This window comes from Ipomoea nil, unplaced genomic scaffold (genome assembly GCF_001879475.1).
Source record: "Ipomoea nil cultivar Tokyo-kokei standard unplaced genomic scaffold, Asagao_1.1 scaffold0256, whole genome shotgun sequence".
In the NCBI taxonomy this organism is placed as follows: domain Eukaryota; kingdom Viridiplantae; phylum Streptophyta; class Magnoliopsida; order Solanales; family Convolvulaceae; genus Ipomoea; species Ipomoea nil.
Window position 1 is genome coordinate 30,866 of NW_017616684.1, and position 135,189 is coordinate 166,054.

The following is a 135,189-nucleotide window of genomic DNA, read 5'->3' on the forward strand; positions in this document are numbered from 1 at the left end:
AAGGAAAATCATGTGTGCACCCCGTCTGTCCGGTTTGGTTCGCACATGTGTAAAGCACTAAAGTGTGACAACATTTTGGTTGTCACTTTATTTTTCAGTCCTATTTTTTTTTATAATCGCTCAAACTTCCTTGTTCGTAACATGTTTTAAAGCCATGGTTATATTACTTATGTTTTAAAGTCATGGTTATAACGTTCTTTTATCTTATGTTTTAGAGTCATGGTTAGAATGTTCTTTTATCTTACTTATTATTATCTATGTAAAGGAAACTATGTGCGCACCCGTCTGTCGCTCAAACTTCCTTGTCGTAATATGTATTTTCTGATCCACGATCATATCATTTTATTTCGCTTTTTCTGTGGTGAGGAGAGACGTTGGCTTTGTACGGCATTCTGTCTAAATGCGCTACACACAAGCTCTCCATTCTGTTTTCTTCGTTTGAGCTTTATTCGCAGGTTCAATTTGCGTAATAGGACACAAATATTGCATTCTCCTTCTGATCTTTTTCGACATCATTCCTACATATCCCAACAAGAAGAACAAGAACAACAAGAAAAACAAGAAAAAGCACCTGCGTTTGTCGGGATTCGAACCCGGGTCTATTGCTTGGAAGGCAATTATCCTGACCGTTGGACTACAAACACTTGCATACATTAGGGTAGAAACATAAAATATATAAACCAGCTATATTCTCAATCCACAGCTCCATGAGAATATGATTTATATAATGGATTAATATTTGATGCACCGCCGATGTATAGATGCTATACAATGGCGGTGAAAGAGAAGATGTCATATCATTAAAAAAACAAAGTCAATATTAACTACGTTCTTTTTTACAAAATATTTAAAACTTGTATTTTATTAGTAAACTCTTTTATTTCTAATTAACAAAATATATCTACTTTCATAAACATATTTATTAGGAAACTCTTTTATTTCTAATTATTATGAAACTCTTTTATTTCTAATTAATAAAATATATTTAGAAAAGTAGATATATTTTGTTAATTAGAAATAAAAGACTTTCCTAATAAAATACAAGTTTTAAATATTTTGCAAAAAATGACATGGTTAATATTGACTTTATTTTTTAATGATGTGGCATCTTCTCCTTCACCGCCCATGTATAGCATCTATACATTGGCGGTACATCAAATATTAATCCTTTAGAAAAAGTAACTGACGTAATATATGGTAAAATAAAATAATAATAATAATAATAATAAATACTAAAATCAAAAAAATATGAACTATTCATTTCAACCAACAATTACACCAACATTTTTTTAGTTATCATTAGAGGGCCTAACTTTATTGGCTCTTATTAGATTTTTATTTAGATTAGATTAGATTGTAGATTATTTGCTTTGTTTGGACTATTCTTTCCCACCACTAAGATATGATTTTTTTGTTAGCCCATTATCAGTTTTTCTTTACCCATTTTCAGGCTAGGGTAATTTTTGTTAACATATTTTTAGCAATTTCCACTTTGTTTTTTGCTATTATATTACTCGCATTTTCTTGCCCAAATACAATTTCGTCTTCATTTTTCATCTCGTTCTCAAGTTTCTTCTTTACAATTGTACATTTTATTCACCATATCATGCTTCAACTCGTTTCTCTCTATTTTCACCGCTTTTACCGTGTATTTCTTTATCATCGATCATTGTTAATAGGGGATTTGGAAGTTGAATTTGCATGATTGATCTTCAAAGCGAAACATTATATTGTGATTAAACAGCTAATAATAATAATAATAATTATTATTATTATTATTATATGTATACCCTTAGGTTATTTTAAATGTTAATTTAAACAGCTAATTTTTTCAAATATCTTTTTGTCAACCGTTGATATAATTCGCTGGTCAAATCCGCTAATATAATCCGCTAACGCTAACCACTAACTGCTGATTGTCAAACAAAGACATTGCGAGGTAGTTTCTCACTTCAATTTGTTGTGTGATTTGAATACTTTCTTTGTCAAGAAATCCCTCAAGTAGTTAATATAATTGGCTTTATTATTTTAAATTTTTTAAAATTTTTCATGGTATTAATAAAATACTTGGTAAAAAAATATATAACATTATTTTGTATTATAACTTTGATATTTAATTAAAAAACAGTGCACAAAAAAAGATAATAGACAATGTAGTGAATATAATCAATTGATGAATTTGAATGTAAAGAATTTCTACATTGGAGAAAATTAAAGATAATATAACTAATGAAATTATTTATCTTAATTAATTTATTGATAATGAATAATTTGTTTAATAAAGACATTGTAGGGACAATGTAGCGAATATAATCAATTGATGAATTTGAATTTTGAATGTAAAGAATTTTTATATTGGATAAAAATAAAAACAATATAACTAATGAAATTATTTCTCTTATTTAATTTATTGATAATGACTAATTTTTTTAATAAAGGCATTGTAGACACATAATTTTAAATTAAAAAAATACATATGTTTTATTTTTTGTTGTAGCTACTAAATTATTATTTAATTTAATGAGAGTAAAATATAGTACTAATTATGCCAACTTTGATTGGGATGTGGTTCGAACCTAAGACCTTTCTTATCGAAATCAATGAGTAAGTTAACTGTGATCTAACAAAAATTAACCGAAAAGTTAACGGATAATCATATTCATTAAGGATAAATTAGGAAATCTCAATAAAAAAATTAAAATCTAATCAATCTGAGCCATTTATTTGAGTAAAAAATTTGACCGTCATTTTTTCTATTCATTATAGTCCTTAACTCTTTTGGCCTCTTATTAGTATAGTAGATATAGATTGTAGCTTATTTGCTTTGTTTGGACTATTCTTTCCCAACACTTACAGGGCGTTTGGTTGGAGGGAATTTAAATTCCCTTCCCACTTAATTCCAAATGCCACAAAATTTCCTTGTTTGGTTGAAAGATATTGCAATTCCATGAAATTGTAATTCCTCCATTTTCATGGAATTAAAATCCCATATCCCCTGGAATTTTAATTCCTGAAATTTTAGGAAGAGAAAAAGATAGTGATGAGTCAAAATTACCCCTCCATTTTTTAACTTAAAATTAATGTCTAACAACAACAATAGACATTTTTGACTTTATACTACTTATTCCCTTTCAATTATCATGTATACCAAACATTGGAATTGAAATTCCCAATAATTCTATTCCGGAAAATCAAACACTTGAATTTAAATTTCCACTTTATTCCCAGTAATTCATCTCCCATGGAATTGCAATTCCTTTCCCACGTAATTCCCCCTCTCCAACCAAACGCCCTGTTAGATATGGTTTTTTTGTTAGCCCATTATCAGTTTTTCTTTACCCATTTTCAGGCTAGGGTAATGTTTGTTAACATATTTTTATCAATTTTCACTTTGTTTTTCACTGTTACTCGCATTTTCTTGTCCAAATACAATTTTGTCTTCATTTTTCATCTCGCTTCCAAGTTTCTTCTTCACAATCGTACATGTTATTCACAATATCATGCATCAACTCGTTTCTCTCTATTTTCACCGCTTTTACTGTGTATTTCTTTATCATCACTATTTCTTCAACATTGATCATTATTAACAGGGGATTTGGAAGTTGAATTTGCATGATTGATTTTCAAAGCGAAACATTATATTGTGATTAAATGACGCTACGAAACTTCTAGAATCCTTGAGACATGAGGTAGCTAATTGATTTTAAAGAAAGTGTGGTTAATGCAAAGAACATCATATGCACAATTGTGTACCCAAAAGTAACCATATTGATGACAATGAAAATTGAAAAATGCACACTAAACATATATAGTGATGTGCATTTTTAATCAAGAGCTTGCATCATGATATCATAATATAATATTTTATCTCACTGCTCCTCTAAACTCATTGTTTGTAATCAAAATATTTCAAAACTACATTATCTTGTATGTTTTCATCAATAATGAAAGTGACCAATATTCGAATAATATTCAAATCGAATCGAATATACTCTAATCAAAATTCGAATTCGAATTGAAATAGAATCACAAATCGAATTTGTAGTTTAAATAGGCCTAAACTTGTGGGGCTTGTAACGAATTTTCAAAACCAAGAGGGAAGGTTTATAATTTATAGAACCTGGTTCTATAGGGTTTTCTACTTTTCTTCTCCTATTCTTCATCAATCAAAATATATATAGATCCAGAGGCAGATCACAATCACCCCGCAGATTTCCTGACTACGCAAAAGAAAGAATCAGACGAGACGGTAAGAATGTCTTCCAAGATTATGTTAAAGCCGAAGGGGAAGGTCACCAAGAAGGTGGCGGCGGCCGCTGAAGATGACGACGGAGGAGCGGTGGTGGCGGTGTCCAAGTTCGTGAAGGAGTGGGGGACGTGGACGGCGAAGAAGGCCAAAGTAATAACTCACTACGGTTTCATCCCCTTGATCATCGTCATTGGCATGAACTCCGAGCCCAAGCCCTCTCTCTCTCAGCTCCTCTCTCCAGTCTGAGGAAGCGAAATTCCAAATTCAATCGGTTTTGCTCAGCACCCACCCAGATCGTATAAATCTTGGTTTATCAGTCGATTTCACAGTTATCATTAGCTAATTTGAGTACTGATAGGTTTGATCTTTTGTCTATTTTTCATTGTGATTCTCACATAGACTATGATATTTTGTCAACCTGTTAACGGCATCTCTATATTGGGTATCGTTGAAAACATGATTTCTAATAATTAGGGATGTTTTTTATGTGTATTATTTCTATACATTCTTGCTTCCACGTTGTTTCACAATTGCTTACTAGTAGAGATCCTAATGTGCTGGTATTTTTGAGGATATCTTTGATGTTTTAGAAATTACTCTGCAGTTGTTTATATTATAAAACATCTACTTTCTGGGCTTCTGGCTTCCAAGACAACAACCGGAAGAATGGGATGCATGTCTCATCATGTTTAAAACATTGTGTTTTTAGGCTTTCTTGTTTGTGTTTAAAATTGGGTTTTTGATTTATGTGTCTGTTTTGAGGCTTTGCTCTTTTTTTGGTTGTTTCTTGAGGGATTAGGTGCTATGAATTGACACTTGTTGTTAGAAATATAGCTTCTTTGGCTATAATGGTGATGAAAATTCTTAGTCTGACTGAAGGGTGTTTATCTTCTTATGCATTGTCTCCAACTGAGTGCAGAGACATATTTTCGATGAAAATATTTTCTTGGACAATCTGCATTTTTGGTTAGACTAAAATTATATACTTTTGAAACCAGCTATGGAGTATAATATATGAGAGCTTGTTTATGCTACCATCTTTGTTATTATTACCTTGTTTTCACTACACGTGCACGGGGTAAACACCGCCTTGTGACCCTAGCTAAAAGAGGATTATAAGGAGTTAAACCAGCCTAGGTTGCGCGTAGCTGACTAGCTCAATCAAAGAAGGCTGGGATTCGAACTCGTGATGGTTACAAGTTTGTATCCTTAGCTATCTTTAGTTTTTTTTTTTTTTTTTTTTTTTTTTTTTTTTTTTTTTTTTTATAATTTTAATTCTATTAATGTTTAGGATTATGCCACACCATGGAGTGTTGGTTTGTGAGTGGTAAAATTAGCATAATCCTTATTACCTTGTTCTTTGACTAGGGTCTTGAAGTGTAGCCTTAATCTCTATTTGAATGATTACATTATGCATATGCCTATGACATCAATATACTCTGTATACTAGCTCCATTGTTTTACTATAGAAAAAGAAAAATTGTGTACAGCATAGTGTGTTGGTTTTACTGCTTTCTTTGACAGACAGTGAAAGGTGATTTGGCTTGAATTGGATCTTTTATAGGGGTTCTGGTCGATTTCTTCTATCTTCTTGATATAATTATGGCTTCACATTAAGATCATGTCTATATGTGTCTTCAGTCTTCACAATATTCCCTTCTCTGATCTCTGAGTTAAGATGTGAATGAGAAGGAATGTTTATTTAGGGTGTGTTTGGTTCATGGTTTACACACTAGGAATGAGAATCAAAATCATAGTTAGTGTATCCCCTAATTAAAATGTGTATCATTTTATCCAATTTGGTAATCTAATTTTAAAGTTTAAATTAGTACTTTTAGATTTTTGTTTTGATTTTTGTGTTCATATTAGTGCTTTGGATGTTATTATATTATATTATGATCAATTGTCTTAGTTTTTTGGTTTTGTATTTTTAAAACATTTATTTCCATTATAAAATCATACATAACTAAGTATCAATATTGATAATCATTCTAATTTCACCATATTACCAAACATAAAAAAATACTTTTACTGTAGCCCATTATAATTAGCTAGCCCATTAATTAGCAAGTATTCAGGCTTTGCTTTAAAGCGAAAGTGTGTGCAAACCTTTTAAAGTCAAAAGACAGCTTTGCTTTAAAGCAAAAGTGCAAAATAAATCGTTGTTTTTTTACATAAATAAATCTCTAAGTTTGAGGGATATAAAATGTTTACAAAAGCGAGTCTATAAAAATCTATAAATGAAGAATGGGTAGAGATAAATGCAACTGCGATGGTTGTTGCCGACTACCTTCAATTTAATATTTTATTTTTTATATATTTAAGATTTATCCTCTTAGATCAAAGATGAAACATGTTTTATTTCATATCTTGAATTTATATTTTTTGAAGTTGAAGATGAAACAATTTTAGATATTGAAGAAGGAAATGCATGTGGGGAGTAGAATAGCTTTATTCAATTTATTACAAATAAAAAGAAAAAATATAATTTTTAATGATTTCAGTTAGCATGTCAACAAGTTATTGTTGAGTTGATAAATACGTGTATTTTTTTTACGCTTATGTAGAATTTAAGTGTATAATTAATTTTTTTTTTTAAATTAAACTAAATAGTCATTTCTTTTTGTCTTTTTTGAAAATGTTTAAAAATTATCGGCTATCTTTAAAGACATCTAGTGGCCGTCACTTTAAATTAAAGAGACAACCATGTTTGCTAATCAAACATTCGTGGTTGTCTAGAACAACCACATTTCGTTTTTTAAATACAATGAATTTGAACCTATGACCATCCATGTAGTTGGTAAAAACAAATGCTTAATTAAAAAGAAAATAAAAAATAAAAAAGAAATTATATATTCGGATACATGTTTTGAACAAATTTAAAAAATTATATACTTGGATTTTATATAAGTGTACAAATGCCATATGTTCTCCAAATTAACAATTATTCACTGAATAGGTAACAATATGATTTAATTGTACTTTTTTTAAATATTAATTTAAGAAAGGTTTTATGATTTTTTTCTTCAATAAAAGGATTAAATTGCCTGTTTATTCATCGAGCGTGGGGGTGGGGAGGGAGATAATAAAGCAACAAATAAAATGAAATGGGAAAATGGAGAATATAATATCTCTAAAAGAGTTAATTACAATCATTGACTTTTTAATTTGATTATAATTGGTTTCTTAACAATTGATTTTGTTACAGATTTGATCATCCGGTTATATATTCGTTTAATCGGCTTTAGATTTAAGGATAAAAATTAACTAGCAAATCAACTCTCCAAATCTACAAATTTAAGAATGTTGAAACAAAAGATATAAGTCTTGTTTGGTAACATATTTAGCTTATCAGTCAATTTTGGCTTATTTGATAACTATTAACTGTTTGACTTGATTAAACAATCAATATGATTATTTGATTAATTAGTTTTTTTTTTTGTAACAACTTATTGTTTCGAAATGTTAATCGGTTTTAGATTTAAGGATAAGAACGTAAAAATTAGCTAGCAAAATCGTCTCTCCAAATTTACATATTTAAGAATGTTGAAACAAAAGATATATGGCCTTGTTTGCTAACATATTTAGCTTATCAGTCATTTTGGCTTATTTGACCAATATTAACTGTTTGACTTGATTAAACAATTAATATGAGTATTGATTAATTAACTTTTCGTAACAATTTATTGTTTCGAAATGTTTAAAATCAAAAAGCTGCTCAAAATAACTTTTTTCGATCAACTTTTTGAAAAAGTCATTTTACATTTAGTACAACTAATTTACCAAACACTTTCCTACAATCAGTTAATGTTATCAATTAATCAAACTCACTAACCCAATTAACTAACAGTTATTTACCAAACACCCCCATAATTGCCTCAAATTTGAGACAATGACTTATCAGTTATCAATAGTTTAGTCCAAATTGACTTATGCATCAACATATTCTTCACATTTGCACTAATAATGAATCCAGTGTATGAAGTTTATAAACTCAATTTGTCATTTTAATAACAAATCAATTTTTACCTCGATTAAATCAATAACTAATAGATTATTTATGGTCAAATTAGAAAAAATACTACATCTGTCTTATTTTACTGTCCTACTTATTATTCATATGGTTAAACTAATTCTTTTTTCTTTAGTATTTTTTATTTATTTTTAATTTTTTTTTGTGTTTAATAGTACTTTTAGTGTAGTTTTTAAATATATACATTTTGTATACTAATACTAAATTTAATATTATAAAAAATTAAATTAAAAATAACTTCAATAAAGTCTCATTAATCAAACCAAAACACATGAAATAGGACAGAGGTAGTATAAATATCAATAGTAAAGCACCATTCTTGGAATTAATTCTATCTCTAATCTCTAATATCCTTCCACCAAACGCAAAGCAAACGTTACAGAACTGCGAACGTAGCACACTGCTAATACATAATTTTCTTAATCGGTATATACGTGCCTACGAGGTATTGCTTCAGAACTCCTGAAATGCTGTTTTCCATCCTTTGCTTGGATTTTGTTCTTCTCTTATGTAATCACTCTCGCTTTATCTGAATTCCAATTTCTGTATACTCATGTATTCATCGATTCCTTAATTATTGAAGTATTGATTTGGGTAGCTGTTTCTTGATAATTCCGATCGCTTGAATTGTGTGTGATAGCGTTATGTGTTTGCATAGATAGAACACACATTTGTATGTAGGATGAAGATCTGTTGATTTGAGGGTTTGCTATTTTCCAAGTTTTCCATTTTTTTTTTTTCTTTTGCAATTATATAATTGTGTATAGAATATAGGAAAGTTTAAGTTATATTTTCTGTTTTCTTGTATTTTTTTAGTTCTAATTACCTGTTTTTGTTTGTTCTTGGAGTAATAATTCTTCTGGTATGGCTTTCCATTTTCTTTCAGCGTCTTCAGATATCCATTTGTGTATCTTTCTGTGGTGAATGCAAAGCTTTATTGTTATCGGTTCTTGCACTTTGCTTTATTTATTTTCTTTATTCTTCTTGCTGGTTGTTTGATGTGGTGAAATTCTCATGTTTGCAGGATGCTTTTGTGATTCACTTATAAGGGATTGTAAGTGTTGCGTGTCTGATGAAGCCTGTTGGATACGCAGCTAGGTTTGTTTTTCCATTACGAATTTATTTATGTATACCGTTAGGTCGTTGACCACTTGTTGCTGAGGGTGGGAGAGGGGGAGTTCTATTGCATGCTGTAGTTGCATTTATTGGTATTTAGTCTTTATTTTATGTTTTTCTTTTTATGGTGATATGTTCTGGCTACATTTGATGTTTTGAGTCTCAATGTATATCATGATTCATGAGCAATTCTTCATAAATATTGTGAGGAAAAGAAACCTTCATATTTTATCTAGAGAAAGTGGCATCATTATTTATTTTTTAAAGAAATTAATGAAATGATCATGATAGTGGTCCAAAGGCCAAATTGTATGTGAGCCACTGTTGCAAAAATCGGCCTAGGCTCTAGGCGCGCCTAGGCCGAGGAAAATTACTCCCGAGGCAGCCGTCTAGGCGGCCTACGGCCTAGGCTCCCAACTCGGCCAAGTTAACTCGTCCAATTCGGCCGAGTTTGCCGAATTTACTCGGCCAAGTCGGCCTTGCTATTTTTTAAAATTATATATATATATATATATATATATATATATATATATATATATATATATATATATATATATATATATATATATATATATATATATATATATTTGACATACACCCACACACGTGCACTATTATTATTATTATTTTTATAGTTAGCCGCCTAGGCGTTAGGCACTACTCTACCGCCCGACTAGCACCTAGCGCCTACTGCAACCATGATGTGAGCACATGTTGGAGATAGGGTAGAAGAGGGAAGATTAGCAAAAAATCTAGATGGATGATATGGGTAATATTTGAAACCTAGAAAATGGACTACCACTTTAGTGGAGGATATAACTAGCTCACATTTATGAAGTTTGTGGTGAAATTCAGACTTTAAGTACCACTAGAAATCCCTCAAGGGTACCTAAAATGAAATAGTTTTCCAAAACAAAGATTGGATGCTGTTGTGCGATGTTTTTGATTAGTTTTTGATTTGCTGTTGTGCGATGTTTGCCCAACCAATTTTAAACATGGCCGAGTAGACAAATTGGCCGACTAGTTGGCCCACCGATTAAAATGGCAACTAGTGCTTGCTTTGCCTTGGCGGCCGCCTAGGCCGAGTTTTACAACGTTGGTTGTCATTCACTCATTCCTAGGTTGCCAGTCTAGTAGCTAGTCTTACTATAGGTAATACTTGTCCTTGAAAATTCCTAAGCGTAGGAAAATCTCTGAACAAATATTTTCAGTAATGTCAATTTTTCTGATGCCACTAGATCTTTGTAACTTCGAGGGAAGTTTACTCTAAGCGTGGTCTAGATGTGAGATCATTTCCTCTTTCCTTATTAATCTTTTGACTGTAATTTTGTAATGGACTTAGATATGCCAGGTGTATCTGCCTACATTTTCATACATAATGCTATCGTAGTATAGTACCTTGAACTTTATGATGGTCATAGATGGAGGCATGGAGCCTGGACTTCTAGGGAATCTGGTAGATGTTCCTTCAATTGTGAACACGAATGGTTGCATGCTCAAGTCATCTTCTTATTTATTTATTTATCACAGATTGATGTAAACATATTTGGATTTTTTTTGATATTGTTCATGTAAAATTTCCATTATGCTTATATTGTTGTTTAGATACCAATTCTTGAGCAGATGTATCTTCATGATATGCATGCACCTTTAAGCCTTACTGTTAAGATGTTTAGTGCCTGATATTAGTAACTATAAGTTCCCACTTGCATGGACTAGAGGGAAGTGAATGTGTCTTTGCAAGGCCTAGAAACCTGTCTCAAGTCACATTTTATGATTAATAGTCTACTATATCCAAAAAATTATCGGTAAATACTGTAGTCCAATTTATGTATGAGTAATGCTATTTACCCCTAAAAAAATTTCCCCTCATAATTTCCCTCCTGACATGGCATTGTTTGATTGGGTACTTTATTTTTGTCATTAAAAGTTGGTGGGGTCAGCCAATTCATGGCACCCAATGATTATAAGACATGTCATGAAGGGAATTTAGGAGGGGAAGAATTATGAGGGGTAAGAAGCATTTTCCTTTATGTATTTTTGGTCCCTTTTTTTTTTTTTTTTCTTTGTTTTGCAAATTCCAATTTAAGGTTTTAAGTTATTTGACTATTTGAGAAAAGGAAATGAAGAACTTTCCTACTGTTGCCATCAGTTCTAATGATATTCATATTCTGTATGTATTTTGAAAAATTCACTCATCATTTTAAGAAACTCATCTCGAGTAAACTTTTAGATTTTAGTTTGTTCCACCGTCAGCACTGTTTGTCCTTTTAAGTCTGGTTGAACCAGAACTTTTTATTTTATTTTATTTTTCTTCCAAACAAAGACTAATCCATAAAATGATTTGTGAAATTCTAGTTTTGGTGTGGCAACCAAGCTTATCACGGCGGCCTGTTAAGTCGCGGGCCCCCCCCCCCCCCCCCCCCCCCGACCGCCTTGTCGCCTAGGCGAGTAGGCGATGAGTAATATATATATATATATATATATATATATATATATATATATATATATATATATATAAAATAGAAGTTTAACTAGTAGAAGCCAAAAGAAGGGCAGAACAGAGCAAAAGGCCACTCAGCCTAGAAGAAAGAAGAAGGAAAAAGAAGAAAAAAATAAAGAATGGCAGTTGGCTACTTGAGACATCTGAGAGTGCGTCGGCGGGAGTCTGAGACGGCAGGGGTGCGACGGCGGTGGTCGGCGGAGCTGCAAGAAGTCGACGACGGCTGTGGGCTGCAATGAAAAGGAAATGAAGGCTGCGACTGCGATGCGATTTGCGAAGAGAAGACGTGCTGGAAGGGTTTTAATATGCTAAAACGGGTCGATCCGGTTCAACACCGGGTCGAGACTAGGTTAGGTGTTCCAGGCATCGCCTGATCTCGCCTCGCCCATTTTAGGCGAGGCGAGCTCATTAGGCGTCCGGTCAGTGGAGACCGGACGCCTAGTCGTCGCCTTGATAAATGATAACCATGGTGGCAACTGGCAAGTTCTTAGTCCATTAAATGATAGAAACAGGTGTTGATTGACTTATCCATAAAAGAAAAAGTAGGCTGGTTTTAACTTTTAATTGACTTTAGAAATTCCATTAGTGTACACTGGAAGTATGCTACATTTAATACATTACTAGGACATTTTATTTTATTCCAATTGAGGTGCTCAATCAGTTTTTTCCTTCATCATTCGAGTTGCACGTATTACACTGAATTTTTTGCAGCCGATTTTTGGGGTTTCAATATCCTGAAAGGGTCTGGTTAATCAAACTTTGTCTAGTGTGTCGGCATTATTATCTTCTCACCACTTGTCTACTTGGCTCTTTTAAGCTAAAATAGTTGATAGTTAATTGGGAAACATCACTTGGATAGACATGGTAGTGTAACATCGTGGGAGATGCCAACACCTTATATTCCTAGAATCTAGGTCAAGACCAGAGGGAGTGCACAAACAAAGAAATGCAACTTTACCTATTTACATGCATGCATGCCTACCCTTTTAACATGATGTCAACTATGACATCTCTTAAAAGGTATTGCCTTTCAGTTCAATGCGAGAAATAACTTCTTAAACATTGGTGCTATGTTGAGTTTTCATTTTCTATTGTCTCATACCCCATAAGTGTTCTGCACAGGTTTAAACTGTCATTTTCTACTTTTCTTTTAATTTTTTTTAAAATTTTTTTATATGAGTTTAGGAAATGTCTTTTACTCTCAATTTTTGCAGCTAACCAATTTGTCACATGCCATTAGATAGTTAAAATGGAACCTTCCAGAAATATTTTCATGATTGTAACAGAGCATGAAGGCTACTTCAACAAGTAGATATATCTTAACATTTGGAATTTATTGCTTGTATAAAAATGTTGGTTTTTCTTTTGATTCTTGATTTACATGTTTGCTTTGCATTAATGTTATTTGTGATAAACTTCCTTGAGTTCTTTCTTGCCTAATTGTGCAGCTATTCAATGTCTTATAGAGAAATGTTTTATTTATTTCTTTATATCCCCTTAATTCGCATTCATAGGATCATACAGAAGTTTTGAGGTACTGTGTTAATATAAGATTGTAACAACTTTCTTTTTCTGTTAATTTGTGTTGACAGTTCTTGAAGATCCCAAATGAGATAAATAGGGTGCACTTAGCTCATTTTTGTTGGCTTGAGTTATTAATAACTACTTATATGCAGGGGCACGCGTTGAGCCCTTCCATTAATAAAGAAATGGATACCAAAAGCTCTTCTATTGACAATCCCCTGGATAAGATGAAGAGAGGACAAAATAGTTTTGGAGTTATTAGATCCCATGATTTCGTTGAGATCTCTTCTCAAGATCCCATATGCAATACATCTCAAGGGGAACGAGATGATAGCACAGAGGACGAGCAGAATGAAATTATGGAAAATGTTAACAATGAATTGGTAGTATATGATCCATCAATCAATGATGCTGGTGAAATTGGACAAGTTCCTGATCCTGCTCAATCTCCACCTCCATCTTCTGGTAGGTCCAAAGTTTATCGATCTATTGGAGCTTTTGCTGTTCAGTGTGCCAATTGTTTTAAATGGAGGCTCATCCCCGAGAAGCAAAAATATGAGGAAATAAGGGAACACATATTAGAAGTTCCATTCTTTTGTGATCTTGCTCGTGAATGGAGGCCTGAGATATCATGTGATGACCCACCAGATATTACTCAAGATGGCAGTAGACTTTGGGCAATTGATAAACCTAATATTGCTATTCCCCCTCATGGCTGGCAGCGGCTGTTGAGGATAAGAGGTGAAGGAGGCACCAGATTTGCTGATGTGTATGCTCCATTTTCCCTTTGTTTTACTGCTATTTATGTTTTATTGCTTTAAGCTGTTGTATTAATGTATAATTTGAACCCTGATACCTTGCACCATCCAAACCAACTATAATTGTGTCTTGATTGACTTTTTGTAATTATTTGCAGGTATTATGTTGCTCCATCAGGCAAGAGATTCCGCTCCATGGTTGAAATTGAGAAGTACTCAAAAGCTAACTGAGCTTTCTATTCATTTTTCCCTTATTCGTTGTGCCTAGATACATGTTAATGTCTACAACTGAATTATTCAAAATATTTTTTTAATGTTGTTTTGTGGTCCCCCCACTACTCTTTTTGCAGGTACTTGGAGGAACACCCTGAGTGTGTACGAGATGGTATGAGCATATCCCAGTTCTCATTCCAGACCCCAAAGCCTTTGCAGAAGAACTATGTGGTGAAAAGACGTCCCTCTCAGTCTACTATGCCTTCACATGATGACACTGCTCCTGTATTTCCTGGATCTCTTGAGCCCATTGAAGGTATGAGAAGTACATATCATGATACTAGTTACTTTCCGGAGAATTTGTTAATATTGTCTGGATATATTAGGTAAGATGTAAGGATTTGCATGGCTTTTACAGTATAAGTGTGTGTTTGGTTCGCACATGGAATGGGAATCAAATACTTGGAAATGATAATGGTTTTGGTGAAAATATTTTGCATGTTTGGTAGTAGGCTGGAAATTGGAATGATTACCAATATTGATGTTTGGTTATGTATGACCCTATAATGATAATAAAAATTTTAAAAATACAAACACAAAAAATCCAGGCAATTGATCCTAATATAATCACATCCAAAGCACTATATGAACAAAAAATCAAAATAAAAATTTAAAAGTATTAATCCAAACTTAAAGATCAAATTACCAATATAAGATGAAATGATACCCTTTTTAATTAGGGGGTGAGGTTCTTAATAGAAGGGATAATCAAATTCCATGGTTGTGTCTTAAAAAGTTGAACCAAACAATAACTATGATTTTGATTCCCACTCGTACAGTGTAAACCAATGACTTAAATATAGAATATGTGCAACTTGACATGCCTAGTTTGTTTGTTTGTTTGTTTGTTTGTTTTTTTTTTTTTTTTTGTTTTTTTTTTTTAATTATAATTTTGATTTTATTAAATAGTGTTGGATATTTGAAATTCAAATGCCTAACAAGTGCTTTTTTTTATATGCACAGCTAATCCCATATCATGGGTTGGTCCAAGCAGGGATTCAGACTTGAATGACGCCCCCAATAAAAGGAAGAAACTATCCAAAGGCTTGTTCCTGGGTGGTAGTTAGAAAACTTAGAATGGCTTTAGTTTTTTTCTTTTTGGGTGGATAGTACTTGGAGTCTCTATTTAGATTTTTTTTTTTTCCCAATATACCAATTGGCTAATCTTCAATTTGGGTGTGTTGAATTTGTTGTGACTGTGGAAAAAATCTTGTGGATTTTATAGGTTGGTTTAAGGTTCATTATTCAATGAAGTTAGGTTTAGCAAGTATATATGGAAGCAAAATTTTATTGTATAAACGATTCATTGTGTATACTTGTTGGTATAATTCATGTTTATGATGCCTATGTAAAAGCTTAGGTACTAAGTACTTGCATACAATAGGTGAGATGAACATCGTTGTTTAGTAATATGGACAATCTTTCAAAAAAAAAAAGTAATATGGACAATAGTATTCAAGCTACTGAAGCTAGTATTGAATTTTTATTTTTATTTTTCTGATAATGTTTGTTAACGAATGTGAATATTGACCCATCTAAGGTATATAACTTTATTAACATAAAGACTTGTTATTAAAAAACAAAGGATGGTATTTCAACAATGTGGCTTCAAATAATAAATCATAGGGTTAATTGTAATTTTAGACTGTCACATGTGGGTGACCACATGAAGCTGAATAATGTTACATCTTGTATCCTAATTATGGATCAAGGTTTACTTTACATTGTGAACCCTAATAAAAAAAATTATATGCAGTTAATATATTATGTACATATAAATAAATTGAAAACAGATAATATGTTAATTACAAATACATAATATATTAACGACATATTATGTACTTGCAGTTAATATATTATTATGTGCATGTAATTAACATATTATGTATTTTCATTTTATTTAAAATCACATAATTTGTTAACTATATTATGTGTCTATGTTAACTGTAGATACATAAAATATTAAACAAAAATACATGATTTGAATATCATTTTAAAGGTAATCTTGGTCCATTGTATAATTTTTCCGGTATATGGTATAACAATCCATGTTTCGGAAAATTATATAAAACAGATTTTCATCAATGGGGCTGTGGAGATAACATGATATTGAGAATTAGCAGGTTTAGTTATATATTTTATGTTTCTACCATGACTTTCGTAAGCGTTTGTAGTCCAACGGTTAGGATAATTGCCTTCCAAGCAATAGACCCGGGTTCGACTCCCGGCAAACGCATTGTGTTTGATTTTGTTGTTCTGGTAATTCAACTTTTGAGAAGGTGGAGTAGAAGAAAACCTCCCGTAAACACCACACGATTTATTGATGAATCTTCATATTCATTAACGGGAACAAATTATTCATAGTTATTAACTAAACTTTTCTTCTTTAACAATTTGTAATTCAAATATATATATATATATATATATATATATATATATATATATATATATATACCACACGATTGGAGTCTGCTCAATGAGAATGCAAATGCTGGAAAATATTCGAACTCGGGCATCGGATCACTCGATCCTATTCCTCAGTATTAATGCGATTTGCATGCCAAGGAGAAGGGGACCGCGGAAGTTCAGATTTGAAATGGCTTGGCTATTAGATGAGGGGTGCAAAGGAGTAATAGAAACGGCCTGGCAAGAGGGGAGAACGGAGGGATTGCTGCACTGCTAGCAGTTGTGTGGAGAAAAGTTGATGCGGTGGGGTGGAGATCAGTTTCATAAATTTGGAAAGCGAATTAACTACCTGCAGCGGAGGCAAGATGCCATACGGAATAGACGAGATTTGGTAGCTCTCGCTGAGTACCAACAGATTGAGAATACTATGAAACGAGTAGAGGCCCAGGAGGATGTGTTTTGGAGGCAGCGGGCCAAGCAACACTGGCTACGCGGGGCTGATGCGAATACAAAATTTTATCACAGGTATGCTTCTGCACGCCGGAAAAAGAATTTTATTTCTACTATTAAATGTGATGCTGGTAACTGGGTGGAGTGGGATGATATGCATGCTGTTATACAGAATTACTTTGAAAATATTTTTGCCTCAAATGGACTGAGTTGTGATGATCCACTTTTTGGAGTCCTAACCCCACGAGTAACGTTGGAGCAGAATATAATGCTAGACCGCCCTTTTGAAACTAATGAGGTTAAAGAGGCTCTTTTTTCAATGTATCCGGATAAGGCACCGGGGCCGGATGGGTTGAACCCGGGTTTCTACCAGCAGTTTTGGGGGATAGTGGGAGGAGATGTATCTGGTTTTATAGTTAATGCTTTGAATTCCTGTGTATTCCCTGAAGGATTGAATGATACTAACATTGTCTTGATACCGAAGAAGGAGATGCCTGAGACAGTAGCAGATTTAAGGCCGATAGCATTGAGTAATGTCATTTACAGAATTATGGCCAAAATGATAGCAAATAGGATGAAAATATTAATGGGAGGATTGATCTCAGAATCCCAGAGTGCTTTTATCCCGGGAAGGCTAATCACAGACAACATCCTGGTGGCAGCAGAGGTGGGGCATTATCTGAATAGAAAGCAATGTGGTATAGTGGGATGGAGTGCATTAAAGCTAGATATGTCAAAGGCCTATGATAGAATGGAGTGGAACTTTCTAGAAAGGATGCTGACTGTTATGGGTTTTAGTGAGAAGTGGGTAAAACTCATTATGGTGTGTGTAACTACTGTTAATTATACTGTAATGGTTAATGGTATAGAAGGGGGCAAGTGAAACCAACCCGGGGACTCAGGCAGGGAGACCCGCTCTCTCCGTATTTATTTATTATTTGTGCAGAGGCTCTCTCGATGATATTACAGTAGGAACAGTTGGCAAGTTCAATACATGGGTGCAGAGTAGCAAGGGGGCACCGCCTGTATCACACCTATTTTTTGCAGATGATAGTCTCCTATTTTTTAAAGCAAATATCCAGGAGGCAGGAGTTATAAGGCAGTGCTTTGCAAGGTATGAGAAATTGTCAGGTAGTGAATTATAATAAATCAAATATATGTTTTAGCAGAAATACCCAGGAGGCTGACAGGGCACATGTGGCGAATTGTCTGGGGGTGGTGCAAGCACCCAATTTTGGGAAATATCTGGGCCTACCATCTTTTGTAGGGAGAAACAAGAGAGCTGTTTTTTCGTATGTGGAGGAAAAAATTAGGCAATGAATTGGTTCGTGGAGTAAAAAGCTACTCTCTCAGGCTGGTAAGAAAGTATTATTGAAAAGTGTAGCACAATCTATGCCTACCTTTTCGATGAGTGTTTTTTTGTTACCTGAGACAGTTTGTCAGTCCATTGAGCGAACTATGAATAAATATTGGTGGGGCAGTGGAAGAGAAAGGGGAATACATTGGAAGGCATGGGACAGGTTGTGCATACCAAAAAAGTATGGCGGTATGGATTTTAAAGAGCTAAGGGTTTTTAATATAGCAATGCTAGGTAAACAGGCATGGCGATTTTTAATAGACCCAGAAACACTCGTAGCCAAAATCTATAAGGCAAGGTATTATCCCACAACCAGTTTTACAGATGCAACTATTGGTAATTGCCCGAGTTATTCTTGGAGAAGTATAATGGCGGCCCATGCAATGGTAGTCTCAGGGGTGCGAAGGAGGATTGGGAATGGACAGACAACTCTAATATGGGGACACCCGTGGTTACGAGATAATCCTAGCCCATTGATTCAAACAGAAATGCCACAACAATTGAGAGAGGCACGAGTTGCAGGACTAATTGATTTACAGACTCATACCTGGGATCCGCAACTCATACCTGGGATCCGCATATTTTGTCTGATTTATTTATTCCTGAAGATGTGGAGCGAATAAATATGATCCCTGTTAGTCCTGAGTATGAGGACTCATGGTACTGGATGAGTGACCCAAAGGGGACATATACAGTAAAGAATGCCTATAGGCATATTGTGGGAGATTATGAGAATAATCCAGCGAATTTTGATAAGTGGATCGCAATGTGGAAAATAGAAGTCCCCCCGAAATGGAAAACTTTTTTGTGGAGAGCCATATGTGATATTTTGCCAACAACCGTTAACTTGATATTTAAAAGGGTGGAGGTGGACCCAACTTGCCCTATGTGTGGTTTAGATCATGAAGATGTGTTGCATGCTTTAGTGCTCTGTGAATATTCTAGACTTGTTTGGAATATAACACAATTGCCTATTATTAATATTGTTGCAGACTCGTTTACAACATGGCTAAAAGGGGTTATGGCAGTCTTGACGGAGGAGCAGATCCGGTTAATGGTAGCAATATTATATTATATTTGGAGAACCCGGAATTCAGCTGTCTGGAAGGGATCAATGATGCGGGCTACCCAGTTGGTCAGAGCAGCCACCGTAGCACTGCAGGCGTACGGCACTGCTCATGTTGGCCGAACCAACCCGGCACCGGCGGCGGACCACGTGAATGGCCCAGGAGGGGGTGGTCTACGATGTTATGTAGACGCGGGTTTCCGGCACGACACGGGCGAGGCTACTTACGGCATGGTAATTATAGCGCCAGATGGCTCGTTTGTGGCAGCAAGGAATGGCAAGTTACCAATTTGTTTTTCACCACTTATGGCGGAGGCTCAGGCATACAAGGAGGCTTTGTCCTGGCTACTTGAACGGGACACCACATCAGTAAGTTTACTCACGGATTGCATGGAATTGGCAGCGATGTTCAGGCACCATCATACGCCGATCCATTCGTACGTTGGGGTCACAGTTGACCAGTGCAGGATGTTTATGTCGTTGTTTAATCGTATTACTTTGGATTATATTTCTAGGCAGGTTAATTTACATGCGCATACTTTAGCTACATTAACATTTACTCAGGATCAAGCTATGTACTAGGATGCTATCCCACCTGACGCTATTTCGGCTTTGATTCATTAATACAATCGCAAGATTGACCTTCAAAATATATATATATATATATATATATATATATATATATATATATATATATATATATATATATAATGCCCTTCACAGAGGTTTAATTGTGAAAAAATAATGTGAAAAGTATAATAATAATTTGAGGAATAATTAATCAATGATATGTAGTACACTGTACATATCATTCTTTCTTCAAATAAGATTTACGTCTTTTGAATACATTAGTAATTCACCCGCGCGATGCACGGAAACAAATTATGTTATTATAAATATAAATAAAAAATAGAAAAATTAAAATATTTTAAATTATTTAATATAATAATATTTTTGAGCTTCCATTGGTCAAGTATTTATTATTTTTATAGAATACAAAATTACAATTAAAATTAAAATTATAATTTTGTATGGTTAATATAATCTCTAATTATGTGCATATTCAAATAAACTTATAGAGAGAATTTACATAATTACATTGATTTATTCTTAATTGTATATCATCTATATTATAATTTTCACAATACGAATAATAACTAAGATAATCACATTTGGAAAGCAAATTTTAAATTTTGTATGTGTAAATTTAAACTCTAATTGAACACATTTTCTATATGATTATATAATATATAGCTATTTTATTTTTCAAAAGTATATTTTTTATATGATTATATAATATATAGCTATTTTATTTTTTAAATGTTGTGTTTTTTTTTTTTTTAATAATAAAGGATGTTGTGGCATTAATTGTAACATTAATTATTTTCCAAACCATATAGCTTTATTATATAAAGGATTTATGCATATGATTAAATATAAAAATAAAAACTAATATAAAGTAAAAAGATTAAGTTCATCAATCATACATTTTAGTAGCAATTTGTAGAAGTTGGAGTGAAGAAATTTAGTCTGCAAATGAAAGTGTATGAACTAAAGAGTTTTCATTAGGATGCACTTTAATATTTACATGGATGAAGGCAAGGAGAAATCTTATCTCATCAACTTTTTATACATCTGTCACTTATTTACCGGATGTCTTAAAGGGATGAAGATGAGAAAGAATATATATATGGGGGAGATGATGCATCCGCAGAAGTTTAATTGTGGAAAAATAATGTGAAAAGTAGAGTAGTAGTTTGAGGAATGATTAATCAATGACATATAGTACATATCATTAATAAATTGTGAAATAGTTAAAGAATAGCAAAAAGTATAGTAGTAATTTGAGGAATGATTAATCAATGACATGTGACATTATTTTATCTAATTATATTTTCATGTGTATAATTCAATGACTAATTTGACTCGTACTCATAATTTTTTTTTTTGAATACCTTTCTCCTTGTAAAAAAATTTTTCAAGCCTTCAAATAATTTTTGTTTTTAAAGCCAAATTCCACAGTTGCAATAAAACAATGATTTGACTCTTACCGATCCCATCGATCCAGCACATAAAGTCAATCTTTATCCACTGATTTGGATATTGATTCAAACATGGTAATTGGTAACTGATTCAGATACGAAATTTTACTATAAGTAGCCATATGCACACGACAGGATCTCCTAAGCTCTACCGGTCGTTTAAATCCCCTTTCTGATTTGTTTTCCGAAACGCATTGTGCATTTGTTAGGGTTCTGAGAATGGGTTCACCGAAGAAGCCATTGGTTTTTGCGTACTATGTGACAGGACATGGATTTGGGCATGCTACTCGCGTTGTTGAGGTGAATTACAAACTCATTTTAGAACCTTTTAAAATCCATGAAATGCATGTTTTGATGTTCACTAGATACTTGCAGACAAATGCATGTTGAGATAGCTGAAAATGAGGTACAAAAACCATATGAGATTATGAACATCCCTCATTTTGATCTGCCACAATGAGTGTGAAATGGGATTGTTCATTGTTTTGATAGTTGTGGTTGATTCTTGTGGATAGGATCTTGGATGGTAAAGAGTAGAAATTCTAGGACTAGAATCATAGGCGCATAGTTTAAGTTGCTTTTGTTGATGCCAGAGGGAAATCATTTGCTCCGTTGGGATTTTTTTTTGTCTTGTCTGCATTATCACCTTTAAGCCTTTTTTTTTTTCATCATATGTTTTGGAAATAATTTTTTTTTTTTTAAATTCTAAATGAATAATCCTGGCTGCTTTTTGCAATGTCAAGAATGAAATAAAGGTTTATTTTTTCTCTAGCTGCATTGGTGCCTGGCCAGTCTCCATTTTCTGGTTTCTGAAAATAATAGTTTCATGTTACTATGTGGTTCTTTTGCCTGTTTTAAATCGGATCATTCTTGCCAGTTAACATGCCTAGGCCTTGTGATATTTTTTCCCATATATTGGGGGAACAACATTTATTCTGGCTTCAGTAATGGAATTATTCTGATGTGATTTGCATTATTTCTTACTCATTGGTACCCTGCAAATTGGACCTCCAACCCTGAAATAACAATTGAGACTTGCAGCATGCTCTTGGAGAATCATTATTGTGCCATTTCCTGTTTTTCTCTGAGTTGTTTGGTTGGATGAAACAAATTGACCTACACATGTATGTTATCTCAAATTGACATGACATGGTGGCCCAACTTCCATCTGCCATAATATATGGACAGTTGGAGTTTTGTTAGAAATAGTACATAGGCTGTGTTTGTGAGAGCTTTTAGCTTTTTGAAGAGCTTTTAGGGGTGTTATCAGGTTAAAAGGCACTTTTTTTGTGTTTGGTAAACAAGTTTTTAAATTAGCTTTTAGGATTTGCCCCTTTGGTAAAGAGCTTTTTAGATTAGCTTTTGATCCCAACAAGGTGGGAATAGCTCTTTGAGAATAGCTTTTTAGGGTGTAAGTTCAAATGATGACTGACTCCTGTCTAACCCTATTCCATCGTAATATATTATATTTGTTATACTTCAAAATATCCATATTTCATCCTAATATATATTTTTTATTAACTTCCCAATGTTGTGTTTATATTTAACTAAAAGCATTTCTTGCAATTGACTTAATTAGTTAATTAGATAGGTGATTTAAAAAAAAAAAAAAAAATTCACTCATCTAGATTAGTATCCTAAAAAAATATTTGGAAAAAATGCTACTAAAAATTATGTCATTTTACATATTCCAACAACTGACTGCTAGTAACTGACTAACAACTAATACAAACAATTAACACCTAAAAGCTATTAGCCAATATTTGTTCCCATCTTTTTAGTACACTGAGAGAGCTAATTTCCTTTTACCTTGGTACTAAAAAAGAAAGAAAGACAAAAAAAAGAAAAAAGAAAAAAAGAAGCTAAAAGCTAATCTAACAACTAATCCCCAAACAGGCACATAATGATCCATTCTTTTGATGTACTTGTAAGTAATCTTTTGATTTTCTTTGCTAGCTTGCTTTGTATATTCTGATGTATAGACATGCCAAGTTTTCTATTTGTACATTATCTCAAATTTATTAGTATAATGTAATATAATCTTTGACAGATGTCCAGCTCCAACCTGAATTTGCTTGTTCAATTAATTTATTTATCTATTATCTAATTTGATTTGAATTGATTTGTGTCCTTTATATTTGATCTAACCTATGAATATCTAATTATCTATGACATAACTTGTCAGTATCTTTGGTACATTGTCAGGACATCCCATTTACTATGATGGTCTTAAACTTTGCTATCATTGCTCACTAATAGATCACTTATTCTAAGGAACTTTACCCATTGTTGAGATTGTTTGAATATACAGATTGTTCGTAACCTCATTCTAGCTGGGCATGAAGTTCATGTGGTCACTGGCGCTCCCAACTATGTTTACACTTCTGAGATACAGTCACCGCAACTATTTATTCGAAAGGTAAATATAGTTACTTTATAAGGAAAGTATATATTGTTGTCAGTCAGATCCTCTTTCTCCTTGTATAGTATTTCATTAATTAGTGTTCTTAGTTATAGTGGTGAAGATGAAGTGTGTGTAACATGTCCTCTTCTTTACTCTCATAAGCAAATAGATAAATTACTGCTTACTCCACGTTGTGTTAGCTGAACGTATTGATGAATATTACGAAAGTTGGATGCATGGGAGCCCTATCTTTATATGAAAATGTCTAACTTATGGTTGTGTTGTTGTCTTGTTGAATAGATTTTCATTCAAATTTTATAGAAGATAAAAAAGGCGAATGTTTTTCTTTGTGCTAGAAAAATGTTGAAGAATGGATTGAACCTTTTAATGATGCATACTTGAATCACATGAAATGAAACCTATGCAAGTTTTGTTCATCACTCATTTTCTATGGAGTCCAGAAACAATATTACAGTACCAGTTGCATATATTCTCAGTTCAGTTTTCATATTTAGTAGATAAATTCAGAAATATTTGGTTTGCATTTCCACTGGATAAAAGCCACAGGTTATCCATTTTAATGATACATACATATTTAGTGGCTTTTACATGCATATTATAACACATGTGCATGTGCAGGTGCTGCTGGACTGTGGAGCTGTTCAAGCAGATGCTTTGACAGTTGACCGTCTTGCTTCACTTGAAAAGGTTTGATCATATCTGCTGAAAATCAACTGAAAAACAATAGTAGCTAAATACTGCCCCTGCTTTCATTTTTGCAATAAGGATTATCATTGAATCTAGGTTATTTCCTGATTTTTTGCCAGTACATTGAAACAGCTGTAGTCCCTCGGGAAGAAATATTGGCCACAGAAGTTGATTGGTTGAAATCTATCAAGGCTGACTTTGTGGTAAAGTTGTAGAGCAATACCTTGTTTTTTATTTTATCCTGATTGTGTCTCGTCATTTGACTGGCAGGGAGAATGAATAAGCATCACTTTAGAAATAATTAGTATGCAGTATTTATTTGTACAATTCATGTATTTATTTTAATTTGTTAAGTGTTTGAGGTAGCATATTTTCTCTTTATTTATTTGTCTTTGATTCATCAGTTTGTTATAACTCCATGCACAAGGTGAAAAATTTTCAAAATTGTTGCACAAAGATTATGCATTTCTTTTAGACCATGAGAAGCCAACAACTCCCTTCCTGGTGGTTGTGCCTCAATGAATGGGCACTAGCCTTTGGCACCTGAAAATATACAGTTTCAAATACATCAACCACTCTGAGTGGTGTCTATTTAGTTAAAGCCTGACATGGTTTTAGGTTTTTCTGGGTATCATTCTTGAACGATCCATATAAGTACTCACTTGAATTCAGGTAAATCAGGTTTTTGGTACAGCAGTCCAAGCTTCACTGTATTCAATAACAATACATTTTCCAAGTACTTGTCCTCATTTTTTTATGTGAGCACTTTTCAAACCGGTTATCTCTTTGTCACATAGGTTTCAGATGTTGTTCCTGTTGCTTGCCGAGCAGCGGCAAATGCTGGAATACCTGCGGTTTGTTGCACCAATTTCAGGTAGATTGGTAGAAGTGTTGTAATGACTTGTCCATTTCCACTTCAAATGGTCTACAGAATATCATGGTTGCATATATATATATATATATATATATATATATATATATATATATATATATATATATATATATATATATATATATATATATATATATATATATATATATATATATATATATATCAAATCAGTTGTCTGCTTTTAAACCTAATTTGTATTCTGTATGAAAAAAATATATGAATTCTATTTTTTCTTCATTGCTTAGAGAACCCATAGTTACCATTTCTCAAACAGAAATTAGTTACAAAATTTTGTCTTAAATATATATCAGATAACTGAGTTAGCAAAGGCTGTTTCAGGAGTTTGGGATTCTTTTCTTTGAAAACCATTTTCTTTTTTCTTTTGTCTAAGGGTAAGGGCTAGGTATCCCTCCAACCAGTTCTAATTATGGAGGGGTGGACCTACCTTTACACTGGTGGAGAGGAGGGGGGAGGGGGGGGGGGGGGGGGAGGGGGGATTTAAAGTGTACTGTTCGGACTGTTGATCATTAAGTATGCCTTTAAGAAGTTTAATAGTTGGTTCATGTTATATAGGATATTAATCTTTTTTGTAGGTCTAATGGCACTACTTATCCTTTTAGTTTTCTTTAATTAAAGGAACAATCCCTACTAATCAGACATCCTTGCTACCCAACAATTATGCTGCTACTGTAGTTTTTTATTTATTTATTTTTTTTTTATAACTTTTATATGTGGAGGAGTTCTCTTCCCTCATCCACAATAAAGGATACTGAAAGTGTTCTTTTTTGTAGTTTAGCAGCTCTAATTACCCTTCTAGTTTTCTTTAATCAATGGAACAATCCTCACTAATCAGACATCCTTGTTAGTGACACTGCTGCTACTGTAGAAGTTTTCATTTTGTATGTGAAGTACATTTCTTTCCACACCCATTATAAAGGTCTCAATGAATAAAAGAAAATAATAAATGGAAGATGAGTTGTCGTCTGTGTAAAATGAAACTAAAGGAAAATCTGTTTGCTGCTCATCATCACTGACTAACTGTAAAGGCGGTTTCTTCATTGAAACATTTACTAGGACTGAGGTCTGATATATTTCAGTAAACATGGGTTCCACTCAAATTACAACAATGCTCACTACAATTACATCCCCCTTTTAAGACTATTCTTTTAATTATCCTCGATACATTCTAATTATGTCATATTCTGTCTATGATGTCTTTTCTTAGTGGCTAGAAATGAATCTTATATTTCTTCTCCCCCCATACTCTTTTTAATACCTTGGCAGTTGGGATTTCATCTATGCTGAATATGTAATGGCAGCAGGAATACAAAACCGCTCAATAATCTGGCAGGTGATTCCCATTTTTACCTGAGTTCTGCATCCAGAATATGATGTTTAGTTTTCTTTCATTTGCCCATCTTCCCTTTAATCAGTGAAGATAAAAGAGAGATTTTACATATGTGTATATTTGTGTTTTTCTCTTGATAACTTTATCATTTAGTGCTAATTTCAATGTGACAATTGGTCAATTGGGACAGAGGCTAGGAGACTACATAGCACAACTTATATTGACTTAATATTATGCTAAAACCAATTAATTTCTATTGCATATGATGACTTCTAAAATGATTATTTATATTTTGACAACTAAGATATTTGGCATTGATGATGATACGTGCAGATAGCAGAGGATTACTCTCATTGTGAGTTTCTAATTCGTCTGCCAGGGTACTGCCCAAGTATGTTAATTCCATTTGTCTACAGCTATTTTGAGAAGTGTTGATTTGCTTCTTTACTTTCCTTTACTGGTTCATTGTCTCAACTTCATTTCTTCTTGTCTTATACATTCAATTTTAAGATGAGTTCATGCATTATGTGTTTATAGATCTTCCTTCTGTAGTTTATGTTCAATCCTCTGCATGTTGGTGTTAACACAAAATAAAAATTCACTTTGCAGTGCCTGCTTTTAGAGATGTCATTGATGTACCTCTTGTTGTAAGAAGGTTGCACAAATCTCGTGCAGAGGTACACATTGTAGTATTATCATCCTTTAAGCAAGCAAGCAAATACTTCTAGTTATACATTTTCTTTACTTTTATTTTTTATTTCTTCATTTAGGTTAGGAAAGAGCTTGGAATTGGGGATGATGTCAAACTTCTTGTTTATAATTTTGGCGGGCAGGTAATAGTTTCTTAGACTCCATTCCTTTTCTTTTAATAAATCCTCACGTATATTTTCACTGACGATACTTTTTAAATTTGCTGCCTTACTTCAGAGTTTTTTGATTGAGTTTCTTGAAAATGTGGCTTCTTCCTCTTATCTAGCCTTAAAAGCCTTCTAATTTTTAGTGTTTGGCCTGACTTCTATTTTGGAGTAGATGAGTAGTAACCCCATAATAAATTGGGCCAAACAACCACCAACTTATAGTGTCAATGAGGTCTATACCTTTTTGTATTATAATGCTTTAGCATTTAAAATCTTTAGAGCTATAGGGTTATTGTTAATTTGTTATGGGTGTATTTTTATATGTTTTAGATGACCAAATCTGGAAAAAAAAAAAAAAAAACCCATAGCGTAGCATGACATGCCATCCTTTTTGCAGCTAGCTGGATGGCAGCTAAAAAAGGAGTATCTACCTGATGGATGGATATGTTTGGTCAGTTTTCCTGATTCTCTGTGTCTTGTGTTTTTTTCCTTGTTTCATTTGAAATGCATTTTGGTTTTGGTAACAAAAGTTTATGGTCATTGTTCTGGTTAAAGGTTTGTGGTGCTTCTGAAGGGCAAGAGCTGCCTCCTAATTTTGTAAAACTCCCTAAAGATTTTTATACACCTGATGCTATTGCTGCTTCAGACGTCATGCTTGGTAAATTTTGCTTCCCTTAAGGAGTTCAAATATTGTGTTGCACATGACAAAACTGTAGTTAAATTTCAAATTCTCTTTGTTCAGGTAAAATTGGATATGGCACATCTAGTGAAGCTTTGGCATACAAAGTGCCATTTGTATTTGTGCGTAGAGATTATTTTAACGAAGAACCATTTTTGAGGAATCTAGTTGAGGTAAAATAGTTGCTGACAGGCTGGTATTTTCTCTTTGCTGGCTTAAGATTTCGATTTCATGTTATTATTATGTATTCTATACAGCACTACCAAGGGGGTGTAGAGATGATACGTAGGGATTTGCTCGCTGGAAACTGGGCTCCCTACCTTCAACGGGCTATAACTTTGAAACCGTGTTATGAAGGAGGCATTAATGGTGGTGAGGTATCTGATTTCATCTGAATCTTTATACTGTGGTTTCTTTATTTTAAAATGATAGTAGCAAGCTTGAGTGCAAACCTCTAGAAGAACAGATAAGGAATAAGGCCTAAACATATGAGCTTATACATTGGATTTTTGTTAATTCCTAAGGTGAAGATTCCTATCCTCAAGATTAGCCTTATGCAAACTGAATTTTGAAGTTTGATTTGGTTGGTCTAATAAATCTCATTTTGAAGTTGGAAGTGGCAAGTTTCTTCATTTTTAAAGCTTTTTATCTTTTTCTTTTAATTTATCTGCTATTTCTATTTTCCTTTCAAATTATAATATGAACTTTAGTAGTTTAGTTTCGTTTCTCTCAGTTTAATCTATCTGCTATGATTTTGTTTTTGATGTTCGTTTAGGTGGCTGCTCGCATACTTCAGGATACAGCCTATGGAAATAATCGAGCTTCAGATAAAGTAATGATCACTGGAACTTCATATTAAACTTTCATCTGTCTTCTCCCCTTGTCTCTTTTTACTTGCACTATGTTTGGATGGATGGAAAATTGGGAGTATGAACATGGGGTAAAAGATTTGATTTCCTCTTATTTTTGTGAGATAAAAAAGGGATGGGAAGTTCATAAGGAGAAAATTAACCTATCCTATCATATATTTCCTGTTCAAAAGCTTAGAAAAATACCTTGTGTTCAGGCAGCTCTCTGTCTCACACATCTAGAGAGAATACTCCACCCTTTAAATACAAGCTAGAGGACATATGATATGGAAACAAGTTTCCATATAACTCCTCACTCAAAACCCTAATCTCTAAGCTTCCTAATATGTAAGAATTCCATATTTGAATATTCCATAACATTTCCTTTCCAAAATGGGAAGAAATTGAGGAGGAAATTTGACCCTCATTTCCTCAGCATGCACTATACATTCAAGTGATTCAACCTGTCTCCTCTTGCAATCTCAATAGGTGCACCACCTTCCTTTCTCACTCCTCTCTTTCTTCTCATCCAAACACAAATTTCTCCTTCATTTTACTTTCCCTTCTTTGTTCTTTGGTTTTCTTTCACTCTTTCTACATTTTAGTATGAAAGTAACTAAGGATCCAGTTCAAACATACATTCATATGAAGTGTTGACAACTGAATAGTTAGGTTTATCTATAGGGTTGTGTCTGTTTATGAATAGGTAGGTACAGTTACGTATTTGTGTGTGTGTATGTATATATATATATATGTACCGTGTTTCTATATTAGAAACAGAAAATATAGAATTAATTGTAACCTTTCAATTTCATATACATTCTCATTCCTGATTCTTCATTATTGTTTCTGCCTAACTTGCGGGTGGTGTTATTCTCCACCCGCCCGACCATTTCGTCTTCCAAATTCAACATGGTATCAGAGCCTACTTTTCTAGGGTATTTCAAACATCAAAATTGTATTTTTCAGTTGCATGAACAATGATGAACAGTAAAGTTACTATTCACGCAAACCCTAAATGTTCAAATTACTTGCTTTTGGTGAGTTCTTTTGTCAAATTGGTGTTATCCATCCCTTCTACCGTCTCCGGCGAGCCTGACCCAGCAAGCGGCATCGCCATCTCTTCCGCCACGCGCCGCCGCCATTGTCGGACCTCCGATCGCATGCGCCGGCGCGTGAGGCAGTCTCCAGCGGATTTTTCCGGCAAGACTCTCCAGTTCTGCTCGTTGGCTCTCCTCCATTCCTTCTGTGCCTGTGATGTATTTTTCCGGTGAAGATTTTCCAGATTGTTGTTTTGCCCTTTGGACTTTTTGGTGAAGTTTTGAGGCTTTTTTGGGTTTGTTGCCAACTTCTTTCCGGGGTGCTTCTGGTATAACCATATTTGTTTCTTTGTTTTTGGTATACCATATTTATTCCCTAGGGTTTTCAAGTGTGGTACCTTTTGTTTATTTCCGGAAGCCTCTTTTGTTATTCACTTATCCTATAAAGGGTATAAACAACAATCATGTGGTGTTCTCGGTATTCATACTTCATTCTTTGGGTGTATCTGTCATTACTTTGGGCTCTACTACATCCCCTTTGCTGCTCATGATTTGTTTGCTCTGCCGTCCTTGATGAAGATTGTTGATTGGCAAATCCTAGAGTGCTTATGTTGCTGTGAGGGTGTTCGTGTTAATCTTCACCATTGGGGCCTTCATTCCCAAGGGTTGTGTATAGCATTGTCCCTCTGAAGCCATCCAACACTGTTATTCTCTAACTGCTTTTAATCTTCATTTGTAATTTAAAGTAAGGTTAGTGTATGTTTTAATTCAAGCTTGGAACTTCTAGATGTTCCAGCTTGAGGGGGAGTGTTGAAAACTAAATAGTTAGGTTTATCTATAGGGTTGTGTCTGTTTATGACTAGGTGTTAGTTTATGGATAGGTATTTACAGTTATGTATTTGTATATATATATATATATATATATATATATATATATATATATATATATATATATGTACTGTGTTTCTGTATTAGAAACAGAAAATATAGAATTAATTGTAACCTTTCAATTTCATATACATTCTCTCATTCCTGATTCTTCATTATTGCTTCCGAGTTCCGCCTAACTGGCGGGTGGTGTTATTCTCCATCCGCCAGGCCATTCCATCTTCCAAATTCAACATGAAGAATATAGAATAAATGTAAGAGAAAAATGAACAAAATGTCATAAGGATTTTAACATAGAAACCACAGAGGTAAAAATCATCAAAGTTAAGCTAAATTTCACTAGATGGTACATTGTACATGTACAAAATGTGGATGACCTTGGTGGTCTCTGTTTAAAATATTTGCAATAGAGTGTTTTCTGTCTAAATTAAACTTAGGGAAAATTGCATTTTTGGTCCTCTAGTTATACCCGTGGTACAAACTTAGTCCCTAAGTTATATGTGTGACCATCTTTAACCCCTAAGTTATGTACAAAGTGGCGATTTTAGTCTCTCGGGGACTATTCCTACCACCAATTTGTCACTATTAAGTGACTGATTTGGTCTTTCAAGGACTGAAATCGTCACTCCATGCGTAACTTAGGGGTTAAAATGGTCACGCATATAACTCAGGTTTTAAGTCTGTACTACGGGTATAACTAGAGGACCAAAAATGCAATTTTTCCTTAAACTTATTTATATAACGATACTTTCCCTCACACTTGTTATAATTACCCCTACTTTGTTGCAACTTTCCTCCCTAATTATGTGCCTTTTGATTAATCCTCTTTGAACTCCTCTTCCTAGACTGTGTTTTCATTTGGAATAGTGGATATCATCCCAACACCAACCTTTCACTTACTTGGACTGTGGGTGCTAACACGTTAGATTGTAGCTTGGTGCAGAGCACAAAGAGAGTATCTGCAAAGCATTGAGGATACAGTTCATATTGGTTTCCTTTCATTGGGCATTAGTCCCTTCAAGTTCTATTCTGTACTCATTATTCATAATGTGGCTTGAAACTGGCTTTATTCTTGCTTCCAGAAACTAGTGAATGAAATCATCTTACTATTATTTTTGTGCTTTGATTTTCAGTTTAGTGGAGCCAGGAGGTTGAGAGATGCTATTGTACTTGGATATCAGCTCCAAAGAATTCCTGGGACAGATATTGCTGTTCCAGATTGGTATTCACTTGCCCAAACTGAACTTAGTTCTCGTTCACAATCAGCAAATCATAATGCTGTTGACTCCAACATTAAATCAATAGAGTAATTTATCAATCCATCTTTATCTGCACAAGTGCAGTTGTTTTGTTTTCCCTTGATTTTATGGCTCATTCTTGATTCTTCGGTAAAACACATTTTGCAAATCTGCAGAACTGAAGACTTTGTGATTCTTCATGGGCATCATCGTGGCCTTCCAGACACAATAGGTTTCTTAAAGACCTTGGCAGAACTACAATCAATGAATCCTGTGAGTAGTAAAAGTCCACAAACACGTGAGCATCTAGCTGCTGTTGCAATGCTGAACTGGGAGGTATATTTAGTTTACTTTAGTTTTGTTTTAAGTATAAATTTTACTCATTGCATCTTATGGACTGAAAACTCATCATTGTGTATGCATCACATTCTCTCCTCTTCCTATCCTTTATTAACTTTATTGCACAGCAACAAAAACTCCAAAAGCTTTGCAACACAGAAATTCCACTACTGTCTCTCTCCTTATCTCATCTTCTGATTCTTTTACTTTATTTGCAATTTGATTTTTTTTTTTAATTTGCTCATCAGATTTCTGGAATTTCATAAGTTTGTTGGAGGTAACTAGTTCTATTCCAAAATTAGTACAGGGTAATATTTCTATAACCTGCAAATTAAAAGATCACAATTAGGGAAGAGAAAACATTTGCAACAAATTTTACAAGTAAAAAGCACGAACATTTCATAAGTCTGAAATTTCACTACTATGCAAAGAAGATGAACACTAGTGGTGTTTTGAAGATTGCTTGAGGTTAGTGTTGATGAATGTCTTGGCTTTTTGTTCTCCAATCTGTTTGTGTAGACCTCTCAGAAGTCTAAGGAATTAATTTCACTTTTCTTATTTAAAAGTGACAGCCAGTCAATTAGGAGAACTACAGGACAGGATGTAGTATTGCTGACAAACAATAATACTCCCAGCAATGAGATAAATGATTAGACATGTTTGTTTTTGTACGAAATCCGAGTCTCAATTAACCATTGGAATTGAAGAAAATAACGAAACCTCACGAAACAAACTCTAAACTAAACATAGCATAAAAGCAATTGTTTTCCCACTACTAACTTTTCCGCATCAGTTATGGCATGTTTCTATTTTTTTTTATATATTTTTTTTTACCATTTTATCTGTCAATACTTTTTTCAGGAAGACATAATTGTTTCCAGAGCTCCAGGGAGGTTGGATGTGATGGGAGGGATTGCAGACTATTCAGGAAGCCTGGTTCTGCAGGTTCTATACATTTTCCCTTTATTGTCCAAGTGCTGTTGAGCTGAAAACCATAAACTGCTTTTGCTTTGATGATTGTGCTTTTGTGTCTTCAAAGTGACTTAATACCATATTGCTCTTAGTAAAATTAGCTACTATAATGCTCTATTGATTGTTCAATACCATGCTTCTTATAATTTAAAATATTTAATTGAGGGATTGGTTTATGCCTTCTATTAAGAGTCCCACATTGATAAAATAGGAGATAATATATGGGTTTATAAGGCCATGGTTAGACTAGTTAATTGGTTGGTTTCAATCTTTTAGTGTGGTTTGACCCCCATGTGCATTATAGCCCAGTTGAGTGACCTTGGCCCAATCTTAGTTTATAACACCTTCCATGTCCTTTCTTCTGACTACATCATGTACTGTGGTAGTGCTTAACATTTATGGTATTGCTTCCATCATTCTCTTGTGTTTCCTTTTTCCCTACAGATGCCCACTAGAGAAGCATGTCATGTTGCCATCCAGAGAAATCATCCAACCAAGCACAAGTTGTGGAAGCATGCTCAGGCTAGGCAGCCAACAGAAGGGCCCATCCCTGTTCTTCAAATTGTATGTATTACTAGGCTTTCTCCTATATCATCGAGTTAAGTATGAGATGCAACTTGATGAATCTGGATGCTACAATTTAACTTCTAAATTGTAATTCATTTTAAAACATTTTAATTTAAATTAGTGCATTAATGCTTATATCGATTATCTTCCTTCATAATGCTACAGTAATTTTTTTCTTTACTCAATGAGGCTTTCTTTAAATTTTCATTTCTTCTATAACCTCAGGGAAACAGTTGATTTTGTAAAATTGCTCACTGATCTCTGGATTTACACTTCCTTCTTGATACAAGGATTTGGGACTTAACTGTTTTTTTTTTTTTTTTTTTTTTTTTTTTTTTTCATTTTATCTTAAATGTATTTCGTTAGCTTTACTGTCCGTTCATGAAGTGTTATTGATTCTTGCTTCATTTTGTAAGCAAATATCCCTTTTAAATATTAGAGCTTTTACATATACTTGCCTTTAAAGACATGAAGTATTCTATTATCCCAACATAGGCATGGTGAGAATCATGAAGACTTCTCTTTGAATAACTATTTTTTAACTTGTTATGATGATGATTGTTTGGAGTCATAGTAGAAGCTTTTGTTTAATTGATGTTTCAGATAAAATTTTGGGATTCTGGAAGCCCAAGTAACTTAAAAGTTTTTGGAAAGCTGCTATTTTATGTAAGGTTGAAAAGGTTTTCAGATAGTTAAAAACAGAATAAGCTCCACCACAATGTGGCAGAAGGAGCATTAGAGTTTCCATCAGGATGAAAACCCCTTTTTTGTTTGAATGAAATGTAGAAGTCTTGAAAGAATTGGGATTCTCCATAGAGTTGTTGAAAATGAGTGCAGAAAGGCTTTTCAGTCAACATTTATTTTGTGTCTGGAATGGATTGCTCCTTTCTTCTTATCTCTTCTGGCAGTGTGATAAGCTATAAGTCTAGTTGGCTTCTGTATTGTTGGAAGAAATTAATGTAATAAGATTTTGGTTTGAATTAATCATGTTCTCCTCATTACCATTTGTTATCAGGTTTCATTCGGTTCGGAGCTAGGGATCCGTGCACCAACTTTTGACATGGACCTTTCCGACTTCATGGATGGTGACCAGCCTATGTCATATGAGAAAGCATACAAATATTTTTCCCGTGATCCATCTCAAAGGTAATTGATTGTTTTTTTGTATTTCAGCTTTGGCTTTTACAATTTGATGATGCAGACTTCAACTCAATAATGGCTTCCATTCTAGGTGGGCTGCATATGTTGCTGGAACAATACTGGTCTTAATGACTGAGTTGGGTGTTCGTTTTTCAGACAGTATTAGCATGCTGGTTTGGTTCTTTTTTTTTTTTCCTTTTTTTTTTTTGTGTTCATTATTGATCTGGTAGTTTTTCTGTGTTCTTCATTATTAAGGAGTCTTTCAACTTTTTATCACCTCCAGAATTTAATAAATAGCACAAGGATGACTATTGACACGAGCATAGAGTCCGGCGCAGCGCACAACGCCCGTGCAGCATCCCGGGGCCCCTCATGCCCCGCGGATCAGCCTTTACCCACATACGAGCCAATCTGGTTTCGCCCTGCAATAAGCTCATCAGGGAAGCGGCAACAGCTCCCAACCAGCTGTGCCCTTCGATCGCATTCGTCCCCTTCATAGTCAAGTCCAAGACTAGCGACAGGCTCCCCAAACTTAATCGGGTCGGCGTGCCTAACTCGGCCAGACCTTAGCTTCTAAGGTAGAACAACCCTTAATGCTATTGGTGCGCCCCCTTCACCCGCATAGCATTGTTAACCAGTTGGCCGTTTCCACATTCTTTGGGTCTTTACACGGTCACGGAAAAACAGTTCGTGACACTCTCCCCCACCTAACATCTAGCACGCCCTCGTGCTAGGGGAGATGGCCTCTACCCAAGGATCGCCGTACTTAATATTGCATACGCGCCGCAAACGCCTGGACATCTCATGAAGAGTAGTTCGACTAAGCTGGTGGCCACTCGAGTCCCCTTTCCTCGCGAGACCCATCCGCCCCATGCGGACCAACGGAGTGGAGCCGTCATCAGCACGTGCGCATGCCTCATGCCACATGCCACCGTGCTCGCATAATCTTCACCGTTGAGGATCCCACCATAACGCGCAGCAATATAAGTACATCCCGCTCTGATACCACTTTGACGCGGGCATAGAGTCCGGCGCAGCGCAAGCGCTCGTGCGGCATCCCGGGGCCCCTCATAATTTCGTGACCGAGGATGAGGCTAGAAGACTCGGTCTTAGTTGGACGAAGGGGGAAGGTTGGCTCAAGACCGTGAATGCAAGAGCTCAACCACTTAATGGCGTAGCCCGTGGCGTCGAGTTACGTTTAGGCACTTGGAGAGGCCAAGTGAATTTCTCGGTGGCACCAATGGACGACTTCAAGGTCGTACTTGGGATGGATTTCTTTCGGCAAGTCACAGCAATTCCTATGCCATCGTTTAGCACGATGTACATTTTGGAGAAGGGGTCTCCATGCATGATCCCCACCATAGAGGGGCCGGAGAAGAAGGCGAACGAGGCACGTCAATTGTCGGCAATGCAAGTTACGAAAGGGATCAAGAAGGGCGAGCCGACATTTGTAGCCGTACTTGACATGGACGACGAAAGTAAGGAGACTTCGGTCGTTCCCCCATTGATTCAAGTTGTCCTTGAGGAAAATAAGGACGTGATGCCCGAGAAGCTGCCCAAGGAGCTTCCACCAAGGAGGGAGGTGGATCATGCAATCGAGTTAGAGCCGGGTGCCAAGCCACCCGCTATGGCACCCTATCGCATGTCACCCAGTGAGCTTGAGGAATTAAGGCGACAACTCAATGAGTTATTGGACAGGGGCATGTTACGACTGTCGAAAGCACCCTTCGGCGCACCAGTCCTATTTCAAAAGAAGCATGATGGGTTGTTGAGGATGTGCGTTGATTACCGAGCACTTAACAAGGTAACAATTAAAAATCGCTATCCCATTCCATTGATTGCCGATCTCTTTGATCGACTTGGAGGAACCAAGATCTATACGAAGATGGACTTGCAAAAAGGCTACTACCAGGTCCGAATCGCCGAAGGAGATGAGCCCAAGACGGCATGCGTCACTCGCTATGGTTCGTTCAAATGGATGGTCATGCCATTCAGATTAACCAATGCGCTAGCGACGTTTTGCACGCTGATGAACAAGATCTTTCAGCCGTACTTGGATCAATTTGTGCTGGTGTACCTGGACGACATCGTTGTCTATAGCAACTCGATCGAAGAACATGCCGAGCATCTACGGACCGTCTTCAAAGTAATTCGAGAAAATAAACTATACGTGAAGCGGGAAAAGTGCACCTTTGCCACAAAGGAGGTACATTTCTTGGGGCATATCATTGGATATGGAAGGCTAAATATGGATCAAGCCAAGGTCCAAGCGATCGTTGAATGGGAAGCACCAACTAAGGTAACGGAACTTCGATCGTTCCTTGGCTTAGTAAATTATTATCGATGGTTCATTGAGGGCTACTCAAAGAGGACAGCATTGCTTACGGACCTTCTCAAGAAAGGGAAAACGTGGGATTGGTCCGACGCTTGCAAAAGGGCATTCGAGGACTTAAAAGTCGCGGTAAGCCAAGAACCCGTCCTTGCCTTACCCGGCTTTAGCAAACCCTTTGAGGTCCACACCGATGCGTCTGATTTCGCTATTGGAGGAGTTTTAATGCAAGACATGCTCCCCATAGCATTTGAAAGCCGCAAATTGAACGATGCCAAACGACGCTATACGGTGCAAGAAAATGAGATGACAGCCGTAGTGCATTGCTTAAGAGTATGGTGTCATTACTTACTTGGAGCCCACTTCACCATCAAAACGGACAATGTGGCTACAAGTTACTTCCAAACGCAAAAGAAGTTGTCCCCAAAACATGCACGTTGGCAAGATTTTCTTGCGGAGTTTGATTACTCTTTAGAGTACAAGCCCGGCAAGGCCAACGTCGTGGCCGATGCATTGAGTAGAAAGGCGGAGCTTGCAGCCATAAGTCGAGCCAAGGGGGACATGATTGAACGAATCAAGGAGGGACTTCAACATGACCCCATAGCGAAAGAATTGGTGAAGTTACAATGCGGCAAGACACAACGGTTTTAGGTAGAGGACTGTTGAAAACTAAAGGGTTAGGTTTATCTATAGGGTTGTGTCTGTTTATGAATAGGTGTCGGTTATGGGTAGTTACTTACAGTTATGTATTTGTGTATATATATGTACTGTGTTTCTGTATTAGAAACAGAGAGAATCTACTAATATAATTTCAGTTTTATATTCATTTCCTAGTCTTGATTCTTTATATTGCTTCCGCCTAACTGGCGGGTGGTATTATTCTCCACCCGCCAGGCCATTCCATCTTCCAAATTCAACATGGTATCAGAGCCTACTTTCCTAGGGTATTTCAAACATCAAAGTTGTATTTTTCCTTATGATGTATTCTCCGTTGAAAATTCCAGATTGTTGTTTTGCCCTTGGACCTTTTGGTGAAGTTTGAAGGCTTTTTGGGTTGGTTGGCAAACCTCTTTCCGGGGTGTTTTTGGTATAACCGTATTTGTTTCTTTATATTCGGTATACCATACTTAGTCCCTAGGGTTTTCATGTTTGGCACCTTGTTTATTTCCGGAAGCTTCTTTTGTTATTCACTTATCCTATAAGAGGTATAAACAACAATCATGTGGTTTTCTCGGTATTCATACAACAATCTATGGGCTCTACTACATCCCCTTTGCTGCTCATGATTTGGTTGCTCTGCTGTTCTTGATGGAGATTGTTGATTGGCAAATCCTAGAATGCTTATGTTGCTGTGAGGGTGTTCGTGTTAATCTTCGCCCTTGGTGACTTCATTCCCAAGGTTGTTTGTGACAAGCTTCGCCCTGGTGCCTTCATTCCCAAGGGTTGTTTATAGCATTGTTCCTCCGAAGCCATCCAACACTATTATTCTCTAGCTGCTTTTAATCTTCATTTGTAATGTAGAGTGCATGTTTTAATCCAAGCTTGGAACTTCTAGATGTTCCAGCTTGAGGGGGAGTGTTGAAAACTAAAGGGTTAGGTTTATCTATAGGGTTGTGTCTGTTTATGAATAGGTGTCAGTTATGGGTAGTTACTTACAGTTATGTATTTGTGTATATATATGTACTGTGTTTCTGTATTAGAAACAGAGAGAATCTACCAATATAATTTCAGTTTTATATTCATTTCCTAGTCTTGATTCTTTATATTGCTTCCGCCTAACTGGCGGGTGGTATTATTCTCCACCCGCCAGGCCATTCCATCTTCCAAATTCAACATGGTATCAGAGCCTACTTTCCTAGGGTATTTCAAACATCAAAGTTGTATTTTTCCTTATGATGTATTCTCCGTTGAAAATTCCAGATTGTTGTTTTGCCCTTGGACCTTTTGGTGAAGTTTGAAGGCTTTTTGGGTTGGTTGGCAAACCTCTTTCCGGGGTGTTTTTGGTATAACCGTATTTGTTTCTTTATATTCGGTATACCATACTTAGTCCCTAGGGTTTTCATGTTTGGCACCTTGTTTATTTCCGGAAGCTTCTTTTGTTATTCACTTATCCTATAAGAGGTATAAACAACAATCATGTGGTTTTCTCGGTATTCATACAACAATCTATGGGCTCTACTACATCCCCTTTGCTGCTCATGATTTGGTTGCTCTGCCGTTCTTGATGGAGATTGTTGATTGGCAAATCCTAGAATGCTTATGTTGCTGTGAGGGTGTTCGTGTTAATCTTCGCCCTTGGTGACTTCATTCCCAAGGTTGTTTGTGACAAGCTTCGCCCTGGTGCCTTCATTCCCAAGGGTTGTTTATAGCATTGTTCCTCCGAAGCCATCCAACACTGTTATTCTCTAGCTGCTTTTAATCTTCATTTGTAATGTAGAGTGTATGTTTTAATCCAAGCTTGGAACTTCTAGATGTTCCAGCTTGAGGGGGAGTGTTGAAAACTAAAGGGTTAGGTTTATCTATAGGGTTGTGTCTGTTTATGAATAGGTGTCAGTTATGGGTAGTTACTTACAGTTATGTATTTGTGTATATATATGTACTGTGTTTCTGTATTAGAAACAGAGAGAATCTACCAATATAATTTCAGTTTTATATTCATTTCCTAGTCTTGATTCTTTATATTGCTTCCGCCTAACTGGCGGGTGGTATTATTCTCCACCCGCCAGGCCATTCCATCTTCCAAATTCAACAAGGACGACCTACTTTACACTGAGGGACGAAGAATTTTCGTCCCAAAGTGGGGAAACTTGCGACGGGACATCATTCACGAATGCCACAATACTAAATGGGCGGGGCATCCCGGTCAAAAGCGTACGATGGCACTAGTAGAAGCAACTTACTTTTTGCCGAGGATGCGCGACACTGTGGAGCTTTACGTGAAGACTTGTCTTGTGTGCGAACAAGACAAGATAGAGAACAAGCGATCCGCCGGCCTATTAGAGCCTTTACCCATCCCCGAGAGGCCATGGGACTCTATATCCATGGACTTCATCACAGCTTTACCAAAATCCGAAGGGTATGAGTCCATTATGGTGATCATCGATCGTTTCTCCAAATATGGGACATTCGTTCCATGCACCAAGGAATGCACAACGGAGGAGGCGGCACGGCCATTCTTCAAGAATGTGGTGAAATATTGGGGCTTGCCGAGGAATATAATAAGTGATAGGGACCCCCGTTTCACCGGCAAGTTGTGGCGCGGACGTTATTCAAAATTTTAGGTACAGCGCTCAACTTCTCTACCAGCTTTCACCCCCAAACTGAAAGGGTGAATGGTCTACTAGAGTGCTATTTGCGGCACTTCGTGGGCGCTAACCAACGAGATTGGGCCAAGTTGCTTGATATTGCCCAATTCTCTTACAACTTGCAGCGGAGTGAGGCAATGGGGAGGAGTCTGTTCGAGATTGTCATGGGACAACAACCATTGACTACACACACTTTGATCACCTCACTCCAAGATACGCAAAGCCCGGGAGCGGTTAGGATGGCCAAAGTGTGGGAGGAACAAGCCGATCTAGCCCGCTTGTGCTTGGAAAAGGCTCGCAAACGCATGAAGAAATGGGCGGACGAGAAGAGAATGCGGCAAGAGTACACCGTTGGAGATCTAGCCCTCGTCATATTCTTGCCACAACAGTTTAAGGCATTTCGAGGCTTACACAAAGGGCTAGTTCGAAGATACGAAGGGCCGTTCCCGATTGTCGCTAAGGTAGGTAAGGTTTCTTATCGCCTTGACCTACCAAGTTCCCTTAAAATTCATCCAGTCTTCCATGTGAGCATGCTAAAGCCGTATCACAAAGACATGGAAGACCCAAGTCGAGGGATATCTCATAGAGCACCACTCATTGTAACGAAGTCATTTGATCAAGACATAGACGAGGTGCTTGCATCAAAGGTAGTTCGAAAAAGGGGAGTTCCACCTCAATCGTACTACCTCATTAAATGGAAGGGATTGCCTGAGTCCGAAGCATCATGGGAACCGGAGGAAGACTTGTGGCAATTTCGAGACAGTTTGGAAGCATACAAGGCGACGAGGACGCCGCCAAATTAGGTGGGGGAGGATGTAGCGCTCGGACAGTGTTCGTACGAGATTCAGAGGTTTGCCACGCCACTCTAGAATTTTCTAGAGCTTGTACATATCATCCCTTAGCTTGTAGAATAGTTTGGAAGCATGTACATAACACTAGAAGATGTAGGGAGCTTTAGAATATTCTAGAACATTGTGAAATCCTCTTGGTTGTATAGAAAAGTATGGAGGATTCTAGAGAATGAATCTTAGCCGTACGATCAAATCGATCTCCACCGTCCATTGAGGAGTGGAATGGGTATAAATACCCCTTAAGGGGGCCTCATTTGTAACCATCCAAGCAAAGTTCGAGTGCTCAAGTAATCTAAGTTCCCTTTGAAGCTTTCAAGTACTTTTGCGATATTCTTGCCTTACTTGTTTTCCTAGCCATCCCACCGATTACTTAGCATACTTTCGACGGTCGAACGAGAGGCTCACTTCGCTATTTGAGAGGGGATAAATAGTTTTAGTTATCCTACAATGTTACACAATCTTCCGTTCTCAATGTCACTTATGATATTTGGTTCCAAATTTCACATTTATAAGTTAATTTATGGATTTATTAATAGATACTTATGTTAAACTGTCTAGCAGCATGACTGATTCAATTATTAACTTTATGTTTTATTTGTTTGAAAACCTTTCCCATGTGGCATTTGAAGAATATATCTGCTATCTGTTGTCTTCTTTGTCATGCATTCTTTGGTTTGTCCAATGTGGTTTGAGTTTTGTTTCCTTTAGTTTAGTCACCTTGATGATAAGATAAGGGATATTTTAATAAGGACCCCTGAGCCTAGGCACTAGCACTTGACCCTCCATTGTTTCATATATTACAGCAAAGCCTTTCATTTTGCTTTACAGTATTGTAAATAGTTCAAAAAATTTGATTCCGATTCTCTCTTTGAATGCCATTCTTCCTTGTTATGTTGGCATTAAAAATGAATAAGTTTCTAGTAAGGTAAGTGTTTAATCATAATAATATCAAGATATATTTATTATATTTAACAATAACTTATTACAACACGCCTAAATAAAGGGGATTAGGGGAACTAAACAGAGATTAGCACATCCCACCTGGGATTGATCACAGTGGTGATCAACCCATTTGACAGCAAGTCCTCAGGCCTTAGCAACTCAGTTATTATCATGTGGTCCAAGTGAAACTATCTCCATTGACTATTACCCCAGATAAGTGACAGGAATTAATAAAATGATTACAGATATCTTCTGGGGTACCTGAAGGTAAAGGTGTATCATCTTCTGCGTCTATTGAAGTTGCCAGCATGTCTGCTGTCGCTGCTGCCCATGGTACTATTTTCTTCTGCTTCTCCTCCCCCCCGGCTCCTCTTCTCTTCCTGTCTTTGGTATTAGCGTAGTCAAATTTCATCACAAACAATTGTTTTTTCATTGGTTTGATGGATATGGTTTTCATGACTTTCAATTCTGGGAATAAGCTTTCTTTCTTCTTTCTTGTTTTTTTTTTTTCCATATTTTACAAAATTACAAGAGTGGGGCACAACCCTGGGAAGATCATGAGTTTTCCTAGCTAGGCTCTAAATTGATTGTCACAATCATGAACTTGCATGTCATATTATTTGAAGTGTACTGATTTTTCTTGTGCTTGCAGGATTGGAAATTTCTCCAAGGGATCTTGCTTTGCTCTGCCAAAAGGCATGTCTCTCTTAAACCTTGTCCATTTTGCATTCAGTCTAAGATCAGAACTCCTCATTATCACATTGTTGTCAAGAGTTATCCAATTTTTAAAATTCATTAGGTAGAAAACTATGTTGTTGGAGCTCCATGCGGAGTTATGGATCAGATGGCTTCTGCATGTGGTGAAGAAAACAAACTTCTTGCGATGGTGTGTCAGGTAAGCTTCATGTTTTATGCTAAACTTTCAATGTAACATGCAACATCAAATCCAAAATTCAATGTGATTCTGTCTTTCATTTAGCCTGCTGAGGTACTTGGACTTGTGGAAATTCCACTCTATATCCGATTCTGGGGAATTGATTCTGGAATACGACATAGGTATGCCTTCTTTATACTATTGTTAATTTTTTTTTCTAGCAACTCTTTAAGATTGGGACAACCTTGCACCTTTAATTTCACAACATTCAGTGATAGAGAATTTGACCTCAGTTAATTAAGCAACATTTTATAAAATATTTACAACACCTTACCTATGAAAATAGAAGAAATGAAGATTTTACCTATCGGAAGTCCCGAACTCAGGTGAACCAATTCTAAACAGTGTCATATTTTAAGAATCTTTGCCATTTTGTATGCTTATTGATAGCAAAGCTTTAACTGATTGAAAATTCTCTTTCTTGTGTATGCAAATTTCATCTTAATGCCTTTACTTTCCCTTCCTTTTATCAACCACTGAATTGGGAGAAGCTCAACTCATTTCCTGTAGTTAATTGTTACAGCTATTTTTTAGTCATCCATTGGTTCTGTTCCCACAGTCTTTTCACACTGAAATGAGCACTGTACCAAGTATTTCATCTATATTCTTTATAATAATATATTATAGTACGTTGCAGTGTTGGTGGTGGAGATTACAAATCAGTCAGAATAGGGACATACATGGGTAGGAAGATGATTAAGTCCATGGCGTCTGAATGGTTGCATTCCTCAATGTCAAACAACTTTGCTGAGCAGGGTGACGATATTAACTCTGATGAATTAGATGACGGAAGCAGGAAACTATTTGAAACCGAGGCTTCTCTTGGTTACCTATGCAATCTCTCACCTCATAGGTTTGTTGTGTGCGTTTCTTTTTACTATTCTGTTTTGCTTTTACACTCCTCACAAAATTCACATTATCAATCCTAGATATGAAGTTGCTTATGCAAGCAGACTACCAGAATCTGTGTCTGGGAAGGAGTTTGTTCAGAAGTATGCTGATCATGATGACTCTGTCACAAAAATTGACGAAAACCTCGGTTATGCAGTACAAGCCCCCACCAGGCATCCAGTTTATGAGAATTTTAGAGTAAAGGTATACACGTAAAGGCATCCAGTTTATGATTCTCATCCATTCCATTTTAGATAGATTAAACTACACTCACATTGTAACCCTACTAGAATGCTAACCTAGACGTAAATGCAATTTTAACTGCTGTCCAGGCTTTTAAAGCATTATTGTCTGCTGCACATTCTGATCATCAACTCTACTCTCTTGGGCAGCTAATGTATCAGGTATATTTATTTATAAATCTCAAACGTTCGTTTTCTGTGCTTGTTTAGTCGAGGTTCTCCAGAATGCATGAGCGCCTAGACCATAGACTAGCAATTCTTGCTTCACACCTCATGTCCCTCGCTTTTTACTACGTATTTATACTCATTTGCTCAAAAAGTGTATGTGTGTACCACATTATCGTATCTCTGACTTATCGCATGCATGTACAGTGCCATTACAGCTACAGCGCTTGTGGACTAGGGTCAGACGGGACAGATAGGTTGGTTGGATTGGTCCAAGAAATGCAGCACCTTAAATCACCAAAATCTGGTGATGCAAGTTTGTTTGGAGCAAAGATTACTGGTGGTGGTTCTGGGGGGACTGTATGTATCATCGGGAGAAACTGCACGAGAAGTAGTGAACAACTGTTTGAGGTAGATTTTCTATCATCCTTTCTTTGAATCATAATCATCACAAATGCAAAGAATTTTAGTTTAAAATTAGGATATTTCAGCAATGCAGTGTTTGTTTATTATATATTATTGTAGTGATATAAGGGGTATTGTTAAGAAGGTTTTATGATTTTTGTAGATTCAAAGGAGATACAAAGCTGCGACAGGGTATTTGCCATATGTTTTCGAAGGTTCTTCGCCAGGTGCTGGGAAGTTCGGTTACATGAGAATAAGACTCCGTTCTTCTTTGTCCAAATGATGCTAAAAATGTAAAATTCTCCAAAATTTGGAATTGTTATAATATTATTGTTGTTGTTTAGTACTTTTGTAGCATTTATTTTCCAAAATTTATAAATTATAATACATTTTCCAAAATGATTGGTATCCGTTATGAATAAATTTTGATTTTTAGTTTTTTCTTTTCTTTTCCATGAATAAGTTATTATGTTCACATTTACTTTAAGAAGTTTGTATTGCAAATAATAATACATTTAACTATAGTGTATACTCAATGTGATATCTTAGATATTTTTAAAATTGTTAATAACACAATTTTATAATAAATATTTAAAAAAAAATGCTTGAAACATATTATATTTGTTTATGTTGACTTTTGAAAACAAATTTTTACGATTTATAATTAAATTTTTTATTAAATACTTGTAAATACATACTCCGTATAAGTAATGCCCTAATGATTTTCTAGTTGAATTATTCGTATATTTAGTCAAAATATAATTGAAAATACTAATTCCTAATTTGTTAACAGCTATATATTTTAATCACAAACTATTTATAAATAAAATCAATTCAAACATATTAAAATACTAGTTTTAAAAAACTAAATCTCATGAAGTTCCCGGAAGAAACTCTAGAATACCTTATGCATATAACTCAAGATTTGCAGCCCTCGGCCAGGTAGAAAATCAGAATAACCAGTATGGTGAATCAGCTCAACAGACAGGGTTTACCAGCCCACCGCGACTATTTGCGGACAAAGGCAAGACTACTATCAACCCACAGACAGAAGAGACGTATAATGGAGAGAACAAAGGCACAGGATCGGAATAACCCACCAGACATCAGGACTAATTACCAAGTGGAACTGGAGCTGTCTGGAGCTATATCTTGGCGTCCCTTGGCCTGCAGTCACGGCACCGGAGTCTTAGGACGTTGGTCGCTGGCTAGGGCCGTGGAGGGACGTGTAATCCTTTATTTTCTTTTGCTGTTAACAGGTTGCCTTATTTGGTGATGTGGGAGCTGTGGAAACACCGTAATGGGTGTATGCATGGGCGGGGTGTCCCGAGTGTTGCGCGAGTGATATTCGGGGTGGCTAAAGGGTCGTAGAATGCTTGTTTAGGCATTGGCATTGGCCTATGCAGCATATCCTGCCCTCAAACTGGAGGACGATCGTTGCATATCTGGAGGCACATGTGCCGAGGCAGGTAGTCAAAACGGTCAGGTGGACCCCTCCTACGGCTGGGGCGCTTAAGATTAATCTATCTCTTTCGGCAACTGTAGGGGGGCCGCAGCCTTGGTGCATAACCCAGGGGGTGGACTCTGCTACGGGGTGGCGTGGTCTGGGCAAGGGGAACATATCCGAGGATTGTTTCGGGTATTGTTCTCGTGTCTAGAGTTGTGCCTGGCTGGAGGTTTTAGGGAGATTCGGCTGGAGTCCACGGTGGCGGAGTTGGGGAGTTATCTTGATGTTTCCACCCGGCCGCCGTGGGCTATTGATGATTTGGTGTCCAGGTTCCGTTTTCTGTGTTCATGTGGGTCTGTCTCTGCCAGTTTATGCCCTTCTAGGGCTAACTTACCTGCGCAGGCCTTAGCTGACTGGGTAGTTGACAGGCCGGGGGAGGCTCTTTTTTCATGTTTTGCTGATCTGCCTTCTAGGGTGCGCGTCCTACTTGCACATGATGATGTGCCCTATGTTTTCTTTGACGTGGAGGATCCCCCGTGATTTTAGTTTTCTTTCTTGGCTTTGCTTGCAGCTATTTGTTTTTGTTTCTGTATTTTGCTTTAGCTTGAAAAAGAAAAAACAAAAAACAAAAAAAGAAAAGAAAAACGAAAAAGAAGAAAGAAAAACCGGAAAAAGGAAATGAAAAAAAAAAAAGAAGAAAGAGAAAAAATAATAATAGAAAAAAGGAAAAGAGGAAAAAGAGAGAAAAACGAGAGAAGGGAAAGTGACAAAGAAGAGTGAGGCAAAAGATCTAAGAGTGTAAGGAGGACTGGGAGACGAAGAGGTCCTGGTTTGTTGGGGTTGAGTCTCAACGCAGGTGCCAGCGGTACAAGAGGCGCCCTGGCTCGGGTTGAACGGTGGTCGGGCAGGACTAGTCAAATCCGTTGACCTGGTCAGGCTTGCTACTAGCCAATAGTAGTTGAGGCCCTTCTGGGCTCCAGGAGGGCGGGTTTGTTTGTTGGGGATTGCTCTTTTGTTCGTGTCTGCCTGATGTTCCCTTATACACTGCCTAAATACTTGTTGTTTATGGAATTGAGCTATTATGAAAATGGGATGTGGCGTTTGTTCTTCTGCCATGTCTCGTTCTTGCAGGTTTTCTTTGGCCTCGGAGGCGCTGTTGGTCTATAGGCTTTTTTGGTTTCGCCCTTGTGGGTTTTTTTGAAAATAGACCAGGCCTCAACGTTGGTGCAAGCGGTAAGAAATTGCATCCTGGCCCGGGCTGAACGGTGCCCGGGTAGAGGTTTATCAAATCCGTTGGCGGTAGTCCAGGCTTGCTGCTGACCCATAGTAGCTAATCCCGTTAGGGTTCTGGTTTCTTGTTGGTTGCTGGTGCCGTGGTGGGTGTTACGTGCTATTGGCTGGCCTGTGTTTACTGGTTGGCCTGCGAACCGCTTTTTCTTTGTTGAGAACTTTTATTAAGCCTGTTGGCATTGCTTTATTTAGTTATCTCTTAACTTTGTGATGTTTAGACCTAGCTATCCGCTTACCTCGTGGGTCTTTGGCGTAGTGTTGGCCTGTGTGCCTCTTTTATTGAATTTGCAGGTCAGCCAATAGCACGGAAGCGTTGTGAGGTGTTACGGCTACGCTAGCGTCTCTACTAGGTTGCATTGTGGTGCAGAGTCGCGGCATTGCAACGTTGTAAGGGGTGGTACGGTGGCGTGCCAAGATGGTGGCGAAATTGCTGCCTTTGCTACTTGCAGGACGTGTTGGGCTATAGCTTTGCTTATGTTATCGTCACTAGGCCATGTATTGCCTGTGCTAGTCAGTTTGTATACTAGTATAAGTCGACCCTGTTAGATTATAACCTTTGGCCTTTATTTGTTACTTTTTTACTTGTTTAGTTTTAGTGGGTTTTGGCCGTGTGGGGCCTTAACCTTCCCCTTGGAACCTGTATGAGCATTTTGCCTTGTCCTTGGATTAATAAAGTTCTATTTAAAAAAAAAAAAAAAAAGAATAAGGGTCAAATAGGCCACTGAACTGCACACGAGAATGCAATTAGGCCACTGAACTTAAAAAACCTACAATTGGGTCACTAAACTAACTAATTTCATTCAATTTGTCCATTTTTCAAGTTTCTCAAGTTGCTAACAAGTTACCCCTCCACCTAGGATGCATATGTGGCATTTTTTTAAAAATAATTTATTTTTAAGTTAGTTTTTTTTAATATTTAATAAATAAAAACTAAAATAATTTTTTTTTTGAAAATAAAATAATTTGTTAAGACTCATACATGGCTTGGATTTTATTTTTTTTAAAAAATAAATTATTTAAGTTTTTATTTATTAAACATTAAAAAAATGTAATTTAAAAATAAATTATTTAAGTTTTTATTTATTAAGCATTAAAAAAAAAACTAATTTTAAATTTTTTTTTTTAAATGCCACATATGCATCATAGGTGGAGGGGTAACCTGTTAGCAACTTGAGAAACCTGAAAAATGGACAAATTGAATGAAATTGGTTAGTTTAGGGACTCAATTGTAGGTTTTTTAGGTTCAGTGGCCCAATTACATTCTTGTGTGTTGTTCAGTGGCCTATTTGACCCTTATTCCAAAAAAAAATTTAAAAAAATGATGCAATGGAAGTGGATGGTCGTCGGGCGTTTATAAAGACTTGAAGGCAGATTGTTGTTCGCTCTACGGAGCGCCCCCGTCAATGTGCATGACTTAAGAGGTAAAAGGGTGGGTAGCACGTTAGACAACATATTAGCGGCATGCAAAAATGATCTTGGCAGATTTAGCGAATGGCAAGTAAATCATATCACCCGAGAACAAAACTCGATTGCAGACATTCTCGCAAGGTTGGCCATTACTAAACCTAGAGGTACTCAATTGCTTAATCAACCGTCGGATGTGGCTTTAGAAGCAGTAGATAATGACGCTATTAGCGTCCCAGTTTGGCACTAACAGATGTATTAAACTGTATATTTGGGTATCCCCTTCCTTCAAATCTTAAAAAAAAAAATTAAAAAAAAAATATAGTTTTATACGCGCATTGCACGAATGAGTTAATGCACAATGTTTATATTTAAATAAATATTTGAAAGTATATTAATGCAATATTATATAAGAGAAGTTAATACATAAGTAATTGAATGTCGAATTTGTTTATTTAAATATGTAACTCAAAGTATATGAATGCAATATAATATAGAAAATTCATTATAATTGTCATTAAAATAAATGTTTGCAACTTTATAAAATCGATAGTCTAAATACTTTGTCAAAACGATAGTTTAAATAAATACTACTTTTGATTTGAATTTTTCTAAGTATACTTAATTCTTTGTTCCCTAACATTGACATTGTCTTAATCTTCACTATTTGTCCTCTTCTTTTTTTGTTGGTAGTGTGTTATTTTCAATTGGGTTACTGTTGGTAGCAATGTAGCATAGATGACAACGTCATACAATGAGATTATGATGTAGGAACTAGGAATATGTGAATTTTCCTTGTTGTGTATATGACTAGAATCTTAGTTGTACAATGAACTCTTGATATTGTAAGCGTATGTTGATATTTTGCAGTGATCATTCGTTCCCTACATGTTTCATGTGAAAGTATTGAATAAAATATTAATATTTATTATATTTGTATAAGGTAATGAGTAGTACCTCTTATCCTATTTTAATAACTTGTTTATTTGATAGTAAGAATTATAACTATGTAGGTAGTATGAGTATTGATGCTGTAACATGTATAATTTCATCAATAATGTCCACATCCATTTTGCAGATGTTCATTTTCAAGTTCTTATATTTTTAGAATTATTGAATTAGTAGGAATGAGTATAATACTTGATTTTGTGCTTGTTTTTATTTAATTGATATTAACATTTGAGTTAAATTATTTTTCACTCTGTGCATAAATTATTATTATTTTTTTAAAATAGTGACTACATCCTACATACCAAGTATTTTTGTTGTGAAGGTTGATGTTGATTTTCCTGTAATATAAGCAGCTTGGGTTTAGAAGATGAAATGAATTGTAAATTTATATTAGTTCTAATATATTTAATGAATGCACAATAAGTATTTTACATATATGATAATTGAATGAATCAACGGTGGCAAATTTGACATTTCTCCATTTTCTAGGTTTACCAAATTGATTACAGCATTGTTGTAGTCTCGACATTTTTTCAATGCATCAAGTGTGTTACGATGTTTTATTGCCCTACATTGGCAGTTTTAATAATGAGTTTTATATGTAGCTACGTAAGATAATGATATAATTAACATTTACATATTATTATCAACAAAAAAGCATATTAGTCATTTAGGTGTTTTGCTCGGGGTTCATTTGGTTCAACTATTATTGTGGACAAAGAAACCCATAGTGTAAGGAATAAGATTAGATATAGTAAAAATTTGAACATTTTAAATATGATGTAGTCCAAAGATATTACGATGTAATTTCCCGCTTTAATTTGTTAGGTTATTTGAATATTCTCTCTGTCAACAAATCCCCAAGTAGTTAATATGATTGGTTTCAAACTATTTTTAATTTTTTTTTCATGGTATTAATAAAATAATTGGTAAATAAATATATAACATTCTATTTTGTATTATATATTTGATATTTAATTACAGGATAGTGTAAAAAGAAAATAACAGATAATATAATGAATATCCAATCGTTATATCGTGCACCAGGGCGCACACAGCACTGTGCGCCCCGCGCCTCCCAAAACGACGTCATTTTGTTAAGTTGTTAAAAAAAAAAATCTATGTTTCGAATGCACATAAACTCATAACAGAATACACATAATCTAACATAATACACATAAACTTTTAACTGAATACACATAATGTGGTTTGGTTAACATAATACACATAAACTCTTAATTCAATACACATAAACTCAGAACACAATACACATAAACTTTTAACTGAATACACATAATGAGATTTGGTCTGTTCGGACGAACCGAGTGATGTCAGCAAGAAACACGCGCGTTTTGTGTCTGGACGCACATTGCTATGTATGTCCTGGTGCACGGTATAATTTGCCATGAATATCAATTGATGAATTTAAATGTAAAGGATCTTTGCATTGGAGAAAATAAAGACAATATAACTAATGTGATTATTTCTCTTATTTAATTTATTGATAATAAATATTTTTTTTAAAAAATAAATATATTATATACGCATAATTTTAAATTAAAGAAATACATATGTATCATTTGTTGTTGTAACTACTAATTTTTACGTATAGGCGTGATGTACATAATACATGAAATGCGTCTATGGTCAACATTTTTTGAAAAATTGACAAATACATTTGGAACATACGTTTCTACCTTAAACGCATGTCCCAAATAATCCTTTCCCATTTCAGTCCAACTTTCAAAATCATCATATTTTTGTCAACTTTTAGTCTTTTCCCTAACAAAATGGGGGTGGAGGCGGGGAAAAACGAAAAAGAAAAAAAAAAAAGAAATAAAATAGGGCGGAGGCCAGGAGCCTGGAGGGAGTATTATTACTGTAATAGCAAAATGAACGACGACGTTTCTGGGTTACTATAAAATGGCCATCCCGCCCACCTTCTGTATTCCCTTTTTTCGGACGTTGCAAATCCCTATTTCTCCCCCTCCCCCTTCACTTCCTGCCGTTTTCCTCCTTTCTATTATACGCAAACCCTAAAGAAGAGATAAGCTTGGTGGAGGCAGTAGTAGTTGATTGGCATTGGCTTTGTTTCCCTTTCACGGTGAGTTTGTTAACGCTCTTTCGTTTTTTAGCTATGATGTTTGCATTCAAATTATACTACTTGGCTCTCTGAGGAATACAAACATTTCGATTCTTCGTGAATGCAAGGATAACGCTTAAAGAAACAAAGTATTATATTTGAGTAAACTTTTGAGTTAGGCGTGGCTGAATCACATAGCTCTTGCTTTTAAACTGCAATCACTCTGCTGCTTCGAGTTTAATTGAATAGAATCTACTGTTATTGTCTTTGTTTACATATAATTTATCATTTTGTTGAGAAGGAAAAAGGCCAATCCTGTCTCCGTTTGTATGACAGGAGACTACATAAGTTTTCATTAATTTTTGTTTCCGGTTGATTTATTTATTTTTTATTGAATGGAAATGGCTGATTACCTAAATTTGTATTCTATAGTTGTGCATAATATCTTCTGTCCTTCTGAGGCTCTGAGCAGGAGTTGCATATTTGAAAATTCGAAGTGATTTTAGATTTTTTTTTTCATTGTTGCTAGCTGAAGCGGTTTTCTAAACTGGCTTCTATTTGACTATTCATGCTCCTACCTCACCTGTTTACAATTGTTGTTAGTAATGAAGATGGTATTTACAGCATCTTTCAACCAGTTTAATGCTTTTACTTTGGCTTTGGCTTTTTTTGGGGGGGTCTAAGTGAAAGGGGGATATTGTTGACTGTGATGGGAGAAAGGAGGGAAAATAGAAGGGGATGAGAGAAATGACCAAAATAGCCTCAACCATAAGTGTGTGGAGTCGTCACAAGCTCCACATTTGTTAATAGCTACTGTTTGGTCTGTTAGTGGAAGGAGCAATTTAGTGATGAGAGAAGTATAAGTGGTGGATGATATTTGCAAAAATTAAACAGAGGTCCTACATTGATGGATGTTTAGTAATTGAGGGATCAAAAGTGGAAATTTCCCTACTATTAATTATGTTAGGGATTGATAGTGTAGAGCTAATTTGTGTGTGATTGGCTTACAATAGAAAATTGAATACCATTTTATGCTACTTTGCAAATGATATAGAGCATCACTTTTCGCTAGAAACTTTTGTTTTGATAGGGTTTTACAATTAAGATGTATTCATATGTGAAATTGAAAACAGAAAATTCTGAACTTGAGGGTTTAAGCAAAACACATGGAGGTGAAAGCAGAAGAATTGTCATCAACAGTGGTTAAAAGGAAATCTGCAGAGGAAAGTTCAACTGGTGCAGAAGTTCCAAAGGAAGAATCAGCCCCGAAAAGGCGCAATTTGACTCGAACATGTGTGCATGAGGTGGCAGTTCCAAGTGGGTATTCCTCATGTAAGGATGAATCTGTTCATGGGACTCTTGGGAATCCTGTTTATAATGGAGAGATGGCAAAAAACTACCCATTTAAGCTTGATCCATTTCAAGAAGTTTCTGTCGCATGCTTGGAACGGAATGAGTCAGTTTTGGTCTCAGCACATACATCTGCTGGAAAGACAGCAGTTGCAGAGTATGCTATTGCAATGGCATTTAGGGACAAACAAAGGGTTATATATACTTCACCATTGAAAGCATTGAGCAATCAAAAATATAGAGAGTTGAGTCAAGAGTTTTCTGATGTTGGTTTAATGACAGGTGATGTTACACTTTCACCAAATGCAAGCTGTTTGGTGATGACCACAGAGATCCTAAGAGGGATGCTCTATAGGGGTTCTGAGGTGTTGAAGGAGGTTGCTTGGGTTATATTTGATGAAATTCACTACATGAAAGATCGTGAGAGAGGCGTTGTTTGGGAAGAGAGTATAATCTTCTTGCCGCCAGCTATTAAGATGGTTTTTCTTTCTGCTACGATGTCAAATGCCACTGAGTTTGCTGAATGGATATGTAATTTGCATAAGCAGCCATGCCATGTGGTTTACACCGATTTCCGCCCTACCCCATTACAGCATTATGTGTTTCCGGTGGGCGGTTCTGGATTGTATCTTGTAGTTGATGAGACTGAGAAGTTTAGGGAGGACAATTTTGTGAAAGTACAGGATACTTTCGTCAAGCAGCATCCAGCAAATGGAAGCAAGAGTATGAATGCCAAGTCAAGTGGCAGAATTGCAAGAGGTGGGAATGCTTCTGGTGTCTCTGACATATACAAAATTGTCAAGGTGCATAACTTTATCTAAGATTGTCTTATATTCATTGCTTTATTTAGTCTATTATCTCATTCTCATTAAGATTGAATATGCCAGTATGTTTATCATTTCATATCATTGAACTTGAAAGCTTCCTTAACTTGCAGATGATTATGGAACGGAAATTTCAACCAGTCATAATTTTCAGTTTTAGTAGAAGAGAATGTGAACAGCATGCAATGTCTATGTCCAAACTTGATTTCAATACACAAGAGGAGAAGGCTGATGTTGAAAATGTATTCCGGAGTGCAGTGCTCTGCTTGAGTGAGGAAGATAGAAACCTACCTGCCATTGAACTTATGCTGCCCCTGCTTCAACGTGGGATTGCTGTGCACCATTCTGGCCTGCTTCCTATTATCAAGGAACTTGTAGAACTTCTGTTCCAAGAAGGACTTGTTAAGGCTCTATTTGCCACTGAGACGGTAGTGATAAATACATAAAACAACGAGATTTAGAATTTTTTGTGTACTTACACTTACACTTAACAGAAACCATTTTACTTTGGTCTTCTATATTATAGTTTGCAATGGGATTGAATATGCCTGCAAAAACTGTAGTTTTTACTAGTGTCAAAAAATGGGATGGTGATAGTCATCGATACGTTGGATCTGGTGAGTATATCCAGGTAAGTCTGTTTGTCTTACAATTCTAGCAGAGAGCTTGCAGTTGGTTGGCTTTTATTTTATAGAAAAATTGTTTTTTTTTTGGTAGATGAGTGGAAGAGCTGGACGCCGTGGCAAAGATGAGCGTGGTATTTGTATCATAATGATTGATGAGCAGGTATTCTATAACTTTGTTTAGAAACTGTTGCTGTGATAATTAAATCCACTTTTACTCCATAGTTTTTAGTTCTACACTAAACTAAGCCATCTTATGTCTTAAGTTTACTAACCAATATACTCTTGCATGCTGTTACATTTTTGGCCCTTGGCATCTGCATTCTGCACTTGTAAACTAGCCCAAGTTTATGTTTTATACACTAAATTTCCCTGTCATATTTATCATAAGTTGGACACCATTAATGGTTTTAAATTCTGAACAGAAGTCAGTCACCAATATGGGGATAAACATAGTAATCTAATGGCCTCATCTAGTGACTCTAGGTAAGAGGTCACAAGTTCAATTCTCATTCCTCCTTAGATGCATGCTCTATTGTTTTAAATATGGGGATAACCATAGAAATAAGTAGAAGTGCCAAATTTGTCCCCTTAGTCAAGTGAATAGTGCAATTTGGGTCCCCTAACTAAAAAAAGCTCTAATGAGGTACCCTAAACCATCAAAGTAGTGCAATTGGGTCCTAATGTTTCCTATTCAGCTGGCGCTAACAAAGCGTCCAAGCATTTTAAAAAATTTTTGTTTAAGGTTATCCAATTCATCTTCTCTAACAAGGTATCCTAAACTGGCAAAATAGTGCAATTGGTTCTTAATGTTGCCTATTCAGCTAGCGCTAACTAAGCGTCCACATGAACTATTTTTCAAATGTGGCGATGATTTGAAGAAAGATGAATTGGATAACCTTAAATAAAATTTTAAAAAAAATGCTTGACAGAGACAGCCAATATGAGGACAGCTCTTCCCCAGTTTTTATAAAGGACAACCATGTTTGTCAAAAAAAGTTCAAAAACATATGAAAATTGGACAGCCATGGCTGTTTCAAGTTCATAGGGAGATGCTGTCCAAAAGAGTCACCGGACTCTTTGTCCGACTATTTTAGTGCTGGATGAAGATGGTCCAGTAACTGTCTTCATTGATTTTGTCCCAGATCAGGGGTGATGGCTGTTTCCGTCACCAGGTTGTCTTTATTATTATTTTAATTTTTTAAAAAGTTACCCAATTCATCACCACATCACCACATTTTAAAAATAGTACATGTGGACACATGGACGCTTACTCTGTGGAGTCGGTGCCAAATCAAAAGTAACCTGCTCAATAGGTAACATTAGGACTTGGACCCAATTGTACTATTGTCTCGACATAGGGGATTAGGGAGTGGGTTTGTTTGTTTTTTTTTTTTGGGGGGGGGGGGGGGGGGGGGGGTCAGGGATAAAGTAAGAACCTAAGAAGGAAAAATGTTGCTGGGTAAACAAGACCTCCCTTCTTCTCTTTTCTTCATTGGCTACAGTTCCTCCTTCTTTGTAGTAGCAGCAGAAGTCACTGCTACCACCAACTCTGTCTTCCAAGTGCACTACATTCTGCTGAGAAAGTGAATTCAGGCTTCTCTTTTCTCTGCTCTAGGCCAATTCTTGAATTCTGAGGTGGTGTAAAATCCAAAGATGGTTAGTGACTCATTGAAATTGCCTGAGCTGTTGATGACTTTTTCTCTGCTGGCGTTTAGGTTTTGGGGGTGGAGACGTTAGGGTTAATTTTACTAAATCCACCTACGATTGGGGTTTAGTGTCACTTCTCCCTCCTGTAATTGCTTTTTAGTATAATATGGGCTACACTGATCAGTAGTCAAAGTTAAGGTTAGTTATAATTGAATGAATGTTTTACCCTTTTAATGACCTAAAGTAATGGGTAATTAGGGGAGATGTAATTTTTCACTTGCTGCGAAAACTGGAAATCCCAACACACTTGCCATTTCTTCTGCTGACTGTTTTTTGTCCTTGGTTGGTTTAACTCTTAATAAATATTGCTAATTCAAAAGAAAAGCTTGTTGGTGACATATTAGCAATGGAACAGATGCAAAGTATTTAGAAAAAGTATATTACAGTACTTGCATTATGGATCTGTAGCAAATTGTTGGTCATGTTTTTCAATTTCAAAGTGCCCTTAGTTATAATCTCCAAACTATAGGGGAAATGAGAGAATAACAAAAGCATCAGTCTGAATTTGGGAAGATACATCTGGACACATACCAATTACAGGGTTCCAGAATTAATTTTTTGAAAAGATTATCTGTGGCAGATAAATCGAGCTTCAGGTTGTAGCATAATATCCAATACAAAAGGAAAGGAATTCTCTTAACCACCTCTTCACATCAACTGTCAGAACAGCCACTTGATTTTGTCCACAGGAAAATAGTCATTTAATGCAGTGACTATAAATTTGGCTTAGTGTCATGTCTATATAATAAACACAGGTAAGTGAAACTAAATGCTAATTACATGTTGATTTAGTGAAATTAATCCTTATTAATTTAAAGAGTATATAATGTATACTGTTGAATTTGGAAGATGGAATGGTCTGGCGGGTGGAGAATAACACCACCCGCCATTGGTGTGAATCAGAAAATTGGTGTGAACTTGATTTATATGGGCTCTTATTTGGATCATTTGACCCCCAAGTGCACTGAAGTTTAACCACGATAAGCCTAGGTTTAAGTACACAGCTTATAAGTCTAAACTGGTATAAAACATGCACAAAACTCAAAAGCTAGCAAGTAGTGTTTAAATCATAAAAATCTTATTGTATATGTACTTTAAGAAAACTAATTCAGGTATGAATAATTCTCTCCAACAAGTTTGATGGATTATTGTTTTAAAATATTTTGATTTCAGATGGAGATGAATACTCTCAAGGATATGGTTTTGGGGAAACCAGCACCACTGCTCAGCACATTTAGGCTTAGTTACTACACAATTTTGAATTTAATGAGTCGTGCTGAAGGCCAATTTACTGCCGAGCATGTTATCAAGAACTCTTTTCACCAGTTCCAGTATGAGAAGGTAATTCCTTGAGGAACAATTTTCTGTATCTATGCTATGGTTTGTACTGATGTGGTTTCTTGCTTCTTTAGGCCTTACCTGATATAGGGAAAAAGGTTTCCAAGCTAGAACAAGAAGCTGCTATGCTTGATGCCTCAGGGGAGGTAATTCTTGTTCTATTTGAAAACATCTTTTAAATATTTTGGTCCTGAAATTTGCTTTTTACCATTTGCAGGCTGAAGTAGCTGAATATCATAAGCTAAAGCTTGAGATATCACAACTTGAAAAGAAAATGATGGCTGAAATAACACGACCTGAAAGGGTTCTCTATTTCCTACTGCCTGGTAGACTGGTGAGTGGAAGGGCCATGTATACTCAATAGTTCTGCATTTTACTGACTCGATTCTGCTTAGATTTAATCACTTAGTGTCTGCTTATTGTTTGTAAAATTTCCTTTTCTGTGACTCAAATGGTATATTAATTTTCTCCATTACTAAGTGATGCCATTTATGAATTATTTGTTAACTAGATATTTTTATCATTATCATAGCAATACCAGTGAAACAATGCATAGATGGAGTCATTGAAAGGAAGTTCTCATAGTTGTTGATCAAACTCAACATCTAGTCATCTATATATGTTTTTCATTGCTGCACAATGTATCCCAGTTTCTCTCTTGTTTTTTGCACATTGCATTTTACATGTGCCATTGTTACATCTTTCTTTAGCTCTTCTGGTACTGCAATGTATTTTCCTCAGTTTTTGGTGCTTGTTTCTATTCATATGACAAAATTCCAGTGGAAAATGTGGGGTTGGGGAGTTAGTATAATCTAAGCATATATATGTGATTAAGGAGACAATTCTTTCTCAATTCTGTTGTCTTCTAGAATAGAGCTTTGGGTAGGACCGTTGGGCGGGGGGGGGGGGGGGGGGGGGGGAGGCCACACATGTCCTTCACTGGATATTTTGATAGAACAGATTTGGATTTCAACACCTCTAGAAGATTTGATGTACGAGTTGAAGAAAAAATCCATGTGTATATATATGTGTGTATTGGCTCAGTCTTTTCCTGAACTGTTGTGGCCTGCTTTGTTTGAGAATTTGTTTTCTATTTTGCAATTCCTTGTCCATGTCCAAGTAAGGCAGAATGGACTTGTCTGCTTTTACTCTTCTCTAAAGCTAAAACAAGCTGGCCGTGTTAGGTTAGTTTTTAACTTGCTAACTTACAAGTTGTTTTAAGGTCCTTAAGGTTCATGGTTATCACTTTGATTGCAGGTTAAGGTTCGGGAGGGCGGAAAGGATTGGGGTTGGGGGGTGGTTGTCAATGTGGTTAAAAAGCCCCCAACAGCATCAGGTTCTTTGCCTGCTGCACTTTCTGCTTCGCGTGGTAGTACCTATATCGTGGATACATTACTCCACTGTTCCCTTGGCTCCAGTGAAAATGGTTCTCGACCCAAACCATGTCTTCCCATTCCTGGAGAAAAGGGTGAAATGCATGTGGTACGTAAGTACGTTAGATAGTACAGGAAAGAAAAAAGTTGTACAGTACTGCAGTTGCAGAATTCATTGAATACATGTAGCATTTCTTGTATTTTTGAGCCAATGTGCTGGGTAAACAAACTATTTCAATTGTCAGGTTCCTGTTCAACTGCCTCTGATATCTGCACTCAGCAAACTGAGAATATCTGTTCCTCCTGATCTCCGGCCGCTTGAAGCAAGGCAAAGCATCCTGCTTGCTGTACAGGAGCTTGAAAAACGTTTTCCTCAAGGCCTCCCTAAGCTTAATCCTGTGAAGGTAGGTTTTGTTATTCATTATATTAATATAAGTTGATGAATTTGTTTTAAAGCATTTACGGAGTATAATTTATGTGATGTTGAAAGTTTTTTGCTTTACTCTGTTGTAGGATATTCTTAATGCTTTACACTATTCTTGAACCCTAGAGACTTAAATAGTTGGTCTATGGAATATCAGTGTCTGTGCATCTGAGGAAAGTGGAAGAGCTATCCTTATGTTTGGTTTCGCTTTTCAGGACATGGGCATAGAAGATCCTGAATTTGTTGATATGATGAGCCAAATAGAGGAACTGGAGAAAAAGTTGTTTGCTCACCCTTTGCACAAGGTTCTACAAAATACAAATGATAATCCATTTTTCTTTCCAAGTTAGGCAGTAAAGAAACATTTTTTTTTAGCACTTGTCCAACCGCTCCTAAAACTGTTCAACTTACTGCCCCTTTTGTTTGGTGTTCACTGATGGATAAATGCTTTGCAGTCACAAGATGAGCATCAGCTTAAGTCTTTCCAGAGGAAGGCTGAGGTTAACCATGAAATTCAACAGCTCAAGTCAAAAATGCGTGATTCACAGGTAGATATCTCATGTGGGAAGTTCTTTACTCTATTTATTGTGCTTTATTAGTAAATCTGCACATACACCATCCTAATGCTGTTTCCTTTTATACCTTTTGCTTGTATGGTGACACTCTTTGCTTCTGTTTCAATATTCACCCTTGTTAATGTAAGGGTATATGTATCTTATTCTTGTTACATGCACAGACATGACATGTATGTTGCTAGGGGTTAAACCCATTTTATCCTTTGTACCGTTTCCTTCCAAAAGCAGGGGCCAACATACGGGGTGTAGTTCACACACAAGCTAATTTAATATTAAGATATTCAAAATCAAATCATTAGTCCAAAAGTTTAAACTAAGTATACAGACAATTTAAATTATATACTAATATAGGTTTGGTCTAAAATTATATACACACACACACACACATATAGGGCCTGGTTTTGTGCGGACAGATCTGGACCATTGGATAAGCTTAGATTAACGGTTGGAAACAATAAATAGGGGAAAAAACGCGGTCGCATTTTGGCAATTTCAATGATATGTTGGTGCATTTAGATATGCTTGGTGGTGCATTTAGATATTCTTGATGGTGCTTTGAGCCCAATGCACCGTCAAGCATTCTTGTGTGCACCACATACCAACACTTAAGTGCACCACAGACTAGCATTTGGTGGTGCACAACAGACTGGCACATAGTGCACCACAGACCAGCACTTAAGTGAACCACGGAGCAGCACTTAGTACACCACAAAAATATACTTGGTGAAAAAAATTACAAAAGTGCCACCGCGTTTTTCTCATTTTTATTGATTTTCATCTGTTGATCTGAGCTCATCCAATGATCCAGATCCTTCCACACGTCCGCACGGGGGAGGCTGCCTCATCTGATCCAATTCTGTTGTATAATAAGTTATCTACTAAACCTTATATAGGTTATTGTTTTTGCGTCCCCTTAAAGAATAATTTTGGTGAAGGTTTTCTAATCTCTTCATTAGCTCTATTTATTTCCTAGCAGGCTGTCTTCTCTAATGTTTAGTTTCTGCCCAACAACTCTATCCAGTAGATAAAATGGGATAAAAACTGAAATAAGCTTTTCCATGGAAGAGTTTATCACTGGGTTAAAAAGTTCCTGAAGGCAACTCTTTGCCTCAGTGCTCAATGAAGCATTATCATATGAATATTTTAATATTCCATTAGTTTTTTCAGTTGATAATCAAGGAAGTAATTTCCCTTATGCACATCTAGAGTGATGGTATTTTGAATGGCTTTGTGCCTAGCTATTGATGAATAGTCATATTAAGTGTGTTTTCAATCTCATTATTCCCACGTTCCTACTGATCTCCATCTGCTTGAGTTTTCAGCAATATTATGAGTTTTGAATACTCCATTTTACTTGCAAATTTATTTATTTTTTTCAAAATTTCAGCTTCAAAAATTTAGGGATGAACTTAAAAATCGCTCCCGGGTACTGAAAAAACTGGGTCATATTGATGCTGATGGTGTTGTCCAATTGAAAGGAAGAGCAGCATGCTTGATAGACACAGGAGATGAACTCCTTGTTACTGAACTAATGTTTAATGGTAATATACTTTTTCTCTCTCTAGCTGAAGCCTGGTGACTGCAATATACTTCTATATATTCTAGGTGCATGTGAAAGGGAGGTGATCTCTTTAGTGCCTGCAATTTTTTAAGCTGGGGCATTGGAAGTTTTTTTTTTTTTTTTTGGATGTATTATTTGCACCCGTGATTCCTGGGATCTATTTTTTTTGTGCACGCTTAACATTTGTATTTATGAGTTTATGACCATATGTTATATGGAGTATGTGTTTTGACTAGATAACATATCTATTATAGGCTTGATGCCCTGGTTTTGTCTTGTAAACTTGATGAACCATGTACAGGTTGCATGATTATATGAGCTTTTCATACTTTTTATGCTATATCTGTACACTGGATTGTTAGGCCCATCATAATAAAATGTTTGCCAGTATTACTGTATTCTCTAGCAAACTTTTACCATGTATTTGAGGGAAACTGAAAATGGTTGATCAACAACTGGTACTACAGTTCTGAATAATTTCTCTGATCAGGTACTTTCAATGATCTTGACGACCATCAAATTGCGGCTCTGGCAAGTTGCTTCATCCCAGGGGACAGGTCAAATGAACAGATTCAGTTAAGAGCTGAACTTGCTAAACCATTACAACAGCTACAAGAGAGTGCAAGAAGAATAGCAGAGGTCTGTTGGATTAGGGACAAAATACTCCATTTCTTGATTACCACAGTGTGAACATTAATAAGAGGCTTCTTTGTGATTGCAGATCCAACATGAATGCAAGTTGGAAGTAAACGTGGATGAATATGTGGAGGCTTCTGTTCGACCATATTTGATGGATGTTATTTATTGTTGGTCAAAGGTGAGTTAATAATCCTTCATGCCAAGTGTGGTTTGTGATTGTGCATTACTTGTGATGCCATTAGTTGGGATACACATCTCAAACACACTGAATGATGCATTGCAGTTTACTGTCGGCTAATCAAATTCTTTAGGCTGTTTATGGATGCTGTTGGATTAAATTCTCTTTTATCCCCATTCTAAACAAATAAAATGATCATGAAAAATAATCATCTTTATCATGTCTACCTTGAAAAAGAGAAAGTGAAACCAAGCTGATATGTTGTAAAGTCAAACCAGCCATATGCCAAAATATCAAGTTTTAGGTTGTACATAGTTATTTTATATACATTTAGAAAAAAAGTAAAACATACGGGTTCTCGAATTGCACGGGTCTGAGCGCATATCATGTAGAACCAATCTGAAATATTGCAAAGTAGAATCAAACATGTATTGCTTCATGCATCACAAGGGTATTACTCTAGTTACATGTCTTGTGATTGTATCTCAGGGAGCATCGTTTGCAGAGGTTATACAAATGACTGATGTCTTTGAAGGCAGCATAATACGGCTAGTTAGAAGGCTTGATGAATTTCTGAACCAGGTAACCTCAAAGTATTGTTAAATTGTGTTGAATTTCCTTCAAATACAACTACATGAGTTTGGTGACCTGCCTGAGACCAACTTGTTTAACGATATGAATATCTGAAAACATCTTCCTGGGTTGTGCAGTTGAAGGCTGCTGCCCACGCAGTAGGAGAAGTTGGTTTGGAGAACAAGTTCACCGCAGCCAGTGAAAGCCTAAGACGAGGAATTATGTTTGCAAATTCTTTGTACCTCTGAAGTAGCAAATGTGGAAGCTGATTTTTCCTGTCTGCTGGGAGAGTGACATTACCTTACCTAGGAAATGAGGTTTGTGTATTCAGATAGCATGTTAGCATGTGGTTTTTCATTGGTTGATATGTAAGATGCATGCTTCTACTGATTTCTCTTTCTTCTCCTCTCTCTAGTCTAACCTCATTTTTGTATACATGCTGACATGCAAGTATGTTGTAGGAACAACCAAAGAGAATATTTGTTGCTATAGTGTTACGATATACGGACTCCATAGTTTTCTCTTTGCTCAAGGAATTCAATGATTTTTAATTAATTGTAAAATTTTTGGCTGAAAGATTTTTTTTTTTTATTTAAACATTTTTTTCTTTCAATTCAATGGTGTGGTTGTGTTTTTCGGATAGAGTTAATTACCGTTATGGTCCATTGACTATAACGAAATTATCAATTTGGTCATTGACTGTTTTTTTGACCGATTAAGTCCCTCAATTTTAAAAATCTTAAACAATTTGATGACATCTGTTAACTCGGGATTAAATTGGTAATTTTGCTATAATAAGGGATCATTTTAGTAATTAACTTTTTGGAGAAAATGGTGCATGTTATGATTGAAATGGTTCCTTGACTATAGGTAAAATTATCAATTTGGTACTGAGTTAACGAATGTCTAACGGCAAAATAAATGGAGGACCAAATTGGTTAAGATTTTTAAAGTACGGCAAAATAAACGGAGGACTAAATTGGTTAAGATTTTTAAAGTTGAGGATTTAATTGGTAAAAAAAATAGTCAAGGATTGAATCAGTAATTTTGTTATAATCAAGGGACTATTTTGGTAATTAACTGTTTTGAATAAGTTTGAGAGTTTGTTTAACCCTTTATTCTTTTTAAAAATAGTTAATCAGAAAATCTGTTTGGCAATAGTGAGTTTTTGATTTTGTAGAGAAGATAACAAATGGCATGGTATGCCTCATGCAGTTAGGAAATCAGAATGGGTAATAATTTCTTGCAAAAACAGTGGAATTTTATTGATGGATTGTATGGTGCTATCGTACATAAAATGAACAATCAAAAGGTGTAGTAGTTGAAATGCAGCAGGACCATCATGAATCAGATTTTGCAATAGGTTTAAAGACAACAGTGGAATGTTTTGCAATGTGCAGACTGAACTGTCCTCCTTTCTCACTTGTGTCAATCTTTTCATCTCCACAAGGAGGCTTCATCTCGAAATTGGTGACGAGCTTGGCAATGAGGAGCCCGAGAATCGGCATGGCGAGGATGATCCCGGGGCAGCTCCGCCTCCCCATGCCAAACGGCAAGTACCGGAAATCAACTTTGCCGCCGGCAACTGCAGCCTCAATGCCACCTTCTTCCTCCATAAACCGCTCTGGCCGAAACTCGGTTGGATTGTTCCACCATGCAGGGTTGTTAGCCAGCCACCATGCATTCACAACCACTTTTGTCTCCTTAGGAATGGTGAAACCACCCAGCTTAGCCTCCTCAAGGTTCATATGAGGTACTAGCAAAGGTATTGGTGTGTGTAACCTTAAGGTTTCATTGATTGTGGCTTGTAGGTATGGCAACTCATGCAGGTTAGACTCTGTGACTGCTCCCCCTTTAAGGACGGCTGAGATTTCATCTCTGATCTTTTGTTGGACGGTGGGATGGTTGACCAACTCAGCTATGGCCCACTCCATGGACCATAGAGTTGTCTCTATTGCTGCAACATTGATGTTCTCCACAATGTACAACACATTTTGTTCACTGATTTCTCCCTTCATTTCTGCATCTATTATGTGGTCTATTGCACAGCATATCTTGTGGTTTTCCCCATTTGCACCCATTATTTTCCTATATAAATCATTTTGAATTAGCATCCTAGCTAGCTAGCTAAGTCAGATTCACATATAATAATACTAAAAAAAATTAGAAATAAGGGTCAAATAGGCCACTGAACTGCACACCAAATTACAATTAGGCCATCGAACTCAAATAAAATGCAATTGGGTCCCTGAACTATACAAATTCATTCAATTAAGTCTAAAATGGTCTGTTTACGTAACATGTAGGTTGCGGATTTTTTAAAAATAATTTTAAATAAAATAATTAATTAAAATTAAAATTAATTTTTTTTTTTTAAAAAAGAACAACCGGAGACAAATTGTCTCTGGCCGTCCTTCGTCTCCATGGCAGGAGACGAAGGTCTCTTCAGGTCAACAAAGTATCAGGTAAACAGATCATTTTGGATCTAATTGCATGAATTTGTGTAGTTTAATTAAGACGTAATTGTATTTTTTTTGAGTTTGATAACTTAATTGCAGTTTGGTGTTAAGTTCAGTGGCATATTTAACCCTTATTCCAAAAAATTATAATTACGTACCTTCTCCGTTCAACAAAGTAATTGTTGAAAAATGCCAATCTCCTTTTCTGCAAGTCTCTACACTTGTTAAGATAACCTCTTAGAAATGGCCTAAGCAGAGGGATGAAATCGCCATAGTTGTACTCAAAGCTCTGAGCCAATCTGCTTCTCTCGGAGTTGAACCTAGTTGCCTGAATGAACAAGGGATCATCTTGGGACTCAAATTTGGCGTCGAACATCATGCGGTACATGATGTTGTACAGCATCAACTGCAGCCGTTTTCTGATCACCAACCCTTCATCTCTCACTCTCTCATCCTTTCTCAAATCATGGACCACCAACTCCATCTCATTCTCCCACATCCCACTGTGCTGGTGAACAACTTTGTTGGTGAAGAATGGGAGCGTCATGATCCGCCGCATTCTTCTCCAGTGCTCCCCGTAGACGGTGAACACCATGTCCTGACCGTTCCCGGTGAAGATGTCGAACACCACGTTGCGTGGCCGTGACCCGAACTCCACCCCCTGCGCGTGCAACACTTGGGTTGCTAGCTCAGGGTTCGACACTACGACTAGGTTTTTCGAGCCGAGTTTGAGAAAAAAGAGTGGGCCATAAGTGCGTGACATGTCTGCCAGCATCCTATGGTTCAAGTCATTGCCCACTTGGAGCCAGTTGCCGAACACGGGGACCGTGCGTGGGCCCGGTGGTAGATTGGACAGGGGCTTGGAGGACCGAAAGAGGTGGACAATTAGGAGAAGCAAAGGGAGAAGTAATGATAGTAAGGTGTTGCATGAAAGGAGTGCAATTGCAATTGCAAGAATGGTACCAAAAATGGACTTGCTAAGAAGTGTAGCCATGTTAATGAGATGAAAATCAAAGCTTGCTAGCTTTATGAGGACTTATGATGGAGAATGGAGGGAGGCTTATATATATATATATAGGATGGAGGTTGAAGAGTAGGCGCCCAATGGTTTTTGGTATAATCCATGGGCTCATTTGAAATCTAGGTAGGAAATTCAAGTTTCTACCCAAGTCAAAATTGGGGGTTGGTATAGGAGATGGTGGATGAATGATGATGATGAACTAATTTTAACAAGCCTTCTTGCATTAATAAAGTTATTAATAACATGCGAGATAAGAGTTTATTGATTTTGTCTTTTGAGCTATTTTTATATTTTATCCTCAATTTATGCAATTATATATATGGCTATTGAGTCACATTCTCATCCCGTAAGTTAGTGTAAAAAAATGTCATGCATGTGCCAATACTAGGCAGGTCATATAGGGGCTTGTTCTGGTGTGAAGGATATCTCAAGTGAGAGATGGGGTGAGATCTGAGCTGTTGATCAAATTTAGATTAACAGTTCAAATCAATGAATTTTTTTTTTTAAAGCCGTATCCTCAGTTAAGCTATGAAAAGACGCACCTAAAGTTTTAGACTGACGCACCTTAAGTACAGAAATCACGCACCTTAAGCACAGAAACCACGCACCTTAAGTCCTTAACTTTGCAATTTTGACATGATTTGGTCCTCCATCTATTTGACCGTTTGTTGACCGTGATCGACGATCTCCAGAAGAACCTTCAGCTCTCGTCGGAGCACGTGGAGGCCTCCAGGATGATGTTGCACTGGTTCGGAAACACGCCGTCTTCTTCGCTTTGGTACGAACTCAACTACATTGAATCCAAAGGAAGGATGAAGAAAGACGACCGAATTTGGTAGATTGCTTTCGACAGTGGATTCAAATGTAACAGTGCGGTCTGGAAATGCAACCGGAACCTTAAAAAACCGACGATGGACCATGAAATTACATATATATGCTCAAAAATCACAGCCAACAAATGGTCAAATAGATGAAGGACCAAATCGTGTCAAAATTACAAAGTTAAGGACTTAATTGGTTGAAATTGAAAGTCGAGGACCAATTTGTGAATTTAGCTATAGTCGAGGGACCATTTTGAGTATTTACTTTTTATTATTATTATTATTATTATTATTATTATTATTATTATTATTATTATTATTATTATTATTATGTATACCCTTAGGTCGTTTTACATGTTAATCTAAACAATTGATTTTTTCAAATATCTTTTTTACCAACTCTTGATATAATTTGCTGGTCAAATTCGTTAATATAATCCGCTAACGCTAACCGCTAACTGCGGATTGTCAAACAAAGACATTGCGAGGTAGTTATCACTTCAATTTGTTGTGTAATTTGAATACTCTCTTTGTCAACAAATCCCTCAAGTAGTTAATATGATTGGCTTTATTAATTATATTTTTTAATTTTTTCATGGTATTAATAAAATACTTGGTAAATAAATATATAGTATTGTTTTGTATTATAACTTCGATATTTAATTAAAAAATAGTGCACAAAAAAAGACAATAAACAATGTAATGAATATAATCAATTGATGAATTTGAATGTAAACAATTTTTACATTGGAGAAATATAAAGACAATATAACTAATAAAATTATTTCTGTTAATTAATTTATTGATAATGAATAATTTTTTTTTTAATAAAAACATTGTAGGGGCAATGTAGCAAATATAATAAATTGATGAATTTGAATGTAAAGAATTTTTATATTGGAGAAAAATAAATACAATATAACTAATGAAATTATTTCTCTTATTTAATTTATTGATAATGAATTTTTTTTTTTTTTTGAATAAAGACATTGTAGACACATAATTCTAAATTAAAGAAATGCACATGTATTATTTTTTGTTTAAGCTACTAAATTATTATTTAGGGTCCGTTTGGAAAGTAGGAAAATGTTTTCTGGAAAATGAGTCATTTTCCAGAAAACATTTTCCTTTCTGGTGTTTGGCTCCACAATGGAAAATTGTCTTTTGGTGTTTGGTTCATTTTCCAGAAAATGAACATGAAAATGAACAACATAAAACTTACCAATAAAATTCTGTCCACAATACTCCAATTCACCGCATTAATAACAATAAAATTTACACAACAAGCATAAAATTTACACTGGTTTCTGCGGAAACCGGTGAACTGGTGCGAGCAGAAACCAGTGAACTTGGTTTCTGCGGAAACCAGTCCAGTGTACTGGTTTCCGATGGAAAACCAGACAACTGGTTTCCGATTGGAAACCAGTACTTGGTTTCCGATCGGAAACCAAGTAACCTACTTGGTTTCCCGTACTGGTTTCCGATCGGAAACCAGTACTTGGTTTCCCGTACTGGTTTCTGATCGGAAACCAGTACTTGGTTTCCGATGGCGAAACCAATTCACTGGTGGCATTGGAAATTAAACCGTGAAGATGGAATATGAAGGAGCGTGAAGTCTGGGCCATTTTCCGTTGGAATAGCGTGAAGATGGAAAATGACTTCCCCCCAAAAAAGGGGAAGTCATTTTCTGGAATTTTTCCCTCATTTTCCTTTGACTCAACTTCATTTTCCTTTGACCACTCTATTTTCAGTCTTCCCAAACACCAAAAACCCAGAAAATAATTTTCAGAAATCATTTTCCGGGTTTCTTAATTTAATAAGAGTAAAATAGAGTACTAATTATGCCAATTTTGATTGGGGTGAGGTTCGAACCTAAGACCTTTCTTATTGAAATCAATGAGTAAGTTAACAGTGAACTAACAAAAATTAACGGAAAATATAACATTTAACGGAAAAGTTAGCAGATAATCATATTCATTAGGGATAAATTATGAAATCTTAAGGAAAAATTTAAATATGATGAATTTGAGCCATTCATTTGATTAAAAAAACTTGACCGTCATTTTTTCTACCCATTATAGGTCTAACTCTCTTGGGCTCTTATTAGTGTGTGTGTGTGTGTGTGTGTATATATATATATATATAGGGTTAGAATCAGGTGCACATGCCACTTCCCGTGCGAAAATGCGGTTTGTGCACTTGAAGGCTTAAAACCATGCATTTGAAGGTAAAATATGTGCACTTAAAGGCAAAAAAGTTGCATTTGAAAACAAATAGACGTGCAATTGATGCAATTGATGGGGCCAAAAAGGGAGGTTATTCAACTTAAGTGTTATTAGATCAATTACTCATACAAATCGTTTGTAAATCTCACAAATTTCATTAGAAATTTAGTTATATGTTATTGAAAAGAATGCACAAGATATAACAAATACTGTCCAGAAATTGTGCAGTTGAAGGCAAAGAAATATGCACTTGGAGGCAAAAAGGTTCACTTGAATGCTAAGTTTTTTATTTTTTATTTTTTATTTTTATTTTTATTTTTTTTAACACAATAGTAAGACACACATACACTGTTAGGCATTAAATTGAGGACTTGAAAGCATAAAGAGAATCATTAGAAGGCAAGGGAGGAAAAAAAAAAAGACACTAAAAGGAAAATTTGAATGAAATTAATTATGCACTCTTAGAAAGGAAAGCATGCATTTGAAGGCTACAAAACGTGCACTTCAAGGTCAAAAGGTTTGCAGTCAAAGGCACAAAGATGTGCACTCAAAATAGAAACTATGTACTGAAATAAAGTGATGCACTCGAAGAAGAAAAAGTATGCACTCAAAGAAGGAAAAAACGCACACTCGTAGAAGGACAAATGTGCACTCGGAAACAAAACACAAGCTAACTTATTTACTCAAAATTACAAATATGCCACCGCGCGTTTTTTAATTAAAATTCAATTTGGACTGTTGATTTAGATTGCATCTATGGTTGTAAACTGTCCGCATTTTACCTAATGAGGCTTTTTTTATTTGATCCTTATTTTATATATATATATATATATATATATATATATATATATATATATATATATATATATATATATATATATATATATATATATATGCCTACGTTCAGGTGACAACGATGCGCCCAGGAGAGAACTTAGAACGCATGACAATCGGTCACGTGTCCAAATCTAACGGATGAGAAACACTGTTTTTTTTTTTTTTAAACGCGGTGACATTTTTGTAAATAATTGAACATCAGAGTGCAAGTAAAATGTATTACAAGTGCAAGTAACAACTTCATATAGTGCACCCAAGTGCAAGTAAAATGTATTACAAGTGCAAGTAAAATGTATTACAGGTGCAAGTAAAATTTACACTGGGCATCAATACTAAGTACATTTAACGTTATAACTAGTTGCACCTAACGTTATAATCAGTTGCACCGAGGTGCCGAATGTTAACAAGGTAAATTACTTGCACTTGTAAGTGATTTTACTTGCAAAGATGCACCAGCTACTTGCACTTATAACACATTTACTTGCACCAAAGTTCGAGTTACCACCGTGTCGAATTTTTAAATTACATCTAATTCGTTGATCTGGACAGGTGGACAGTTATAAATAGTTCTTATTTCTCTCCTGGCCAGTCGTTCGAATGAGAGCAATATATATATATATATATATATATATATATATATATATATATATATATATATATATATATATATATATATATATATATATATAAAGAAAGTAGCATTTAGTTTTTAATTCTAAAAATCTCCCCCAGGATTGAAAATTTGCAACGCAAGTATAATATACACGCAACACACGAGCTGAGGTATACCTCAAAGGCTCAAACCACCAAGGCACCAATTCCAATTGGCCTTTTTGTTATTGTGGTATCCCAGCCTCTCTACGCCCCCTGCTTTTTCATTTATATATCTATCGTACCCTATTAATAAAATCAACTCAAATTTCTAATTTTATTTTCTTAATCTCCATGAAACATTGAATTAAAGAAATCAAGCTCATTTGAGAAATGACTCGTTTCTATTCCTTAATTTTCATTTTTTTGCATGAACATATATATAGGGGATGGGATTTCATACTTTTTAGTTTTTACCATTAAATTAGGAATAGAAAATTTAACTTATTCAATTGTGCTTTTCCTTAGAAGTGGGACAAGAGAGTGATAATTTTAGTCTCATTATTGATTCTAAATAGGGATGACAATGGGTCGGGTGTAGATCGGGGAGGGCTACATCCATCACCCGACCTACTTTATATTTTCTCCACCTACCCCCACCCCCAACCCGCATCGGGTTGACTTTTTCAAAACCCACCCCGACCCCCATCGGGTGCGGGTGCCCACTACGGGTACCTGCCACTTATAATCTTGTTATTTTTTTTCAAAAAATAATATTTAAATTACCTACACATAATAAAATAATAAAATTCATCAGTTATATAAAACATAAAATAATAGAAATATTTCAATATAATAATTAAATTGTTACTTTTTAAAAATAAACTTAGTAGTTTAGATATAAAAATAGTAAAAATTTACATGAAATTATAAAAACTTTTATAAATAACTACATGGTGGGTCGGGTGGGGTTTTAAGCGGGTTATGTACATAGAACCCGAATTCAACCTGACCCACCGTGGGTTTATTTTTTTAAGACCCACCCCCGATCCATCATCCACTATCACCCCAAAAAATCCGATCCATGCGGGGTGGATATCCGCGGGGCGGATTGAAATTGCCATCCCTAATTCTAAATGAGTAAATCTTGTGTGACATTCTCTCACGTGAGATATGTAATATTTTTTTAATTAAAATATACTACTTTTTTTATAAACTAATAAAACAATTACATTTTAAATAAAAAAAATACTAAATGTCTTACGGTTGACCGACACAAAAAACCTATTCTTCTAAAATGGTAAGGCATTAGGGTATGAGTTCTACTACATGTACTCTTTAATTTTACTTCCTAAATTTTTCTACTACATGTCTACATGTATTCCCTAATCTTACTTCTTAAATTTTATTCCCTGACCTCACTTGTTCTGATAAACTATTTTTGTTATGTGGGTCCCAATACAAGTGTCTACATCAAGGTTTTATGTGTGAGAGTACAAGTTGAGAGTAGAAAATGGGAATACATATAGCATTTTCCTCAGAGTATAAACACTATGCTCATTAGACAAAAAAAGGAAAATATTGTGTATTCTCATTTTTTATTCTCAACTTTTACTCTCACACACAGAATCTTGATGTAAATATTTATATTGGGACCCATATGAATCTTGATGTAAACATTTGTATTGTGACCCACATGAAAAAAGTAACTTATTAGTGTCCACCACAATCCATATTAGGGAGTAAAAATTAAAAAAGTAAGATTTGAGAGTTAATATAATAAACTCGACATAAAATGAAAAATTAATTAATTATATATATATATATATATATATATATATATATATATATATATATATATATATATATATATATATTTGATATTTTATCCATCGACATTGATGGAATGGTTGACTAGAAATAATCAAATAATCAAATATTTTATATAGACATTTTTTCCAAGTAAATAATAAATAATAAATAATAACAATATTTAAATAATCATATCTGACTTAAATTCGAATCTCAAAAAATTAACTTTTATATTGAAGTAACCAATTTATGTGATCAAAGATTTCATCGACATTAACCTCTGACTTCTAATAAAATTATTTAATACTTTCGGAATATTTTTATAATTGATCATAATAACTATTGGAACAAATAAAAAAATGATATAAGTGGAAATTTAATGGTGTTATATTAATGATGATATATGATTATAGAGTTGAATATAATATATAGACTCAAAAGTTTCTTCCCCTCTGAATACAGGCGAGCTTGCTTCCTCTCTACACAACTCACAACATCACATGTCCTATGCAGAGATTCATCTCTTCAACTTGCCCGAAAACTCGCCGGCGCTACCAAATCTTTTATTCCGTCTCTCCGGCTGGCCGACCAGCCACCTTTCGCTTCGCAACCTCGTAACCTATTTAATATACCACTACTTTGTTTATTTATGTATGTATGTAATTCCGGGAGCCCGTGAGACTGCTTATGCCACTGCAACACCCGCCAGAAACTTCATCGGGGAGGCCGAGTACTCGTGCTCGTGCGTTTTCATCGCCCCGGGACGACCACAGCTTTCTTTGTGTTCATCCATGGAGATCTGCTTGCACCGGCACTCTGCGCTGCAAAACGCCGTTTCTCCTCTGAAACAATATAGTCGTATCAGCAAAATCTTCCATGCATGTATGTATAATCAATGGAAGGGAAGGGAAGAAATGAAATTTTCTTTTACAGTCATAGAATATCCAAGTTGGAAAAGTAATATTCCCTAAAAGAATCCACATGAACTGACAACCACATACAGATATATATATATTATATAAAAGACAAATGAAATCCCTGTCATGAGTTAGCTGAAAGAATTGCCTAAGTTTTGTGAATGTATGAGAACTGTGGGGCGCTTTCTTGACTTGAAAAGTTTCTTGTATCATAAATGGGAAAAATAAGTAGAAAAAGAAAGCTAACTAAAATCTCAGAGAAAGCCAAACTTCATTAATGATACAAGAAACTTTTCAAGTCACTAGGCGCGAGGTGCTAATCGGGCGGCCAGGTAAAATAATAATAATGTGTAGCCGCCCTAATCTCTTAAAAAAACACTCGGCCGATTTAGGTGCCAACTCGGCCAAGTTGGGCACCGATTCGGCTCAAGTTGGGCGCTAACTCGGCTGGGTTAGGTGGTCGACCGGCTGACGAAAAGGCGCCTAGGGGTAAAATTCCCTCTGCCTAAGGGCGCCTAGCAACTAGGCCAATTTTTACAACACTGATGAGTACATTACAAAATAGAAAGAGAGACAAATGGTTTGGATATAAATGCAGAAAGCAACAAGGAACAAAGTAGAGTAGAGCAGAGCAGCTCCACTAAAGAAAGTGATTGCGATAATTAAAGATTTTTCTACACAAAGCACCATATTGCCACTCGGTTCATCCCACTAGAAAAGCATGTACTTTGGAAATTAGTGTGGCTTATGTCGACATGAAAATTACCCCCAACCAAAAGCTGCAGAGCAAAGCACAATGAACAAATTTAAAATTCCCTTCCAAATGAATAATGCTTAATTTGGACACCAAGTTGGCTTCCAGCAAGGCATGGTATTAAAAAAAAACGGGTAATCATAGAAGCAATGGCATAACCAATGGGGTCGAGCGACTTCTTTAGCAATCGGCAACAAGAGAGTCACATAACATAAACTTTTGTGTTAATGAAGCCAAAGCCTGCAACTAATATTAGGTAAAGGTGTTGAGCTCAACCAAATAACCAATTCGGTGTTGTGTGTGTATGTCGACAAGTTTTCGGGGAAAAAGACGACAGATCAAAGACCTCAAACAGTGGCTCCAATAATGCAGCAATAACAAATAAAAACAGTGGGTGTGCATATTCATATCGCAAAGTCACTCCAAATTTCAATCACTACTACACAGTTCTTAAGTCAAATAATTTAACCATGGTAAGTGTTTGTCTCAAAGACGGAACAATGGATCTTCCATTGATTATCATCTCTGTAATGAAGAAGAAGACTGCCTAACCATCTCGGTTACCCTAATAAGCTATTTATGCCCGCCTGCCCATTTACGAATCGAAATTTAGTCGACTAAAACACCCCAAAAGCTTTGCCAAACAAGAGACAATAACAAATCCAATACGCTTTGTAGTAGGAGTATCAGAGAAGCTGGACAAAAAGTTTTTTCACGACTTTAATCCAAAATTGAAGTCGAGTCTCCATGGCTAGAGATACTAGAAGCTGCACTCAAAGGAAAGGAGCAACACTCATAAATTCCAACTCGGCCCCATGAACGGGGCTGCTAGCTGGGTCAACAATCATTCTTGAATACTGGCAAGTGGCAAGCCAATAATCAAAAGGACTAAACACCTCAAAGAACTGTAATTGCAGTCAACAAAAAGGTTCCATTCTTAATGAACCTCAATCAAAGCTCATAAAAAAAGCTGACATATATTCTTAAAAACAAATTAATAGTAGTATATACCTTCTTAATCTGGTCCATTCACCATCCAATTTAAAGATGCCCATAGTCAATGTTCTCAACAGTAACCCAAGTCCACTTGTAGGAATTTATGATAAATATATACAGTACATGAAAGAGGAAGAAAAAACACTTTTTTTTTCTTCAAATATATAAACTCAGATCCACAAAACTATCAAAGAACTGCACAACCCCATAAGTAAAAATCCAAGAAATTCACAGACGATGGAAGATTAACAAAAGAGAATATGAACCCAAACATTATTTTAAAAAAGGAAAAAGAAAAAAAGAGAGATTGTTATTGGAATTTTTACCTGTACATGAAAATGTCCAATCCATGAAGCTGCTTCTTGCAAAGAAAGCAAGAGCTAAGAAAATCAGCAGCCTTAAACGCCGCCGTTTCCGTTTCACCCATCCCTGAAGCGGTATTAGCACCAGTGGTACTAGTACAGGTATTACCCAAGAATTCGCCATTAAAGTACTCAATTTTCTTGATTTGGTTGCTACCCATATGAGAAATCACACAAGTGTACTCCTCACACATTTCCATTCCCTCCAGACTGGGCGTTCTGGTATTATTTTCCTTCTTCTTATTCATATCATTATTCTTGAAAATATTAACGGGTATTGAGTGTGGGGTTGATGATCTGGGCGAGATAGAAAGAATCACGGCTCTGCTTGTGCCGGAGCTCTTAAGGAGGGGAACGATACCAAGCCCAACGACGCCGTTTGGCTCCTCGAAGTGCTTGGGAGATCTAAAAGTGGCAGATTTTTGTGAATTATTCTGGTCAGTGAGGGCAAAAATGGAAAGGTTTATAGAAAGCCTCCTGTTCTTCTTGTTGTTTCCCTTGATTATTTGAGCCATTTTTTGAGAGAGAAAGAGAGAGTATTAGTGGGATTTTATCCCCTTGAAGGAGATCTCTGTATCTCTCCTCCTCTCTCCCTTCTTCTCTACCACCCAGAATTGCGGTTCTCCTCGATGATCTTTAATTGGGGTTTTAATGTTAAAACCACAACAAAAGAGGAGACCTTTCTGAGTATATGAAGAAGGGATGGAAGATTGGAGGGGGGTGGATTGGAAGAAGAAAAGCAGCTTTTGCTAATCTTCTTCAGTTTCTTCTCTGTGGGAGAGTGGAGGGAGAATATAAAAAGACAAAGGTAGTGGATTTTTCATTTCAGTGCTCGCCCTATTTGCATTTTTGCCCCTTTATTTTTGTATTATTATTTGGATCTATCATTTTGCTAAGGAAAACCACATTTATAACTCCTCAATTATTTATTTTAAAAAATTTAGTCTATGTACATTAATTTAAACAATTTTAATATTTTAATTGTTTATAATGTTGCATTTTTAATTCTTATCTTATAATGTTATATAAGTGTCATATAATTGTCAAATTCCATTAACATATGAAGTTACTTTTATAATTTAGAATCAATATTTACTGTTAAAAATAATGTTCACATGGATAAAGTAAAACTTTAGTAATAGATACTGATTATAAATGACAACAATAACCTCATAAAGAGAATTTGCTAATAAAATTTGATAAGTATATAATACCAGAAACTGAAAGTGTAACACAATAGACAATAAAGGTGTTAAGTCTATTAAAATCAATTAACAGTGACCAAAATTTCAAAAGTAAAAAAATTCAGAGATAAAAAAATGTTGTTATTGCTAATATCAATCAATCAATAATCAACAACAACAATAATAATAAGGGAAAATGCAATATTAGTCCATCAATTGTTCCTTACTGGCGGTTTTAGTCATTAACTTTTTACCGTTGTAATATAAATCCCTAACTCTTCAAAATATTAATTATAGTTATTATTTGTGTGTGTGTGTGTGTGTTTATAAATATTAATTAATATTTACATTTTAATTTTTAATATAATTATATTTGATTTAATTTATATTTTCACTATAATATAATTTATCTTTAATATTTATATTTTTAAATCATAATATTATTAATTTAAATCTATATAAATTTATAAAATATATAGTGTATACCTTTATATTATAACTTTATATAATTTAATATGTATTTAATAGAATTTATATATAATAATAATAATTTATATTGATTATATTAATTTATTTACTAATAAAGTAGAATCACTCATATGCCATTGGTTCTTTTTTGTCAATTAAATTTCTATGAAATTAATTTCAAGAAATGTATTTGATGGGAATAACTTTGTAGAGAAAAATTGATTAACATGTTTGATATTATTCTGAAAGCAAAACAATTAAATTATCTAAAAAAATTAATCAACATGTTTGGTTAGATTAAACTTTCCTAAAAAAATTAAAGTCTCTAATATATCCTTATTGTTATATACAAACATTTAAAAAGACATAACAAATAATTTAGAGTTTATTGAAATATCTGTAACTTAATAATCATATTCTAAAAAATTCCAATTTACAACAAGAATATTAAAAATACAAAACAATACATATGTAAACAAGATCACTGAATCAACAAATTAATTAGAAACCCAAAAATTAAATAAATTTTTTAAAAATATCATCTTAGATCGATCACGAATAATTTTCTTGACATAAAAGAAAGTTTCTCGTGAGAAGTGTTAGACTAATATAGGTCCATTTAGGATTATCAATGTCTAGAAAATAAGGGAAAAATAATGAGGTCAATTTCATAAATATACAAACTTTAAAAGTTTTTATATTTATGAATTGATCAACACAGATACTTGGAAAACTGTCGAAAGTAAATTTTTCTATTGGCAAGCATAAAACTGAAGTGATTCTAGATGATGTGCATTCTGATGTTTGGGAACACACCAAGGAACCTCCGATGGGTGGCTCTTGGTATTATTTTACGTTTATTAATGATTTTTCTAGGAAAGTTTGGATGTTTTTCTTGAAATAGAAATCTAAAGTGTTTGAAAATTTCAAGTTGTAGAAAGGCTGAGGTTGAAAACCAGATTGGCAGAAAAATTAAGTACTTGGGTCTGACAATGAGACAAAATATACTAAGAAATAATTCTAGAAATTATTTGCAAGTATGGAATTCAGAGGCACTATATTGCGTTATTTTTTGTAAATAAAAAAAAAATCCCTCTTTAAACTACATTCTCATCACATGTTTATGTTGTGTTAGAGGAAAAATAAATAAATAAGAGAAATAAAAATAATGTGCATTAGTTTAAAAAAATGAAGTGTAATATAACTAATATTAGTAAGGGTGTGCTTAATTCAAGTCATATAACATTACTTGGGTAATATTATATAATCTTGTTTGGTTCAAGTTATATAATTATTTGGATAATCTTATGTTGCGGCCACCACTTAAAATTTTGAGATAATGTTAAATGTAATGCAATTACATATGTCTTCTTATGTATTATTACATTACTTTTTAATATTCAAAATTTACCTTTATCAACTAACCTTTGCATATTAATAAAAACCATAATATATATATATATATATATATATATATATATATATATATATATATATATATATATATATATATGTGTGTGTGTGTGTGTGTGTGTGTGTGTGTGTGTGTGTGTGTGTGTGTGTGTGTGTGTGTGTTTATTTATTTGTATTAATAATTTTTTTGAGAAGAACTTATTTGTATTAATAATATTTAAGTAAATTATGTAATATAATCTAAAATATAACTCACATTAGACATGTTAATGTTATGTTACCACAATCTCAACTGCTATACAAGTATTGTTGCATGTTTGATGACTTTGTAAAATTTTGAAAAAAAAAAAAAAAAGAAAAAAGAAAAACAATACAAAACTTAAATAAAATGAAGAGAGAAAAATAAAAGGAAAAGACAAACTGCAAAAAAAAAAAAAAAAAAAAAAAAGAAAAAAAAAAGAATATAGAAAGGGTCATGTGTCAATGACCTTGTGGTCTAGTAGTACGAAATGACTCTTCTGAATGGAAGGTCATGGTTTTGAGACAGTATTGATTTTTTGTTTTAATAGATTGAGAAAGTATATATGAACAAATACTAAATTGTAACATAGTCATTAGTATTTAAAAAATAGAATAAGAGTCAAATAGGTCACTCAACTGCACACCAAATTGCAATTAAGTCATCGAATTAAAATTAAAAAAAAAAAAAAAAAAAAAAAAAAAGAAGAAGAAGCAATTGGGTTCCTGAACAACATCAATTCATACAATTAGACCCAAAATGACATGTTTACCTGAAATTATACTTACGTGGAGATTACCAATTCTAAAAATAATTTTAACTAAAATAACTAATTAAAATTAAAAAAAAAAAAAACAAAACTAGAACTATCAGAGACGAATCGTCTCCAGCAGGCTTCGTCTCCATGGCAGGCGAAGGGATGGTCTCCGGCCATGGAGACGATTCGTCTCCGATAGTTCTAGTTTTTATTTTTATTTTTTTAATTTTAATTAATTATTTTATTTAAAATTATTTTTAAAAAATCTATACTATATATAAAAACAAAATCCTGAAATTTTAACTTCCCGCCCAATTCCTAAAAAATCTCTCCTCCTAATAAAATATATTGATTTCTACTTTCCAATTTGTACAATAATTCTGCGTTAAAATTCTATTCACATATTATTATAAAATACTGTAATACAATCTATATCTATACTATATATAAAAACAAAATCCTGAAATTTTAACTTCTCACCCAATTCCTAAAAAATCTCTCCTCCTAATAAAATATATTGATTTCTACTTTCCCATTCGTACAATAATTCTGCGTTAAAATTCTATTCTCATATTATTATAAAATACTGTAATACAATCTATACTATATATAAAAACAAAATCCTGAAATTTTAACTTCCCGCCCAATTCCTAAAAAATCTCTCCTCCTAATAAAATATATTGATTTCTACTTTCCCATTCGTACAATAATTATGCGTTAAAATTCTATTCTCATATTATTATAAAATACTGTAATACAATCTATACTTCTATACTATATATAAAAACAAAATCCTGAAATTTTAACTTCCCGCCCAATTCCTAAAAAAATCTCTCCTCCTAATAAAATATATTGATTTCTACTTTCCCATTTGTACAATAATTCTGCGTTAAAATTCTATTCTCATATTATTATAAAATACTGTAATACAATCTATACTATATATAAAAACAAAATCCTGAAATTTTAACTTCCCGCCCAATTCCTAAAAAATCTCTCCTTCTAATAAAATATATTGATTTCTACTTTCCCATTCGTACAATAATTCTGCGTTAAAATTCTATTCTCATATTATTATAAAATACTGTAATACAATCTATACTATATATAAAAACAAAATCCTGAAATTTTAACTTCCCGCCCAATTCATAAAAAATCTCTCCTCCTAATAAAATATATTGATTTCTACTTTCCCATTCGTACAATAATTCTGCGTTAAAATTCTATTCTCATATTATTATAAAATACTATAATACAATCTATACTATATATAAAAACAAAATCCTGAAATTTTAACTTCCCGCCCAATTCCTAAAAAATCTCTCCTCCTAATAAAATATATTGATTTCTACTTTCCCATTCGTACAATAATTCTGCATTAAAGTTCTATTCTCATATTATTATAAAATACTGTAATACAATCTATACTATATATAAAAACAAAATCCTGAAATTTTAACTTCCCGCCCAATTCCTAAAATATCTCTCCTCCTAATAAAATATAATGATTTCTACTTTCCCAATTCGTACAATAATTCTGCGTTAAAATTCTATTCTCATATTATTATAAAATACTGTAATACAATCTATACTATCTATACTATATATAAAAACAAAATACTGAAATTTTAACTTCCCGCCCAATTCCTAAAAAATATTTCCTCCTAATAAAATATATTGATTTCTACTTTCCCATTCGTACAATAATTCTGCGTTAAAATTCTATTCTCATATTATTATAAAATACTGTAATACAATTTATACTATATATAAAAACAAAATCCTGAAATTTTAACTTCCCGCCCAATTGATTTCTACTTTCCCATTCGTACAATAATTCTGGGTTAAAATTCTATTCTCATATTATTATAAAATACTGTAATACAATCTATACTATATATAAAAACAAAATCCTGAAATTTTAACTTCCCGCCCAATTCCTAAAAAATCTCTCCTCCTAATAAAATATATTGATTTCTACTTTCCCATTCGTACAATAATTCTGCGTTAAAATTCTATTCTCATATTATTATAAAATACTGTAATACAATCTATACTATATATAAAAATAAAATCCTGAAATTTTAACTTCTCGACCAATTCCTAAAAAATCTCTCCTCCTAATAAAATATATTGATTTCTACTTTCCCATTCGTACAATAATTCTGCGTTAAAATTCTATTCTTATATTATTATAAAATACTGTAATACAATCTATACTATCTATACTATATATAAAAACAAAATCATGAAATTTTAACTTCCCGCCCAATTCCTAAAAAATCTCTCCTCCTAATAAAATATATTGATTTCTACTTTCCCATTCGTACAATAATTCCGCGTTAAAATTCTATTCTCATATTATTATAAAATACTGTAATACAATCTATACTATATATAAAAACAAAATCCTGAAATTTTAACTTCCCGCCCAATTCCTAAAAAATCTCTCTTCCTAATAAAATATATTGATTTCTACTTTCCCATTCGTACAATTATTTTGCGTTAAAATTCTATTCTAATATTTTAAAATAGTGTAATAAAATCTATACTATCTATCTATCCTATATATAAAAACAAAATCCTGAAATTTTAACTTCCCGCCCAATTCCTAAAAAATCTCTCTTCCTAATAAAATATATTGATTTCTACAATAATTCTGGGTTAAAATTTTACTGTAATATTATAAAATTGTTTAATATTATTCCTATTCTAATCTATCTCTATTTTATATATCAGTGTTGCAAAAAACGTGTCGCTGGCCGCGGCGAGGAAGGCCGGAATCGGCCTCCTCAGCGGCCGCCTCGCCGGCTGAACCGGCCTTTAATTTTTTTTATTTTTTTTATTTAAGTTGTATAGTGTCAAAAGTTCGGCAAGGCATAACTTTTGACTCCATTGTCCGTTTTGGACAAATGTTTTTTTGAAATCGCATATTTTTTCGAGATCTATCCACCGCAAACAGCCGTAGGCGGTTTGGCCCACCAATTTCTAAAAAAAATACTTTATTAAAGAGTTTCTAAGAAAAAACTATGAGAACCTTATGTTTTATTAATGAATTTTTAAAATTTTTAATTAAACAATTGTCCCGTGCATTATTTAATAATCTTTCTTTATAATTGGTCAAATTATTTAATTATGGTAAATTTGGTATTAATTAATGATGGTAATAGAAATCCTAGAAGAATATAGAATTGAACAATATTTAATTATTGTGACTCACGGAATACATGAGTTAATGCCATTTTTGGTCCTAGACTTATTGGGGCATTGACACTTTTCATCCTCCATAATAAAAATTGCCACTTAGTAGCCACTGCTATTGATCGTTGGACAGTTTTGATCCTCCGTCAATGACGCCGTTTGTTGACCGTGAATTATAAGGGTTTTTCTGTCTTTTTATGTTCTAATCCTTGTATTTCTCCATCCATTGGTCACTGCTACATCCATTTCTTCAAACTGAGGTTATCCGCTTCAGTCCTTTCTAACATTAAGAAACCATCTTCACCCAACTAACAATCACGAATTTTACATTTGACATCAATCTCAAGATAATGGAAACAAGTGCAGTTGGAATAGAAAGGGCGTTAGTCCATGCCTGTGGAAATTTTGTCGAGCATACAACATAACTAGCAAAGTCAGGAATATCACCCAACCCCTCCCTTAACCTTTCTGCATCAACTATAATAGGTATGCCCCTACTGTTTGCCTCCTGCACTACAATCAAAGCAGTCTCATGCAGCCTTCCATCTAAGTAGACAATATTTACTCCAAGCGCTGAAGACAATTTTGATTTGGGTATGTAGACCCTCAGATATCATGGGTGGATATCCTGGAGTGAAAATGCACGTGCGAGTTTTTTTTTTTTGGTTGTCAACAATGACATATGTGAATGGTGAGTTTCCTCCTTTGGACACCACCATAAAAGATGCATCAACACCATCCCTTTCAAGCTCATCAAGTATTCTTTCGTTATGCGAGTCATCAGCAACCTTAGATATGATCCTTGGATTAAGACCAAGACGAATTTTATCATCCGGGATTTATCAAAGCATTGCCAGTGTTACCACCTCCTTGAACCTCAAAGCTGGTGCTCCGAATTTTATCATCCGGGTTGGGGAATGAAGCTACAGCAGCCAGGAAGTCAACACCGGTCATTCCAACACCTCAGACAATGCGATTTTTGGGGAGCGGCGGATTCCACATTTTCAGCTTGAAACTTCAATGAATTTCAGGTAGAATAACAGAGTTTTTGAGGTTGTGCACCAAGTAGTTGTGGTCAGAGAGAGAGAGAGAGAGATGGGAAGGATATTTGGGGTCAATATGGAAGGGAGGACTTACAGGTGCAAATTCTACATCACGCCATCTACAACTACAACTGCTATTTACCATAGGAGGGTTCGCCGACCTGCTGCCCTCTCTGCTTCGCCGGAACCAAAAACCACCGGTGAAGGCCCCAACCTCGCCGAATCTGTTGCTGCACCACCAGATCTGCCTTACTGGTCCGTCGCCGAAAGGAGTTACTGCCTCGTATGCTCGCCGCCGTACCCACAACTCGCCGGAGAAGAACCTCGCTACTACTCACTACCGACGGTTACTACTTAGCCGCCAAGTCTCGCCATCTCGCCTCACAGGAGTCACAGCAGCGCTGGTCTAAACAAGATTAGAAGAATAAGACATAAAAAGACAGAAAAGCCCATCTAATTCACGGTCAACAAACGGCTTCATTGACGGAGGATCAAAACTGTCCAACGACCAATAACAGTGTCTACTAAGTGGCAATTTTTATTATGGAGGATGAAAAGTGTCAATGCTTCAATAAGTCTAGGACCAAAATGGTATTAACTCCGGAATACAATACAAGAATATTTAATTATGATTATATTATTATTGTGCCTCACGACCATTATATACTAACAGTACTTGAAAAGAAACTAATAATAATAATAATAATAATAATAATAATAATAATAATAATAATAATAATATAAATGGTAATAATAATATCTAAAAGTAATTAAGTGTTAATAATAATAGTAAGAATATTAACGTAAGAGTTGTAACATAGAATAAATTGTAATAATTAATAACTATAGTCTATGATTAAATTTGAAATTGTCAGGAAAGATAAACGACCTCTGATGAAATTAACTCTTAAATAATTATATATCGATTTAAATATTCTTAATATATTACAACAATTCCATTCCGTGCATTTCACGGGTGAAAATACTAGTTATTGTTAAAATCGGTAATCGCCACGTCAGCATAATTTTAAATAATCAGGTCATTTTACATCTAATTGTGTGAATTTGTATTGTTAAGGGACTCAATTATATACTCCGTATATTTTTTTTTAGTTCGATGATTTAATTGCAAAAAAGAATAAAAAAAAATTAAAAGAGTCACGTGATGGTTCACCAAAATCATGTGCTTTATTTAACAGATAACAGTGTTTCACCTCTGCGGCTCAGGTGAAAGGTAGCAGCAAAAAATCAGGGACAGGTGGCGGATGGATTTCTAAGGACACGTGTACAGTTCGATTTCCTCAAAAAATCATGTCATGATTGTGCGTTGAGAAGCAGACAGCTTTTTTGGAGGAGCTTTGGCAGTCTATGATTGTCCCTGCGCTGGTCCCATAAAATGCTAACCCTGTGGGCTCCATCACTTTATTCATTGTTATTCCTTTATTATCCCACCTTTTTTTTTTCAATTATAATTTTTCTTTTTGGAATACTTTGTATAAATCTAATTAAGTTGGTCATGTTATTAATCTTGTAATAATTAATAAAGTTACAACTTTGATATTTAATGGGAGAAAAAAAATTCTCTCTTTATTTTGGAGTTTGTCTATAAAATTTATATATATTTAAAAATTACGTGAAATATATTATTATTTACAAAAATTAAATTTAAAAATTGTTAAAGAAAATGAATAAACAAAGACAAATTGGTGTCATTAATAAATACTAAACAAGATAGATAAAATAAAATAAATGGAGTATTTGTATTCTCAGAATTATATACCGAGTATTTGATAAGATGAGATAACAAGTCAATAATCTCGTAAATGTATGGGTTGTGGATGAGATAATGTGAGTCTTTTAACTTTTTTTTTTTTTTTTTGAAAATGAGTTTTTTAACTTAAACTATGTGCTTTTTTCACTTTTGCTGTCCTTGAGATTTCATCAAACATGAATGTATCAAAGAATAAAAAGTAAAATATAGCCTGCAAGGGCAGCTCAGTTGGTTACATGAGTGAAGTTTGGAAAAAATGATTAGGGATCGAGTCTCACTAGCAGAAGTGTGGGAGCAACCTCTCAAATTGAGGGGGGCTCATTGTGCGCAGTAAGCAAAGGTCTAGCCACTGTGTTCAGCTGAGTTACCATAATTTACATCACATCCCAAATGCTTTGTCGGGCCATTGAAGTTCGAAATTCAACCTTTTGAGAAGAATAAAAAGCAAAATATAATTAATGTGCACCTATTTCTCACTTATAAATACAAATTGAGTTATACGTAAAGAAATAATTGAGTTATACGTAAATAAATCTATTCAACTCATTTTTCATACAATATATAATATCTTTATCACTATAAGATTAATTTAGATTATACTTTTATTATTACTGTTTTATTAGTAGTTACTTACCAATTATCTTAGAACAACTTCAATAGTTATAGAATTTTCTGAGTTTTTTGCAGGCAATGTAGGAGAGAGAAGCAAGTGAGAAGAGGGAAAAGAGAAACAATAAATTCTTACAGAAAAAAAAAAAACTAAAGGCATTACGCGTGCATTGCATGCGCCTTCTCGGCGTGCAGATTGCTTCACAGGCGCAACAATCTGGGCAAGTTTTTCCCTTTCCCTCCAAAAGTGGACTGCACCCAAAAATCATATTTGTAGGAGAAAAATCTAGCAAAAAAAAAAAAAAAACCCTTTACCCATTAGATAAAAACTAATTCTTAATTTTTTATTCCTTAAAAACTGAGCAAAAACTATTATTATGTTTGCTCTTAAGTTATTGGGTTAAAAATTATTGTTGACACAAAAGTACAAATTAATAGTCACATAATTCACTAAAAAGGAGAGTTAGAGAGAAGAATTGTAGGGGGCAACTCTTAAATAAGTTTGTCGAATAGTCAACTTGATAACAATAAAGTTTTAAGTTTGATTTCTCATTAAATTTGTTTGTTGACATCATTAGTTTGAAGAGATCTGCAGCTATGAACAACTTAAACTACCCGACTAGAATTATAAAGTTTTTCACCTATAATGTGCTTTCGAGTAGCAGCAAAACAAGTTTGGGATGTATGTTAAGCAAAAGATGATATGAGAAGATTAGTGCGCCTCTAAAGTCTAAGCACATTGGTGAGCTAAAAGGTTGAGGAGATCCGAGCTGAGCTTCAATCTTTCCCCACTTTATTTCAAATCCCAACTAAAATTTTGAGGCACTTTTTGTGACAAAAGTGAAGAGAATGACAAAGTGAAGTGGAATAAAATATAGGTGTTCCATAAAATGTATACCTTAGCTTCTTTTTATGCTCTCCAAATTTCTATCATATGCACAAACTCTCAAGTACCACCTCCTTTCAATGTCTCTCTTTCTCTCTTCCTCCCTTGATGGACTTAATTGTAACTTCACCCTCTCAATTATTGTTGTTGTTGTTGTTTTTTTTTTTTAAATAGCTTTTCAATTTAAAATTTACTAGATTTGATTCCCGAATGTTTAAATATCTATTACTTTTAATTATTTTATTTAAATATTAAAAAAATCATTTTTAATAGTTTGAAACCAGATTTAATCAATTTTTAACTTAAGTGCTTGAAATTAAAAAAAAAAAAAAACAAGATATCATTATATGCTCAAAATTGTGAGAATCACCTCCTTTTCCAAAGCTTCTTCCTTCCTCCCATCTCAATGATGGAGTAGTTAATTGTAATTTTATTAGTTTCACCACTACATTTTCTTGCTTTTAGTTTATTAATTTAAAATCGAGTAAATTTGATTCTTAACTATTAAAAAACATGTCAGTTTTAGTTATTAGAAATATTAAAATTGATACATTTCAATAATTTGAAATTAAATTTGATCGATTATTGATCTTATTCAATACACGGACTAAGAAATTAATTTCATCGTCACATACTCAAAATTTCAAGGACCACAACCTTTTACAATAACTCTCCCTCCCCCACTTCTCATTGATGGAGCTAATTATAAATGTATCATCTTGATTAATGCATTTTCTCACTTTTTCATTTATAAGTTTAAAATTGACTAGATTTGATTATCAATTATTGAAAATATGTTACTTTTGTTATTCTTCTCCCAAAAAGGTTGAATCGCCAATCCCAAGGGCTCCCCACACCCTAGTCTGACAGAGTATTTGAGATTATGTAAATCACGGTGACTCAATGACATAACAGACATGACCAAATGCCGATGCGACAAGGAAGGTGACTCAATGGTTCAGCAAACATAGCTAAATGTCGGTGCACACAAGGAATCAGCCTACTTTGAGCATCCGAGATTTGAAGATTGGTCTCTTCTCCCAAATACTGCCTACTGAACCATTGGACATAAATGTGTTACTTTTAGCCATCTGAAAGATTACAAATAATAAATTTTCAATAATTTTAGATAGAAAAAAAATCTATTTTGAGCTTGAATACTAATAATTAAAAAAAAAAACACAATATCAAAACTTGAATTAACCCTTCTAATGGAGCCATGCATGGGGGTGAAGTTATAAAGGAAACATGTTTTGAAGTGTAAAATATAGTGTAAAAATGGTGGTCCAAAAAAATAAATATTATAATGTGTTAGAAGCATTCATGCACCATTCACTTCAATAGGGGAGACAAGTCACTAGGAAGTTGCTTTCTAATGATGTTTTCTCACTTTATGATAGCAAATGCCCAAGGACCACATTTATCTTTAATTAATTTTTCACATTAAAATAAAAATTAAAGAACAAAAAAAAAATACCACCTAATAATAAGTCAAAACTCTCCCCTCTTTTATTGCTTTTTTTTTTTCTTTTTTTTTTTTCCTTTTCCTTTTACTACTCTGAGTACTCTCTAATGTAATTCACATATATATATATATATATATATATATATATATATATATATATATATATATATATATATTTAATTTGCTAACTTTTAAAAAAGAATAATGGATTTGTACTTCCTATTTGCTTTCCTCCTCCTCCACTTCCTCCTTAAAAAAAATGAAATTATTCTATTCTTCTCAATCAAGTTGGCTTTATTTATTTATTTATTGTCAAGTTTATTTTGTTTACCATATTTAAAAAAAAAAAACAATCTTATTATTCGACAAAAGTGTTAACAGCAATGCATCTAAATGAGAAATGTGATTTTTGCCCGCACGACTTAGCTCAATAAGAGACCAATGTTTGAACTTCGACAGTAGCAGTGTGGGGATTATGCTCAAAGTAGGCAGATCCCTTGTGCGCACCGACGCTGTTGAGAATGTTAGCAACATTTTAATTTATGATGTTGGCAAAGTATATAAACTGTACTTGTTATAGTTTTTATATATGATGAAATGATGAATGTTACTACATTAGTGCACTAGGAAGACTCTGAATAACATGCTCGATTGAGAAAATTTTGACAAAAATTGAACTCGTGATCTTTTGGTTTAAGAATCATGGTCCACTGAATCGACCACCCATTTTGATCGGGACAAGTCATACTATATTTCTTTTTTAAAAAATTATGAAATATTTATTAATTTTTGTATTTAATATTTTGTGTATACATCTCATTATTTGATTACATTGTTATGGATTTAGTCAACAAATACATATAAAAAGTTTTTTTTTTTTTTCTTAAATCCTTATAAACAATACTGCATCAAGAGTGAATGTGACCGCAATTCGGTTTTAATTTCGAATCAATAGTTCACGGTTGAGAAATACGGAGCATTTAGAATTAGAATAAGAACCTTATGGAGAAGGTTTAGTTTTGGTTCCACAAACTAGTAGTTCAAGTTCAAACTGTTGATTGGAACCTTTTTTTTTTTTTTTTTTTTTTTTTTTTTTTTTTTTTTTTTTTTTTTTGTTTTAAATCAAATATTGAAATTGTAAATTTAAAGTTTCAAATTCTGTACATGTGAGTTATGTGTGTGTACTAAAACAAATCCTGGTTCTAGTTAAGATTTGAATTGTATAGTACTCAGTTTTGTCCGAACTGAATGAGGTCATGCTGATGAGAACATTAATTAATGAGAGAAAATAGTACAGAGTATATATACAAGTACATGATTAGAATAAAAAAAGTTAATTTCTAAAATGGTAATCCGATTATAATATTTTCTTAAATTGGTCTCTTGATTTTTAATTTTTCAAAATGATCCACCGATTTTTGAATTTTAAGCCAAAATAGTTATCTATTAGATTTGGCGTTAAGCTGGTGTTAAAATGAAGAGTAAAACTGTAAATTTAGGTTTTACACTCCAATTTAAAGCAATTTGTGATTCCTTTCAGCAGTTTGCGTACATATTTCTTCAAATTAGATTTTTGCTCTCTTTAATTTGCAATCAAAATGTGGGATAATAAACTAGAAGGTAAAAAAAGTTCATCTTCAACTTCATCCACAAATTTTCCAAGCAAAGATTTCTGGCCTTCATTAAAAAATATGGCAAATTATGCCCTGGACCCGTCACGGGCCCAAAACGACGTCTTTTTTTAAAAAAACGCGTCATTTAGTTAAAAAAAAATTCGCGCGTGTTTTGCCATTAACGGCGTTATTTTTTTTTTGGATTATGAATGTACAGTTATGCCGTTATGAATGTACAGTTATGTAATTATGAAATTATGAACACAGAGCTCTAACATTATGAACTTACAATTATGAACATATAGTGATAAAATTTATGACCATGGAGCTTTAAAATTGTGAATATAGAGCTTCGAAGATTATGAATGTACAGTTATGGAGTTATGAATGTACAGTTATAGAGTTATGAATCTACAGTTATGGAGTTATGAATCTACAGTTATGAGATTATGAATCTACAGTTATGGAATTATGAATGTACAGTTATTGATCGAATTATGAACAAAGAGCTCTGACATTATGAACTTACAATTATGAACATATAGTGATAAAATTATGAACATAGAACTCTAAAATTGTGAACATAGAGTTTCGAAAATTATGAATGTACAATTATGGAGTTATGAATGTACAATTATGGAGTTATGAATGTACAGTTATAGAGTTATGAACGTACAGTTATGGAGTTATGAATGTACAGTTATTAATATATAGTAATAAAATTATGAACATATACTCCTATAACGAAGCGGTCTGAAATTAAAAAAAAAGAAAAGAAGGAGATAACAGTGCCTAACAGCACTGTTATCCGTGTCCAGCATGCATGCTGGACACGGTCCAACGCATAACGATTACAAAAATATTATCTAAAAAATGCCCAGAAAATGTGATCATATTTTATTTTTGTCAAAATTCAGTTTGAGTTTGGGGTCACTCGTTAAAATATTATCCAAAAGGCCACGGCCCAATTGCCAAAATTTCGGGTCAATCATGGTTATTGGATTAGATACCACTTGAAACTTTATTTGATTGTTATACATGACTATTGTTGACATTGCAAGAACTAAATTATTATTATTTTTATTTTACTTTTTATACAAATAAAATTAATATAAAAAAAATATATCATTAGAAATTTATAATTAATATCTTTTAAATGACATTCGCCAAGCACCTTGTGCTCAGATGACATGTAGTGACCTCTCTCTTGTGGGAGGTGGCGTTGTGCTCAGATGACATGTAGTGACCTCTCTCTTGTGGGAGGTGGCGTTGTTGACTCTTTGTGCTTCATTAGGTTGAGAAAATATGTTTGAACAGATACTACAATGTAATAGAGTCAATAGCATTAAAAAAAAATGACATTCATACTAATACTCCTAAGTAGTTAAGTGTTCAAATTAAAAAGTGGACACTAATTATTTTGAGAATGTGGTCTACTGTTAGGGTGTCATCAAGTTGAAATAATTTATGTGCATATCCATGAATCTGAATGCATATATTATTCATACTTGAGGGCTCGTTTCAATTCAAAGAAATAGAAGTAAAATACAATGAAAGCAATAAGGATTTTGTGTAGGTGTTGAGACTTGTTGGAAACATTATGGGATTCTGCTAAGTTACTTAACACAATTATCTTGCTGGCCTCTGCTTCTCTCATGGCAGTGATGTTCCTTTCTACATCTTTCCTCTTCTTCGTCTCTCTCTCCGCCGCCTTTTTCGCCGCTTTCATCTCCTCCGTTGCCGCCATTCTCATCGCTTTCTCTTTCGCTGCCATTGCCACCGCCTCCTCCCTCTCCCTTTCTGCTTCTTTCATCTTCTTCTCCATTTCTTGGTTTACATTCAAAACCTCTTTTGTCTGCATTACCATCAATAACATATCAGTGAAACCGTGGAATGAGTCGGGCCAATATAAAAACATAATACTAATTAGAAGTAATGCCAAATGGGGTCCTCAGAGTATAATAGTTTTGAAAAGTTGAATCACTAATGGTCCTTCACCTTTCAAATTGTTACCATCTGGGTCTAAGTTAACTACTCATGGTTTTTCAATTTTTAAAATTTAACCATCCGTGATCCTCAGGTGATTAAAATTTGATAGTTGAAGGACAATTGATGGTTAACTTGGACCACATATGGTAACAATTTGAAAGTCGAATGACCACGTGGAATCTTTGAAAGTTTAAGACTAAACGTGAAAAAACCACTATACTAAAGTGTTTGTTACTTATAAGAAAAAAAAATGTCATGTAATACTTTGAGGAAAAACGTAATACTTTTAAATCAAAATGTAAAAGTATTACATTTTTTTCTTCAAAAAGTATTTGCCCTTTCCGAAGTAAAGAACGTTGTATTTCTGATTAGTATTACAATTTTTAGTATATGTATTACGTTTTCATATTGATCCAACCCGTTTCGCAGATTGCGCAAATTTTTGCCATAACATATACGTTGTACCTCTTTAAAAAATCTCATCATTTTCATTGGATTTTGACATCAAAATTTTAATGTGATTCATATTGAAGTACTTATAATCAGTGACTCAAGATATAATATGACATTCTGTTTGAGAAAATTTGAAATAATTACCTTCTCAAACATTGCCAATGCCTCCATCTTCTCCAATTCAACTTCTCTTAGCTTCTTCTCCATTTCCTTGCATAGATTTTCAAGTTCTTTCGTCTAAAATAAAAACAATATATATATGTTGCATTATGCATTAATTATTTAATACCTTTAACAGATAATATTTATTCATAGCACGATATGTAACTAATATTTTGAACTTTTTATTTTGGTTTAAAAAGGGCAATAGTTATATGTTGAGTTTATTTCTTGATTATACTGATTTTTTTGATTTAGTCCCTAAACATGCTTAATTAATTGGGTCTTAAACTTAGATGAGTTTACGTAATTGAGTCATCGACAATTAGAATTAAGGACTAAATCAAGAAAAATCATTATAGTAGTTGAAGACTAAATTCGGTAAAATCATAATAGTCGAGGATTAAATTAAAATGAGTATTAATAAATGTGAAATTACCAAATTATCATAACAGTGAACTCAATTAAGTAAAACCGTCCTGATCCCAATTGAGCCCAAAAAAGATGTTTAGGATTAAATCGAGAAAAATCGTTATAATTGGACTAATTTAGATATTAACAAAGTAAAACCCACAACTTAAAAAAAAAAAAAACAGAAGAGAAAAAAAATCATAATATATAGTTCATATTTGAGAAAATAAAATATAGGAAAAAGTAGAGTAATTACCTTTTGTTTTTGTTGGACAGCTTGTTTACAGGCTTCATGGTACATTTCCATGGTCTGATTGGTTTCAAGCTCTATTCTTCTCATCATTTCTCCCGCCACATCGTCCTAATACATTCACACAAACAAATATACATTTACATTTGGAAGTTCACAATCCTTAAATTATATATTTTAGGATATTGCTTAGAAAATACTAATATATCATTACAAAGTCAAGTATGAATTAAAACGTCTAATATTATTTTGCAGGTCAAGTAACATTAAGAAGATATCAACTATAGCTGGAGATTAATATTTAAGTTTATTCAGTTAATAGTTAGACTACGAGTATAATACATTTACCGTTGTCGGCGAAGATGGGAGCGAGTTTGGCCGGCTGCATTCATCATCGTCGTCCACCGCCGACGACTTCTGCTCACCGGAATAAACCAATCCCCCCCTTGTGAAATTGTTCCCATTATTCTTCCTCCTCGCATACGAACTAAAACTAGCCGATTCCGATGATGATGCGGCGTTATTCCGTTGATCGGATGGCAGGTTTTGGTACAAAGCCAAAAGCGAACTGTCGGCGGACAAGGAGATGTCGGTGTATAATCTGGCCTGGAAAACCACCTCGTCCGACGGCGTTCGGGAGCGGCACATACTGGCGCTGGTGTTGAGCTTCCGCTCTGGAACATTCTGGAATATTCTCTCCAACGAGGATTTCAATGGATGGGTGGCTTCTCTCGCGGAAGCCACCTTGTTCCCCTTGGCAATGGTGTAAACGCTGCAATACCCTGGTGCCCCTTTCATCACTGTGCTTGCAACCTCACTCCTATTGTTCAACAATCTGCATGCCAATATAATATGAAATAGCAACAAAAGTTTTTTCGGATACCAAAAGTGGTCAGAAATCACTTTCAGGTGGTCGGAAATTCAGTAGTGAGAGAGGTTCTCATTTCAACATCACTCAGTTAATACAAACCAAATTAAATCAAGTCTAATAAACATGAAATGAAAATTTTAAGGAAATGAAGGGCGGTTGGTTAGTATATATACATACATTCGAGGAATGCCAAGATGTTTGGCTTTGGATTGGGTACCGAGTACCAGAATTTGGATTCTGTATAACGACACATAATCAATTAGGGCCTTGCCTATGTCTTGATCTTCAAGCATTACAGTATCACAAAAAACCTGAGGATATATATACATAATTAAGCCATCCAAATTACACTGAAGGAATTGAAGAATTGATGAAATGATATGATGGAGCTTAATTACCTGTCTAGAAGAACAAAACAAGCGATATGGAAGAAATACATCCGTGGAGGAATCATCTGGGTCTTGTGCTCCGTTTGAGAAATCACCGTTTCCAGCTGCATCAGTAACAAATTAAACAACACAATAATATATATATTAAAAAAAATTAAGAATGTGTTATAATTATATTAAAAGTTAAATAAATATATGGAGAGAGAGAGAGAGAAAGAGGTGCATACTAGGTATGGGTTTAGGTAAGGATGATTGATGAACATGGATTAATATTAGAGTTTGGCCTTTAGAGAGAAGAACATCGGTCGTCCATTGGAGAGCATAGAAGCTGTGTTTGTCATTTCTGTCGATGGCCACCGCCACCGATCTCTCTTCCTCCAACCCAATTGGACCCAACATCCTCGTAATGTATTTAAGGAATTAAACAACAAAATGATCGAGGAAATTGTGACAACAAGTAGGAACAAACTAAATGAAAAAGGGACAACGTTGAGAAGATGAAGGATGCATACAGATTGAATTAAAGAGGCCTAAATTTGGGTCAAACCCTAATGAAGGATATCGATATATAGATTGAATTGAAGAACCCTAAATTAGGGTCAAACCCTAATGAAGGATATCTATATATAATATATATAGATTGGATTGAACAACCCTAAATTTGGGTTAAAACCTAATGAAGGTATATATATAGATTGAATTGAAGAACCCTAAATTTGGGTCGAAACCCAAACACCTCCTCAAAACCTACAAGGAATTGATTCGTGGTGATTGAGTTTGAAATCCATTTCTTTGAAAAATATATCTAAATGCTAAAAAGTTCTTTAAAAAGAAAAAAAACAACTTAATTTGCTTGAATGGTGAGGGTGGTGATGCATATATCATAGATTTTAATTATGATTTTTAATAATCTATTATTATTATTATTATTATTATTATTATTATTATTATTATTATTATTATTATTATTATTATTATTATTATTATTATTATTATTATTATTATTATTATTATTATTATTATTATTATTATTATTATTTTGAAAGGTATATTTAGTATTCTTAATTCTTTCTAATATTATACAAATAAATACATCATATCTCTGTATGTTTCCAAATAAAAAAAAAACCATCATTTCTTGAATATAGATATATTGACCGAACTATCGTGGCTTGTTCTTACTATAGGATTATGTAGAAAGAGCTTTAATTTTCTATATATTATATTATGCAATGATATGTACATGCATGTACAAATCCTAATACAAACCTAGTAGGAATAATATAATTAAGTAAATACAATCAAATTTAATCACTTTATCTATGCATATATGGTACATTCCTAATACAAAGAGTATTTTTTTTTTTTTTTTGGGTATACCCAGGGTTTCCAGAATTGTAAGCACATCTTTTGGGTGGGACAACTCGAACCCTTGACTTTTGGCTAAGGATGAATGAGTCTCTTTCACTCAACCACACCCTCCAGGTTAAAAAGTATTAATTTCTAATCCTCTCCCTCAACATAAAAAGAGGGTGAAAAGCAATACAAAACTTGTCACACAGCACACATAAATATGAAGGAGGGTGAGAATCAATACAAAACTTGTCACACAACGCACATAAATATGAATGAGGGTGGGAAGCAATACAAAACTTGTCACGTAGCATACACACAAATGTGAGAAGTCCAAAGCTTTAGTGAAAATATTAGCTATTTGGTCCTTCGTGGAGATGAAGTTAACTTGTAATTACATGGAGGTAGAGCTATCAAAACTGGCTAGCCCAACCCATGTGGGCTAGTCCGTCTCGGTTCATCTAGAAACGAGTCGACCCATTTTTTTTTTTTTTTACATAGGTTGGAAAAATCCCAGCCCAACCTGTGTTAGCACGGACTGATGGACTAAATGGCCTGTCAACCCTTTTATTTATTTATTTATTTATTTTTATATCAGAAGGAAGGGGGTCACCCGAAAGGAAAACTAGTTTATACGAAGGCGCGAAATGGGAATTCCACCACAATCATTCTCAAGAATATGGTACAGCTCGTCAGGTGGTTCGTTGATGACTCCAGGGCCTGTGTAGATAGATGCGTTCCTTGCCAAGAAGTTAGCAGCTTGGTTTTGTTCCCTAGCGATATGAAGCAACTGCCATTCACCAATGTCTTTTGCTCTCTGACACATGGATGAAGGATGTTATCTACAGTGTTCCTGACTTTCAGGTTATGTTTGATAGCATCAACGATTAAGTTAGAGTCACATTCAAATATGGTTCTTCTGCTTCCTACCAAATTAGCCAACTGAATACCTCTTAATAGACCCCAAGCCTCAGCTGTCTCGGCCGCACAAACTCTGATTTTGTGCATGAACCCTCTGATCCACATCCCATCCTCATTTCTGGCTAAACCTCCACATGCCGCCTTATTATTATGGAGATTTGAACTCCCATCCACGTTAATCTTTAACCAACCAAGAAGTGGTTTTGACCACTTAATAAATCTCTATGCTCTGTCTGGTGTCTGCGAGGATTGACTTGCCGCTCTGAAGAATGCTGTAGTTATTTTCGAGACCTGATTCTGAATCCAATAGACCTTAAACCTTTGATCATGATCCTTGGCATTGAAGATTCTATCATTGCGCCATTTCCAAAGCCACCATGTGGTGACAGCAAACGTGATGCACATTGTATGTTTACGATTATTGTCTTGAAAGTTACTTATTCCGGCATCCAGCCAGTCAAGGAAGGATAGATCCTGAGAATTTTGAAGCATATTGGGAAGAAGGAGGTCCCAAGTTTCACTTGCCTTGGGGAAGTGGTGAAGGATATGCTTTGAAGATTTAACAGGGTCTGCACAGAAGTCACATCTGTTTTTGGTAGTGAAACCGCGTCTCATTCTGTTGACATTCGTCATTAGTTTATCGTGCCTAGCTAGCCATAGAAAGACTTGAATACGGCTGGGCACCTTTAGTTTTCCAGATATGGTTCCAGACTTGCGTGCCACTTAGGCTGTCATCTCTCGAGATAATTTAATAAGCTGACTTGATCGAAAATTCATCCGAATTTCCTTTGCCCCATCCTATACTATCTTCCTGGTCAGTATCGTCACATAGCACGAAAGCTGCAAGGCGATTAGTAGTCTCTGTTGGGAAAAGATTGGTTAGGCAAGGCCATTTCCACCCTGATGATGAGTTCCAATAAGATGCCACTGGTGCATAAAGCTCTGGCAATGGTAAGGGTGCACGTAGTTGTTCAGCCAAAGGTCGATGGCCTAGCTAAGAATCCATCCAGAACATAGTGGTCTTCCCGTTCCTAACTTGTTTGCACAAACCCTTGATCAAAGTAGGGGTGGCTCGGATGATGCCTTTCCATGCATTAGAAGACCCCCGTTTTGGCTGCCACGTCTGAGGATCAATACTGCCATTCATGTATTTAGCCTTCATTATTTTTGTCCAACCAAGCTTGGTGAGGAAGGCTTGATTCAGTAATCCAAGCTTCCGAAGCCCCATGCCACCATGTTTTTTAGTTTTAGTGACAGTATCCTAGGCTACCAGATTGCACTTTCTTGTGTCACCCTCTGAGCCCCAGATAAAATCTCTAATAATTCTTTCAATCAGCAAAATGACTCTGGTAGGAAAGAATGTGGTCTGCATTACGTAGGTGGGAATGGCAGAGAGAACAGATTGCGCCAGGGTTCTCCTACCCGCTAAGGAAAGGGATATCATTTTCGAACCTGCAAGCTTGGACTGTATCTTCAAAATCAGACCTGCGAAGGTATCAATTTTTAACCTACCATGTAAGGAAGGCACAACCAGGTAATTACTTAAATCATCAGTCCTGGGTATTTGCAGTATATGCGCAGTAGTTATCTGAGTAGCCAGTGGTGTATTTCTGGAAAAATAGATAAGTGACTTCTGGTAGTTAACCTTCTGACCAGAATGGCTACGGAAGACATCAAGGCAGTGTTTCATGGTTTGGGCCTGATCTATCGTTGCTTCCCCAAACAAGAGCATATCGTCGGTGAAGAATAGGTGAGTTAACTCTGGTCTGTCCTTTGTGACATTGATTCCTTTCCATTCTCCAGATTTAACTTTCTCATTAATGAGGTGACCAAGTCGTTCTATGCATAAGACGAACAGCAAGGGTGATATGGGATCACCTTGGCGAATCCCTAGGCTTGGCCTAAACCATACTGTTCTCTTCCCGTTGCATTGGATTGCTAGTCTTGAAGTAGACACACAAGACATTATGTTCCTAATCCAACTTTGAGAAAATCGCTAAATAACCTCTCAAAGCTAAGTATATCAGAAACAACAATTAGACCCTCATTATATAATAAATGAGCAAATTACACTTTTGGTCCTATGACAATAGGGAGTGTGTTAATTTCAGTCCGTGACTTTTAAAACTAACAATTTAGTCCTTTAACTATGCTTTTTTTTAGCAGATTTGGTCCTCCCGGCCAAATCATCTGTAGAAATTGGCCGGAAATACGTTTTGCCATTTTAAATTAAATATTAAGGGGATAAATTGGTCATTTTAAGTGTTTCCTTCTTCTTTGCTTCGTTTGCCATTGTACGATGTAACGTCTAGCCCTAGAGCACCGCTTGCCAGCGGCGTATGAAGACGCCGTGGACGAGCTGAAGTGGGTGAGCTCGACCTAAGACGGGTGGGTCCGCAACTTCGTGGATTTAGACAACTGTTATCTTTCCGGCACCAGCGCCGGCGGAAACCTTGCTTACTTTGCTGGACTGAGGGTGGCGGCGGAAGAGCTCAAGCCACTAAATATCAAGGGGATGATCTTGCACCATCCTTATTTCAGCGGGAAGACGATGTCGGAATCCGAGTAAAGGCTCAAAAACGATCCCATTTTTCTGTTGTACGCGATTGATCAGATGTATGGTCTGTGTTTGTCGAAGGGTACGGTGTCGACGGCGATGATCCGTTGGTGGATGCCGGTAAGCAGTGTGCAAAGTTGCTGGAAGGGAAGGGGATTCCAATGACGGCGGCGTTGTTTGGGGAAGGATATCATGTGATGGAGAATTTCATTTTTTGATTTTTAATTTTTAACACTTAAAATAACCGATTTACCCTCCCTAATATTTAATTTAAAATGGCAAACATATTTCCGGTCAATTTCCACCGGTGATTTGGCCGGGAGGACCAAATCTGCTAAAAATAGCATCGTTAAAGGACTAAATTGTTAGTTTTAAAAATCACGAACCAAAATTAACACGCTCTCTATAGTCATAGGACCAAAAGTGTAATTTGCTCTATAAGAAAATGCCCAATTGAACCCCACAACTCATCAAATTAGTGTAATCCGACCAATTAGCCTATAATCTTCTTATTTAAACAAGTTAAATATGACATGTAAGACCTAATGAGTGTTGACATGGATAATAAAATATATTTCTCCTAACTTAACATCATATCATCCCAAGTGTTTATTCGATATATAATTATATAATAAAATGCCAAATTGAATCCCTCAACTCATCAAATTAGTGTAATCCGACCAATTAGCCTTTTTTTTTTTTTTTTTTTTTTTTTTGAAAGCCAAAACCTTCATATATTGCATTAACTTAACTCGAAAGGAATAAAAGATGGTAGGGACTCGGTCCATACTGAACGTTCGTGAACCGCCCTTACATGTTTAGCTAAGGCATGAGATACCAAATTGGTGCCTCTGCGAACAAACTGAACTGAATGAACTGGGAATGAATTAAACAAACGCAAACATGAATCTAAAACAATGCCAAGATACGAACGATAAGACCTGCTGCCTCGAAAACTATCCACAAGAACTGCGCAATCCGTCAAGATGACAATATTGTGATGATTGTGATTCTGTAGCCATGAGAGAGCCTCACGTATTGCCATCGCTTCAGCTAGCAGGGGGTCATATGGGCAAGAGAGAGGGCCATTTACCGCTGCTATAAAAACACCAACCGAGCTTCGGACGTAGAACCCGAAAGTCGGGGCGTGTTGGGGTCCATAAAACCCCGCATCCGTACTACACAACACTGCATCTTGGGGGTAGGATGCGGCGGCTTGTTGCGGTAAAGTGAGTAGCGCCCCATGCGGTTGTTGCGGCAAAACAGTGGGACCGGTCTGGCGTGACGTGGAGCTGCCGAGAGCATTGGAGGAACTCCAAACAGCCCATGCACGGCGAGAGACGGTACAAAGCTGCATCGGGGTAGGCAAAGCATGATCCCAAACCGCCATATTCCGGGCCTTCCATAATTCGTAGAGTATTCCACATATTTGTTCCTTTAGAAAACCAGCAGATATTGCTGTGTTCCCTAACCAAAGCTCCACCCACTGCATAAAATCATGATTACCAAAGTTAGGGATTTGGAGTTGTGAAATATTCCACACATGTCTAGCATAAACACAATTGCATAAAATGTGCATAACATCCTCTTCAAAAATCCCACAAGCAGGGCACACATTATGGATCTCCACCCTCCTTCTAACCAAATTAGTAATTGTTGGCAAAATATTAGTAGCAGCTCTCCACATGAAAACTTTCCATTTCGGGGGTACCCGTAGTTTCCAGATGTTGTTCCATAAAGCATCAGTAGGGGTATTAATCTCTCCAAGCAGCCTATAACCATTTTTAACCGTATAAATACCCCTAAAATCCCCCGACCAGTACCAATCATCAATAAAATCCACACTTACAGGGGTCTGTAAAATCAAATTAACATCCCTGGGAATAAATAGCTGTGATATTATATCCTGTTTCCAAATCCCCTGATCATAATCAATCAAGTCTGCCACTATCAAATCCGAATCATGCATAGGCTGATCTGAGTGAACAAACGGATCATGGGGGTCAGGCAACCAGGGATGGTCCCAGACTTTAGTCATTCTTCCATTGCCTACTCTCCGCCTGCAACCATTTCGAATAAGATCATGGCTGGCCATTATGCTTCTCCACACATAACTTGGGTTACCACCAAGCGTGGCCTCATAAAAGGTAGTATTAGGAAAATACCTTGCTTTAAAAATCCTCGCCACTAGGGAGTCCGGGCTAATCAACAATCTCCACCCTTGCTTCCCAAGAAGAGCCAAATTAAACTCATGCAAACTTTTAAAACCCATGCCCCCATGCTTCTTGGGAACACTCATCTTATCCCAGGCCATCCAGTGAATGCCATCAACCACATTACTCTTACCCCACCAGTATCTATTCATGAGTCTTTCCAGTGAAGCGCATAAAGTCAAAGGTAACAGATATATGCTCATGGTGTAGGTCGGCATTGCCTGTGCCACACTTTTCAGTAACACCTCCTTCCCTGCCATGGATAACAGTCTCTTATTCCAGGAGCCAAACCTCTGTTTCAATTTCTGCTCAATATACGAGAAAACCACTTTCCTGTTCCTTCCAATAACTGAGGGAAGGCCCAGATATTTCCCAAAATCCTCTGCTTGCTCAACTCCCAGCTCATTAGCAATATCATTCCTGACCCCCAAGTCAGTATTGCGACTAAAAGAAATATTGGATTTATGATAATTAACAGACTGGCCTGAAAATTCCTCATAAACCGCTAAACATCGTTTCACTTCCAATGTTTCCTGCATATTAGCCTTAAAAAAGAGAAGACTATCATCTGCAAAGAAGAGATGCGAGATAGATGGGGCTCCACGAGCAACCCTGCAACCATGCATCCGTCCTTTTGCCTGAGCATCCTGCAACAAAAGAGACAGGCCTTCTGCACATATAATAAATAGATACGGAGATAGAGGGTCTCCCTGCCTTAACCCCCTGGATGGGATTATTTCATTGCTCGGCTTCCCATTTACCAACACCCTGTACCTAACAGTCCGTACACAGTGCATTATGAGTCCAACCCACTTCTCATTAAAACCCAGACCCAACATCATACTTTCCACAAACGACCACTCCATTCGATCGTAAGCCTTAGCCATATCCAATTTTAGGGCCGCCCACCCTACCTGCCCCAACTGTTTCCTTCGTAAGTAGTGGCCAACCTCAGACGCAATAAGAATATTGTCTGAGATGAGCCTGCCAGGCAAAAAGGCACTCTGCGACTTCGAAATAATATTATCAAGCAACGGCTTCATACGATTAGCGATCATCTTGGCCATTACTTTATATACCACATTACACAAAGCAATAGGCCTAAGATCCGCAACAAACTCAGGGGCTGCCTTCTTAGGAATTAACACAATATTCGCATCATTTAACTCTAGGGGGAAGGATGATTGAGATAAACAATTAAGCACAAAATCAGTAACATCCTTACCAACAAGATCCCAGAACGCCTGGTAGAAGCCCGGGTTCATGCCATCTGGTCCTGGTGACTTATCCTTCCCCATGGAGAACAAGGCGCACTTCACCTCCTCAGGCTCAAAAGGACAGAGGAGAGCTTCGTTCTGTTCATGTGAGACCCGTGGAACAAGAGTATCCACCTGAAAGCCTCCGGCACCGCCACTGGACTGGAAAATCTGCTCATAATAGTTCGTAACCAGCGCGAAAAGACCAACCCCCTCCCTCCAGACCCCGTTATCATCCTTAAGTTTCACCACAAAATTCTTCCTTTTCCGGTACGTGGCGTACTGGTGGAAAAACTTAGTATTTCTATCCGCCCCCTGCAGCCAGTGCTGTTTGGCCCTTTGTTTCCAGAAAGTCTCTTCCTGCGACAGAATGGAACACAACTGCTCATCCAGCTGTCTAAACTTCCCCAGAGATTCCGGGTCCATGCACCCTCTCAAGGCATTCATTTCACGCCTTATTGTGTCAATCCTAGAACCAAATTTGTGGAAATGATCCCCTCCCCACTTCTTCAAACCCTGACCACACGTCCACAATCTCTCCTGCAAACCCAACCCCTGCGTACTCAGCCATCTCTCCTCTACCACTCCTCTGCAGCCCTCATCCCCTAACCACGCATTCTCAAACCGAAAACTGCGGGGTCTTCGTGTCGTTACAGTGCCATTAATATCCAGAAAAAGGGCCGTATGATCCGACATTAATGTATGAATATTATATAGCCTGGCTCTATCATGAATCCCCAACCAAGCTGCGTCCCCCACCGCCCTATCCAGCCTCTCCTCTACCCAATCCGGCGTTCCCTTACCCCGTTCCCAGGTAAAAGGATACCCAATCATGGGAATCGTCGCCAAACCACAATCCATAAGCGCCTCCCCAAACCCTTCTAGCAAACCAACTGGATGCGGCCGTCTACCCCTCTTCTCAGACTGATGAAGGAGATCGTTAAAATCTCCTATTACAACCCAAGGAAGATCAGATGTATCCTTGAGCGATCGTAGAAAATCCCACGACTCTCTTCTTCTCGTGCTTTGCGCAAAACCATAATAGCAAGTAAGCCTCCAGTGATGTTGGTTTGGCAGTGACACCACCAGATCAATGTGGTTATTAGAGTACTTAATTAACCGAGCGCTATTATTTTTTGCCCAAAGAAAACCCATGCCTCCTTTCTGTCTCACACTATCAACACCAAACCCTCCCTCAAAACCAATCTTCACACGGAGTCTCTCCACATGACTCCTATCCACCATTGTCTCCATCAAGTACACAAAATCCGGCTTCCTTTTGGACACTAAGTCCACAATTTCACGAACCGTCCGTGGATTGCCCAAGCCACGGCAGTTCCAACTTAGAGTACTCATTGGGAAGGGCGGGCCTGATCAACAGGTCCCGCTAGAATAGAAGTAACCGAATCCACCAACATCTCCCCCTCCTCCACCACCACCCTCTCCGCCAACTCCCTCACCACACCCCGTCTCCGCTTCGGATCGACCCGCACCCCCTCCTCCTCCCCCTCATCCCGAACCCCCTCCCTCAAACCCTCCATATGCGGCCGAATTGGCCTTGCCGCCCCACCCCTAACCGCCGGCAAACCCCGGCGCAATTCTGCCGGGTTAGCCGAACTGCCACCCGCCCCGGCAGTGTTCAAAAGTGAGCCATGAGCAAAACCCCCCTCCCCGCAACCGAGCCCCAACTCTCGATGCCTTCGTTCCCCCTTTTGCAGCCAACTCTCCCCTACCGCCTTTGCCAGTAAATTGCCCCCAGCCTTCAAACTCGCACTAAACGGATACTGTTCTGGCTTTAGGCCAGACACACGAGCATCAAGGCAGAACTTATCCGTGTGCCCTAGCTTTCCACAATAGTAACAAAACATATGCAAACGTTCGTACCGGAAATTAACCCACGTCCACGAATTGTCCCGCAATATCATCTTCATGCGCCTTTTCAGAGGTGCTGTTACCTCAACCGTGACCTTCACCCTGTAGAAAGTTGTCCAGGGTCTCACAAAATTCCGCTCATCCAGCCGAACAAACAGCCCCAAAAAATCCCCCACTTTTTCCAAAACTTTTTCCGTTCGGTAGCCAACCGGCAAATCATGAACCTGTATCCAATAATCAATCGTATTCAAACTGACCTGCGTAGGATGCTCACCAGGCCGCAACGACTGACATATTAAAGTTGCATTCTCAAACGCCCAAGGACCATTCTCCAAAACATACGCCAAATCCGTGTCATGATAAAACGTGAATAAATAAAGATTCGGCTGCACCTCTGTAACCTGTATCCCCATCAACGGCCTCCAGACAGATGCCATTACCTGTCTCATCACGTCAAACTTGACACTTCGATCGGTTAAGAAACGGCCGACCAGTTGCCAATATTGTCGCTCAACCTCTACCGCGATCGCCGGACTCGGATCATCTTCGAAGCGGACCCCCGTCTCTTCGTCATCGAGGGTTATCTCTGCGCAACCTTTGACCAAACCACGAACATCCATGCTGCCTTAACACTGTTAACGCAAAACTGCCAACCTGAGTGATTGTTCCTGAGGAAACCCTACGTACGTAACAGTCTGGACGATCGGAAACAAAGCAGGAAACCGGGAACGTAGCAGCGTAGGCGGTCGAAAACGAAACAAAATAATCTGTTGAAAAATCTATAAACCCTAGATACCAGGGAGAGAGATAGAGAAAACCCTAGATACCAGGGAGAGAGATTTTATTCAATCGACCAATTAGCCTATAATCTTCTTATTTAAACAAGTTAAATATGACATGTAAGACCTAATGAGTGTTAACATGGATAATAAAATTTATTTCTCCTAACTTAAGCATCTTATATATCATCCCAAGTGTTTATTCGATATATAAAGATCAATTTGCTTTTTTTTTTTTTTTTTTGGTCCTCCAGTTATACCTGTGGTACAAATATAATCTCTAAGTTATATGCATGACTATTTTTAACCCCTAAAGTAGGTATGTGCAAGGTGACGATTTTTATTTTCTAAATGACTAAATCAACCACTTTATTAAAATACATATTGAGGACAAAAATAGTCTTTGAGGGACTAAAATTCCTACTTTGTGAATAACTTATGATTTAAAGATGGTCACGCGTATAACTTAGGAACTATATTTGTACCACGGGTATAACTGAAGGAAAAAAATGTAATTTTTCCATAATTAAAATAAAAAGCGAAGTAAGATCGCCCAATTGCCACCGCCACTGATTAGTGTCATCGTTGCCAATCATCACACTACCGCTATCCCGGGTATATCATAAAGAAAGAAAGATAATCATAGAATAAAACCAAATAAACCAATCTATGAAAACGGTGTCATTTTTTTTTATCGTTGCAAAAATAGTGGTTAAGGATTACAGGTGAAAAGTTATAGTTCCGTAGGGGATTGGCGCTGCGCTATGGCACATACTTGTGTAATTACCTAACTTTTAGACACCAAAGCCTTGAACCCATAAGAACCCAAGCACACTCATGGACATGGATGGGCAAATCAATACACTTAATATACGAAATAACACAATAAGAAAAAATAGGGCTCAATCACAATCCTATTGCCACAGCTGAAGAACTCATAAAATGATTTATGAGGTTGGATCCAGTTAGATCACACTATTTATATGAGTTCACTTGTGATGTAAAAATTAAATCATTTTAGTACAACAATAACTAGGAAAATAGATGATAAACAATAAGCTTATGCCTAATTAAGTAGGTATATTATCTCATTCTATCAAGGAAGAAACATCTTTGAAAATTCTTCTGTACGTACGTTAGAATATTTAAGTCACTATGAGTATTTTATAAATATTTTATATAACCAAATCTCATATATTGTATCAAATAAATCCTATACGTACATACACTAATAAGGTGAAATGTTATATATATATATATATATATATATATATATATATATATATATATATATATATAAAGAAACAAAATATTATTGGCGTTACTTGACCCACCGAAAATAATATAAAATCATTGTAAAATATATGAAAAATAATATAATGTTTCATAACAATATAGGAAGTAATATTTAATAATAATAAAAAAATTATTAATTTAACTTGAATGATGCATTAAAGGTCAAGGGCTCTCCAACCATATCATCACCACAAATAAAATGATGCATTAAAGGTCATGGTCATCACCACAAATAAACTGAAGGTAATGTGGTTCTCAACTAATATAATTAACCATCTATCCATAATTGTTGGGTGATTGAATTAAATTTTACCACAAATAATGATGAGTGACCAAAATTTATTTAGAATGTATGTGGTCATAATTACTTGGTCTCTGGTATTTAAAGAAGCTAGTTGTTGAGTACTAGATGATTCAATTCAATAAATCCTTACAACAGGATTATATTGTTAGTTTGTTGTAGAAATTAAATCAAACAACCAAAAAAAAAAAATAAACTTGAGAGTTGGGCTGGCAAGATGAAGAAGCAGCAGCAGCAGGTTTGTATGATAATGATAATAGGTGTGGTGGCGTGCAGCCTGGTAGGTGTGGCATTAGCCGTGCCCCCGCCCCCGCTTAACTTCAACAATGATGTCCAAATGTATTTTGGGAATCATCTTGGGCAAGTGCAAGACAACGGCAACACGATGGCCCTGAATCTTGACCAACAAACTGGTTCTGGTTTCAATACCAAAAATGAGTACCTGTTCGGCAGATTCGACATGCAAATGAAGTTAGTGAAAGGCTTCTCGGCTGGCACTGTCACCACCTTCTATCTAACATCACCTATAGGACAAGCGCACGATGAAGTGGACTTTGAATTCTTAGGGAATGCTACTTTTCAGCCTTACACAGTCCATACCAATGTATTTGCTGATGGGAAAGGTGACAGGGAGCAACAGTTCCATCTCTGGTTCGACCCAACAGCCGCATATCACGATTACACTATTATCTGGAACTCACAAAGAATTGTTTGGTTGGTGGATAACGTTCCGATTAGAGTATACGAGAATCACGAAAATGTTGGGGTTCCATTCCCAAAGAGCAAGCCCATGAAAGTATTCTGCAGCTTGTGGGAAGCGTCTGATTGGGCAACCCAGGGAGGAGATGTGAAGGTAGATTGGTCAAAAGCTCCCTTCACTGCCTACTACAAAAACTTTGTTATCGACGGTTGTGTCGGAACTTCCTCCTGCGCCGATAGTAAGCCATGGGGAAAGTATGCGCTTGATGCCGATGCCAATAATAAACTCCAAGGCGTACGAACAAAGAATAGGGTCTACAATTACTGCACTGATAACAAGCGTTTCGGGGGCAACCCTCCTGCTGAATGCAAACCCGCAGGCCCACAGCCTAAATAATTTAAGTTGCCGCCCGGCCACTCGCGTGCGTCGTTACAGATCGATCAATAATAATGCATGAGATTCAATTCATTATTATTTCTCATTTTGTAGATAGGTTATTATTATCTAGCTAAGCTAGATTGTATGTAATCCACTCATATATATGTAATGTATATATGGATTGCAATTAATAAACATTATTTATTTCTTTCATTTTTAATTTAATTGGTGCATGCATGATATATGCCAATAATATAATATTGCTACATATATTTTTTATTTGATTCATAGGTGCTTAATTGTACTACTTTTCTTGTGCATGATGAGAACAAGAATTTCTAGAGAGAATTTTATTATTGATAAATAGTTTATACAATAATACGGGAGTATTCAGAGATTGCGATAAGTTCAGAGATTGCGATAAGTAAAGACACCTGAACATTGAGCTTTGTCCCTTAAATCATTGAACCTTAATGTGGTTAATGTGGTTAGTAGTTTGGTGAAGATATCTGCCAAATTAGTCTTTTTTAGAGATGTAATTAATATTGGATGCATGTTTTTTCATGAAAAAAAATGATAATCTATTTCAGCATGTTCTAATCGAGCAAGAAATATAAGATTTGCACAGAAATAGGTACCAAGAAAAGTTTTGGTGCTTTTGCATAGTGAAGCAAAGTTTTCAAATTAAAGCAACTAATCGTTTTACCTCTCTTGAAACGTCCACTATAGCTTTGTATATGTTGACGATCTAGTCACTGTCTTTTGTTTGCGACATGCCAAGAAATTAGATTTTACTAATAAAAATAGCAAAACCATTTGTGGACTTGCAATCATAAGGACATCCTGCCCAATTAGAGTCTATAAAGGCATGAATATCATGTTAGAAAGATTTCATAAATTAAAGCAACAAACTATTTCTCGAGGGTACGTAACAACATGGATCATCTTAGATTTACAAAAATCTATGTACCTTAATTAAAATCTCAAGAATTTTCAAAATATCCCTAATAATTACAATTTGTTGAATGGATTTGTCCTACTAGTCTTGAATTAATGAGATTGATAGGTGCTTAATTGTACTATTTTTCTTGTATATTAATTTTCATTTTTTTGTTTAATATTGCTTTAATTTAATTGTGTTACAAGTGACCAATTATTGAATAAAGTATGTGGGATGAGTTAATCCAGAGCATTATTGTGTTTTGAAGATAATAAGGACAAATTGGAAAAAAAAATGAGCTAAACAAGATGGAAGCCAAAACAACGCCATCGCGCAAAGGGTGTCACGCGCTTGAAGTAGCTCATGAGGAACAACTTCATAAAGTCATCATCTGCTATCACGAGCTTCATCATGATGTGACAAGGGCTCGTGAGGGGAACATCTGCGAGGCACCTTATGCTACCACGAGCAAGCATCACAACGTGTGACAAGGGGTCGTGACGTACAAGATTATCAAGACTGTCACGAGGCTTGTCACGTCATGATAGAAAATCTAAGCGATACCTTCAAAAGCTCTAAAAGGGAGAGAGTTTAGAATTTATAAAGCTTCTGATCAAGGATCAACAAGAGGAGTGTATGAAAGTTATTCATTGATAGATAGATCAGATTTCAAATTTGCAAGACCAAGCAGTTGATTTATGCAAGTGCAATATTGTAAGACTCAGTGGAATTCTACTTATTTGATGCTTTCTGTTGCATTGCATTTTTTTTTTCGTTTGGTACAACAAGAGTCTTCATTTCATTATGCAGGCATAACTAGGTACCCCCCCCCCCTATGTAATTTTTTTTTTAGAATGAACCTTGGGGTGCCTCCCAAGAGCGCCACGTTTAACATCATTAACCCGACTTGAATGAAAAGCAAGAAAAAAGAGTAAAGCGTAAAAAGAAAGTAAAAGTGTAGGAAAATAAGGTGGCACCCCATGCACGAGGCACTTATTGTTCATGAGTGAGACATGTAACCAGAAACATAAGAACCCAATAGAAAACCCACCAAGGAACCGATCAAGGGTCTTCTTCAATAGTTACTTCCTCATTTTCAGAAGTTCGGGACCTGCTCACAACCTCATGTGGAAAATTGTTGATGGTGTCCATTGCCTCCACATGCAACTGATATTGAAATGCTCTCATGGTCTCCCAGTCTATGACAAAGGGATATCTAGGGGGACCTCCGGGAAAATGGGTATGTTGCGGGCCCGGGAATCTGGGAACGCGTCACTGGGCAACAGACGGGACTTGAGGGACGAGCCGGGGAAGCTTATGACTATGATGACTTTGGTTTCCCTGTGGTTGTAGTAGCAGCTAAGGAAACAAAGAACAATAGTAAAAGAATGAAGAGTTTTGGAGTTCTTCCTCTCCCAAATTGCATTACACAATTTCAGATTTCTTAAGACAAAAATGGATGACTCCAACTCAGAAAAAACTAACCAATAAATACCTAAAGAACTTAACGTTCACTTCCACCTAATTAGGACTTTTCAAAAACAACTTAACAAACTTAACAAACTAAAGGAAATAAAAAGGGAAAAACATAATATAAATAGCTTTAAACTGCTTAGCTTTCAAATGCTCATGCTTGTTTTCTTATCGCCTGCGTCTGTGATACGTTCTTCCGATGAATGCATCATCACACCCCTCCAAGTCAACAAGCTTGTCCTCAAGCTTGAAATCCGGGAACAAGGACTGAAAACGGTCTACGGGTTCCCAGGAAACATCTTTAGGGGCGGCGCCAAGCCAATGGACCAGAATTTCCTTGACCCCTCAGTTCAACTTGGACTTGGTCACCAGATGGGTTTGGAGCAAAACTCGACCATCGTGCAGTGGGGGTAAACCTGGGGCTGTCGTTGGTGGGTCACCGTGAAAGGGCTTCAGCAAGGATACGTGAAATACGTCGTGGATCCGACTGGAAGGAGGGAGAGCGAGTTGGTATGCCACGTCACCCACACGCGTAAGAATGCGGAAAGGACCAAAAAACCGTGGGCAGAGCTTGTGGAACACACGGCGATTGACCGAGAGCTGGCGGTATGGATGTAGGCGCAGCCAAACCCATTGCCCAATATCATATTCAACATCGCGGTGTGAACGGTTATAGAGCCGCACCATATGTACCTGAGTATTCTTAAGGTGTTCCCAAACCAAGGTGAGAAGGGCATCGTGGTCTCGAAGTGCAACATCAACGGTGTCAAGGCTGGACACCCCTGGTTCGGAGGACAAGAGACGCGGAGGGTCGCGGCCGTAAACCACACGGAAGGGTGAAGTCTGTAACGCCGAGTGGAAAGAGGTGTTGTAACAGTATTCGGCCCAAGGGAGGCAGTCAACCCACTTCCTTGGGCAGTCAGCTACTAGGCAACATAGATACATAACAATGGTACGGTTTGTCACTTCTGTCTGCCCATCCGTCTGCGGGTGATAAGCAGAGGAAAATGATAGAGTGGTACCGGTGAACCGAAACAGCTCTTTCCAAAAGGCACTTGTGAACGTTATGTCGCGATCACTGACAATAGTCTCCGGGGTCCCATGGAGTTTGACAATGTGCGCAAAGAACATGCCCGCAACGGAGGCCATCGTTTAAGGGTGGCTGAGAGGAATGAAATGTGCATACTTTGATAGGCGGTCGACGACGGAAAGAATCACCGATTTGCCATGAACCCTTGGTAGGCCTTTGACGAAGTTCAGCAAAATGTCGCTCCAAATAAGCGACGGAATTGGCAGGGGCTGGAGGAGGCTTGCCGGATGAAGGTTCTCCCCCTTGCAACGTTGGTAGGTAAAGTACTTCCGAATGAAGTCGCGGACGGCACGTTGCAATCCAGCCCAAAAGAACTCCCGGGATACGCGAAAAATCATTTCCTGGGTCCCTTCGTGTGAATTGTCGTGAAATAAAGCCTAGCTGATAGTTGGATACACATTAATGGCTATATGCTCAACACGTGAACCGGTAAACCGTAGTCGCTTACGGGTGGCGCTGAGATTCGAATTCATGACCTTTAGTCTGGCTCTGATACCAAATTAAGGCATGTACTCCATCTCAACTAAAAGCCTAAGCTGATAGTTGGATACACATTATTGGCTATATGCTCACAGGGAAGATAGAGCTTACCTTTGTAACGGATGAGGTCGCCATCTAGGGACTAGTGAGGTCCTTCGATGTCGTCCCTAATTTTGCTAACAAGACTTGAGCGGTATCCGAAGTAGCGAGTTCACGACGAAGAGAATCTAAAATGGGGGAGATCAGAGTTGAGATAGCCATGAGAGAAAGAGTATCCTCGTCATGTCGTAATAACGCATCCGCCACTGTATTGAGGCAACTCGCACGGAACTCCACTTCAAAGTCATAACCTAGAAACTTACTAATCCAATGATGTTGGGGAAACGTGGTGAGGTGTTGTTGAAGTAGGAACTTCAGGTTATAGTGATCGGTGCGAACCGTGAAGGGACGACCCCATAGGTAGTGTCGCCAATGCCGAATCGCTTGAGATAACCCAATCAACTCCTGTTCATACGAGGCCAATTTTGATGTCAAGTGGCGAGACGCCGACTAAAGAAAGCCACCGAGTGGTTATCTTGGTGTAAAACTCCACCTATGCCCACCCCCGAGGCATCACATTCAACCACAAATAGTTTAGAGAAATCCGGAAGTTGCAACACTGGCGTCGTGGTAAGCGCAGCTTTGAGCGCCTGAAAGGCTGCTGTCGCCTCCGGCGTCCACAAGAAGTTATGTTTCTGAAGAAGAGATGTTAAAGGAGCAGCGATTATGCCAAAATCCTTAATGAACTTATGATAGAATCCTGCTAGACCAAGAAAGCCGCGCAGACCTTTAACAGAATGCGGTTGTGGCCAATCCAATACCGTTTGGACATTGCTGGAGTCTACAGAAACGCCAGTGGCATCGATAATGTGGCCGAGGTAACAGACCCTGTCGAGACCAAAAGAACACTTGGATTTTTTGACTAACAGTTGATGACGTCGGAGGAGAGCAAAAACCATCCGTACATGAGAGACGTGTTTCGCCCAAGACCTGCTATAAATTAAAATATTGTCAAAGAAAACCAAAACTATTTTATGAAGTACAGAGTGAAAAAACTCATTCATGAGAGCTTGGAATGTCGATGGTGCGTTGCAGAGGCCAAAAGGCATAACCAAGAACTCAAAATGGCCATGGTGTGTACGAAAGGCCATCTTCTCAACATCCTCCGGATACATGCAGATTTGATGGTAACCGGAACGTAAGTCTAATTTTGTAAAGAAACAAGACCCATGTAACTCATCCAAAAGTTCGTCGATTACTGGAATCAAGAACTTGTCCTTTATGGTCTTGGCGTTCAACTCCCTATAGTCAATGTAAAATCGCCACGAGCAATCTTGCTTAAGAACCAACAAAACTGGGGAGGAATATGGCATGCGACTGGGCCGAATAATGCCGAGTTCCAGCATAGAACGACATTAACGCTCGATTTCATCCTTTTGAGTTTGAGGATATCGATATGGACGGACCGCTACCGGGTCCGCATCCGTAACCAATGTAATACGATGATCGCATTAGCATTGGGGCGGTAGTACCGTAGGTTCCTGCAAAAAGGTTAGAATAGACGGTCAGAACGTGTTCCAAGGCATTATTAACACTGACCTACGGCTTTATGGAATTAACTATATGGCTGGGTGGGTCGTGCTCCCCTTGCCATGTGACAGGTTGATTGCTATATGAGAAGGTCATGGTCAATGCCGTGAAATTCCAAATAATGGCACCTACGTGCACAACCAATTTACACCGAGTATAATTTCAAAGCCAACTAAAGGAATAACATATAAAAGAACAGCAAAAAATTGATCATTTTTCTGAAGAAGGATGTCTTCAAAAACGCCGAGCCCGGTGATGCGCTCCCCATTCACCACCGCCACTTGCAGGTATGGACACTCACGAATCGGTAAACCCAATCGCGTAGCAGTGCCTGCGTCTACAATATTGTGCATACTCTCCAAATCAATCAAGGTCGTAATTGGGAAGGCGTTAATTTGCAATTTAACGCGTATTGTGTTGCAGCGACTAGTTCCCGTAATGGCATGAAGGGGAATTGCTAGGCTCTCCAAATCAATTTGTGTGTAGTCCATTTGTGTGTGGTCCATCTCATCTCCCTGGACCATATTATTTGTGTGGCTCACAGCACCTGCACATTCATCAATCACAAAATAAATTAAGTGCTTACAACTATGGGTAGGAGACCAAGGCTCATCACAATGAAAACAGAGCCCTTTTGAACGACGGTACTGGTAATCCGAGCGGGAGAGACGACACTCAGCAGGGAACGTTGACGAAGCTCCACGCGAACCTCCGGCTGTCGACAACGACGCCCTAGGGTTCGCGACGGAGACACTGCACGCTGAGCTCGCCGCCGAGTTTCTTGGAGCCGGCAGTCCATGCCGCGCTGTACTCGCCTGCCCAGGTCGCGCCACTAGCCGCGACAACACCGTCATCCATGAAGTCCACCTGCGAAGGGGATAGACAACGGGTGAGGGGGCAGCTGTTGGTGGTCAGGGACGGTGTACTGCCGGTGAGCGTATGATCTGGCTAGGTTCATGGCCATATCCAAGTTCCCGGCGCTGATTTTCCACATCGATTTGGAGCCAATCGTCCAAGCCCGCGGTGTAGAGGTCTACGACCTGGTCGTGGCGGACCGACGTCGTCCGCAGCAGCGAAGCCTGGAACTCGTCGTTGTAGTCCTCAATAGAGCAGCCTTCTTGGTTAAGCTTCACGAGAGCGCCTAGCGCATTGCTCCGGAGTCCGGGTCCAAAACGCAAGTAGCAACGCTGCTTGAACTGAGCCTAGGTAAAGTCCGGTTCCTCTAATTCTAATCGGAAATGCCACAGCTGTGCAACCCCCGTCAGGTGGAAGGCTGCCAAGCTGATGTATTCGCCGGCGGGAGTGCCCTATGCCCGAAAAACTGCTCGCAGTGGTGGAGCCAGCCGGAGGGGTTCTCTCGCCTGTCAAATCGTGGGAACTCTAGCCTGGTTAACTTCGGGGTAGTGGTAGAGGGAGCCGGTACAACTTAACAAACTTAACAAACTAAAGGAAATAAAAAGGGAAAAACATAATATAAATAGCTTTAAACTGCTTAACTTTCAAATGCTTATGCTTGTTCTTATCGCCTGCGTCTGTGGTACGTTCTTCCGATGAATGCATCAGGGTGTTGGTGGTACGGGGGCTTGAAGAGTCGAAGGTGGTGGCTCAGGGGTCAGCGGAGTATATGTGGGTGACGGTGAATTATTCCCCCAAGGCAGAGGAAGATAGGAAATGTTTGCCTTGCAAAGCTCACTCTGTGGTAAATGAGTCATGACTCGTACTGGCATCTCAATGTTTAGTAAGTTTTCTACCCCTAGGCCCCTGTATAGCCTATCAAGTAGCAACCCTATGAATATTATTCCCGTGTTCATCTTACTTTGCTCATGTAACCAATTCCTACATACCCGATCCATGTTTAGATGGGCTCCTGTCTCCATGCTCCAGAGGTTGAAAAGTACCGCCCTTGTCACCTTGTGCAGATGTGATCTTTTTCCTCCAAGATTCATTGCTAACAATCTCCTGACTGCTCTCATATCTTTTCTCACAATGTGTTATTCATATGCCCCCCTCAAGTGTCTCAGCATTGGAAGTCGACTTATGGAGTCCCAAAAGGATAATGCCTCCTCGTTAGACGAAAAGTCGTCCCATTTGTCTCCTTGCACAGACAATCCCAAATAGATATATGGCTAGCTCATTCATCAAAATGTGGTATTCACTGTTGAACAAAGTGAAATGAATCAACTTTTTGTTATCAATCCCAATTTCTTGTTGCATTGGAGATAGGACACAATTCATATATGATCGGCTCATACGTGTTTCCCCTCCAACTAAATATTTCTGCCCATTGCGGGGGTGTGACATCAACCAGCTCACTGCATCTCGACACCCAAAACAATTGAACATTGTCATATCCATGTAGTGACCCCCAAAATTCTCTTTTGCAGTTGCATTGACATAGCGAGGGTCTTCCGAGGTGTTAGAGTCATCCTCGCTAGCTAGAAACCAGTTCAATGGATGGCATGTTGGAGCTTGCATCGCCCTCATTTTTTCTCTTGAGTGATTCAGTCCTTTGTGCCATTTCCACCCTACAAGCTTAGAAAAAATAATTCCACTCTAGAATTTTTCTCAACAAATGATAAACGAGAAAGCCTCACATATCAATCAACCCTCAATCTCTCAAAATTTTTGCAACATTCTCCTCACCAAAAACCTCAACAAGTTTTCACAATCAATCTTTCAAACACTCAAAATCTCCCTTTCCCGTCACTCTTTTTTTCGAATTCTTCACTCATTTTCCCTTCTCCCTCACTCATCAAATCATGCTTCAAGATAAGTATTCCACAAGTATTCAACCATATTTCAATTCAACAAGAGTCATATCAACATTCAACATAAATTCAATATGCAATTTCAAGTCAACCACATTATAATTTCATTCAAAAAGTCAAAATCCCCAAATGTATGAACACGTGAATCACAATATAGCTTCAAAGCATGATAAATTCAAATTGGTTCCACAAAAAGTCTCTACTAGCATGCAATTGCAAAATTCTATCATCAATTTGTCCATGCAATGCCATATCATCAAACCCAATTTCAAAAATTCCCAATTCAAACTAGGGTTCTTCATGGCATTTCAATCACAAGGATATAACATGTTATTAACAAATTCCTTCCATACAAATGTTCTTCAAGCATAGATAAAGTATTATGAACAAGCAAAATTGCACAAGATTCATGAAAACACACGCTATCAATCATGGAGGTCTAGAGAGAGAAAGCTTGAAAAAGAGAACAAAAATGGAGATTGAAATTTTTTTTACCTCAAGATGATGAAGAGAACAAGAGTTTGGGCCAAGAAATCAATAAGAAAGCAAGAAAATTGAAGTGGAGTAACTATGTGTGGTGAGGGTTTAGGTTCGTGGTGAAGAAGAAAAGAGGTTTAAATAGAGTTTTTGTTTCGTTGCTGTAATTTTCTTCTGCCACGTGGCGGAAAACTTGAGACGTCCCACGCGGATTGCCATGATATGATCGTGGCGAGCCGCGTGGTGCAAAACCCCTTCACCATAATCGTGGCGGTTCCTGTGGTGAAACTCTTGAGAGCTCTCACATGGACTGCCACGAAGTGGTATCAGCAGTGGTGCAGACATCCATGACCACGATCGTGGTGGCCCGCGTGACAAAACTCTTGCAAGCTCTCATGCAAGCTGCTGCAATCAGGGTAGTTTCCCTGGAATTTTCCCTTGTTCCTTTTTTTTTTTTTTTTTTCACAACTTTTGTCCATGCACAACATTAGCTCAAAAACACAAAAATAACCACAAAATATATACAAATGTGTTCACAAGAAACTTAGGTTGCCTCCCATGAAGCACCACATTTTACGTCCTTGGCAAGTCGCAACCAATTCTCTTGTCAATCAGCGTCAAACATGTTGGGTCGAAGACACCGATGAATCATCTAATTCTTCCTCCAAGTCAAATCCTCATTTTTCTAATAAAAATTGGCCTTAGCCTTGGCTTTGGCCTTTTATTTTGAAGTATTTTTCCCACAATTCACTCTTGGCCATCCCAAACTTGGCTTCTTCGTTATCAACACGTAAAGTCAACTTGTTTGTGCCAACATCAATGATGGCATGACAAGCAGCCAAGAATGACCTTCCAAAGATCAACAGTATGTCAAGATCATCATTCACCACATCCAACACAACAAAATCCATAGGGATTATAAATCCATTTACCCTCACCAACACATCCTCCGCTTTGCCCTTTGGATACCGAAAGGATCCGTCGGCCAAGCGGATAGACATACGGGTGGGAGTCAATGGAGGCAAACGCAAACGATCAAAAACAAAAGATGTCATGATATTAATGGAAGCACCGAGGTCGGCGAGTGCGTTATCAAAACGAAGATCTTTATCATCCATAGCACAATGAAAACACAGGGTCATCCTTCTTTTGTGGACACCCTTTGTTAAGTACCGCCAAACACTCCACATTGAGGTGGACTTGTGAATCGCCACTCATCCCCCTCTTGTGTTTCAAAAGTTCTTTCAAATGGAAAGAAAATCAGGGCATTTCACCCAAAGTATGTAGAAAATGCATATTTAAATGAAGTTTGTGTAAAAGCGCATTAAATTTACCCTTTCGTTCCATTTCTTCCATGTTGACCAATCTTTGCGGGAATGGGATAGGAGGTCGGTAATGTGGGGTTGCCGGCTTGCTTGGGACCTCCTCATTCTTTTTGCTCGGGCCACATGAGGTGGCTGCCTTCCCTTTGCTTGCTTGGCCACAAGAGGTGGCCTTCTCAACAATGGGTTCCTTTTTCTCCCCGCAAGGCCGCAAGATAACTCTTCATCTTTCACAATTTGCAAGGAAATGGCATTGACTCTTTCCTTGAGGATGTTCTCGGTATTGCTTGGAAAAGTTCCCCAAGCCCTTTTGAACATCATTTACATCAATAACGTTATTTGAGTCTCAATATTTTTCACCGGGGCTTGTGTTTCTTGCCTCATGGCAACCATTTCTTGCCTAAAGTCTTGTGTTATCTCTTGCTTGAGAAGAACTCGATCATTTTTAGCTCTTGGATGGCCTTTGTCAATCGCCCATCTACCTCACGAATGTCATTCTTTTATGAGTATGGCATGCCTTGGGAGACATGTGGTGGTGTATAGAGAGTGTTGTTACCTCCTCCATAATGTGGGTCGTAGGTGATTTGACCCTTCTCTCTCATAAAACTATAGGTGGGTTTGCCACCTTGATTAGCTTGGGGCATCCCTTGAACATAGCCCCCTTGATTCCATCCCAAACCTTGCTTCCAATCATAGTTACCACTACCATTGTTATCATAAGCATTTCCCTTGGTCCTTGCGAGTAACAGATGGCGTCAACTTGCTCAAATGCATCTGGAGAAGTGCACTCCAGGGTATCACGGGGTCCTCTACACACATTACAATAGAGTGGGGGTCATACACGGTTGAGCCTTGGCTCCCATCTTCTCAATCATCCCATACAATCTCTTTATCTCATGGCTCATTGCTTCGGCTTTTGCATCATTCGCTATTTAACCCCGAGACCTCATACATATCTACCTTGGAATCCCTTTTATTGTACCAAAAAGATGTGTTAGAGGAAATCCTTTCAATTAGAGCTTCGGCCTCGACCGGCGGAGATGATACGAATGCCCCACGGGAAGAGGAACCGAGCAACATCTAACTTTCGTCAATAAGACCCCATAGAAGGAGCTAATGACGTCCCACGGGTGTAGAAGGTCGGGCGGGCATTTCCTCTTTAGCATCTTGAATCGTCTCCACATCTCACTTAAAGACTCCCTAGATCCTTATTTAAATTCTCACTTAAAGACTCCATAGATCCTTATTTAAATTCTTGGACTTGTTTTCACACTTTCATGGTCTTGGTGAGGAGGAAGAATTCGTTCATAAACGATCATAGTGAAAATAGCAATAGATTCAAGATCAAAGAATGATTCCATAACTAACACAAAGTAATATATCAAAGTACTAAAACAACTAGTATATTTGCAATGGAATTAAATTGGAATTGACTTTTCTAATTGGAGATGAAAATGTAAATCCAACTCTTCAATCCCTGCTTCCAACAATAATGTAAATGAATTTGAATCTAACAAGAACTTGAATTGAAATTGTAAAGTGAATTCTAGGGTTGTAAGGAATATAAAGTAAACTAGGAATTGAAAGTTGAATACAAAATCTAACCATATGCCCATGTCATGACAAAACTCCAAAATTCACAAATATCCAAACATAAAATACATAAGAACAAAATGTCTTAATATTCAAATTGTTTCAAGTTCCAATGCTCCAAATTAACATAACAAAACAATTTTTTTTTTATCCGAACTAATCCTCAATTCTCAACTCCGAAGTCCTCAACTCTTCATTTATAACCTGAAAATAATAATAATAAAATGAGTAGTAAAATTAGGTCAAATAAATTTTTTTTACTTTCAAGCAACCAACATTGAGAACACATTAATGCCTTCAAAATATTTGGATGAAGTCTACTACGATGATGCGACACCAATCTACCACTAGTATTGAAAGGTGATTTTGATGCAACCGTAGAAACTAGAATAGCTAATATATCATTGATAACCTTACTCAACGTTGGATATCCCTTTTGCCACCACGATAAAACATCCAATTAATAATTAATAATCATCAAATATTGGTAACCTCTTAGCCTCTAAATAACAGTCCAACTTTGTTGTCTCATCCGTGTGAGAAGTTTGCATAAAGTTTTTCCAATTTGTCCAAATTTTATCACCCTAATTCAAGTTCTCCCCTCCAACATTAGATTGAATGCGTTTACTTTCAAATGTTGATATAGAAGAACACTCATATTCATGACACAAATCATGACAATATGTCTTAACTCTCTTAATTTTTGATGTAGTTTTATCTCCATAAAATGTGCCAAAGAAAAATTGAACAACTCCTAACTTATACCTTAGGTCAAGAACATAAGCTACTGCCTAAATTTCATGCACCACTTCCCAATATTTATCAAACTTTGCAAGCATATTCTTAGCCATATTTGCTATCAAATATTGGAAGTTGGATATTTTCTTCCTGAAAATAAATTTGATGTTGTATAAAACACTTTCAATTTTTCACAAATGCTCTCGGCTAACTCCCAAATTTGTTCAAATGCTGCATAATGAAATGAAGACTCTTGTTGTACCAAACGAAAAAAATATCTTTATATTGCAATGCAACAGAAAGCATCAAATAAGTATAATTCCACTGAGTCTTACAATATTGCACTTGGATAAATCAACTGCTTAGTCCTGCAAATTTGAAATCTGATCTCTCTATCAATGAATAACTTTCATACACTCCTCTTGTTGATCCTTGATCAGAAGCTTTATAAATTCTAACTCTCTCCCTTTTAGAGCTTTTGAAGGTATCTCTTAGATTTTCTATCATGACGTGACAAGCCTCGTGACAGTCTTGATAATCTTGTACGTCACAACCCCTTGTCACACGTTGTGATGCTTGCTCGTGGTAGCATAAGGTGCCTCGCAGATGTTCCCCTCACGAGCCCTTGTCACATCATGATGAAGCTCGTGATAGCAAATGATGACTTTATAAAGTTGTTCCTCATGAGCTACTTCAAGCGCGTGACACCCTTTGCGCGATGGCGTTGTTTTGGCTTCCATCTTGTTTAGCTCATTTTTTTTTTTCCAATTTGTCCTTATTATCTTCAAAACACAATAATGCTCTGGATTAACTCATCCCACATACTTTATTCAATAATTGGTCACTTGTAACACAATTAAATTAAAGCAATATTAAACAAAAAAATGAAAATTAATATACAAGAAAAATAGTACAATTAACCACCTATCAATCTCATTAATTCAAGACTAGTAGGACAAATCCATTCAACAAATTGTAATTATTAGGGATATTTTGAAAATTCTTGAGATTTTAATTAAGGTACATAGATTTTTGTAAATCTAAGATGATCCATGTTGTTACGTACCCTCGAGAAATAGTTTGTTGCTTTAATTTATGAAATCTTTCTAACATGATATTCATGCCTTTATAGACTCTAATTGGGCAGGATGTCCTTATGATTGCAAGTCCACAAATGGTTTTGCTATTTTTATTAGTAAAATCTAATTTCTTGGCATGTCGCAAACAAAAGACAGTGACTAGATCGTCAACATATACAAAGCTATAGTGGACGTTTCAAGAGAGGTAAAACGGTTAGTTGCTTTAATTTGAAAACTTTGCTTCACTATGCAAAAGCACCAAAACTTTTCTTGGTACCTATTTCTGTGCAAATCTTATATTTCTTGCTCGATTAGAACATGCTGAAATAGATTATCATTTTTTTTCATGAAAAAACATGCATCCAATATTAATTACATCTCTAAAAAAGACTAATTTGGCAGATATCTTCACCAAACTACTAACCACATTAAGGTTCAATGATTTAAGGGACAAAGCTCAATGTTCAGGTGTCTTTACTTATCGCAATCTCTGAACTTATCGCAATCTCTGAATACGCCCGTATTATTGTATAAACTATTTATCAATAATAAAATTCTCTCTAGAAATTCTTGTTCTCATCATGCACAAGAAAAGTAGTACAATTAAGCACCTATGAATCAAATAAAAAATATATGTAGCAATATTATATTATTGGCATATATCATGCATGCACCAATTAAATTAAAAATGAAAGAAATAAATAATGTTTATTAATTGCAATCCATATATACATTACATATATATGAGTGGATTACATACAATCTAGCTTAGCTAGATAATAATAACCTATCTACAAAATGAGAAATAATAATGAATTGAATCTCATGCATTATTATTGATCGATCTGTAACGACGCACGCGAGTGGCCGGGCGGCAACTTAAATTATTTAGGCTGTGGGCCTGCGGGTTTGCATTCAGCAGGAGGGTTGCCCCCGAAACGCTTGTTATCAGTGCAGTAATTGTAGACCCTATTCTTTGTTCGTACGCCTTGGAGTTTATTATTGGCATCGGCATCAAGCGCATACTTTCCCCATGGCTTACTATCGGCGCAGGAGGAAGTTCCGACACAACCGTCGATAACAAAGTTTTTGTAGTAGGCAGTGAAGGGAGCTTTTGACCAATCTACCTTCACATCTCCTCCCTGGGTTGCCCAATCAGACGCTTCCCACAAGCTGCAGAATACTTTCATGGGCTTGCTCTTTGGGAATGGAACCCCAACATTTTCGTGATTCTCGTATACTCTAATCGGAACGTTATCCACCAACCAAACAATTCTTTGTGAGTTCCAGATAATAGTGTAATCGTGATATGCGGCTGTTGGGTCAAACCAGAGATGGAACTGTTGCTCCCTGTCACCTTTCCCATCAGCAAATACATTGGTATGGACTGTGTAAGGCTGAAAAGTAGCATTCCCTAAGAATTCAAAGTCCACTTCATCGTGCGCTTGTCCTATAGGTGATGTTAGATAGAAGGTGGTGACAGTGCCAGCCGAGAAGCCTTTCACTAACTTCATTTGCATGTCGAATCTGCCGAACAGGTACTCATTTTTGGTATTGAAACCAGAACCAGTTTGTTGGTCAAGATTCAGGGCCATCGTGTTGCCGTTGTCTTGCACTTGCCCAAGATGATTCCCAAAATACATTTGGACATCATTGTTGAAGTTAAGCGGGGGCGGGGGCACGGCTAATGCCACACCTACCAGGCTGCACGCCACCACACCTATTATCATTATCATACAAACCTGCTGCTGCTGCTTCTTCATCTTGCCAGCCCAACTCTCAAGTTTATTTTTTTTTTTTGGTTGTTTGATTTAATTTCTACAACAAACTAACAATATAATCCTGTTGTAAGGATTTATTGAATTGAATCATCTAGTACTCAACAACTAGCTTCTTTAAATACCAGAGACCAAGTAATTATGACCACATACATTCTAAATAAATTTTGGTCACTCATCATTATTTGTGGTAAAATTTAATTCAATCACCCAACAATTATGGATAGATGGTTAATTATATTAGTTGAGAACCACATTACCTTCAGTTTATTTGTGGTGATGACCATGACCTTTAATGCATCATTTTATTTGTGGTGATGATATGGTTGGAGAGCCCTTGACCTTTAATGCATCATTCAAGTTAAATTAATAATTTTTTTATTATTATTAAATATTACTTCCTATATTGTTATGAAACATTATATTATTTTTCATATATTTTACAATGATTTTATATTATTTTCGGTGGGTCAAGTAACGCCAATAATATTTTGTTTCTTTATATATATATATATATATATATATATATATATATATATATATATATATAACATTTCACCTTATTAGTGTATGTACGTATAGGATTTATTTGATACAATATATGAGATTTGGTTATATAAAATATTTATAAAATACTCATAGTGACTTAAATATTCTAACGTACGTACAGAAGAATTTTCAAAGATGCTTCTTCCTTGATAGAATGAGATAATATACCTACTTAATTAGGCATAGGCTTATTGTTTATCATCTATTTTCCTAGTTATTGTTGTACTAAAATGATTTAATTTTTACATCACAAGTGAACTCATATAAATAGTGTGATCTAACTGGATCCAACCTCATAAATCATTTTATGAGTTCTTCAGCTGTGGCAATAGGAGTGTGATTGAGTAATGTTCCAATTTAACCACTATTAGTACATAAATGCTTTCTTTCACTTCTGAATCCCAAACAATTCGATTAGGGGTCAGTACACAAAGTTTTAAGTTCATTTCTTCAAATCGCTCTCCATTTCTAAGTTTTTAAGTTCATCGCTTTCGCGGTAGCTTCATCTGTGACAATCCAAAATTTATTTTATAATTTCGGTTTTAAGAAAATCCAAAATAGCCAATTTTCACTCCACAAGAAATTTTTACAAAGGAAGCGGTGTTGAATATTTTATTTCGAGCCATTTTAAATTCAATTCGACACCAAGATTGGATTTAATTCCAAAATGCTGATTTTTCGGGTACATTGCGTGCCACGTTTTGAACTGAGAAATTTATCTGAGTGAAACCGGGAGAATTTTGAGAAGCCTTAAACAAGTGTTCATCTAGAAAACTTTTTGAGAAAATTCCATTTTCAACCCCAAAGTATTTTAAATAGCAATTCTAGCCCTTGGTCTATGGAGCATGGTGGACCACTAGACATCCAAACTCTTTCCTGAGTCATCTTTTGCTAAAGGAATTACACTTTTGCCATCAACCAATCATATGGGATCAACCTAGGGTTTTGCGCTCCTATAAATTTAACCCTTATCAGACATTTGCCTCTTTGTTTCCACCATTGAGCTTCCTCCCTGCAAAATCACCCAGCAAAGTAGTAAGTTCTCTTCATTCTTCCCTTTCAATCCTAGCCATTCATTCTTCAAGTTTTCCTCTTTTCTACCTCTGAGAACTTAGTAGTAAGATGCTGTATGGTTTGTTTGAGGTGTTTAGGAGGTGAATGAGGTAATAGCTAGCTGAGAAGGAGGTGGGAACCAAGCTAGAAGAAGAGGAGGTCTACAAAGGTATAACCCATGGATTCCCAAAGCTATTTTTTTTATAGACTCTGTGAAGTCTTGTTTGTGCTAGAAATGAGTAGAGATGCTAAATACATGTTTTATTTGAGCTATTAGATGATTTATGTTGTTTTGTTGATGTTTTTGGAGGAGTTGGTTTTGCCTGAAAATGTTTGGTTTTGGTTTTGAGGCATCTGTTGCACAATCAGTGTGCACCAGATATGCCAACCAGTCCCAGCCAACGGCCTAACAAGGGGTCCGTTGGTTAAGGCTGTTATCCATCGGCCCTAGGGTAGGGCCGTTGCCTAGGACCGATGAAGAGGCGGAAGGAGGGGCGGGTTTAAAGGAGCCCCGCCCCTAGGCCCGTTGGCAGTTCTCTATGTAGTGGACGGGCCCTTGTGGCTCAGCTACGTGTCGATTCAGACAGGGTATCGAGGGCACTTGCGGCTCTCTACCTCGGGGTCTTCTTGACGCACATTTTGGCTTTGATTTCGTTGAGTTTGGAGAAGAATTGAGCATTTTATGCTAAGATTTATAAGCATATTTGTTGCAGATGTTCTTTTGAGTTTTCACAGTGAAAGTGTTTGTTTATGAAACATGGATATTTTTTATCTGCTAAGCAGGTCATTGTTTGATTTTTAAATAGAGAAGCCTGAGTCAAGTTAGTTGTTTCTAGCTATCAAAGCATGCCTAAATGGTATTTTATGAAATGAAGTTGTTCACTGCCAAGTTTCTATTTTTCAATAGCATGCTATACTTGCTAAGTGTTTGATGAGAAGAATTGTGGAGTTGTATTTCAAGCATGAGTAATGAAATCCATGAGTTTACAATGAGTAGAATCTAGAAGTATGATTTTCACAATAAATGTCATTTGAAGCATATATGTTTACTGTAGATTGCATCATTGGGTATTTCATATTTAAAAAAAAAAAGTGCATAAGTGGCCAAGGTGAGCCTAAGTATATTTTCTAAAATCTCATATCCATGTAGAGATCCGTTATCTTATCATATTGAGATTTGATTGAGAAGTTATGTGCATTGACTACATGAGAAGAGTATTTGCATATCTTGAGATGCATGAGTGATATATCTATCTTTATGTATCTATGGTGAGGAAAACAGTATTTTGGAGGACCTGTTTGGACTATGTCCGTTCGGAGTAAAAGGAGAAGATTCAGAGCTGTTGGGATATAGAAAACTTAAGTTGTGAATTTTGGATGAGAGCTTAGATTTTGATTTTTTTTGGAATATATAGGAGATTAAGTGACAAGTTGGAATATAGGGATTGGAGTTCCAAAGTGGTATGAAGTCTTAGTGAACATTTGGCTTGAATTTTGATTTGATGATAAGTTAGCTAAGAACTAAGTGGTTATGTTTCGAAGACGAAACATCTTTTAAGGAGGGTAGAGTGTAATACCCCATATTTTCTGGGCACTATTCTTGTTACCCTAATTTTATTTAATTCTTTGAACTCCATACCTAACTTGGTATATTCCTAAACTCCTATTATTTCTTAAGTCTTGTGGTTCCTAATCCATATATACATATAAATTCTTCCTAATCCTAACTTAGGATTGTAAATACAGTACATGATTTCGTCTAATTATATATATATATATATATATATATATATATATATATATATATATATTATATATATGTATATATATATATGTATAGGATATGTACTGTAATTATTTATTTATATATATATTATTCCTAAATAATATATATACTACTCAAAGTTAACCCTAATTCTATCCTAAACCTAATAGCCTATCACTCCCGGTTGACTTGCTCTCTACCCCGTCCCTCTCCCTTTTCTTCTTCCTCTCCCTCGGCTCTCGGCAATATTTTCTCCTCACTGTGAAGAAGGCGCAGAAGCAATCTTTTATGCAGACGACAAAAATGAATTTGTTTGTTTTTAGGCTGATGAAAAATGATGATAATGATGATGCTTGTTTCTGCCGTGGAAAACGACAAAATGATGGGGTAAGATGAGGTAATGATTATAGGAATTTGGGTAAGTATAAATATTTGATGATTGATGATGAGGATTTTGGTGATGGTGGATTCATACGAATTAGCTAGTACTATTATCATTATTATTATTAATAGTACTCTGTATTAGTTATGAGTATTAGATGTGTTTGATTCACAGGGTTTTGATCAAAGTGATTAGGATGCTATTTTGAGTGTTGACACGGATTTTGAGCTTTAAGGGTAAGACTTCATGTTCACTAAAACTATTATTTTCCCCGAGTATTACATGTATTGATACTATATGTTATATGATATGGTATATGCTATTAATGTGGACATGAGTGCATTTATCGATAAATAGTACTATTGTGTGGTGATTCTCGAAATATCGAGAATGGGTTTCGACATGTCGAACCCCTGTGTTGTGTGAATCTGTGGCTTGGAATTTTTAGTGTTACATATGGTGAAATTTGTATTACATCCTTATTGTGGATTAAAAGTTATGTTTTTGAGAAATTATTATATGGGGAGAAAATTGCAATTTGAGAAATTATATTTTTGAGGAATTGTATTGGAGAAAATTATATATTTTGGAGAAAATGAATTTTTGGAGAAGAGTATTTATATGTGGAGAAATAATGAAATTTTGAGCAAATAATGTACTGTGTGGTGTACAGTGAATGTGAATACTGTTCACTTGGACTAATGACTACTCATTGGGCTTGGAATCCCATGAGGGTGTAACACATAGGTTATGATCCAGTTTCTAAACTGTTTGAGTGGTAGTAGGTAAGATAACCTGACTACTTGGATCATATACTACCCAGTGGCTTGGAATCCTCTGGGGGTGTGCACCTAGGTTTTAGTCCAGATTCTAAGTGGATTTTGATGAGGTTTGTTAATTCTCCATTTATAAATATTAATTCTCTATATATATGCAAGGAAAAGTATAACTCCACATGTATTTTGGAAAAGAATAAAATTGTATGAGTTTTGTAAATATAAAATCCAAGCCTATATTTTACGGGGTGAAGTGAAACTTACTTAGCTTATGCTAATTTTTTTGTCTACACTTTGTTTTTCTGTTAAATTATTTATACAGGTGAACATGGATAGTAAATTGGGATGGATTCAGTTGAGATGGAATAAAGTTTATCTCTATGCTATTTTGAGGAAGAAATTGTTGTATAGTGATTTCAGTTTTATGTATTAAGTTGATTTTGGATTATTCAATTTAAGTTGTATTATTAGCCTTAGCGTTTGGGTATAAGAGAGATACCTGAGCGTGGCGGTAACACCCATTTCTTTTATTTGGTTAATGCTTCCGCTATGTAATTAGTGAATTATTAGTGAATTTTTCAATTAAGAAAGCATAATTGTAAGGAAATTTTGGTTATGAAAATTGGGGTGTTACAGGATAGATACCTTTGGCAGCTAAACCTCTTGATAGTACGGTTGCTGCATCTAAATGTGCAAATGTCGTAGCAGGAGCAGGATCGGTCAAATCATCTGCAGGTACATAAACTGCTTGAATCGAGGTTATATATGGAACCTTCTTTGGTAGAGGTAATTCTTTCTTGTAAAGAACCCATTTCGGTAACCAGGGTCGGTTGATAACCCACAGCAGAAGGCATTCTACCCAGTAAGGCCGATACTCTCGATCCCGCTTGGACGAAACGAAAGATATTGTCGATAAATAGAAGTACGTCTTCCTCATTAACATCTCGGAAATATTCTGCCATAGTTAGGGCAGTCAAACCAACTCTCATACGAGCTCCCGGCGGTTCATTCATTTGACCGTAAACTAGGGCTACTTTTGATTCGGGAATATTTTCTTCATTAATCACTCCAGATTCTTTCATTTCCAAGTACAGATCATTTCCTTCACGAGTACGTTCACCCACTCCGCCAAATACGGATACTCTCCCATGAGCTTTGGCAATATTGTTAATCAATTCCATAATGTGTACTGTTTTCCCCACTCCAGCTCCCCCAAATAGTTTGATTTTTCCCCCGCGGCGATAGGGGCTAAAAGATCTATTACTTTAATTCTTGTTTCAAAAATAGATAATTTTGTATCTAACTGTATAAAGGCAGGCGCAGATCTATGAATAGGAGACGTATTAGTATCTACATGACCTAAATTATCAACAGGTTGTCCGAGCACGTTGAAAATTCGTCCAGAGTCGATCCACTGACCGGAACACTTATAGGAGCTCCCGTGTCAATCACTTCCATCCCTCTCATTAGACCATCTGTATCACTCATAGCTATAGCTCTAACTCGATTATTTCCCATGTTGTACCTCACAAGTCACGTTCGTTTGTTCATTGTCTCGCTCTTGAACTACCAGAGCATTATAAATATTAGGCATCTTCCTGGGGAAAAAGCTACATCTAATACCGGACCAATGATTTTGACGATACACCCCAGGTTTTTTTTTGGGATGTACTATTAAACCTAAATTGGGATGTACTATTAAACCTAAATTGGGGTTATATGCTAAAAACTACGGTAGAGCGGTTTATGAATGTTTTCGCGGTGGACTTGATTTTACCAAAGATGATGAGAACGTAAACTCACAACCATTTATGCATTGGAGAGATCGTTTCTTATTTTGTGCCGAAGAAATTTATAAAGCACATGCTAAAACAGGTGAAATCAAAGGACATTACTTGAATGCTACTGCAGGTACATGCGAAGAAATGATGAAAAGAGCTATATTTGCTAGAGAATTGGGAGTTCTGATTGTAATGCATGACTACTTAGGGGGATTCACTGCAAATACTTCTTTGGCTCATTATTGCCGAGATAATGGTCTACTTCTTCACATCCACCCTGCAATGCATGCAGTTATTGATAGACAGAAGAATCATGGTATGCACTTCCGTGTACTAGCTAAAGCGTTACGTCTGTCTAGTGGAGATCATATTCACGCGGGCACTATAGTAGCTAAACTTGAAGGGGAAAGAGAGATTACTTTGGGCTTTGTTGACTTACTAAGTGATGATTTTGTTGAACAAGACCGAAGTCGCGGTATTTTTTTTTTTGAATGCTACTGACTCTATTACAATGTAGTATCTGTTTATAACTACTTTCTCAACCTACTGAAAGTCGCGGTATTTATTTCACTCAAGATTGGGTTTCTTTACCAGGTGTTCTGCCTGTGGCTTTAGGGGGTATTCACGTTTGGCATATGCCTGCTCTAACCGAGATCTTTGGGGATGATTACGTACTACAGTTCGGGGGAGGACCTTTAGGGCACCCTTGGGGTAATGCGCCAGGTGTCGTAGCTAATCGAGTCGCTCTAGAAGCATGTGTACAAGCTCGTAATGAAGGATGTGATCTTGCTCGGGAAGGTAATGAAATTATTCGCCAGGCTTGCAAATGGAGCCCCGAACTAGCGACTGCTTCTGAGGTATGGAAGGAGATCCGATTTGAATTTAAACCAGTGGATACCTTGGATCCAGATGGAAATTAAATATAAATGAAATAAATACCAACTTATTCGGAGATAAAGGATAGGGAGAAGGAACTCAAGGAATTACCCTTCCTTCTCTTATCTTAAAAGGGAAAAGGATTGAGCCAAATACAACTAAAGAGTGTATTGTTTCTATTGTTTTCTTGGATCCACAATGAATTCTGCGAATCCTTAGGATTGGTACATTCTTTTATATCCTGTAGTTTCCCTCCTAGCATCACATTTCTATCCATCATGTATATTGTCTCTTGTTGAAATAGAACCTTAAGTAATTCTACTTAAGTAATTAAAGATTTAGAATGAAAGATTTAGATTAATTAGATATTAGACGGAGACGAGATTTGGTACATTCTTTTATATCCTGTAGTTTCCCTCCTAGCATCACATTTCTATCCATCATGTATATTGTCTCTTGTTGAAATAGAACCTTAAGTAATTCTACTTAAGTAATTAAAGATTTAGAATGAAAGATTTAGATTAATTAGATATTAGACGGAGACGAGATTTTACGAATTTTATTGTTCTTTGTTCATAGGGGAGAACAAATATCTTTTTTCGATTGTGAAACTTTTTCAAAATTTAATGAGCTAATGAGAAAGAGTGGTTTCGCCAGAGTCCTATATAGTGTATACTTATACTGAAATCTTACCCCCGATTCTCGTAAAACTTTTTTTTTTTTTAATACACACCCCCATTCAATACCCATACCCAAGACTCACACCCTTTAATTAGAATTAGTTAATAGTCCTAGTGCTTGGATTTCTATGTTTATTCTGATAAGAAACATGATGTCCAAATCATTTTTTTCTAAATTTTTTATTTTAAGATCGAACAACTATTCCATCTATTGTATTTTCATGCAAATTAGGGGCAAGAAAACTCTATGGAAAAGTGGAGAATTTATTCGTTTTAGAAGGAGTTCGAATGCAGGTGTGGGCTAAATAGCAGTCTTGGTCCTATTGAAACTACCGTTGAAGATCCGAATAGAAAAGATACGGTTAAAAACATTCAGAGTTGGGAGGATCGTGACAATTCTAGTTGCAGTAATGTTGATCATTTATTCGGCGTTAAAGACAATGAGAATTTCGTCTCCGATGACACTTTTGCCCTATTTATATGAGTTCACTTGATGTAAAAAATTAAATCATTTTAGTACAACAATAACTAGGAAAATCGATGGTAAACAACGGACCCCTTGTTGGGCCGTTTGCTGAGACCGGTTGGCATATCTGGTGCACACTGATTGTGCACCAGATGCCTCAAAACCAAAACCAAACATTTTCAGGCAAAACCAATTCCTCCAAAACATCAACAACACAGCATAGATCATCTAATAGCTCAAATAAAACATGTATTTAGCATCTCTACTCATTTCTAGCACAAACCAGACTTCACAGAGTCTATAAAAAAAATAGCTTTGGAAATCCATGGGTTATACCTTTGTAGACCTCCTCTTCTTCTAGCTTGGTTCCCACCTCCTTCTCAGCTAGCTATTACCTCCTTCACCTCCTAAACACCTCAAACAAACCATACAACATCTTACTACTAAGTTCTCAAAGGTAGAAAAGAAGGAAAACTTGAAGAATGAATGGCTAGGATTGAAAGGGAAGAATGAAGAGAACTTACTACTTTGCTGGGTGATTTTGCAGGGAGGAAGCTCAATGGTGGAAACAAAGAGACAAATGTCTGATAAGGGTTAAATTTATAGGAGCACAAAACCCTAGGTTGATCCCATATGATTGGTTGATGGCAAAAGTGTAATTCCTTTAGCAAAAGATGACTCAGGAAAGGGTTTGGATGTCTAGTGGTCCACCATGCTCCATAGACCAAGGGCTAGAATTGCTATTTAAAATACTTTGGGGTTGAAAATGGAATTTTCTCAAAAAGTTTTCTAGATGAACACTTGTTTAAGGCTTCTCAAAATTCTCCCGGTTTCACTCAGATAAATTTCTCAGTTCAAAACGTGGCACGCAATGTACCCGAAAAATCAGCATTTTGGAATTAAATCCAATCTTGGTGTCGAATTGAATTTAAAATGGCTCGAAATAAAATATTCAACACCGCTTCCTTTGTAAAAATTTCTTGTGGAGTGAAAATTGGCTATTTTGGATTTTCTTAAAACCGAAATTATAAAATAAATTTTGGATTGTCACAGATGAAGCTACCGCGAAAGCGATGAACTTAAAAACTTAGAAATGGAGAGCGATTTGAAGAAATGAACTTAAAACTTTGTGTACTGACCCCTAATCGAATTGTTTGGGATTCAGAAGTGAAAGAAAGCATTTATGTACTAATAGTGGTTAAATTGGAACATTACTCAATCATACTCCTATTGCCACAGCTGAAGAACTCATAAAATGATTTATGAGGTTGGATCCAGTTAGATCACACTATTTATATGAGTTCACTTGTGATGTAAAAATTAAATCATTTTAGTACAACAATAACTAGGAAAATAGATGATAAACAATAAGCCTATGCCTAATTAAGTAGGTATATTATCTCATTCTATCGAGGAAGAAACATCTTTGAAAATTCTTCTGTACGTACGTTAGAATATTTAAGTCACTATGAGTATTTTATAAATATTTTATATAACCAAATCTCATATATTGTATCAAATAAATCCTATACGTACATACACTAATAAGGTGAAATGTTATATATATATATATATATATATATATATATATATATATATATATATATAAAGAAACAAAATATTATTGGCGTTACTTGACCCACCGAAAATAATATAAAATCATTGTAAAATATATGAAAAATAATATAATGTTTCATAACAATATAGGAAGTAATATTTAATAATAATAAAAAAATTATTAATTTAACTTGAATGATGCATTAAAGGTCAAGGGCTCTCCAACCATATCATCACCACAAATAAAATGATGCATTAAAGGTCATGGTCATCACCACAAATAAACTGAAGGTAATGTGGTTCTCAACTAATATAATTAACCATCTATCCATAATTGTTGGGTGATTGAATTAAATTTTACCACAAATAATGATGAGTGACCAAAATTTATTTAGAATGTATGTGGTCATAATTACTTGGTCTCTGGTATTTAAAGAAGCTAGTTGTTGAGTACTAGATGA

The 135,189-nt window shown here is 36.1% G+C and overlaps 9 protein-coding genes and 2 non-coding genes across 12 annotated transcripts; 5 read left to right on the top strand and 6 right to left on the bottom strand.

Moving 5' to 3' along the window:
* Nucleotides 1–572: 572 nt before the first annotated feature.
* TRNAG-UCC lies at nt 573–644 on the bottom strand. Its single transcript has one exon. It is a non-coding gene; the product is annotated as a tRNA-Gly (tRNA).
* A 7,938-nt stretch (nt 645–8,582) lies between these two features.
* Nucleotides 8,583–15,837, top strand: LOC109146807 (methyl-CpG-binding domain-containing protein 2-like). Its single transcript, XM_019294457.1, has 5 exons — nt 8,583–8,727; nt 13,578–14,194; nt 14,342–14,395; nt 14,534–14,712; nt 15,420–15,837. The coding sequence occupies exons 2-5, from the start codon at nt 13,611–13,613 to the stop codon at nt 15,521–15,523; spliced, it is 921 nt and encodes a 306-aa protein (XP_019150002.1). The 5' UTR covers nt 8,583–8,727; nt 13,578–13,610; the 3' UTR covers nt 15,524–15,837.
* A 783-nt stretch (nt 15,838–16,620) lies between these two features.
* On the top strand, nt 16,621–16,692 carry TRNAG-UCC. Its single transcript has one exon. It is a non-coding gene; the product is annotated as a tRNA-Gly (tRNA).
* Nucleotides 16,693–21,767: 5,075 nt separating this feature from the next.
* LOC109146777 (L-arabinokinase-like) lies at nt 21,768–46,104 on the top strand. 2 transcript variants are annotated; one of them, XM_019294432.1, is made up of 30 exons: nt 21,768–21,852; nt 21,987–22,077; nt 24,089–24,196; nt 24,821–24,889; nt 25,009–25,092; nt 25,687–25,763; nt 27,066–27,132; nt 27,463–27,520; nt 27,739–27,806; nt 27,900–27,962; nt 28,384–28,437; nt 28,542–28,644; nt 28,729–28,838; nt 28,923–29,042; nt 29,441–29,497; nt 32,575–32,747; nt 32,856–33,015; nt 33,880–33,963; nt 34,435–34,554; nt 35,573–35,703; nt 35,789–35,870; nt 43,370–43,457; nt 43,777–43,820; nt 43,924–44,019; nt 44,104–44,180; nt 44,696–44,911; nt 44,988–45,153; nt 45,282–45,353; nt 45,564–45,767; nt 45,925–46,104. In XM_019294432.1, the coding sequence occupies exons 2-30, from the start codon at nt 21,997–21,999 to the stop codon at nt 46,042–46,044; spliced, it is 2,952 nt and encodes a 983-aa protein (XP_019149977.1). In that variant the 5' UTR covers nt 21,768–21,852; nt 21,987–21,996; the 3' UTR covers nt 46,045–46,104. The 2 variants fall into 2 exon arrangements, with proteins under 2 accessions (XP_019149977.1, XP_019149983.1); XM_019294438.1 differs by lacking the exon at nt 21,768–21,852 and adding an exon at nt 21,865–21,905 and having other exon boundaries at nt 21,981–22,077.
* Nucleotides 46,105–52,802: 6,698 nt separating this feature from the next.
* On the top strand, nt 52,803–64,703 carry LOC109146768 (DExH-box ATP-dependent RNA helicase DExH10). The gene is made up of 17 exons (XM_019294420.1): nt 52,803–52,957; nt 54,070–55,089; nt 55,224–55,538; nt 55,637–55,741; nt 55,828–55,896; nt 58,617–58,784; nt 58,856–58,927; nt 58,999–59,115; nt 60,039–60,263; nt 60,400–60,558; nt 60,794–60,883; nt 61,034–61,126; nt 62,541–62,694; nt 63,205–63,353; nt 63,436–63,531; nt 64,021–64,113; nt 64,242–64,703. The coding sequence occupies exons 2-17, from the start codon at nt 54,103–54,105 to the stop codon at nt 64,350–64,352; spliced, it is 3,003 nt and encodes a 1,000-aa protein (XP_019149965.1). The 5' UTR covers nt 52,803–52,957; nt 54,070–54,102; the 3' UTR covers nt 64,353–64,703.
* Nucleotides 64,704–65,347: 644 nt separating this feature from the next.
* Nucleotides 65,348–67,614, bottom strand: LOC109146796 (cytochrome P450 CYP73A100-like). The gene is made up of 2 exons (XM_019294446.1): nt 66,722–67,614; nt 65,348–66,192 (listed from the first exon to the last, which is right to left on the bottom strand). The coding sequence occupies exons 1-2, from the start codon at nt 67,555–67,557 to the stop codon at nt 65,445–65,447; spliced, it is 1,584 nt and encodes a 527-aa protein (XP_019149991.1). The 5' UTR covers nt 67,558–67,614; the 3' UTR covers nt 65,348–65,444.
* A 6,618-nt stretch (nt 67,615–74,232) lies between these two features.
* LOC109146813 lies at nt 74,233–77,668 on the bottom strand. The gene is made up of 2 exons (XM_019294471.1): nt 76,864–77,668; nt 74,233–74,712 (listed from the first exon to the last, which is right to left on the bottom strand). Exons 1-2 carry the CDS (start codon nt 77,412–77,414, stop codon nt 74,556–74,558), a joined length of 708 nt encoding a protein of 235 aa, XP_019150016.1. The 5' UTR covers nt 77,415–77,668; the 3' UTR covers nt 74,233–74,555.
* A 15,124-nt stretch (nt 77,669–92,792) lies between these two features.
* On the bottom strand, nt 92,793–96,683 carry LOC109146857 (U-box domain-containing protein 35-like). The gene is made up of 7 exons (XM_019294531.1): nt 96,078–96,683; nt 95,860–95,954; nt 95,639–95,772; nt 94,939–95,425; nt 94,597–94,701; nt 93,915–94,007; nt 92,793–93,183 (listed from the first exon to the last, which is right to left on the bottom strand). Exons 1-7 carry the CDS (start codon nt 96,247–96,249, stop codon nt 92,827–92,829), a joined length of 1,443 nt encoding a protein of 480 aa, XP_019150076.1. The 5' UTR covers nt 96,250–96,683; the 3' UTR covers nt 92,793–92,826.
* Nucleotides 96,684–104,209: 7,526 nt separating this feature from the next.
* On the bottom strand, nt 104,210–105,395 carry LOC109147050. Its single transcript, XM_019294688.1, has 2 exons — nt 104,434–105,395; nt 104,210–104,321 (listed from the first exon to the last, which is right to left on the bottom strand). Exons 1-2 carry the CDS (start codon nt 105,393–105,395, stop codon nt 104,210–104,212), a joined length of 1,074 nt encoding a protein of 357 aa, XP_019150233.1.
* A 3,125-nt stretch (nt 105,396–108,520) lies between these two features.
* LOC109146880 (xyloglucan endotransglucosylase/hydrolase protein 24-like) lies at nt 108,521–109,696 on the top strand. The gene has a single exon (XM_019294555.1). It carries the CDS (start codon nt 108,616–108,618, stop codon nt 109,492–109,494), a length of 879 nt encoding a protein of 292 aa, XP_019150100.1. The 5' UTR covers nt 108,521–108,615; the 3' UTR covers nt 109,495–109,696.
* A 14,051-nt stretch (nt 109,697–123,747) lies between these two features.
* LOC109146892 (xyloglucan endotransglucosylase/hydrolase protein 24-like) lies at nt 123,748–124,918 on the bottom strand. The gene has a single exon (XM_019294556.1). It carries the CDS (start codon nt 124,826–124,828, stop codon nt 123,950–123,952), a length of 879 nt encoding a protein of 292 aa, XP_019150101.1. The 5' UTR covers nt 124,829–124,918; the 3' UTR covers nt 123,748–123,949.
* Between the last annotated feature and the right edge of the window lie 10,271 nt (nt 124,919–135,189).

Excerpts from the sequence above, each read along its gene's own strand:
- LOC109146807 (XM_019294457.1), top strand. The coding sequence starts at position 13,611 with ATGGATACCAAAAGCTCTTCTATTGACAATCCCCTGGATAAGATGAAG. Across the intron at positions 14,396-14,533 it reads TCCATGGTTGAAATTGAGAA|GTACTTGGAGGAACACCCTG; the intron begins GTACTCAAAAGC and ends CTCTTTTTGCAG. Across the intron at positions 14,713-15,419 it reads ATCTCTTGAGCCCATTGAAG|CTAATCCCATATCATGGGTT; the intron begins GTATGAGAAGTA and ends TTATATGCACAG.
- LOC109146777 (XM_019294432.1), top strand. The coding sequence starts at position 21,997 with ATGGGTTCACCGAAGAAGCCATTGGTTTTTGCGTACTATGTGACAGGA. Across the intron at positions 29,498-32,574 it reads ATAATCGAGCTTCAGATAAA|TTTAGTGGAGCCAGGAGGTT; the intron begins GTAATGATCACT and ends TTTGATTTTCAG. Across the intron at positions 34,555-35,572 it reads CCATCCCTGTTCTTCAAATT|GTTTCATTCGGTTCGGAGCT; the intron begins GTATGTATTACT and ends ATTTGTTATCAG.
- LOC109146768 (XM_019294420.1), top strand. The coding sequence starts at position 54,103 with ATGGAGGTGAAAGCAGAAGAATTGTCATCAACAGTGGTTAAAAGGAAA. Across the intron at positions 55,539-55,636 it reads CTCTATTTGCCACTGAGACG|TTTGCAATGGGATTGAATAT; the intron begins GTAGTGATAAAT and ends TCTATATTATAG. Across the intron at positions 64,114-64,241 it reads TTGATGAATTTCTGAACCAG|TTGAAGGCTGCTGCCCACGC; the intron begins GTAACCTCAAAG and ends TGGGTTGTGCAG.
- LOC109146796 (XM_019294446.1), bottom strand. The coding sequence starts at position 67,557 with ATGGCTACACTTCTTAGCAAGTCCATTTTTGGTACCATTCTTGCAATT. Across the intron at positions 66,193-66,721 it reads TACTTTGTTGAACGGAGAAG|GAAAATAATGGGTGCAAATG; the intron begins GTACGTAATTAT and ends TGATTTATATAG.
- LOC109146813 (XM_019294471.1), bottom strand. The coding sequence starts at position 77,414 with ATGGCTCAAATAATCAAGGGAAACAACAAGAAGAACAGGAGGCTTTCT. Across the intron at positions 74,713-76,863 it reads TTGGACATTTTCATGTACAG|AGGAGAAACGGCGTTTTGCA; the intron begins GTAAAAATTCCA and ends ATATTGTTTCAG.
- LOC109146857 (XM_019294531.1), bottom strand. The coding sequence starts at position 96,249 with ATGTTGGGTCCAATTGGGTTGGAGGAAGAGAGATCGGTGGCGGTGGCC. Across the intron at positions 95,955-96,077 it reads CTTACCTAAACCCATACCTA|CTGGAAACGGTGATTTCTCA; the intron begins GTATGCACCTCT and ends TTACTGATGCAG. Across the intron at positions 94,008-94,596 it reads CTGTCCAACAAAAACAAAAG|ACGAAAGAACTTGAAAATCT; the intron begins GTAATTACTCTA and ends TTTTTATTTTAG.
- LOC109147050 (XM_019294688.1), bottom strand. The coding sequence starts at position 105,395 with ATGGTGGATAGGAGTCATGTGGAGAGACTCCGTGTGAAGATTGGTTTT. Across the intron at positions 104,322-104,433 it reads AATACTAAGTTTTTCCACCA|ATTTTCCAGTCCAGTGGCGG; the intron begins GTACGCCACGTA and ends TATTATGAGCAG.
- LOC109146880 (XM_019294555.1), top strand. The coding sequence starts at position 108,616 with ATGAAGAAGCAGCAGCAGCAGGTTTGTATGATAATGATAATAGGTGTG.
- LOC109146892 (XM_019294556.1), bottom strand. The coding sequence starts at position 124,828 with ATGAAGAAGCAGCAGCAGCAGGTTTGTATGATAATGATAATAGGTGTG.